The sequence below is a fragment of the Salvia hispanica genome, chromosome 2 (assembly GCF_029641045.1).
Source record: "Salvia hispanica isolate PSC_SH4W2 chromosome 2, Shi_PSC_v1, whole genome shotgun sequence".
Taxonomy (NCBI): domain Eukaryota; kingdom Viridiplantae; phylum Streptophyta; class Magnoliopsida; order Lamiales; family Lamiaceae; genus Salvia; species Salvia hispanica.
In genome coordinates, this window is record NC_142693.1 from 28,824,641 (window position 1) to 28,952,260 (window position 127,620).

The 127,620-nt window shown below is 35.0% G+C and overlaps 6 protein-coding genes and 4 long non-coding RNA genes across 11 annotated transcripts; 6 read left to right on the forward strand and 4 right to left on the reverse strand.

Annotated features, from left to right (window-relative positions):
* The first annotated feature begins 71,857 nt into the window (after window positions 1–71,857).
* On the forward strand, window positions 71,858–72,793 carry LOC148932069 (UPF0496 protein At5g66675-like). Its single transcript, XM_089064990.1, has one exon. The coding sequence runs from the start codon at window positions 71,858–71,860 to the stop codon at window positions 72,791–72,793; it is 936 nt and encodes a 311-aa protein (XP_088921116.1).
* Window positions 72,794–78,003: 5,210 nt separating this feature from the next.
* LOC148932070 (putative B3 domain-containing protein At5g66980) lies at window positions 78,004–78,960 on the reverse strand. Its single transcript, XM_089063625.1, has 4 exons — window positions 78,921–78,960; window positions 78,768–78,843; window positions 78,417–78,681; window positions 78,004–78,329 (listed from the first exon to the last, which is right to left on the reverse strand). The coding sequence occupies exons 1-4, from the start codon at window positions 78,953–78,955 to the stop codon at window positions 78,253–78,255; spliced, it is 453 nt and encodes a 150-aa protein (XP_088919751.1). The 5' UTR covers window positions 78,956–78,960; the 3' UTR covers window positions 78,004–78,252.
* Window positions 78,961–80,088: 1,128 nt separating this feature from the next.
* On the forward strand, window positions 80,089–81,250 carry LOC125220441 (uncharacterized). Its single transcript, XM_048122636.2, has 2 exons — window positions 80,089–80,526; window positions 80,617–81,250. Exons 1-2 carry the CDS (start codon window positions 80,191–80,193, stop codon window positions 81,010–81,012), a joined length of 732 nt encoding a protein of 243 aa, XP_047978593.2. The 5' UTR covers window positions 80,089–80,190; the 3' UTR covers window positions 81,013–81,250.
* Window positions 81,251–81,452: 202 nt separating this feature from the next.
* On the reverse strand, window positions 81,453–82,427 carry LOC148932071 (uncharacterized). Its single transcript, XM_089063521.1, has 2 exons — window positions 82,271–82,427; window positions 81,453–82,194 (listed from the first exon to the last, which is right to left on the reverse strand). Exons 1-2 carry the CDS (start codon window positions 82,310–82,312, stop codon window positions 81,589–81,591), a joined length of 648 nt encoding a protein of 215 aa, XP_088919647.1. The 5' UTR covers window positions 82,313–82,427; the 3' UTR covers window positions 81,453–81,588.
* A 2,208-nt stretch (window positions 82,428–84,635) lies between these two features.
* Window positions 84,636–85,525, forward strand: LOC148932072 (uncharacterized). Its single transcript, XR_016134899.1, has 2 exons — window positions 84,636–84,841; window positions 85,358–85,525. It is a non-coding gene; the product is annotated as an uncharacterized LOC148932072 (long non-coding RNA).
* A 1,380-nt stretch (window positions 85,526–86,905) lies between these two features.
* LOC125201752 (uncharacterized) lies at window positions 86,906–88,622 on the forward strand. The gene is made up of 3 exons (XR_007172965.2): window positions 86,906–87,053; window positions 87,230–88,310; window positions 88,439–88,622. It is a non-coding gene; the product is annotated as an uncharacterized LOC125201752 (long non-coding RNA).
* A 7,736-nt stretch (window positions 88,623–96,358) lies between these two features.
* On the reverse strand, window positions 96,359–97,099 carry LOC148932073 (UPF0496 protein At4g34320-like). Its single transcript, XM_089064991.1, has one exon. The coding sequence runs from the start codon at window positions 97,097–97,099 to the stop codon at window positions 96,359–96,361; it is 741 nt and encodes a 246-aa protein (XP_088921117.1).
* Window positions 97,100–100,432: 3,333 nt separating this feature from the next.
* On the forward strand, window positions 100,433–101,966 carry LOC148932074 (uncharacterized). The gene is made up of 2 exons (XR_016136044.1): window positions 100,433–101,584; window positions 101,768–101,966. It is a non-coding gene; the product is annotated as an uncharacterized LOC148932074 (long non-coding RNA).
* Window positions 101,967–115,020: 13,054 nt separating this feature from the next.
* LOC125191440 (geranylgeranyl transferase type-1 subunit beta-like) lies at window positions 115,021–118,837 on the forward strand. 2 transcript variants are annotated; one of them, XM_089063869.1, is made up of 11 exons: window positions 115,021–115,346; window positions 116,245–116,320; window positions 116,411–116,469; window positions 116,573–116,712; window positions 116,860–116,915; window positions 116,998–117,074; window positions 117,159–117,204; window positions 117,416–117,540; window positions 117,775–117,845; window positions 117,933–118,020; window positions 118,355–118,837. In XM_089063869.1, the coding sequence occupies exons 1-11, from the start codon at window positions 115,161–115,163 to the stop codon at window positions 118,412–118,414; spliced, it is 984 nt and encodes a 327-aa protein (XP_088919995.1). In that variant the 5' UTR covers window positions 115,021–115,160; the 3' UTR covers window positions 118,415–118,837. The 2 variants fall into 2 exon arrangements, with proteins under 2 accessions (XP_088919995.1, XP_088919994.1); XM_089063868.1 differs by having other exon boundaries at window positions 115,023–115,346; window positions 118,398–118,837.
* Window positions 118,838–124,725: 5,888 nt separating this feature from the next.
* On the reverse strand, window positions 124,726–125,427 carry LOC125224363 (uncharacterized). The gene is made up of 2 exons (XR_007176870.1): window positions 125,140–125,427; window positions 124,726–124,913 (listed from the first exon to the last, which is right to left on the reverse strand). It is a non-coding gene; the product is annotated as an uncharacterized LOC125224363 (long non-coding RNA).
* Between the last annotated feature and the right edge of the window lie 2,193 nt (window positions 125,428–127,620).

The following is a 127,620-nucleotide window of genomic DNA, read 5'->3' on the forward strand; positions in this document are numbered from 1 at the left end:
GATATGGTTCTTACAATCTTAGGTACTGAAGTTGATTTTATTAGTGCAAAAGTTTCTAATGGTATGACTTCTTGGTAATGTGGAAAATCCGATATCTCTCTCTTTATTTTGAGAGTTACCACGTTGTTAGGCTTGTAGTTCATCTCTTGATCTTCATACAAGAATTATATCTCTGAAGATTACAGAACTTATAACCTTACATCATTTGGGACAAACCTTAAAACATGCCTCAGTACACAACTCTAATTTCTTGGACACTTTTCCAACACGTGTTAGAACAACATTACACCTTGAGATGTGCTAGACTAGAGACGCTCTAGTCCACAACTCGTGTTTTGTAGAAGGTGCTGATGTTGGTAGTTTCTTTAATGTTTATCCATCAATGATAAGATTTTAATGAGTACAACTCATCTCTTAATCAAACTTGTCTTAGAAAGACTTCGATTCGTTCTTACATAACTATCCCATTCATTAGATGAATGCTTGGATTCGTTAACGGAGAATAGACTCCCACTACTGATCATAACCCTTTGCTTGTCTCCTATGGTGTAAACCATTGAGACTTGCTAGTCTTTCTATGTTGCACTTCTGTAAGTATTCTGAATCTCTTGAAAAATCAAATGATTCTAACTCATAGTGCATCAAATAGACTCTCTCAACTCTCAAGCTATTTAACGAAATGTTAAAATCTTGATAGTCTAGATCAGTTCGAATAATTTCTAAGTATACTCTTGGCCTTAAGGCTAAGAGCCATAAATACTTTATCATTCAATGATTAAGAAATTGATGTGTTTTTGAATACTCAACCTTGTCGCACTTATATTATTTTAATAATATGATGCCTTAAGCATCAACCATAAAACAATAGTTGAGTATTAATAGCTCCCACTGCAACAAAAACCTAACTGGATCAAGATCTCTTACTTAGAAGTTGCATTGTCATGTAAGTCATTGTCCTTCTATAAAATAGGTCAATCCAACTCACAAAGCATCTTTTCTCGCTTTAAACAAACTTCGATGACAATCCAGGCTCTCCCATTTCCATATCTAGTCTTTTGTTCAAATGAACTAGGACTTAAGAAAAATGCAGCCTTTATGAATTCGTCATCTATCATGTTACTTTCCTCTAATAGTAACACAACGACTATTATTCTGAAGATTTTCTACTTTTCAGTTAAACCTTCTTATAGTCATTTCTTGTTACTTTAGGCGATGACTTGTGTCAGAAACTATTTGAGCTATCAAAAGATCCTCAATACATTCTGTCACTCTAGGATATTCCAATCGAATCATCTTGACAGATTCTATTGATATCCATCTTTCATCGTCATTAACCAAGACTTGTCGAGCTACTTAAAGGAAAATAGCTTGACCTTATTCCTCAAAGAGCTTGTCAAGTACATACATAATGCATTCTCGAACATTCTTCGTGGAATTATGTCGAGGAAATGGAGGACATGAATCATTGAGTATAAACTCCAAGCTTTCAGCGATGAGAATTTTATCCATTTTCGTTTCCGGTCTACATAATTTAGGCATTCGAGTTTTCTCTCTTTAAGGATCGCAGACAAATATTAAATGACATAATGAAGATTTGGCAAATAAACTTATTATCACATACTCATGCTCAATACATAATCACAAATAACCACAAAACAATTATGTATCTTACAACAGCAAAATTAATAAATTGTATCCTCCTCTGGAGGTTAATACGCATTAAAATTTTGACAATTTTACTGGTCACAACACCGACACATCAATTGCATCCTCCTCTGGAGGTTAATACGCCTAATGTTGCCTAAGCACAACCATCAGATTTAGCATTAAAGAATTTTATTTCTACAACACACTCCCATAACAATGTTCATGTGCTGACAACAAAACCAAGCTATCTCATAAATTCTGATTGAACCCTGAAACTCGCAGTTCCTTAGGATTATTGTCCCCACTCTGCAGGTGGCAATAATATTGGGAACCACTTTCTAGTTCATTCTATTTATTATGTGAGAAGTCCGCCCTTATGAACTTGCTGTTTTCGTAGGATTATTGTCCCTACTCTGTAGGTGGCGAGAATATTAGAAAATCAACTTCACAAAATTTGGCAGTCCAACCGATGGAGACCGTATACAACGCACTTGTTGTAATCATCACTTAGATATTTTTATATGGTTTTTGCATAATTATCACATAAACAGATAAAACAGATAATCCACTTAAAATAGATAAACACCAAATAAACAGATAAATCCATATAATGCATGGCATTTAAACACACAGGATAATTATCGACAATTATTTAATCTAGTCAAGGGAGAATCAATTAAATAATTAAGTTTTATATTGGATCATAATTATCCAATTACTGATAGGATTTATCAAGATAGAGTTAACTATCTAAATCCATTCAGGATTATTCAAGATTTTATTTCGATAAAATCAAATCCTACAAATCAAGATAAAGTTGATCTAGGATTATCATTATTTAAATCGTACTAGGATATTACTAGATAGAAACAATTCCATCATAATCCATAAGATAAAAATAAAATCCTATCAACCAAGATTTATACAAATCTTAATTCTATTTAGAATAGATATCCAGAATATATCAAACATTACTTAGGATTCCTTAGATAAATAAATTTATCTAAATCCAATTAAATAAGGATTTTCTTATATATCATTAACATCCTAATCTATCTAGGACATACATCCAAAAGATAAGGATAACTTGGATTAATACTTATTTTAATCCATCTAAGATTTGTCTTAATAGAATTAAATCTATTCAAATCCATAGGATAAAATAAATCAATATTAATATTAATCCTAATCCATCTAGGATTTAACTTGGAGTAAATCCATATAAATCCATAGAATTAAATAATATTATATTATAATTATTCAAATTTATCCAAGATTTATCTAGGAACAATCCATATAAATCTATAAGATAAGAATAAAATATGATATTATCACTATCCATAACCATCTAGAATTTATCTATGAATAAATTCATATAACCTCATAGGATAAGAATAAAATAATATTATCATTATCTAAATCCAACTAAGATTCATCTAGGAATAAATCCACATAAATCTATAGGATATAGATAAAAACTTAGATTATTATTAATAAATATAACTACGATTCATCTAGGAATAAAATCCATATAAATCCATTTAAATAAGGAAAGAATCTAATTAATCCGTGATTTAATTCATGATTAAATCTCATATAATATATAAAATCACAAAAGATATATTCAAATCTTATTTCCAAATTAATCTTGAATTATTTCCAAAATTGAATCTAAGGATTTGGAAACCCTAATCAAATTTGGAAACCGAAGTCACGGGACAAGACATCGCGACGTTGCGCGGCTGCTTACAGAGGGACGCTGCTGCTTCGTTTCCGACGCTGCTCCTGGGTCACCTCCGATAGCCTGCTGGGCATCGCAGCCGCTGCTGCCCGGAACTCCGGCGCTGCTGCATCCTCTCCGCCGGCGCCTGCTGCTGCTGCGTCGACTTTGCTACTGCGACGTCGCCTTCGCAGCCAGTGACGGAAGCAGAAAATTAACTAAGCCGGGACTGATTTTTTTAAAAAAATTTAATAATATTAAAATATTTAATTTGTTCAACATTTACGACATAACTATTTTCCACTGAGTCGCCATGCCTTGAAATAATCGAAGAATAGTCTTATTTAGAATTTTTTTTAAAAAATTCTATTACTACTAAGAAGTAAGAATCATTCATCCATTCTGTCTCTCGTTCTATTCGCAAATGTATCTTAATAAGTTTTATTAAAGAAGTTGCAATCGTATCATTCCTACAATAAAATACCGATATATAACTATAAATCAATAACAAAAAAATTTGTTAGTGTTAGCTATATATTAATTCAAGACAAATAAATTTACTAACCACTATTTGAATAGTATAAAAACTTTTATATTAATTCTAATTTAAATTTAAAACTACCAAGTGGTTCAAATCCAAATACCATTAAAATTAAACATTGAGGCAAACAAAATATACTATATAAAACTTGTGAGACGTAATGCACTCAAGTATTGCTGCAAATAAGATTATTTATTTGATAAAATTACTTCTATAATTATATCAAATAGTCAATTAGATGATACGAATTACGGTGATACCCATCAATTCTTACTGTGATAAAAACAGCCCAACTACAAACTATTTGGCCCAAACCTAATAGGCCCAAATTATCTTCTTCTTCCTAAATCCTAATTCAGAATTCAATTTCAGAAAGTGGCGCTGCGGCTGGTGTACGGTTGGAGTGTTGGGCTGCTCTGGGGCGGAGACTACTTGGAGGATGGCTGTATAAGGTTGGGTCGGGATCTGGTGCCGGCCAAGCCACTGTTCGCAGCGCTGCAACTCGCTGCGCGCGGAGCTCCCACTGCTCCGCCGGCGCTGCATGTTCACCGCAGCTGCTGTCACAACAGCCCGCCGTCGCTGCTGCCACTTAACGCTGCTGCTGCACGGAGACACCCATCATCGCTGAACAACCCGTCTGATCGGACTTCCCAAGCTGTAGAGTCCAGCCTGCCGGAGATCACCTCGCGATGGGAAGCTTCGATTTACTGGACGTTGATTAGTCCAAATTCACGTCGGAATGATTCAAATTGAATCAAAACGTGATTCTCTCAAATTTTGGTCAACGGAAGGTGATTGAATTGAACTTAAATCCATATGTAATCATATGTAATGATTACATAAATTTAATTACAAGTTTCGATTTAGCATATAAATCACAAGAAGAAGTTTCCCAACGCTGGGGCTCGCATATTCAGCGACGTGCAGCCCCGGTGCAAGCGCCGGCTGCTCGTCCTCATGGAACATGCCCTCATCGTCGTTCAATTGTTCTTCGTTCTTACAATATGTTAAATTATTCGAAAAATAACAACCACGCAACGAAGAAAATCATACATTCAAGCAATTCACATAACATGAAATTAATCCACATAATCAGAGCCAAAAATTGGCTCTGATACCAATTGTTGGAGTTTGGTGCCTTGCACAGCGGAAGACTTGTACAAAACAAATAAATCAGATACGGATCTATTTGACCGATTATGCGATTAATCAATTCACATGTTAAACAGATAATTGCATGCTAGAACGCAAATAATTCATGCTCAAAGAAAGTAAATCCTAAAACATGAATTCTACGGTTTAGGGTTACCGATTTGATTCTCCAAAGAATCGTCGATTGCTCGCGCCTTCTCCACGTGATGATCTTCAATACTAAACCACGGATCTTCTCTCTGGTTCCCGAACTGTATCTCGATATCAGGTGGGCTGATCTTATCAAAATACTAGGACTCGAATAAAGAAAACAGAAGAAATCATTCTCCAATTAGGAGAGAAATTCGAACTCCTCTAGGTAGAGGGGGACGAAAATTATGAATAATAATAATGAATGATTTCTGTCTCCTTTATTCTCTTATTTATATTAAGTTACTTTTTGGGCCAGACAATGATCTATGGAAGGTTTTGGATATGGGGACTCGCCCAATTAGCTTTTTACTAATTAAATTGAACCCACAATTTAATAGAAGCTTATATTGGAATATTGCGAGCAGCCACTACAGAAGTAATATTGAACTCTCTCTATCCAAATCCGAAATTACAAGTAATCCGGGTTTTCACTTTGTTTATTATTTATTTCTCGCGCTTAAGATATAAATGTCTACTAATTAATTAATGTCTGCTATGGACTTAATTAATTAACATCTTATTAATTCCAAGAGTGGACTTAGCAAGAAACATTTATTTATTATTCATAGAGCGATAAAACTCTAACTGTCCAGTTTTCTGAATAATAAAACCTTGTTCGAGCTCCTCTTGAGGACATAATCAAATGTGACTCACCTCACGCACGTTTCAACATAATAGCAATCCTAGCACCGCTAGATATTAATCACCACTACCCAATATATCAGGATTATTGGGTTGCGAAAAACCCGCATCATTTGATAAGTTAAAGTAGTGCATAATCAATACCGTATGCTCAATGCTAACATATGTAGATTAAGAAATAGTATTTTATCAAGACCTAGTCTTTCAGTAGATAGCATAAAGTCACGTCTTGCTGTTAGATCCGTTCAGTGCTATACCACACCAATGTCATCTTATTTCAGTAAGGCTTAGAAATATGCGGACTGACATTGCAACCTTTCACGATAAGTAGCCAAAGCCTTTCTAGGTTGTGAAATTCTTCTTTTTTCTTTTGCAAAGCATTGCATAGATCTGACCGTGTTACCTTAAAGTGGATGACGCCCACAACCGGTCTACTAAGCAAAAGACTTAGACTTTGTTTACTTCTCATGCATTTAAATGTTTGTAAAACATCTTATAAATGCACAAGCAAACACAATGTAATAATAATAGTGATTCTATTCGTGCGAGACTGCTCGAATAATACTGAATCGGGTTAAAAGTGGATTGTAGAGTTTTACGTATACAAGCAAGATTCTATTCGAGCGAAACTTGCTCGAAACATGCTTTTCAGTATACCAAACCTAACACCTACATGGTAGCATCCACCTCTGACTTTGATAGGATGGAGAGAATGTCCAAGCAGCTGGACTTTCTAACTAGCAAGCTTGGATACATGGGAACAAAGCTGATTGGGTTAGAGAATCAACCAGGAGTCGAAGATGTGGACTACGTTCACCAAAGTGGTAACAACAGAAACTTTAACAATTACCGCCCCAACCAAGGGGGTGGCAAACTGGCAATTACAACCACTATGGGAACAAGGTTCATCCCAACTTATTTTACGGGAACCCAAATAATATCTTGCAACCACCACCTGGATTCTAAGTGACTAATGGACAAGTCAAGGAGCCGTGACGTTAGGCATTCTTCGTTTTCCCCTTCACGAGTGTATATATTTTTGTCTTAATACCTAGTTAGCCCTCCTGGCCTAAAAAGTGTTCCAATGTCAAATAATTGTTAAGTCACCGTCAAAAGTGATAAGCCGACAAACTTGGAAGCACATATAGGGTGTTGTAAAATAATAATGGAGGTATAAGCTACACCAAATCTAGAGGAAAAAATAATAATAATAAAAAGTAAAATAAATAAATTTGTGCAGGTTTAAGCTAGACCAAGTCTAGAGGGAAAAAATATTAAAAAAGTAAAATAAATAACGTATTACTATACTACTACCACCTTCGTTTTTTAAAAATAAGGAGGTTTGAAACAGCACGGGTTAAAAACGTAATGTAATTAATGTTAGTGGATGATGGGTCCACTTTATTAGGGGTGTAAAAATTTCCTAAAGTGGAAAGTTTGAAAGTTGTTATTTTTAAAGAACGGACTAAAAAGGAAAGAATTGTTATTTTTAAAAAGCGGAGGTAGTATCTTTTATGACAAAAATTAGTACTACTTCTAACATTTCGTATTATTTTATTTTCTTTTATTCTCACTTCAAATAATTCTTTAAATAATCACTTTTTACTTTGTTAAATGACATCAGTTATACTAAAATCAGTTATATTATATTCCAATCGTCATGCAAGATTGTGTATACTCTTTCTTTTTTAATCCGTTCAACAAGAGTATGTACTTACTAATTTTGAAATTTTTTTCTTTTTATAGATGTGAGACTAATTTTTCACTAACAATAATTTAATTACTTTTTATCTTTTTGCATCTCTCTTGCTTTCTAATTGTGCATTAAACCGAGTTTGTTTTAAAATTTTATTTTCCATTTTATGTTGTGGATATCACACTCCACTAAATCCTTAAACTCACATTTTACAATATAGAAGCACTAATAACACTACAAAAAAATTGTCAGTTTACAAACGAAATTACCGATGGAAAATTTTCGCTATGATTTACCGTACCAAGTACCGACGGAATATTCCGTCCCTAAGTTATTTCCCTTTTCAATCAATGTATTTTCCGTAGGTAAAACAATATTTACCGACGAGTTCTTTACCGACGGTCAATAAATGTCCCTCGGTAAAGAATTCGTCGGTAATTTTTTTTAACCGACGAAATTACCGACGGAAAATACATTAATTAATTAAAAAAGGAAAATATTACCGACGGAATTTTCCGTCGGTAATTCGTAGCGAAAGTTTTCCGTCGCTAATTCCGTCGGTAAACTGACTTTTTTTTTTAGTGTAACTACCTCCCAGAGAAAGGGAAAAAGTTGAGAGAGTGATTTTTCTATTTTAAAAAGTGTGTCATTTAGGTTGGGACATCCCAAAAATGAAATGTGTCACTTAGAATGAGACGGAGAAGTAGTATATAAAAATGAGACCTACAGTCAATTAACTTTTTTCAATACTTTCCTTCATGTTTCTTAAAACTCATGTCAAATCAAACTAGGACTATAAATGAGGAACAAATGAAGTAATGTTTTGATTTCATAAGATTGTAATTAGGGGTGGCAAAAAATACCAAAATATTGCACTTATCGTACCGAAAATATTGATTTTTCGAATACCGCAATTTTTGGTACGGTACTATGATATTGTACTGTAATTTTTTGATACGGTAACGCTATCAATTTTCCTATACTGAGGTATACCGTACATTTGGAATATGGCGGTATACCGAATCCTCGATGCATACCGAAAAATCAGTATATGTTGAACATTGTATTATATTTAAAACAGAATTAAAAAAGAAAAAATCTCTGAAAATCCTACTTTTAAATATTTTGTGTATAAAATAGATTTTTTTTGCATAACAGTATTACAATATACCGTATCGTTTTTCGATCTACCGTAAAAGTGCGGCATACAACACTAACAATATCAAAATTTAACTATACCGAAAATTCGGTATGATATTTTGGCATCGCGCAATTTTCGGTACAGTATACCGACCCACTTCTAATTGTAATTGATTGATACAAAATGGTGTACAATTATAATGTTTGTGTTAATTACATAAAATCTATTTTGGATTTTTGGTTTTTTAGATGTATTGTGCAATGTTGATTTTTCGAGTTTAGTTTTCATAGTTTGAATTTCGGTTTTTTGAATTTTCAGATATATATATACAATATCGATTTTTCAGTTTGGATTTTGATTTTTCGGATGATTCATTTCGGTTTCCATTTTTACAAAATTTTAGTTATCCGGTTCGGTTCGATTTGGCTAAAATACCGAATACTCACCCCTAGTTAGCAATGGGAGGGGGCGCGTTCCACTGGGCGGCATGTTGGAATCAAATTGACGATTCATATAAATCATACATGTCGAATACGATTGGTAAACATAAAGTAAAAGCGGACATAGATTCCACAAACTAAAGAATTATCATAATGGTAACCATACCATGATGACTGGAGATTCCAAGAACTTGGTTCAATGGAAAACTAAACTATGAGAGTTCGTGTGATACACTCATCCACATCTATTCCCTAGAGAACAATAGAGTGTTGTAAAACTTGCCTAGTGGTGAGGCTAAGTTTACGACTTTTAATAACTCCTATGTGTATAGGATATTATTTAAGAGTTAACACCATTGTGTCGGTGCACACCGTGAAGGAATAGTTCAAAGCATCGCGCTACTAGTCCGCCTGTGTATCCAATGTTGTTGACTATGGATGGTTCAAAGCCAACAACTACCTATCTTTATGCTAACATACCTCTTGAGGGTTAAGCTTGTGTCTGCATGCATATTGCATTAGGTTATTTCGCACATGTGAGGGATTATTGGAATCGTAGTAGTCCGGTCAACGCAATTTGACGGGTCATACAAGTGACTGAATATTTAATTTCGAAAAAAATTAAATAATTTATAATCGATCTATGCTCCGAGTAGATGACGTGGTATATTCACTTTTTCTAAACCGAGTCCCGGTGAGTGAGAAATATTATAATAAAGTATGTCACGATATACGGGTATATGTAATTAATTAATTAATTAATCTCATTTTGGACACGTAGACATAACAATGTGGCAGTGCATACATAAAAAACTTCATAGAATTCCATGCGTGCACAATGATCAAGTCGTCGAGATGCATTTCTGGTATGAACAACTACGTGAGAGATGTCTAGATACATCCGTCCAGGTTTATGCTCCATGATTGACGTTTGTAACCGTCGACCGTTAAAAATTAGCCTTAATGGTAGAATTGACTCTTTATCTTCCACATTTGCTATAAATAGTGATGCATACTCTTGCATTCTCTACACACAATATAAAGCATTTTGCATCATTAGCTCTCTTCTCTTTGCATTGTTCGTCTGTCGAAGCTCTGCCCTCACCTCCATCCAGTTCGCCGAAGCTCTGCTGATAGCAGTGCTTCTTCATCAGAGACGAAAGTTGTTTTATCTTTGGGGACGACACGCCAACCCGAGAGCACTACCGGGGCACATCTCATCTTGCGGACAGAGGCATCCTCGAGTTGGCTTTTACTGTTTTACGGTTTTTGTTTCAAATTTTTCATTGTAATTTCATTTCAGATTACTTTTCTCTATTCCTTCTTTTGGTTGTATTACGTCCGGCTAGTGTTTAGCTTGTAATACAGAAACCAACAGTTGTGCCCTCTCTCGAGTGCACCTAACATGTAGATCGACCTCTAATGTAGGAGTCTCCTCCCTACACGTCGATGCCGACACTCCTAAGACCTACGGACTCAAGTCCTCTCTCTGGCACATGCTTCTCGAATACATGATTCGCACGGATTTGTTGATTACACATTTATCCTAATCATGAATTTCTCAATAGCAATAAGCAAATGATATAGTATCTAATTGGTAGCTAAGCAATTAGATAATAAAAGCTCAATAATTATCAAAACCAACGAAGTGAGATAGATAAGCAAAAACCGAAAGGATCAATCCATACAATTCATCCAAACTTCACCAAAGCCCTATTAGAAGCTTAACTACACATTCAAATTCATAACATAAGAAAAATCAAAGTAAATGGAAGAAAACATAGTAGAAAGAGAAACTAGGAACTCCCAATGGGCAGAAATGAAGGCAGAGAGTCTTCTCCTTCAATCTCTTGAACTCCTTAGCCGTCAATTCACCTTCAATCTCCTCAATTTTTGCTCAATTCATGTGTGTGGAAGTTAGGGCTCGAATTAATGAAGTACTTTTTATAATTGGAGTGTAAAAATGGGCTAAATTGAGTACCAGTCATCATCGCCCGACTGGACAATAATAAGTGTGAGAACACCCAGCCGAGCGTCTTCTCGGCTTTCCGCAATTTTTGTCAAACGCTCGGCCGGGCGAACTCTCTAGACTACTCCACTTCAACGCCCGGGCGGGAATTTCTTTGCCTAGAAAATGCCTAGGCGAGCGAACCTACTCGCTCAGCTCGTTCACTCAGTTTTTGCTCGTTTAAATCTGTTTTCGCTTCAAAACTTCGACAAACTCATTAATTCACCTAACTAGTGCATAAATGAGTCAAAACCTATACTAAACACCTTCAATCAACAAAATCATATGTTAATCATCTACAAAAATCATTCTAAACTATAAATTTGTCAACAAAGAAAGTATATTTTCCAAAACAAAGTGTAAAAAAGAAGCACCTCGCTTAGCAAATTACGAAGAGAGTATTAATCTAATGAAGAGAGCCTCTCTAAGGCCGAATGGGATCACCTATGACTAATCCTGCTCCATCTCCTACTACATATGCACAAACTCATTTGATATAATAGACCCGGATCGATATAATTCCCAATTTTGAGATTATCCATTAGAGGCACTAAATATTCTCATAAATCAGACTCATTCTTCGCTCAATATCACATTAAAAATTGAACAATGGAAGATGATGAAGTCTGGATTCCGGTCAGAATCAGTGAGTGATACGAGTAAACTCGTATTGGAGAATAATGGCGAGAAATCGCCGGATAAAAGAGGTTCGTTCGCGGAAGGAATTCCGTCGAGCAACCAATGAACAAAGACTAGGAAAAGTAAATGGCATAAAAATTAAAAATATATTAGTACTTCCAATTTTAATAAAATATAAATAAATTAAGTTATGCAATATAGGGTACATTATCAAGTAAAAATGAAGTGAGAAATTTAATAAGAGATCTGTCAAAATAATAAATATGGACACAATGGACTAATAATGCAGGGATAGTATAATACTCACTCCGTCCCTGAAGATTGTAACTTATTTCCTTTTTGGTCCTGTCCCTAAAAAATTTCCACCTTTCACTTTTACCATTTTTGGTAATAGACTCAACATTCCACTAACTCATTTACATTCACATTTTATTTTAAAACTAATATATAAAGGTAGGATCTACATGCTACTAACTTTTTCAACTTACTTTTATTATATTTCTTAAAATCCGTACCAGGTCAAATGATGCCAAATTTTAAGGGACGGATGGAGTAGTATATCGGATGATTGATTAAATTTAAGTCATAATAGTAAAATTTGTTTATAACTATCCAAATTAATATAGCCCAATCAAATAAATCCCAAGCCCAAATCTAAATTGGTCCATTTATCTCACAATGTCTAATAATTTATAAGAGGATGAGAAATGAAAAATGATGATGAAGAAAAAGTCAAGGCAGATTTACTTCTTCTTTCCTCCCGCCGGCCAACTATTCGTCTCCGCCGGAGACTGCCGACGACAGCCTAATGCACGGCGCCACTTTTCCTACACTGAGTTGCCCTTTCTCTGCTACAGTTTCGAATTTTGGATTTGAACTGAAATGCACCATTTCAGAGATTGTTGGAGATTAAAGGTAGACTTTTTCTCAATCTGCTGTAGTTTTTATCTCTAAAGTATATGTTGAGACTTGGGTTGAGTGAATTGGCCGCGTCAGTTGAAACAATGGTAAACTAACAAGGAAATAGATCTGTGTTACTCATGGAATCAAATCATAAGATGAAGTATGAGCTGGATTAAGTAGTGAAAATTTAGTCTTGCTTTGATGCAGGTACAACCCGCGTAAGGTATTGAATATGTTTACAATTTAGTACATACTAATATAGTAATATTAGTGCTATTTGTTTGAGGGGTTTTAGATTGTTTTTTAACTCTACCTCTAGCTTTGTAAGCATTCTATGATATCCCTTCCTCCCTTAATAATGAACTTTCTAATTTAGGGAACAAAATCCCTTACATTAAAACTTGAGTCCTTTAAAAGTTCAATGTCTGTTTCAAAGGAGAAAAAATTCAGCGCTTCAAGCATACCACAGTGGACAGCTGATGTAGTATGCCCTATCAATAAGATTTTAACAACTAAATATCTACATGGCTTCACCTCCACCTATAAACACACATGGCTTCGCATATATAGAAATTTTACATGTCAACAAATAGCCATATATACAAGCATTAATTACCCTATATTCAATGCATTTAAACCATTTTTATCAAATAAGATTGTAGAGTAATATTTACACAAGTATATATATATAAGTACATCACCAATTTATATGATGGGAAGTATTTTTTACTGCTAACATAAAATATTTTTATAAACAGTATAATAAATAAATAAATACTAGTTCAAATTTAGAGTCATCACAAAACTCTTGAAACTATTTTATTTATAAAAATATTTAATGTACAAACTATCGATTAGTGTTGATATGATTGAACTTTATGGTTGGTGATTTTGAGTATAATAATTTTATTTATTTTTTTTAAAATTTAATTCCTATTTATTATGACAATCTCTCACTCTATTTTGTTTATAGTGATATTTTATGGTATACTAACGAAAATTTAATATAGTAAAAATAGTTTTTGGCCAGCTTAAATTTATTAAATATCTTTATATTTTTTAGCATAAAATATAAATATTAGCAAATTAATGTGCATGAAAAAATAAAATGACAATTATACTGTATAATCATACATATATATAATTGTGCACGAGTCTAACAATAAGGAAAAAAAAAGTCATTAAATAATACTCCTATATGCAAGGCTAGCAATAAAAAATAATTTCCACCAGGTAAATTGATAACACTGTTACTTATGTAAATTTCTCTCCACACTCTTTATTTAATGTGAAAGATATAATTGCATTAAATATAGCGTAATTAATGTATGCATATAGAGATATATATATATGTGTTACATAAGGGACATGCAAAATTTCTATATATGTGAATCCATGTGTGTTAATAGGTGGAAGTGTGGTCCATGTATATATCTAGTTGTCAAAATCTTATTAGTAGGGCATACCACATCATCTGTCCACCATGGTATGCCTGGAGCACTGAATTTTTTCTCGTTTCAAAGTGCTTTTTAACTTTTTATTAAGAAAAATACTACTCCAGAATCCAGAGCCACCTGCTAATGTTTTTACAATATGCAATCTGAAAACAGTTACTCCAGCTTTTATGCATCAGAACATTTATTTTATGAAAAAAGAAAGCTTTTATTGATGGGCTGAAACTAAAAGAAAAGCCCAGTGTTCTATTTTGCCCTCTAATTTTTGAGCATTCTGCTGCAGTGTATGGTTGCAAGAACATCTGGCTCACGAAAAGGTCTTACTCTATGTTCTTTCTTAATATACGGAGTATGTTAAATGTTAAGTTAGGAACTGGAAGCCATGATGTTATAAGATCGAAAGTCTATTGAGGAGTTGAAAATATATTGAAGATATTGAATAGTAGTAAAAATAAATGCATTGAAAATTCAAAAAATGTTAGGAAATAACACAGCAGGTGCTGTGATTTATTTCCCGCAAGGTCTACTATTTTAGGCTTTAGCATTCAGGGCAGAGAGCCAGAGATCCTACGGTGCGGGTGTAAAATGAAAAAAAATAATATAAGTATATGAAATTAATTTAGGCGTTTATATTTTCTTTTGCTTAGAATCATTTAGCCAGACAGCGGTGGAGATATTTTGTCACGACCGCACTTTCTAAGGATAGAAAGCCCGGTTGATCGCGACTAGGGGAGTATGAAAGAAGCGGGGTAGAAAGGGGAAAACTGTGGCACAACTGAACCTGAACTGAAATAACTTGGACTATATAAAAAAAAAAAATCAGAGTGCATGGTACAAGAGAATGAAATCTCGACTTTTATATTGCAGCGGAAGAGTCAAGAGAAGATGACATTGTGTATGGAGACACGACGCATCCAAGTACTATTCTATCGAAGGATCTTTATCGTCTATGCTCAACACCGCCCGCCGTCATCACTGCTCAACCTGCACATTTTTAAAACATATGCAGGGCTGAGTACTTGGTGTACTCAATGGACACGTGCCGAAATATATTTTACTTAAAACTGGTTTTGTCAAGCCGCACTTGAGTGAACTCGGGATTTTAGGAAAAGTTCCGAGAACACTAAAACATTTTCGACTAAAACTTATCATTATCAAAAGCGATCTGCTGTTCTATTTTCCTGGAACTTATGCCATATCTGAACTAACTCCTGGTAAGTTCACAAACTCTTGGTGAAACGAATTCACAACTCCTGGTGAAATGAATTTCACAACTCCTGGTGAAACTAATTCACAACTCCTGGTGAAATAAATTCACAAACTCCTGGTGAAACGAATTCACAACTCCTGGTGAAACTAATTCACAAACTCCTGGTCTAGTAGAGACATCGCCCTTGCTAGACAATCAGATATGCAAAGTTCAAAACAAAACATGGTTTGACATAACTTTCAAAAACTTCCTTTCCTCATAAACATTTTCGACTAAACTCATTTCTATCGGTCAAAGCCGAACAAAATATCAACGAAGGCTGACAGTTCACAAGCACCCGTAAAGCAACACATAATGTCACATAACTAAATAACATCACTTTCACTTGATGTAAATAGCACTCATCATAAAATATTGTTCATGAAACTGTAAATGTAAACTGTACTTTTCATATCACCTTGGCACTCTTCATAAAAACCATATTTTAAGCATAAAGGCAATAATCGTATCTTAAATAGAAAGCCCACCTCGTTCGATTAAAAACTCCTTAAATTGGTATTTCCTCACTCCGCCTTTACTCGCAGATATAGCCTTTTGAAAGCAAACAATGTACTAATAAGACTCAAGAAGTTCTCATACTTATAGGAATGCATGCCCCTAATAAATTCTCTTATCCTTCGTTCACTTCTAGGAAATTTTTAGAAACTCGCATATTAATTAAATCGGGAAATTTAATTAATAGCACCTCTTTATTAAACTTAATTATTTGCGTGGCTCGAGAACGTCGTCTCTCTTTCCTCCTACTTCCTTAGTGGCCGCCCAAGGCGTCGCGGGGCGACGCCGGTCGGCCCTTCGCATCTCGCAGTTAAATATCTTCCATATTCGGAAACTTAGCAAATTATTCGGGAATTAATCAATTGAGCTCCAACTCAAGTCCTTAAATTAATCCCATCCAACAAATAACTTCTTAAGTCCAAAATTAAGAGTTCTCGGCCCAAACAGTAAATCTCTTAGCCCACTAATTAAATGGGAATATCTCATCACCTCATTTAATTCATATGGCCCAAGCTAAATTAAATTGTAGTTCATCCAAGCTTTAAATAATTCTCGGCCCACTTTCTTAACTAAATTACAATTTCTTTACTCTCCAAATCTTTCAAATAAAGAATGATACTTGGCCCAATTCTTTAATTTCAGCTCATGTGTAGAATTAATTCCTTTGGCCCCAATCTAGAATTTAGTAGTGGCCCAACAATTTAAATTGGAATCAGTCCAATTATATACTCCTATCGGTCAACTCCCTCTAAACATTATTCCTTTGCTCATTCCCCAAAATTTCCAATTAGAATTTTCCCAAACTGAGAAAAAGCAGCGGCGAGTTCTCCTCTTCTCACGCCTCTTCTCCGGCGAAATCGCCTCTACCTCACGGCTCTCTGGAAATTTCGCGCCCGGGGTGACTCCAATCCCTCCTCAAATCGGACTTCTCTCTCTCATTCACTTCTCCATTCACCAATTAAGTTTTTCAAATCCCTAAAATTAGAGAACACGGCAGCGCGCCTTTCCTCTCCGGCGAAATCGCCGCTATCTCGACGGGATTTCGGAGTCCCGTCGGTGCGTACTCCTTCCTCCATCGAGTTCTCTTTCTCCAGCGAACGCCCTCCGGCGAGTTCTCTTCCTCCTCCGTTGTCTCCGTCCTCGCCGAGCTGCCTCTCCTCTTAAGCTCTTCTCTGTCGAGTTCTCTAGGAGGCAGCGATTCCGGCCCTCTCTCGATCTCTCCTCGACGGCGCCGACACCAGCCGCCTCGCTCTGCTGCTCTAGCAGCGCCTCCGCTCCAGCCAGATCTCCTGGAGCTCGTTGCTGCCCGTCCGTCGCCGGGCAGCTCCGCCGAATACTCCTCACTCCAATGCTAAGTCCCCAATCCCTTAGCCCCTTTTTAGTTTAGAATTACTAAAGCTTTGATCTTGGGCAGACTGTTATTGTTGATTCATCAATTGATATGGGGAGTCTAATTGCATTTGAGAGGGATTTGAGAAAGAATGTAGCTACTGGAATAAGTCTTCTTGTTATGGGTTCTGTTTCTAAGTTTCATTCAGAGCTGCTATGGTTCTAAGTTCTTGGTTACCTACTGTGCTAGCTCTATATGATGCAAGGTTATTGGGTGTTGAGGTTGCTACCTCACTTTGATGATTCCTCTTGGAAGGGACCGATGTCCAGCCTCAAAATCTCCTCCTTGCTCCTCCTCCCTTCCTTGCTATATTCCTTGACTTATTTGGTGAAATTATAGTGTTCAGAATGAGGGGAGGAGAAGAAGATTGGGGTTGTTTATATAGTGCTCTATTCTTGGCTTTTTGTGCTTGAGACTTGGAGGCAAAGGCTCCTATTTTGGGGCTGCCAGCTCTACCTCTTTTGAGCTTCATGTTCATGTTATTCTTACTACTTTGGTGTATGTGTGGCTGTCTCTCTCTTGGCTGTTTCCTCAGCCTTGATCGATGGAAAACTAGAATCTTGCTCATGTCTATATTGGGTTTGTGTAGAGGCTCATTCTACTAAGCTCTCTTGTCTTGGTTCCTCTTTGATGCTAGTTGAGAATGTGCCAAAAATGGCTGACCTCAGGCTCTATACTGCAGCCTCTACCTTGCCTACTACTTCCCTTTCCTAATTGAGCTTGTGTCTCCCTTCCTCTTTATTTGTGAGTCATCTTCTAACCCCATTTTTGTGTTAATTTGCAGGTACCATAGCTGAAAATTTGGAGTCTTGTGGATGCTCCCTAATCGAGAAAGAGAGTGAAGGAGAAAGAAAGAAGATACTCCTCTAGAGATCCTTTGGCTCCATCACCAAAATAGCTATCTTCTAAACTTGAGAATTAAGAAGTAGGATAGATAGTGTAGAATAGGTGCATGTTGATTTTATCACACTTGCAGGCATGTACTATTTCCATCATCCATGTATTTCTATTTCTTCACGATGTATCCACATTTCTCTAATAAAAGTATTTTCTCCACTTTAATTCTTGAAACTTAAATTTTCCTTGCATTTTATTTCCTCCAACGAAGATACTTAAATTACTCCAAAGTCGAAAATACATCGAGGGAAGTACGATTACACCACTTCTAAACGAAATTAGATAGGCTAATAAATCCGATTTATCTCGAAAGAAAGGAATGAAATTCTGGGGCGTTACATATTTTACTTATATTTAAATTGTTTTTTATTATACTACTCCCTCTGTTCCATAGTAGTGGAGACATTTCTTTTCGGCACGGAGATTAAGAAAAAGTTATGTTAGGTGAGTTAAGTAAATGAAGAATAAAGTAGGAAATGAAAAATGAAGAGAGATGTAGAGAGAATAAAGTAAGAGAGAGTAAAATAGGTGAGAAGAAATGTGTTTACTTTTACCAAAAAAGGAAATGACTCTAGTAATATGGAACGTATCAATTAATACTCGATTGCTAGAGTTGATATATCTTAGATTACGTCTATCCTTTCAACTTTAGCAAATGAAATAATTAAAGAATATAATTTTTTAAATTAAAAATCCTTACTTTATGATCTTACTAGTTACTAAATTAATTATAAAAATAGATATGAATTGATTAGTAGATAAATTAATTAGCACAGAAAATAAAAAAACAACAATAAATTAAACTAGCTATGAGAAAATATATTAAGACCAAAACGAGTTACAAGAATAAAATTAATTTAAAAAATAGAAATAAAGCAGGCACAAGAATTTAAAATGAAAATGGGAAATTTAGAAAAGGACGTACGTGGGCAAGTATTAGAAATGAAAAATGGGAAATTTAGAAAAGGACGTACGTGGGCAAGTAATAGAAATGAAGAATGGGAAATTTAGAAAAAGACGTACGTGGGCAATTATAACAAATGAAGAATGGGACTCCCAGCCACTTGGTCTCATATAACCAGAAAGTAAGAGCGATATAGAAATAATTTTTTTTACGTAAATATTGTCTTGCTATGCATTAGTCATTTTCAAATCTTGCTATGCATTAGTCATTTTCAATATTTTGAATTTTTTATAAGACAGAGTTCAATATTAGTATATGTGTTTACTGTTTAGGGGTGAGCAAAAAGACTTTGTTATCAGTCTGTGTTTCTTGACAGCAGTCTCATCCTTCTTCAGAACCGATTGCCGCCATCTCCCGAGTGCAGTAAAGAATGGCTAACGCAGCAGCTGCCGTCGCAGATCATGGCCGCAGTGGTGAAGAAAGCAGAGTAACACTGCTTGGAGACATCAATGGAATAGAGTTTCATCTGAAGCTCTGATCCATGGATTTCAGCTTCATCTCCAGCATGGAGTGGTCCATATAAAGATAGGATAATTCACGGTTGAAATTGTCAACTATTACCGGTTGTTGATGAATAAGCTTGTGCGTGAGAATGCGTCGGAGAGCTGAGCAGAAATCTGACGCGTTGAGGCAGTTCACATAGTGACTACAGACAAAATTCATCAATTTATCATTGCAAGAAATCTTACGCAGATCATCAAACCCCAAAATAAATTCTTGACGTCAGCCTTGGCCGTCATGATAGCGTCCGAAGTTTCAGCCGCTCTCCTCATGTGGCTGTCCATCACCGCTCCGCTCACAATGGCTTTGAGAAGATTCGAGGTGGAGGCGGAAATGGTAGGCGGTTGCTTTGGAGAGTTGCGAAGACGAAGTTGGTGGGGCAGAGCACAAATACGGAAAATATAACACTCACTCCCATTACATCACATGCCAAATGACTCCTCAAAAGTCAAAAACTCCTTATTTTTCCTCCGACCCGACCCGACTACGGCGTGAAACGATAACCCGACCCTCTCCGCCTGACCATGAAACCCGCTTTAGAGCCCCTATCTCTTCAAAGATCAATCCCTCTCTCTCCCTTTCTCGCCACTGCGACCCCTGTAGATTAACGCGTAATTGAAGGAACGAAATTTGGTTAAAAAAAGGGGGAAAATCATCTGTCTTAGCTATGGCTGAGAAGGTGCTTTTGATTCATGCTCTATTCATTACTGCTTCTATTACTTACGAATTTGCTTTTTTTGGCAGAATATGTCGGCTTCCAACTGACAGGGTAGCCTCAAATCCGACTCTATTGATAAGTATGTATTCCAAATTTACAACTAGCAGATCCGTGTATTCATACATCTTGGTTCTCTGATGTTTACTGCTGTGATATTTGGGTTGTAACATATCTTCTCTGAATGTTTTGGTGTGGTCAATCATGAGTGATATCGAACTTTCTTGAAATGTGTTTCTTTTGATGCACACTAAGATCTTTATTTAGTTCCAGTTACCCACCATGAATTACTACTATTTAGTACTCCCTCCGTCCCATTAAAGATGACCCACTTTCCTTTTTGGTTTGTCACAACCAAGATGACCCATTACATAAAATGGAAACCCCTTTATCTCTACTTTATCCTCTCTCTCTTACTTTACTCTTTCCATTTAACACACAAAATAAAGTTGCATACAATCCCGTGCCGCCCAAGAAAGGGGTCATCTTCCTTGAGACGGAGGGAGTAGTATTGAAATGTAGTTTCCCTCTAACATTAAGTTGGTATGAACTCTATTTAACCACCATGGTGTTACTTAGACGAAAAGGATTAGAAGGCAAGGTGGAAAAATAGTTAGACGGGTGAAAAGGCTTGTTGGAAACGATTAACTAACCATGGGATTACATGCCAGCTAGGCAGCTGGAGTCATTAGCAGCCGAAGTAGCTATAGGAGGCCGATTAAATAGAGGCTCCGATCATTTTTTAAGGTTTTGTGTTTGATAATTGCAGAGTGAATAGTGTGGCACTATGAGAGCTCTGGTGAGTCTCGAGTGATTATCTTGTATCCTTCTTGTTATTGTGAGCATAGGCGGATCTACATGGACTTGTAGTGGGGCAATTGCCCTGCTCAAAAATTTACTTCTATACTAATTTTTCTTCAAATTTGATTATTTATTTGAGTTCCTTCTCAAATGCCCTCTTCTCAATTCTTCAAATTATTTGGTTATGTATATTTTTGCCCCTCTTAAATTTAATTCCTAGCTCGGTTGTGAGATTCCTCTCAATATATCCTATCAATACAATCGATCACCTTTGTTATCATAATCAATGATATTTTGAGTACTGCTATTGCTCTTCAGAACTATGTATAAGAGTTATAGGAGTAGAGCTTAAGTGGTAGTGATGGACACATTTTTATCAAGTATGCTAATGAACTTGTTCAAGAAACAAGCTCTGTGGTACTACTCCTCTTAGAAAAATATGGTAGCTCTAGGAGTGCGACTAACTGTATCCATTTCCTATTACTTGAAGCATTAAGAGAGTTCCAGATACGCACAAACTGATTCTAACGTTGACAACTTCACATAAGGAGGAAGAGGATTTTTATCAGCTGTAGTTATTGGCCTTAAAACCCTGATAAAGTGTTATAAAATGAAATATTGCTTCCTCTGAGTAACTTTGGATATTGTACCAACAAATCTCGTCAGTTTAACCCAAAGTTGTTTGTCATTTTTACGTTTAATCTTAATATTCTAAACTTTTTGTAAGTGAATGATGAATTACATATGATTTGCCATTGATAGTACTCCCTCCGTTTCTTCATAGTTGAGTCATTTTACCATTTCAGGAAGTTTCTTCATAGTTGAGTCGTTTCCTTATATGGTAACTTTTTCCTCTCTCTTACTTTACTCTCTCTACTTTATTAACTTTATACTTTATTCTCTCTACATTTTCCTCTTTCTTATTTTTTTATCTATTTATTTAACACACCCAACATTCATTTCTAAAACTCTGTGCCGAAAAGTTTCGCCTCAACTATGAAGAAACAGAGGAAGTAGTACTAAATCTCTATTGCAGTGTCATTGTAGAGTTTACATGTTTTGCTTGTGTTATCTATCCAAGTGTTATTTTATCTGGATATATGAAGTTGCTTATGATATTATTGCTTATGATGTTAATAAGTGTTAGCTCACATAATCCATCTCACACATGTGCCACTTCCAATGATGATTCGGTGGATGGCCAACGTGGAAAGCTTGCAGTATCTGTTTCAGATCATCACATCAAAATTGATAGAATTGGCATGACGATGCCAACTCATCTCTGAAAACCAACAATATTTTGCTGCAATCTTGTTCATAATATTATGTGTATATATCCCTTAGTTAGTTAGCATCTTTGTCTTTTAGTGATTGATAATATCTAGATCCTTCCTATGCTATGTATATATAGCTAATTATGTAGTCCTTGTAGACCATCTTTTTTAGTAATACAACACTGAACTTTCTCCCATATTTTTTTGTGTTTCCTATCATGGTATCAGAGCGGGCCCAAGCCGATGATGGATTTATCTCTCTATCTCTTCTCTTGCCTACCCATGTGATGGAAGTCCGATGTGTCATTCCGGTCCACACGTGAGGGGGCGTGTTAAAATTCTAATATCTTGTCCCACATCGGCTTGGTAACGATTCTAGCTCACCTATAAAAGTATGGATAATCCTCCCCCTTATAAGGCCTTTTAAGGGGTGAATGACCCATTTCTAATATGCCTACAAAGTTCTTCTTGCAAATGAGAAAGTTCTAGTCTCAAGAGAAGTCATATGTGATGAATCTACTTTTCCTCATCTTCTGGCAGAACCTCCTACCTCTCGCTGCTGCTGCACTTCTAATTCCAGTTTGGAAACAAGCCATGGTCGAGGAATTTCTGGCCTTGTTAAAAAATAAAACATGGACTCTAACTGTTCTTCCTCCTGGGAAGAATCTTGTTGGTTGTTCTTGGATTTTCAGGCTCAAGAAACATGCTGATGGTAGCATTGCTCGCCACAAAGCTCGCTTAATAGCTCAAGGATTCTCACAGGAACCCGATTTCGACTTTACTGAAACATTCAGTCCAGTTGTGAAGCCCACAACAATCAGGATTGTCCTTGCGCTTGCTGTATCTGCTTCTTGGAGTATTAATCATTTGGATGCCAATAATGCTTTTCTTCACGGCGATCTCAACGAAGAAATATACATGAAGCAGCCTCTTGGTTTCGAACAAGGGGGTCCTCATCTCGTTTGTAAGCTAAACAAGGCTCTATATGGCTTGAAACAAGCCTCTCGCTCTTGGTTTCTCACTGCACAGTCAGCACTTTTATCTCTCGGTTTCTCTCAGTCAAAGGCTGATACATCGCTCTTCTTTCGAATCCGCAAATCAGAGACTGTTTATTTGCTACTTTATGTCGACGATATGTTGATTACTGCTTCGTCATCCACTGTTGTTGATCTGGTTATTGCAAGCTTAAGTTCTAAGTTCTCTCTCAAAGACTTGGGCCAAGTCACTCACTTTCTTGGTGTCGAGGTTACTCGCACGACTGAGGGTCTTCACCTTAGTCAAGGAGCTTATATCAAAGATGTCCTTGACCGTGTTAAAATGCAGGATGCAAAGGGAACTCCAACTCCTATGCCAACTAATCTTAAACTCTCCAAGGATGATGGTAATCCCATGGTTGATGGAAAATTATACAGGAGTACTATAGGTGCTCTCCAGTATGCTACATTAACTCATCCGGAAATCAGTTTCTCGGTTAATAAGGTAAGTCAATACATGGCTAACCCTTTGGATTCACATTGGAAAGCCGTGAAGCGTATATTGCGCTATCTGGCTAGCTCCATTGACTATGGCCTCCACATCAAAGCTTCAAACGCATCTCTCACAACCTTCTCTGATTCGGATTGGGCTTCTGACATTGATGATCGTCGATCAGTTGGTGGTTATTGTGTTTTCTTTGGCAAAAACCTCATCTCCTAGTGTTCTAAAAAGCAACCAATTGTCTCCCGCTCAATTACTGAAGCAGAATACCGAAGCCTCGCCCAAGCTGTCAGCGAGATCTCTTGGATTTCAAGTCTTCTTCATGAATTGCAGATTAAATGTCCTTCTGTTCCTGTTATCTGGGTGGACAACATCAGCACAATCTCCTTAGCTAGCAACCCTGTCCTCCATGCTCGATCAAAGCACATCGAATTGGATATTCATTTTGTTCGTGATAAGGTCCTAGAAAAATTGATTGATATTCGTCACGTTCCATCCCTGGTTCAAACGGCTGACATCTTCACTAAACCTCTTTCATATCAGTTCTTCTCCAGACTCCGAAACAAACTGAGCATATGTTCGAAGTCCGCGCTCGAATTGAGGGGGGATGTTAGCTCACATAATCCATCTCACACATTTGCCACTTCCTATGATGATTCGATGGATGGCCAACGTGGAAAGCTTGCAGTATCTGTTCCAGATCATCACATCAAAATGGATAGAATTGACGATGCCAACTCATCTCTGAAAACCAACAATGTTTTGCTGCAATCTTGTTAATAATATTATGTGTATATATCCCTTAGTTAGTTAGCATCTTTGTCTTTTAGTGATTGATAATATCTAGATCCTTCCTATGCTATGTATAAATAGCTAATTATGTAGTCCTTGTAGACCATCTTTTTGAGTAATACAACACTGAACGTTCTCCCATATTTCTTTTGTGTTTCCTATCATGGTATCAGAGCGGGCCCAAGCCGATGATGGAGTTATCTCTCTATCTCTTCTCTTGCCTACCCATGTGATGGAAGTCCGATGTGTCATTCCGGCCCACACGTGAGGGGGCTTCCCCAATCGCTTCCGTTATGGATCATAAAGGTAAGTTTTCAATCCATTATGTTTATGGTTACTACGTGAAATACATGATGTTCGAAGATCTTGCTTTATTTATATTCAATTATGTAATCTTGAATATATGATGATAAATAATGTCCAATATGTGGTATCAGAGCATGGTTGAGAACTCATGTATTTTCTTATTATTGAAACCATAATTTTTGAATTTAATTGTTTGAGAATCATGTCTGTGTATATTTGGTTCTCGTTTTACTTTGTTTTTCGGTAGTGCTCTTTCGTCAAAGAAATTTAATGAATAGCGATTCAATTTTTGTTGATTTAATTCGTTTATTACGTATTCAAATATGATGAATACATATGTCTAATCATACACACTAATCAAATTTAAAATTTATGTATTGATTGGATGGTTTTAATGGAAAGTTGTTTCTGCCAAATATTTAAGCGTGTGCATGTTTTTGTTTAATTATCTCAAATTCTCTCTCATAATTCGAGAGATTGTTATACCTTAGGATTATGTCAGATTTAATGATGCCATAAATTTGAAATATATTATATCCAAATTGATTTTGTTTATGTATATAAAATTGATTTGGATGTATTAATTGTGACATATGCACGCTTACCATGTTTGTTGATGAATTGTATTTGTAATTTTGTATACATAATTGTGCATGTATTATTTGAGAATTGCTATTGAATTAGCTCATGTGAATTGAGAGAATATGATATGAAATGAATGATTAAATGATTCAATTCATGTTTTAAGGTGGGTCTTTGATTATATATGATTATTTTGCAATTATCAAAGTGAGATAAAATAAGGAGAGTCTATAATCAAAGCCATATTAAAATTTGCTTAAATAATTAATCAATAATTAATCATTATACATTTTTGATTATATTATGTTTATTTTGCAATCACCAAAGTGAGGTAAAATAATAGGAGTTTATAATCAAATTAAGTGAAATCTGTTTAAGCAACTACTCACTATACATTCTTGATTATATTATGTTTATTTTGCAATCACCAAAGTGAGGTAAAATAAGAAGAGTTTATAAGCAAGTTAATATGAAAATCTATGTATGCAATTAATCATCATGCTTGTTGTGGCTATTCATTATCTAAACAGTTTATTTGTCATAAAAGGTCTAGATTTCCAAAGGAAATAGTCTTTGCGACCTAATAAGCACTAATGGAGTTAATAATTTAAATTGGTGTCAATTACCCAAAGGTAACGCCAATTTATTATTACTCAATTATTGAACTGAGATATGGATATTGAAAGCATGATTTTTATTATTGTATGAAGACTACCCAAAGGAGTTTTCATAATTGCCTCATGATATGGATTTTTAAATTAATGTTCGTGTTATTATTCAAAGCGTTTATATGTGAGCATTCATTCTTTAAATTGCTCCTATAATGTCAAGCATTTTTTTTTCTGCTAGTATGTTTACCTCAAACGTTCCCCAACTTAATGGAACTAACTTCTTTGAATGAAAGAGAAACTTAAGTTCACTCTTGGAATAATGGACTTGGAACACTGTTGAATGATAATCCAATTATCTTATGATCAAAGTAGTTGGTTGATTGCCCATAATGCTTGGGAAAATCTAGCAAGACTAAGTTTATATTTCATTAGAATGTTCGTTGCAGATAAAGTCTCTCAACGACTGACATTGCAAAAGAATGTTTGCAGAATGTTGAGGATCGCTTCACAACTGAATATAAGTCAATTGCAGGAAAACTTATGAAGGATCTCATGAGCATGCAGTATAATAGTTCTCGGACTATGTACGAGCATGTGATGGGCATAAATAACATCTCTTCTAAGCTAAAATTAGGATTAAGAGGATTTTCTTGTCCAATTCACCCTAACTTCCTTACCTCCTCAATATGGATCATTCTAAATTGATTCACTGTAAAAGATTAGTGGATTCTTAAAGAATTGGGTAACGTATTGGTCTAGGAGGAGCGTAAGATGAAGAAGTATGGAAATGGGTGCATCTCATGCTCACATTGCAATCGAAGGAGCATCTAAAAGATAATATTCATTCAAATTTATCATTCTTATGACATAAAAGAACTGGATCATGTTTCTAGTGAAAGAATTAAGAGGCATATAAAGGATAATATTCATTCGAATTTAGACTTTACAAGCATTACCGTTTGTGTGGATTGTATTAAACGTAAACAAACCAAACACAATACTAAAAATGCCACAAGAAGTAATGGGCTCCTTAAAATTATACATATAGATATTTGCGGACCTTTTGATGTCTCGACTTTTGGTGGAGAAAAATATCTTATCACCTTTATTGATGATTTTTTCGCGTTATGAATTTATTTATTGCAAGAAAAATCTCAGGCACAGTTGAACATTTTATGACTGAGGTTGAAAGGCAATTAAATAGAAAGGTGAAAATTATTCGATCTGATAGAGGTGGTGAATTTTATGGTCGTACCACTAAAATAAGTCAATTACATTGACCTTTTGCCAAATACTTAGAAAAGCATGACATTTATGCTTAATATACTATGCCAAGTACGCTTCAGCAGCATGATGTTGATGAGAGACGAAACCGAACTCATGGAAATGGTTAGAAGTATGATAATTCTACCTTACCAATAACGTTGTGAATTTATGCTCTTAGAACCGCTATATATGTATTAAACTGAGTTTTTAGTAAGATTGTACCAAAGACTCTCTTATGAACTTTGGACAGGTTGAAAACCCAGTTTGCAGTACCTTCATGTTTGGGGCTGTCTAGCGGAAACTAGAGTATACTCTTCGCAAGAAAAGAAATTGAATTTTAGACAGATAGTGGTTATTTTATGGGTCACCCGAAAAATCCAAAGGGTATAGGTTGTATTGTCCTAATGATAGCATGAGAATTGTGGAAATTAGAAATATATGATTCTTTGAGAATGGTGACATCAGTGGGAGTTTTAAAACACTCATAATGCGGTCATGAATGAAATATGGGTATAATCTTCTTCCCTAATTTCCTCAAGAATTAAGTGTGTCAAATATTGTTGAACAGCCTAACAATATTTGAATAACCAACCACTTAATGATGATGCCAAAGTCATTGAACATGGGTGTGGAAGAAGCATCTACAGAAGTGCCATTTCTGATGACTATGTGGTACATCTCCAAGAATCTGAATGTGATAAAGGAAAACGTAATGATCCAGTTTCATATTCACTAGCCATTAAGTGTAATAAATGGATTGATGCATGATAGAAGAGTTAAAATCTATGGATTATAATAAAGTCTGGGACCTTGTTGAATTACCTAATAGAAAAAAGTGTATTGGGCGTAAATGGGTCATCAAGACCAAATTCGACATAAATGGTTTAGTCAAATGATTTGAAGCCAGACTTGTTTCTAAAGTTTATACTAAGATAGCGTTGATTATAAAGAGACTTTCTCTCAAGTATCAAAGTAGGGCTCACTTATAATCACTTTGGCACTTGTAGCCCATTTCGACTTGGAACTACATCAAATTGATGTGAAAATTGCTTTTCTAAATGATGATTTGGAAGAAGAAGTCTACATGAAACAACTGGAAGACTTAATGAAAATTATGTCTGCGAAATTGAGACATCAATTTATGGACTGAAACAAGCTTCTCGACAATGGTATTTTAAATTCCATGACACTATTACTGCTTTTGGTTTTAAAGAAAACACTGTTGATCGGTGTATATACCTCAAGGTTAGTGGGAGCAAGTTATATTTTTGGTTCTGTATGTTGATGATATATTGCTTGCTAGTAGTGACCTTGGATTACTACACGACATCAAGAATTATCACTCTAAAATTTTCGACATGAAAGATATGGGTGAGGCATCCAACGTGATTGGAATAGAAATATCACGTGATCGATCACGTGGAATGTTAGGATTGTCTCAGAAAAACTACATATATCAAATTTGAGAGATATGGAATGAGTACATGTTCTCCAAGTGTTGTTCCAATTCATAAAGGTGACAAATTCAGTTTGATCAATGTCCAAAAACTGAATTGGAACGTAAAGAGATGGAAAATATTCCTTGTGCATCTATTGTGGGAAGTTTGATGTATGTTCAAGTATGTACTAGACCAGACATAAACTTTGCAGTTGGAATGCTAGTTTGTTACCAAGTAACCCTGGTGTTGAACACTGGAGAGCTGCAAAGATGATAACGAGATACTTAAAGGAACAAAAGATTTTATGCTCACATTAAGGAAATCTGATCAACTATAAGTGATTGGACATTCCGATTCAGATTATGATTGATGTGTTGACTTTAGAAAATCAACTTTTGGCACATTTTTCTTATGGCTAGATAAGCCATATCATGGAAAAGTGTAAAGCAAAGTTCTAATTCAACATCCACCATTAAAGCTAAATTTATGGCTTGCTTTGAAGCGTTAATGATTGCAAAATTTTATTTCAAGCCTTGGTATTGTCTCCTCTATATCCAAGCCCTTGAAATGTATTGTGATAATAGTGCAATCGTATCTTTCTCTAAGAATGACAAGTATTCAAAGGAGCTAAACAAATGGAATTAAAGTTTCTTGTCATGAAAGATTAAGTTCGGGAACAAATAATATCTATAGAATGTATAAGCACACAGCTTATAGTTGTTGACCAATTGACTAGGGCGTTACTGCCTAAGACATTTATAGAATAAGTTAACATAATGGGTCTTGGGTATGGAATCTTCTAATCTTTATGTTTCCATGTTGGTTCAGACACTTAAGTTATAGATATTTTGAATTCAATAAAGTTATTTCTACTTTTCCTGCATATACTTATTAAGTATTTGATATGCATATGTACGTTTTTCGTATTAATGCAGGAGGTCTTGAAATAAGACAATTACGGACGCGGTGTCACTTATAGATTATATTAGAGTGGATATTGGTGATGTGGTACATGGAAGGAACTATATCGATTGAATGATATACGCCCGCCATGACCCGCATTAGTAGTCTCTCTAATATAATACTTATGTTTATCAGTGATGAAAGTATTTATAAAGTCCAATATTATGCGCGCCTTATGTTTATTATGTCTATTTTACTGTGGCTCTGTCAAGTGTGATGACAAACTCATATTTTAGGCTTGTTTTATGGGTGATTAAAGAGTACTTTTGATGGTTTAAGATGTTAAATACAAGTTTTTTTCACCGCATATACACTAATTAGGTAAGTTGATGGGTTTGTCGTAGTTTTGTGATGAAAACAGGTTGAAACGAGCCGAAGCTGAAATTCGAGGAGTTCTCCAGGAGGAAAACCCGACCAGGTGTTTTCCATCTCTCGGAACACCCGGTCGGGTGTTTTGAAGTAGCCTTGTGGACTCCAGGAGGAAAACCCGACCGGGTGTTTTCCATTTCTCGGAAAACCCGGTCGGGTGTTTTGCAAAATAGCGGGCTTCGGGAAGAAAACCCGGTCGGGTGTTTTATCACCTACAAATCACCCGACCGGGTGTTTGCTAATTTGCCCTGATTTTCACTCCGAGTATAAAAGGGGTTCTAACTCAATTTAGAACCCTAACTTCCCCCACTGCAAATTGAGAGAAAAATCGAGAGATTCAAGAAGATTGAAGGCAAGGAGGCTTCCATCTTCAAGTGATTGAAGAAGAAAGATCCTCCCCAACATCAAGTCTACCTTAGGGAGTTCTATTATCTTTTCTTACTATGTTTTCCTTTGAGGCAACGGCGCCAAAAACTTGACTCATGCTAAATTTGCAATAAATATGTCACCCACAAGTGTATGGGGTATGTAGCACGTGGCAAGTTAAAATTATCGATCCTCGAAGACTAAATGCCGGCTTGAGTACTACAATGCAACTTTGAACACTATCTAGACTAATAGAAGGGGTTTTTGGGTTTTTTCTTAACTAAGATCAAAGAACAAATAAACAAATAGCAAATTAGGAAAATAAAGCAAATAAGGGTAGTTTTCACTCAAATTGGGAAGGTAGGGATATGGATCCGTTGGTATGGATCACGGGTGTTCACCTAGGGATCATGCTCATCTAAATGGTCTTATGTGTGGCTAGAAAGGTCGGGTTAATTGGCTAGACCCCCTCTCGGGTGCACCTAACACGTTGATCGTCCTCTAAGGTCGGAGTCTCCTCCCTACACCTCGAAACCAACTCCTACAACCTACGGACCCAAGCCCTCTCTCTAGCTATGTCTCTCTCGAGCACATACAACGCACGGAGTTGTTGGTCATTTAACTATCTAATCAAGCATCTCTCAATGGCAATAATTAGAATAAGACATATCCAATTGGTAGCTAATCAATTGGATAATGAAACAAACACAACAACCAACAAAACCACCACAAAAGATATAGATAAGCATAATTCGAGGTTTAACCCATGGATTCCATACAAACTTCACCAATATCCCTAATAAGAACTTAGCTACTCATAATAGAAACTAGGACAAAGGAAAATACAAAAACATCAAAGGAAAACATAGTAAGAAAAGATAATAGAACTCCCTAAGGATGTTGGGGAGGATCTTTCTTCTTCAATCACTTGAAGATGGAAGCCTCCTTGCCTTCAATCTTCTTGAATCTCTCGATTTTTCTCTCAATTTGCAGTGGGGGAAGTTAGGGTTCTAAATTGAGTTAGAACCCCTTTTATACTCGGAGTGAAAATCAGGGCAAATTAGCAAACACCCGGTCGGGTGATTTGTAGGTGATAAAACACCCGACCGGGTTTTCTTCCCGAAGCCCGCTATTTTGCAAAACACCCGACCGGGTTTTCCGAGAAATGGAAAACACCCGGTCGGGTTTTCCTCCTGGAGTCCACAAGGCTACTTGAAAACACCCGACCGGGTGTTCCGAGAGATTGAAAACACCCGGTCGGGTTTTCCTCCTGGAGAACTCCTCGAATTTCAGCTTCGGCTCGTTTCAACCTGTTTTCATCACAAAACTACGACAAACCCATCAACTTACCTAATTAGTGTATATGCGGTGAAAAAAACTTGTATTTAACATCTTAAACCATCAAAATCACTCTTTAATCACCCATAAAACAAGCCTAAAATATGAGTTTGTCAACAATCACATAATTGCAACTACACATGCGTCATACTTCGCCTTCACATTTTCAAAATCATATAATTTCAACCAAATATGCATTAAAATTTTCGCCTTCCAAGTAATCAACATGTACGTCCTTCAAGTTAAATTTGCAGTTTGAACATGTAATAACAAATCTCAACATCAAGCAACACGTGTTCATAATCATACTGCAATATGTGATACATCATGCCCCATTATTAAACAAAAGCAATTACACATTTGCATAGTGTCTCCCGTTTCATAACTTCACCACATTTTCCAAAAGCCATAGTATTTACCTCATATTTCCTATAGGAGTTGCTTTGTAGCAGCCAAGTAATCACAATCATATAGGATTTCATTCATCCAAGCACATAAAGTCTAACACATATTGCCGATTTTCTTTATCGAGTAAAATACAAGTTCACTTGCACACCATCATTCATCATTCTTGGCATAGTCGCATTTAGCAATTTCATATCCATGCATATTCATCATTTAACACTTCAAGCAACAATTTCAAAGACGTCATATTAACTTCGATTCCCATTGACATATTTTCATTTTCACCAGAGTATAATATTCCCATCGCAATTTCCAACATTTCACAAACTCAAATCAATACTCATCGAGATACTTGTTACCTCATTCTTCGTGGTTGAGCGGAGACGAGTCGTGGTGTTGAGCCTTCGACGATTATCACTTAATCACTTTACACAATTTCAGATTTTAATACAACAAGACTCTTGGGTCCAGAGCGGAAAGAACTGAGGCTCTGATACCAACTGTAACAGCTCGGATTTCTAGGGTATAATAAATACGGCGACTGTTAACTAGGCGAACTTAAGGCAACAAGAAATGTAGACTAGGGTTTCATTTAAAGAGATTTGACCAAGTGTTTAATGAACTGTCAAGGCAATAAGTCAACGGCTTACTCACGAAAATCAAGATATAATAGAATCATAGGCTAAGCTCAAAAGGTAAGGGGTTAATGTAATTCCAACAAAACGCAATTTTTCACAATATTCCACTTCAAAGAAAAAGTTCAACTCAACCAAAGATAATAAGTTTTCCAAAAATTCAGCGGAAACAAACCAAGAGAAAGCGAAGCCATGTATGAGGACACGACTACACTCAAAATTCCAACCATCCATATTATTCGATTCAACCGTCTCAACACCACCGACCGCCCATCGCCGCTCAACCTGCACATAGGGAAAACACATGCAGGGCTGAGTATTTTAAGCATACTCAGAGGACTCATGCCAAAACATTTTATAGTTATGCCACCCTTACCATAGTGAACTCGAGGTTTAGGATTTAATTAAAAAGATAGCATCGAGTATCACAAAATATTTCATGGACTGGCCAGTCAAACAATACCTCTCATTTTCTCATCAATCAACAATTCATATGGTGCGACGAAGTGTGGCCACACTTTCGCCCACGAGACCAGCCAACTAGCAAGGACGGCTCCCGGTCTCTCGTGTACACTAGCCTGATAGGGTTTGCGGCCCTACTCAGACCCGAATTCGTTTATATAGCCCTATAGTCTAATGGAGCGCACTCGCAACTAGGCATCAGGCACACACAATATCCAAAATAATCATAGGCATGGCATAATAGTTTAATCCACCCTTATTTCTCCAACATCATAAATTTGCAACATAGAAGAGTTTAAGAATAAAGCCCACCTCGATTTCCTTCGATTTCAAGTACGTACTTCTTCTTGTTATCACACCGAGAACGCGAGCTATCACCTTTAGTTCATGTATTTCAAATAAGTCTCAATCATGGATCAAAATCATGCATGTTCTCACGTTTCCCTTTTTCCCATCGATTATTTTCAATATTCCATTCAAAATCAAAGTACGATTATCATATCGTTTTTATTCACACACAGCTCTAGATTTAACATCAAATCGTGTCGCGCATGAGTGTTTCCCACACACAACACACGCGCACACACACAACACACGTGTGCACGCATACCGAGGCATGCACACACACACAGTCACACACCCACACATGCATCCAAATTCATCGATTAGTTTCCCCCTTCACTCGATCTAAATGCATGTGGACTCAAGAACACCGATTGATCGGTAGAAGAAGAGAAGATCAAAATAAAAATACCTTTCCAATAGAACAATCGGTAGGAAACAAGTAGGATCTTGATTCTTCAACAAATTCTCGAATTGCAGCTTCAATTCTTCTCCAAAAGATGAAGAATTAATGGAGAAAGTAGAAGAAAAATTTGAGAGAGTGGGAGAGAGGAGAGAACGACGTGAGAGAGTGGGGGCGATTTTTGATGTGCTAGGGTTTAGGTCTTCTCTCTTATTTATAGAGTGCAAGATATAGTATCTTTAATTAAATAAATTAAAGATTTGGAAGAGATATGGAAGTGATTGGCGTTATTTCTAGTGAGAAATAAGGGGGAATTCGAACTTTAGGCTATATTAATTAGCCTATGATTTAATTTGAATATTTCACGGAGTAGAATAAAATATCACGGAGCAAGAATAAAAATAATAATTCTCCCTAATTAAATAGGAATAGGCGTGTATTTCCATTCCTCCACTAGGAATTTAATTAAAATCATAATTTAAATAGGATATGGAAAGATCTTCTTAGATTTGGCAAGATATGCTAGGATATTTGAATTTATTTATGGGAGAGAATAAACAAGGGATCAAATAATAGAATACAATAATCCATTCTCCCATAATATAGGAGATTTTTTAAAATCTCCTTAAAGAAATCATAGGGGCCGAAAATTCACCAATTAAATAAGGAATATTGGACTTTGGATTTAATTCGGATAATTATCCCAAGCAACAATTAAATCCAAGAAAAATAGGATTTCTTCTCCAATAAATAGGAGGGGTCGAAAATTCCACATAATTAAATGATGCTCCTATTAAATTCTCACTCATCACTTAGGAAAATAATTCACCACAATTATTATTTTACCCCACATTAAAATATCCACTTCACCTCCACTTCACATTTTCCAACGACTTCGACCATTCCACGGCCATGTCATATTTTCCACAATATTGACTATTCAATAGCCACGTCACATATTCAACAAGTTTGACTATTCAACTCAAACTCAACTCAATATCGCCATTAGGTCACAAAGAATATTGCAATAAATCATTCATCATTTAATTCCACATATTCATAGCATTAAAAGCATTTAATGCAAAAATTTTCACGTCTCAAAAATTAGGGTTCGAAAAAGCAGGGCGTTACAGTACTCGACTCTTTTACCTCAAAAATACTCTTTTACCTCAAAAATATTTTTTTTTGTAATGTATTCAACTTTATAATATGCAGGCGACTCTTTTACATAAAAAATGAAATAAAATTTGAGTAAATCTTAAAACCGGCCGGGAAAAAAATTAAAGTTTTTTTTGTAATGCACCCAACTATATAATATGCAGGCGACTCTTTTACATAAAAAATGAAATAAAATAAAATTTGAGTAAATCTTAAAACCGGCAGGGAAAAATCAGAAGGGGGCTGCAATAAGGCCTAAATGGCGGAAGAGGAAAATCAAGAGATAAGAGAATAGAGGAAACCGTGCCATCTCTTATGTGGAAGATATATCCGCTGAAGAGGAGGAGCTGCTACTCCCCTAGCATGTTTTTATATGGCTGGAAGATTGGCTTTTTTCTTTATTATTGAGTATGGACTTAGCACCAAGCTTCTAAAATGGCCCAAAACATTACGAAATTGTACTTTTTTCCTCTCATGTTTTCGTTTTAAAATAAATCAACTGATCAATAGTTTACTCTCTTCTTCATATGAATAAGCTAAATTCATTTTCCATCCGTCCTAAAGAAATACTTCCTCCAGTCCCATATAATTCGTCTCAGTTTTCTATTTCGGTCCGTCTCATATAATTTGTCCCACTTCATTTTTACCATTTTTGGTAGTGGACCCAATATTCCACTAACTCATTCCTATTCACATTTTATTATAAAACTAATATATAAAGGTAGGACCCACATTCTACTAACTTTTTCAACCCATTTTTTCATTACAATTCTTAAAACCCGTGCCGGGTCAAAGTGACCCGAATTATCCGGGATGGAGGGAGTAGTTCATATTCATTTATGGAAATATTTTCTATTTTTCTTTTACTTTATTATTTATGGACCTTACTATCCACTAATATTATTTCAATTATCTTTTCTCGTTCTTTCTTATTTTATTATTAATGCATTAAAACTCATATCATATTCAAATAACATATTTTCTAAGAGATGGATGAAGTAAAAATGATGGATTAAAATCCAATCTAATTTCAATACCAAATAAATGAGCCCGATGAATAAAGTGAAGGTTAAAATAGTAGTACTATAGTTTTTCTATTATTATTTGGTAAGTAAAATTAAAAACAAGATAAAAATAGTAAATTGTTTGGTAGGTTAAATTATATACCTATCAAATTGTAAATCTATATATATTATTGTCTTTAAGAAACTATGAATATATTTATTTCATTTCTAATAAAAAATAAAAACAATTACGATTACAATTAATCTAAATTTAAGTTTTTTAAACTAATAAAATTAAAAACTTGACCTGGCTCGCTAGAAGTCCAGGCCAAGGCCGTATTGATCTTTTAACGGAGTATCAAACTTCAATTGTTTATTTAAGGGTAAATCTGTAAAGTTATGAAATTTTAAAATTATTTGATTTTTTCATGAATCTGTAAAGTCATGAATTTTGTCGGACTTTGTAAATTTGTTATCCGATCCGACTTGATAGATTTTTGACACAAACTTATCCTGCATGGCGTGCCGGAGACGTGACTTGGCAAATGACATGTAATGACTTTTTCTACCTTTTTATTTGTTTTCAAAATGACGTCGTTTGTACACCTGAAAATTTTTCGTCTTTATTTCTTTTGTCAAGCGAAGAATTTTACAAATTTGGACTTAAAACAATTATTCTTTTACTAGCTCAATTGAAATTTGAAGCCACTTATTATGAACCCAAAACATATTTTCTTCTTGAGCCCATTTTTTATTCGAAACCCAATCACCCGAAGAGAATGAAAACAGCCAGATTACTCCATGATCTGCAATGCTAAAAAAAATAGGAATAAATCAGCCCAAATCTATTAGAGATTACCTTTTTTTTTTGTCACCTTTCTCATATTTTACCTATTTTTCTTCTTCTATCTCTTATTTTACCAATTTATCATTAATTTGTGTTATCCACAAATATGACTATTTTTTGTGAACGGTGGAAGTAGACTGCTGTTTACATTTCATACGTACTTTGGATATGCAATTTGTTATTGAAAATAAGTCAGTTGGGTACTGAATTGACTCAGGCTAGGTGTTGAGTGAAAGCCCAAATATGAACCTACATACAAGGTGTAAAGGCCTATTTTATAATAACAAAGCACCAAATAAACTTATCTTTCAAGTACTATTATCCAATCGTTTACAACTTAGGACTTAGGAGTATAGGAAATTAAGACACTTTCAAAAAGCAGCAACACAAGTCTTTCAAACTGTTGAAATTTTTTTATGTGTTATTCGATTGAGTCTCTTTTCAGTAATTGTTGAGGATTATTTAATTAAGAAAATCTCAATTCGCTTTCATATTCTATAATTTGACTATTAGAATATGCAATATGCTCTAGAAATTGAGGTAAGTCAGTCGGGCCCGCCCGAGTAAAAGCCCGTTTGAAGCCCAAATATGGACACCATACAAATTTAAACTAAAATAAACCAACTCTGATTATTTTTCACACACATAAACTCATATCTCATTAATTATCTTACAAAAGGACTCAAAAGAAAAACGATATGCATTTCCAACACATATTTACAAGGTGCATTTCAAACACGTAGTACAATTTCGAAATATCAAACAAAATATTTTTTAATGATAATTTCAATGAAGTTAACCTGTGTTTGATAATACTCTTTTTCATCTCTTCTTTGATCCATTTCATCTCAATACAGTAGTCCCTAACTTTTGCCAGTAATTCTTCAACGCTCGCTTTAACCGCCGGCACATCCTCCTCGTCCGTCCCCGCCGCCAACTCCAACTCGCAAAGACGGGCGAGATGTCTGATCCCTAATCCGGCGCCCATAATCATAAGCTTTGTTATCTTCCTGTTCTTCTTCACTGTAGTCTCACGCTTCTTCAAAACTGAATGGCCCCATCTACCGAGTGCCGGAATTAGAAAGGCGACGGCAGCGGCCGCCGCAGCCTCGGGGACTCTCTTGGGAACGTCGTTTGCCGCATAAATCGCAGCGGCCACACAGAAGGCGGCCGCTGTAGTGGATAAAACAGAAAGCGCCTTCTTCAAAACACAAAGCCAAAAGAGGTGTTTGGTGAAGGCGTCGTCCATGCGTCCCACTGTTTCCATCACCTTAGAGTGCTCCGTACAAAGCCTGCGTAAGCAAACGAAGAAATTGGGAAAGAAGACGGGATCATTAATTACGTAGAGTTCTAAGCAGAATTTCGGCGCGTTTAGACTGTTGAGATGGTACTTGTCGACAAAATCCATCAATCTGCCATTATTTGTAGGGTCGTTAAGCAGATCACGAAACGCCGACTCACATTCATCGCCGATCAAATTCAGTTCGGAGGTTTCGGCGGCGCACATTATCATGTTTGTGTGGGACACTCAATCGGGGGAAAGTGGAAACTTGGAAAGTGGTAGTATTTTTTTTGTTATATAAACCGAACGTATTCTAATGCACCTATATAAATTGAACACGTGTACACTATATATAAAAAACCAGACTACTATATAGTATAAACCCGACCTCTTGAATGCAAATGACATGTTGTGTATATACAAAGTGAAATAAAAACTGTATTAAAAACAGTGTAATTTTTTTTCAATATTATTGTTTATACTTTTTTCAACTCACTTGGTTATCAAAATTTCGGAGGGGCTGATTTTTTATTCTAAAAACTGTAAAGTGGCGATGCACGTCGTCAAGTTGCACTCTTTTAATGTTTGATCATACATGTAATTGTTGGATTACGTAGAGGTCATAATATTTATTACGTTGGATGTTCAAATGGATTACCTTGATTTTTTCTTTTTCAAACAATTCGTTAGAATTGACAATTTATACAGCTAGGATTTATTGTTACGTTTTAATTTCAAATTTTACTCTTTTTAGATAATCTTTTTATTGTATTGTATAACTATTTATGTCCTATACTTAATGTAGTATGGATTACTATTTTTTTTTATTCTGATTGGTGTTTTTTTTGTAGAATGTAAGTCTATTGGACGATGATACTAAGTATATCTATCATATTAAATTTGTTGAAAAGTATGCCGTTCTTTCATCCATACTCCTTTTTATTCAAATTTTTTACAGCAATCAAAATTTTTAATATTATGTAGTAATGGATATAGTTATTATAACTTAACTTATGTTGAAAACAAAGACGAGTAATAAAAGATTTTCGATCAATATGGTAAGAATCATAAAGAAAATTGCAATAAATAATGATCATATTCGCATCTCTTGAATTGATTCGAAAATGTGATTGTATTCAATTAATATATGGAGTATATTTTGGCCATGTTTGGTTGGCGGGAAAGTAAAGTTGACAAGGAAAATGATTTCTGGGTAAATAAATCCCGGAAATATGATTCCTAGTAATTTTACTTTCCTGTGTTTGGAGAATATCAAGATTTTAAATTTATACTTAATTTAAACACCAAACTAAAAATATATTTATTATTTTTTTATTTATAAAAAAAATAATATTATAAATTTTTTAATAAATTATTAATTATGAATAATAATTATTATATTATTATATTTATCATTACGATGGATAGTTTAAATATGGATTATCCATCATAATATATAATAACATAATTATAGTTATAATTACATGGAGTATTATACTCATTTATTATAATAATAGATATAATAATTATTATATTATAATTATAACATTTACAGATATTATAATTGAATATAATAATTATTATTCATTATACAATTTATATTATATCATATATTTTAATTATTAATTAATATTATGAATTATTATAAAATATAGTTATAATTATGATAATTTTAATTATAGTTATTTATTATAGTGAAATTAAGTATAATAATAATAATAATAATAATAATAATAATAATAATAATAATAATTAGTTATTTATATTGCTTAAATATGTAAGAATCCTAAAACTGGGAAAAAGAATACCTAAGAAAAGTTAGGATTCAGAATCGTCGAAAGTTGTACTAACTTTCCTTGTTCTCGGATTCTGATTACTTTCCCAATTTGATTAAAAACCGAAACAAACGCAGGAATTTAAAATTTAAGGAATCAGATTACTTTCTCAGAGAGAATCCTGGTAACCAAACATGGCCTTATGTCTCGTGGAATACAACTCCGAATTAATCAAGAAAACCAAATCACCATATATATTATTTCCTATCGCAAATTATCGCAAATTGCATGTCTTTAGTTTTTATATATTGCATGAAAGCGAAATATTACCATTTCAACTAATTAAAATATGGAATAAAAGAGGAATAGTCGTAGTTATCCTAATAACAGTAATATTCCAATCTTCGATCTTCGTCGTTTGAGCTAAGATAACATATTTTTCATGTACTATAGTCTATATGAGTTTTCTCTTCAAATTAGTATGATTTGATTTGGGAGATGGTTGAGATACTTTTTCGTGCACATGATATCGACCTCTATCTATCAGCATTGAGCAAATGTGAATGGATATATTATCTTATCTATCAATATATAAAGCCACAATTTTAACATTTTCCGCCCAATTTAATGAGCACATTGTGTAGCATATATTTACATTGTGAACGACAGATTTGATTTGTCATACTCCACCGTTGTTCTCTTGAAACCGTCTCATGAACAGACAGTCTCCATCAACTCCACCTTCTCAATCCATTCAAATTACTAGTAGTAGGATTATAATTTATTTTTTAGAAAGAAATTAGAAACTGCATCTGTCAATCAAAAAGAAAATGCAAGGCACTCCTAAAATGTTAAAAATTAAAATATACCGGTGGTTGGTCACAAATCTATGTTGTTTTTAAATTTACTCCAAAAATATTAATTAGTGCTTACGTTGGAAAAGTTGTTATCTAAATTCCACTGTCACGTTTGACGTCACCACTTTCAATAGCTTTCATACTTTCCTGTGACGTTGCATATTTTACATCTCCTTTTTTAATTATGTTACTCAGCCATGGTCTCTCAAAGAACGACTCGGGGGGGGGGGGGGGGGCATGAGAGGGATGGGACCCACGGGGTTTCCGAAAAGTTTACTACTTCCTCCGTCCCAGATAAGTTGGCATACTTTGAAAATGACACGGGATTTTAGGAGGTTTTGTTTTGTGTGTTAGATGGAGAGAGATAATATAATTTTTATATTGTTGTGAGAGAACTTTTTCCAAAAAGGGAAATGTGACATCTTTTGTGGGACAAACTAAAAAGGAAAGTGTGCCATCTTTTGTGGGATGGAGGGAGTACCAAAAATTGCACGTGCTGTTTTGAGTCGACCAGGCGCTTTTTTTTACAAAAATTTTAATTTGATACTCTCTTTGTCAAGAGTGTATCCGGTAACGCCCCTCCCACTAGGACTTCCCACTAGGACTTCTCACAAAACTGTCTGCCACATCATCACTAGCCCTTCCCATTCCACTGTCATATCACTAGGACTTCCCACTAGGACTTCCCGCAATAAAATTAAATTCACAATTAAAATTAAAATTTAATGAATTAAAATTCGACACGAATACGAACGGGGAAATGCGAATATTTCATTAAAAAAAAACATACATCATTCGAAAAAAAAATTACATAGTAGATAGAAAAAAAAAAGCAACCACATCAACGTCCACCCCTCCGCGTCCAAACCTCTTCGATGATATCCTCCTGAAGTCGAATATGGGCATCTCTTTGCCGCATGTCGGCAAATGTGCGCAACCGCTCAACCTCTCTATGAGGTACCCCCATGTTCACATTCGCACTGGCCACGCCGTGGCTTGCACCGGCACCCGTATCATCTTCGTTGGTCCACTGAGTCAGTTCGTCCCCTTCACTTTCGACAATCATGTTGTGCAAAATGATACATGCGTACATGATGTCGCCGATGTTGGGAATATACCATTGCCGTGCCGGACCCCTCACCATCCCCCATCGACTCTGGAGCACACCAAATACGCGCTCAACATCCTTGCGCGCTGCCTCCTGACAGGTCGCAAAGTAGGACTTCTTTGGTCCGACCGCTTGCTCGATCGTCTTCACAAAGACGGGCCAGTTTGGGTATATCCCATCCGCCAAATAGTATCCCATATTGTGCTGGTTGCCGTTGGCGACGAAACTGGTGGCGGGACCAACGCCATTGCACTGATCATTGAACAGGGGCGACGACTGGAGGACGTTGAGGTCGTTGTTCGACCCATCGACTCCAAAATAAGCATGCCATATCCACTACCGGTAGTCAGCTACAGCTTCAAGGATCATCGTGGGATGCTTAGCTTTGAAGCCGGAAGTGTGTATCCCCTTCCAGGCGACGGGGCAGTTCCTTCACTCCCAATGCATACAATCTATGCTGCCCAACATCCCAGGGAACCCGTGCACCGACCCGTGCATATTTGTCAGCCGCTGGCAGTCTTCGGGGCTCGGACGCCGAAGATACTGATCCCCGAATATCGATCTAACGCCCGCGCAAAAATTCAGCAAACACTCGACGGCTGAAGACTCGCCAATGTGGAGGTACTCGTCGAACATGTCGGTCGGGCCTCCGTACGCCAGTTTCCTGATTGCGCCAGTGCACTTCTGTATTGCCGTGTGTCTGGGTTTTCCAGCCGCATCCTTCCTGATCCTGAAAAACTCGTATCTTCTCTCTAAAGCACCCACGATATGCATAAACAGATGACGATGCATCCTAAAACGTCGCCGGAATAAGGCATCCCCAAAACACGGCTGCGGAGCAAAGTAGTCCTCATACAACCGAATATGTGCAGCAATGTGGTCCCGGGGTACATGACGTCGGCGATGGATCGGCCGAGGTACCGCCGTTGGTGCTTCTGCCGGAGCAATCGATCAATCGCCTCTTGCACAGCGAGATCCAATTCATTTTCACTATCACTATCACTATCACTATCACTAGCGCCTCCGCCACTACCACCCGCACGACTACTCGTCATTCTAGATATACTTGAAAAAAGAGGTTAGAGAGAGAAACTTGTCAACACAAGTGGTGTGAATGAAATGAAGTTCAACGAGCCCTATTTATAGAGTTTCAAAAAAAAAAAAAATTTAAAACGCGGACGTCCGACCTTCGCCACAGTGGCGGACGTCCGGTCGGACGTGGGGGTGAGGGGCGAGGACATGGGACGGGCGTGGGCGGACGTCTCGTTCACTACGGCGGACATCCGGTCGGACGTCGGCGACGTCGTACCGGGACGTCCGCCATTGGAGAAGCTATAACTATAGAACACTTTCCCTATTTTTTTTATCTTTCTTTAAAATTTGTTAATTCTATTTTAGAGAAAAAATTGATAACAGGCTCATTTTCGCTATTTTTTTTTCTATTTCTCTTTTACTTTTATCAATTATATTAAAATTCATGATATTCTAAAAATATTTATTTTTATTCGAGAGATTGATATCAAATTTTCACTTTTAGAAAAAAGTCATCTTTCATAATAATATAAAATATAAATATTATATTTTATCTTTTCACCTAATATACAAAATAAAACCTCATAAAATCTCATGTCGTTCCACAAATGTGATATCTTCACACTATCATTTATGGAACGGAGGGAGTAGATCAATCGCTACATCATTTTATGCAATTTTTATTCACCATAGTCCTTTTACTTTTATTTTGTAACATACAATCCCTGTTTAACTTAGTCTAGTCTATAAAGATACCATCTTTGTTACCTAATAATCTCAATAAGTTAGAGAAAATATTAAAGCTTTCACGTTATCAAAATCAAAGCTTTTGGAGAAGATCTATGCAAATTTCAATTGATGATTTATATTTTAAAATGCATTGATGTATATTGAAGTAAAAGTTTCGTTGAATATTTGTAATCATAGGCTAATTTTAAAATAGTGAAAAATTGAAAAGTTCATTAAACTTAAATAGAGATTGTATGTTATGTATCTATACAGATATAAAAGGCGAGTTTTAGCCTTATTTTGAATTTTTATGAATTTTGGGTACAAATTTAAATATTAACAAATGTAGGGTGTAAACATTCACATTATAAACCCCATGAATTCAGTAACCGCTGCATTATGAGAAATCTCATGAATTAACCGTTGCATTATGAGAAACTGCTGCACACCTAATCAATTACATTATTAGTATATGATTACAATATTTAGGTGTTCATAAAACTATTGCAGAAACCGCTGCATTATGAGTAACCATTGGAATTCAATTTTGAATTCAAAATTTTAACCACTAATAAATTGCAATATTAACCACTAATAAATTTATGGCTGCTAATTGGTTAGTGTCTAGACATTTCTTTATTTTTTTGTCTATAAATAGTGCGTGTTATTTGCATTCTTTTTACTCACTTCCTCATTGCTTGCATAAAAAGTTCTTTAGGGTTCTTGCTCTTTTACCAAAAGTAGTATATTTATATTCATCTATTTATTTACTCTTTTTGTTTGATTATTACATTACTCATATTGTGATATTATTAGAAGAAGAAAATTGAAACCAAGGAATTCACCTTCTTCGAAGACCTACAATCTTTCATAACTCAGTCAATGAAGACAGAGTCAAGGAGGCGGTGGAGATTACTTATGTGAGAGAGAGTGAAAGGCGACGACATGGAAGAAGCGAATTGGAGGTTGTGGAATGAAAGTCGTGTGAGAGAAGGTGAAATGAACATAGCACTTTGAAATCCTATTTGAGGATTGGACTGTGTTTTACGTTATGTTAGTTCATATTTAAATTTTATCTTTTGTTAGTTTTGTTTTAATATCTTATGTCTTAGCTATAACAATTCTTTTTTTTTACATATTATTATCATCAAACGATTTTGTTGCCAAAAAATTATGTGGAGAAATGGTTCTCCTATAAATTACTATAATTTTTTTATGTAGAGAAATTATTAAATCATCTTAATTTTGCATCTAATTCTTTTATTGTATGAATAGATTTCATGGCCACAAAATATAGTAACCGCATATTAGTGTAGCAAAATAATTAGATTATCTTCCATTTTGGACCAATCAAATTACCACTGTTAATAAACACGTAGTAATAAATTTTGATATAGATCATCATTCATGCTTCAATCGTGAATCATGAATCAATGTTATAAAACTTTTAAGATTTAATGATATTAATTTTATTTAATTACTAATTATTTTTATTTTCCTTAACAATTATTATTTGTTGCACTATTTAACATTAAAGCCGTTACAAATAAATAATATATGGATACAATTTAAATCCATGGTTATAAATATACTCCTATCTTTGTTTGCTTGTACATCACTTACTACCTTCTATTGCTTCACTGAATTTTTTGGAAAAAACAATTTGTTTACTTTGCACATTCTTTTTGTGTGACTATATTTTGTTACTAATATTTGTTGTTTGTGTTTTTATTATTTGAAAAGATGAGGTCGACGCATGACAATGAAAGTGTTGGAGATGAAATGGAGAAAAGCGGGTGGGTAGAGCTGCATGAGCATAGGCGATTTTGCGAATTCATATTTTTTATTGAAAATTTCATTTTTTTGGTTGCATCCTAATCTATTATTTTTTAGTAATAGATGATTAACGATCTATTGTTAATCGATTCTCAATTAATAGAATTATTGAATGTTTATTGATCAGTAATTAATGAGATTGATGACCAATTCAAATATAAAAAATATAAATATAATATTTTATTTTCAACATTATTTAAAATAATCAACAAGACAATACGGGAAGCTCTTTTGTTTTTTTTTGTTTTTAATTAATGTGATCTATAAACTCTATAAAATTTTAGATGTGATTTATAAATTCTCTATAATTTTATCTTTTATCATTTCATTTGTTTAAGTAAATTGGCATTTTCAGTTTTGTGTGAAGAAATTTCAATGAGTCGTGCAACGCACGGAGGTGATACTAGTTCATGATAAAAGTAAAAGTACCTACTATGACAAAAAATATTGTTTGCTACGGAGACGAGATATATCTTGAAGGAAGTTTTGAACGGTTAAGGTAGGATTATTAGTAGGATTGAGATGGAGTTGGAGCGCTGAGCAGAACTCGGGAGAGTTGAGGTTGTGGACGAACTCAACCAATTTTTCATTATTTGTAGCGTGGAGCGCCGAAACAAATTTTTCGGCCATGGGATATATATATATATATATATATATATATATATATATATATAGAGTTGTGATCAATGTCGAACCCTTCTTAAAGACCGAACTAGAGACCAAATCTCATCCACTCATTAATCACATCTAATGGTTATTAATAATTATACATTGTCTCATTTTTTTATTTAATTAAAATGGTAAAAGGGTATTTCCGGAATATGCAGTTCTTCCTCCCTTCCAAATCCAACCCACTTCTCTCTCTGCAATTCTCACTCACCATTCCCGACCCCAATTCCCTTTCGCCTTCAGCATGTCTCTCTGCAAGGACAGCCCCTCCGTCGCTTATCTTTGGAGTCACTGGTGTGGTCAATCAAGAGTTCCTCTCGTTATTTCAGACAGAGACTTCCCTACGGATCCCTCAAGTTGCTCGCCTCCAAACACTCCGCCGGAAAATCGATCAATTACGAAATCGAGATTACATCGTCGAGGAATTGACAGAGAACAACTCCGACGACGTCGACATTATCGGTTCAACACATGGATGATTGTGAATAAGGAGATGCAAAAGGAGATAATTGATAAGGTCATGGGGCCATAGGAAATGGGCTGGAGAGGATGCCGGACGAGCTGTCATTGATGGCCAAGAAGAAGAAGCTGCAATAGTAGCATGGAGAAGGCTGATTGAAGGCATTCCAGAATGGGGAAGAAGTGTGAAAATCGTCATTATTTAGATTTCTATATTACTTCATTTAATTAGGTCATTACTTCATTTTATTAGGTTATTACTTCATTTGACTAGGTCATTCTCCTAAGTCACAGATTTAGGGTAAACAACAACTATGATGTAGTTTTACATCTATGGTTCTCGATTGTTTGCATATTATGAAATTTGTTTGAATATTACTTTCATCGGAATTTTGATCACTCTATCTCTCTCACTCTCTGAAACGTTGGGGCTTTTGTTTGAATCCTAATTTGTATTATAGTTTTTGAATTCTAGCCAAATTGGTTGTTGTTTTGAGCTGTGCATATTCCACTTTAGCAGCTTTCAGCCTTAATTAGTGTATCCAATTTAGCATTGGAAAATCTCCATCACGAGGAGGCTTGATATTTTTGACTGAATTGAATAAAAGTGAGAAAATAATTCTGCCAAATCCACGACATTTGAGTTATATCATTGGTTGTGTTAACCTTTGTGTGTGTTTCGTCTTGTTTCTTGTTTCATATTGTTTAGTTGTGATGCAAATTATTGGGAAGCATACAGTGCAAAATAAAAATACTACTTGGGAGTATTTGTTCAAAACAGAAATGCATATATTGCTTGATTCGGGCTAGAGAAGCTTCGAGAACAATTTATCGTCATCCGGTTTGATTTTGAAGGATTTCTGGTGGAAATCGTCGTTGTAGATTGAAGGAATTTTTGGGAGTGGAGAAAAACAGTTGGAGAATTGCATTGTATGACGAATTAATATTGTAATGAACTAAATAACGCACTTGATGAAGCTATAACCTCAAATAATGAAGTGATATGGATATAATTGTATTATATGCATAGTTTCTGAAGAATTATAATTTTAATGAACTAAATAACGCACTTGATGGAGTAATAACATCAAGTAATGAAGTAATATGAATTGAACCATGTTGTATGCATAGTTTGCGAAAAATTATATTTGTAATGAACTAAATAACGTACTTGATGAAGTTATAATCACATGTAATGAAGTAATTAACCACTAAAATGAAGTATCAACCTACTTGAATGAAGTAATAAATTACAAACAAATAAATGTATCATTATATTGTCTGAAAACAAAAAAATGAAGTAATAAATTACAAACTAATAGATGAAGTGATGGAACTATCTGAAATAAGTAATAGCTTGATGGAACTATCTGAAATAAATAATAGCTTGGTTAAATGAAGTAATATATAATGAATGAATGATATTAGAAATGAAAAGAACCAAAAAACTATTAATATTGACGTATAACATATTGTTTTAATAAATTGAAAAATACCAGTGCATAACTTATTTCTAGTAAGTATTACTTCATTTTAGTAGGTTTTTATTTCATTCCAATAGGTTTATTACTCCAATCCAGTACGTAATAAATTGAAAATGAATATATTTTTACTTCATTCTAGTACGTTTATACTTCATTCAAGTAAGTGTATTACTTCATTTCATCCATTACGTAATTAATTGGAAATGAACATATTTTTACTTTATTCCAGTAGGTTTATTACTTTATTCAAATGGGTCATTACTTAATTCATTTAAGATTTTAGTTCATTCCAATAGGTTTTCACATGATTCAACACATGTTTCTTTCAAATTCATTGAACAAGGGGTTTTACTTTATTAATGTAAAATAATAGTACAATTTATTCCAGTAGGTTTATTACTTCATTCCAAAAAGTTACTACTTCATTATACTAGGTTTTTACTTCATCCAATAGGACTCCAAATTCTATAAATATGAACTATAATGTTTACTTCACCCCCAAATTAAATATGAACAATGAAAAAAGAACTATCAGCCCCAAATTAAAGTATGATTTCTAAGGCTAGTAAAGTATGCTGCATGCTCTGAGTCGAATTAATGCGGGCAGTAACAGCAGTGCATACTTTTCTGTTTGATGAAGTAGTAGTTTCGTAAAATGAGGTAATAAAACATTTGTAATGAAGTAATAGATACTAAATATGAACTATTTATTTCCTGTGTTACATGGTTTTAGGGTTTTAAGATTTAACTCGCTACTGACTTGTTTGCACATTAAAATGAACTACATATTCTTTTTAATAAAATAGTAAATTGATAAGATGAAGTAATAAATTATGATAATAAAGTAATATAAATTATTTGTTTTCCTATTAACTATACTCTAATCTAGTTAGTATGAAGTATTGAATTCATATAATGAAGTAATAAGTTATGATAATGAAGTAATATAAATGATCTATTTATACAGTAGGTTTTATTACTAAAATGAAGTAATAATACATAATAATGAAGTAAATCACAGTAAAAATGAAGTAATAAAACATTATAATGAAGTAACATCATTAACTGATGTGTTGTTTGCACATTAAAGTATGCCATCAATTCGACTCTTATTGAACTAAATTGTTGTTATAATGAAGTAATAACACAGCTGAATGAACTAAATTGTTGTTATAATGAACTAAATTTTGTAGGCATAAATTGTTTGTTTTAATTTTTCACTAACAGTAGTTTGCATGTTTTATATCAGTGTCATACTTACCTGACTGTCCATCCCAACTGAAGCCCTATATAGGACAGATTTTTCCTAAACTTGATGATGCTACTGAGTTCTATAATAAAGGTTAAATTTTGTAAAAAGGTTAAACAAATTCAAAGTGGAATGAAGTAGTAATCTACTGGAATGAAGTAATTAACTATTGGAATGAAGTAATAAATCTACTGAAGTAATAAACTATATTATGGAGCAGACGAGGAAGAGTGATCACTACTTTATTCATACGTACATCTACTTTATTCTTTGCGTGTTAATTCATGATTGGTTGTCAAATCCACATTATTTGAGTTACTTCATGATTTGTTGTGTTAATCTTCGTGTGTGTTAGTTCTTTCTTGTTTTGTATATTTTAGTTGTTATGCAGATTACTGGAAAATTTATACATTGAAAAATAAAATACTACTCGGGAGAATTGCTCGAAAAAGAAATGCATATATTGCTTGATTCGGGCTAGAGAACAATTTATCGTCATCTGGTTCGATTTTGAGGGATTTTTGTTGGAAATCATAGCGGTAGATTGAAGGAATTTTTCAGAGTGGGGAAGAAAGGATGGAGAACTGTGTTGTATGTATAGTTTGTGAAGAATTAGTATTGTAATGAACTAAATAACACACGTGATGAAGTTATAAGCTCAAATAATGAAGTAATATGAACTGAACTGTATTGTATGCATAGTTTGCGAATAATTGTAACTGTAATGAACTAAATAATGCATATGATGAAGTTATAACCTTAAGTAATAAAGTAATATGAACCGAACTGTGTTTTATGCATAGTTTGCAAAGAATTATAATTTTAATGAACTAAATAACATACTCGATAAAGTTATAATCACATGTAATGAAGTAATATGAACTGAATTGTGTTTATGTATAAGTGTGCAGTTGGACTTGTACCTGTATTGACTAAATAACCTAATTGATGAAGTTATAATCTCATTTAATAAGGTTGTGAACTGAAGTAATAACCCACCTGATGTTCGATGAAGTAAAAAGCTATTGTGATTAAGTGATATACTTGTTGGATGAAGTAAATGCACGTATAAATGAAGTAGTGATCACTTGTCCTCATCTACACTTGAATCCTTTATATCATTGGTTTATAAACTTCATCTCGTAAATGATTTAATTCATTTCTTCTGTACATTACTTTGAGTCAACATAAAACAAGATAAGAACTATTGATAAATGATTGTCCAACAGAACACTTATCATGATAATCTTAATCATATACTACTATATATTTTGTTTGGTAAGAGATTGGAAGGTTAACAAATAATGAAACAAAATGCATAAAAGTACTTCGTTAGTAGAGTTATTATGTGTTTTTTTAAATGAGTTTTTATTTTACCTTAAAAAATTTAAACGACAACAAACTATACGAATACATCATAATAAATACCGTGGATGTGGAAATACCTTAATAAAATGCAGGCACATATAGTTTCTTTAAATGAATAGGTTCAGTATTAACATATGAATAAAAAACTTCATATAGTCTATTCACTTTAAAGTTTGCAAAAAGTTAAACAGATTCAAATTCAAAATGGAATGAAGTAACAAAGTATCAAAATGAAGTGGTAAACTATTGGAATGAAGTATCAAACCTATTTGAATGAAGTAATAAATTACAAACAAATAAATGTATCACAACATTTTTAGAAAATCAAAATCCTAACAAGAGAATATCAATAAAACAGCTCATTACTGATAGTTGCTTTTACTTCTCATCTGTTTTGTCACAATTCCTTGAATGCCGACCAACCACGTAGCATTTGGCAAATCTACGACCAAGCTTGGACATATCCTTTATTTCTTCATTTGGCAAATCTACGACCAGGCTTGGACATATACTTTATTTGGCAAATAAAACAAAACACTGGTTTAAAACATAAAAACTAACTGTTGTTAGTAAAAAATTATAACAAACACAAATCAATCTGGTATATAATAAATTAAAAATGAATAGATATTTACTTCCTTCTAGTAGGATTTTACTTCATTTTAAAACATTATTACTTCATTGGACTACGGTTTTACTTCATTCCGGTATTTGATCAAGCAAATGCCATATACATACGAAAATCCAAGTTTCCCTACGTTTTCACTGTATATGAATTAATCAAACCTCTACATTCTTTGAAACATTTCTACGAACACATCAAAGGCACAACTCCAAGCAACCATCTCTTACCTTAGACTGCTTTCCTCTTCTACTATGTCTCTTCATGCTCGAATCACAATTGAAACCCAACAGATACTCCAAGCAAATAGGCAGTTTCACATTCGGTAAACGATTTGCGAGTGTCAACATTTCGAGTGCAAACCACAGATCACATTTCGACTTGAATAGGTTTGAGATGTCGTCAATTGTAGAAGAGGAAGTTGTGGAGTCATCGATTTCGGCAGAGAAACAACGTTTGAGCATTGATTTGCAGTAGAAATGAGCGTCGATTTGCGGTAGAAATGAACGTCGATTTGGAGAAGAAGATTAGTGTCGCTTTGTAGAAGAAAATGCGTCGATTTGTAGAAGAATTCTTCGATTTGGAGAAGTATTCTTCGATTTGGAGAAGAAGAGAGCGAGTGAGATGAGAAAGAAGATGCACATCGTGAATGAGGAGAAGCAACGTTGAAATTTTTACCCTAGATGCAATTTGACCGAAATACCCCTGATTTGAAGTATATTGCTTACATAATGAAGTAGCAAAATTCATGAGGCATGGTTTAATCTCATCCATTAAAATCTAGATCTAAGGGCCCTAATTTGGTCTCTAGTTCGGTCTTTAAGACTGGATTTGTGAATAATGAGACTCTATATAGATATATATATATATATGTGCGGCGCCGGTTGGTTGTGGTGGAGGAGGAAATTTGTGATGCGCGGAGGAGGAAGAAGAGTGTGATGAAATAAAGTCTACAAGCAACATTTTTAAGAGCATCCACAATGGGTTTAGGTTAGCCATAGGCTAACCACAAACTTCTCCTGCCACATCATCAGCACTAAAATTCCTCCTACCACATCATCAGGACAAGCAACTGGACAAGCAATAGGCTAGTCACAACAAACAAAATTAAAATCCATTACTTGTTGCTGAACGGAAGACGTCCGTTAATCAGCAAATCCACTGATCCATTCGTTGAGATTGTCGACGGGTGGTCATCGTCACATCGCGAGAAGGAGGAAAATTGATTTGTTGCGAAGAACGTCCGTAACATTTTGTGAATGGCATTCACCGCAACAATCGCAGTAAAGGCCGCGCAGATCATGGCGGCAGTGGTGAAGAAAACAGAGTACCTCTTTTTGGAGACACCAATTGAATGGAGCTTCTTGTTGAAGCTTTCATCCATGGATTTCAGCATCTCCTCCATCTTGGAGTGGTCCTTATGAATACTGGATAATTCACGGTAGAAATTGTGAAGTATGAATGGATCATTTACCGGTTGTTGATGAGTAAGACATCGTAGGAGAGCTGAGCAGAACTCGGGCGCGTTGAGGTTGTTCACATAGTGTCTCCGGATGCAATCCATCAGTTTCCTATTGTTTGTAGGATCATTCTGCAGATCAGCAAACGCCAAAACAAATTCTTGAACCATGACGTCAGCGTCGGAAGGCAAGTTTCGGAAGTTTCAGCCGCGCTCCTCATGTAGCTGATCTTCACCGCTCACAATGGCTGTAAGCCTGTAAGAAGAATCGGGGTAGAGGAAATGCCCCGAGCCAGCTGGTTGCTTTGCAGCGATGTGTAAAGAGAGGAACAGCAATAGAAGGCAGGAACAACAGTTTGATAGATCACAATATTTTATATGAAGATTAGAAATTGAGAAAAATTAGCTGAAGTCATACGTCTAAAATGTTGTGTATCAAAACCCAACCGAAAATAAACCAAGTACGGAGTATATTAGATATGTATGTGATGTGAGCATCCTTACAAGTAGTTAAAATATCCACGTTGATTCACACGTAAATAATCTAGCATTAGCTTACACAGAAGCATATCAAAATAGTCATATTTATGATTGTCGTATTAAGTCTTAAAAACACTGATTAATATTTTTTTTAAAAATCACTTGCCTATAAATAACAATAAACTTTTAAATAAAGTTAGAAATTTATTGATTTTTTTATTGGGCTGGGCCCGTTTGGCCACCTCAATCCCAGTTGAATGTAGCCACGTAGCAACACCAAAAGTGAAGTTTCAATTCCAGAACTTTTTTTTTTTTTTTTTTTTGACCAAAGGTGTACCTAATCCGCCTACGGTGAAATTCGACTAGTCCTGCTCGACCGGATTTATGGATTAAGGGCCTTAAGGCCGAAAATCTCCCGGCGGATGGCGGGGTTTGAACCATGACCTCATGATCACCACAACACCACGCTGCCAACTACGTTGTGACCCGTTGGTAACTAGTGTCGTTTCTATCGTATTACAAATCCAACTTCCACTTTGACTTACTCATTTCCTTTCGTATTCATACACATAGTAACGGAATCGGGAATTTAAAGAGGTTGGGACTAAAATTTAACATTATTGTAGCATAACATCTTTATTATTTGCAAGAGAGGCTAGCCTTTATCCAGACATTCAATATTATCAATTTCTATCGTATTACAAATCCAACTTCCACTTTGACTTATTCCCTTCGTCCCTAAAAATTTGTCACCTATTTCCTTTTTCGTCCCCATATTCCACTAACTCATTCTCACTAACATTTTATTTTAAAACTAATATATAAAAGTAGGATCCACATGCTACTAACTTTTTCAAAACTCACTTTCCATTACATCTCTTAAAATCCGTGTCTGGTCAAATGGTGCCAAATTTTAAGGGACGAAGGGAATAATATATTTTTATATTAATATAAATAGGGATGTATTATATTGCTAACTCACTCTTAAATTGCTAACTACAACTAAATTATAGGCGTTGGATCATTAAATTAAGGCACACGATCATAGAATTACGAGTATCAATACAATGTAAAAAAAATATTAATTAGAGGTATTAATGTCAATTAACAAAAAAATTAGTTATAACTAACTTTAAAAAAGAGTGAACTGACTCAAAAGTCCCTAACTTTTTGGATTGTGACACCACACATCCAGAACAAAAAAAATAGCGTCAGATAACCCTAACGTTAATATAATCACGAATCATGTTTTTTCGGACCAAAACACACTTAGACCCTAAAAGAATTTTTTTTTTTTATCTTCTCTTCTATCTCTCTTTTATTTTTACTAATTATATTAAAATCCATGATATTCCAAAAATATTTATTTTTATGGAATGGATTGATATTATTTTATTTGAATATTGTGAGAGGTGGAGCGGAAGTGGAACAGGAGATCCGCTCCGCATTAAAAAGTAATCCAATTTATTGCACTTTTTTATAAAACTACCATATAATAATAAAACAACCAATTGTAGCGTAGTTCTACATATTATGAAACGCCAAAACAAATTCTTCAGGCACCGTTGATTGGTTGCGTATGAGAGATTAAGAAATTGTACTCCCTTTGTCCCTTGCTAAGTGATTCATATTTTTTTGGGATATCCCAAGATAAATTAGTCATTTCCTTTTTTTTTTGGCATATTCTCTCTCTTACTTTTTTCTCATTATTTTATTATCTCTCTTACTTTATTCTCATTCACTTAACTAACAAAGTCTCATTTTTAAATCTCATGCCAAAAAAAAAATACTCCCTCCGTCCACGAAAATAGAGCTATTCCATTTTTATCTCTCGTTTTGGAAAAATGATAATAAATTATTAAAGTAGAGAGAAAAAAAAGTAAGAGAGAGAACAATATAAACAAGGGATTTCTCTATATTTTTAACCATAAACCATTTATCCAATACCTAGCGGATATCGGGTTGGGTATGGGTAAACCCGATGTCCGTATTCCCACCCCTAGTATTGGCTGAAAAAGATCAATTTTCAGACCTTAGTATAATTTTGATGGACCGCCCTAAATAGTAAAACTAGTCTATTTTTTGTGGAAGGGGGAGTATACTTTTTAAAACTTGTGTCTTGTCTAATTGCTCGCAAATGAAGTATTTTTGGATGAAATGGGTTGTATGATAGCGGCGGATGCAGTAAAACAATTACTCCACCTGATGCTTGCATCTCCCTACAAAATCCGTGTGTCATCTTCCTTATCCCTTTCCTGCCATTTTCTTCTGTTATCCCCATATTGAACTTTGGGCACTTTATAAAACATTGCTATCACGGATGTGAATGTTAAAAAAACCCCTCATTCATAAATGAAATATTTACAGTTTTTTAAGTTTCACAAAATTTGAAGAAGGATTTGCATGCAATAAATTGGTGAGAAAAACTAATTGCACACCATGTGCAAAAATTTCATTGACTAGGTTGAATAAATTGTGATACTGAGTCACGTGGCTGTGGAAGAAACTAACATTAGCACTAACATGGGGAGTGTGAAAATACCGAGGGATGTAAATTTAAAAAATTAATGGTGATACTGACATGTAAACTGTATGCTCCAAAAGCGCGTGACAAAAAAATTCCACCTCCAAGTCCTATACACTCATATATACGGTTGTACGTTCATAAACCCTTTTTTCCCTCCTCTTTTACATATTTAGTCCCCGACTCCCCTAGCGTTTATCGGTTTATGTATATAACATTTTCGTCCTAGCTTGATAGCTCTCTGTGTTTATTATTATCTATATAATCCACGGCAAGGCACCGCAAGTCATCCTCTTCCGCCTCCCATTACACTTCTCCAAAGCAACCGGCCCGGCCCATTCCCCAACCCCGACCCTTCTCATTCATCATAAATGAGCCGATTCAGGCCTGAAACTCCGTCCTCTAACATGACCTCCTACGCCGACCTCATGGCCAGAGAATTCGTAGTGGCGTTCCGTGATCTGCAGAAGGACGCTACGAATCATGAAAAGCTGGCCTGTTTTGCCCGCAGACACTACGTGAACAGGCTCAACGGGCCCGAGTTCGCCTCAGCACTCACAAACAAGCCAGGGAATGATCCTTCGATCGTTCACAACTTCTTCCATCATTTATCCTGCCATTATAAGGAGCATTTGGTGATGCTGAAGACGCTCAAATCAATGGATGAGAGCTTAGTAAAGCGCATCGATTCCATGGATGTCTCTAAGAAGGCGTCGGCCGTTTCCTTCACGCTCGCTGCCATGTTCTTCGCAGCCACGGCTGCGATGGCTGCTGCGAATGCCAATCCCAAGAGGGAAGCGGCCTGGCCAGCATCTGGGCCCGCTGCTACTGACCAAGTAGCAGCTGGGCCAGCAGAGGTCGGACCCATATTGGCCGGGCCAGCTGTGGCAGCGGCAGCAGCAGCGGCCTCCATTCTGTTTGGGGGAGTCGGGAAATGGATCCATTCGCTTCTGAACAAGCGGGAAACTGCAGCCAGGAAACACAAGGAAATAACTGTGGTTATGACTATTGGCGCCAAATTCGGCATGGGAGATCTTAGCTCCATTCATGACGTGGCTAGGAGGCTGGAGTTCCAGAACAAATCTTTGTCGGAAACGGTTGATGATGGGAACATAGTGGCGGCTGTGGAAGGGGGCTTTGTTGAATTGGAAGCGAAAGTTGAAGCATACAGTGATAGGATGAAGTGGGCTAGAGATGGTGTGCTTGAAAGTATTATCACGCACCTGGGTTAAACCTTCTTAAACACAGATTTGTTCAATTTCAAATAATTGCAATTTTAGACAGACTTGATTGAGTAATTGGTGTGGAAAATGATAGTAGTATTATTTCGCTTTCATACTATATAAAGTTGGTCTTTGACTCTTTGGTATGCAAATTGGTATAGAAAATAAGTGAACTGGCTTTGGTAGTAAGGCTTTGGTAGTAAGATTGGATTGACTTAGGCTGAGAGTTGAATAAAAGCCCATTTAAAGCCCAAATATACGAACCTATATTCAACTGTAAAAGCAATTTTACAATTTAAACAAAGATCTACCGTGTAAATCCGGCCTTTCCAATTAAAAAATGTTCGTTAGAGCCACCTCATTATCATTAAGTGTAGATTTTGTGTATGTGATTTTCGCTTTATAGAGTATGAGGTGGTCGCCAAATTGTTCGGATTCATCTAATAATGTCCACAAAAAGAAGCTTGACTATGCATTCGAAAAAAATATGTGAGGAAAAATACAATTATTAATGAAACGACGTATCATTTGAAACACGGATATATTAAACTCTGCGTTCCATTCAAGATAACCACATGCTTCTTTTATGTTCGTTCCAATCAAGGCGTGACCATTTTCTAATTTTAGAAATGTCTCTCTTCTTTTTAAAATATTAAATTACATTTTTCGTTTTACTTTACTCAACCCAACAACTCCTTAGAAAATCTCATACTACACAAAAATGTGGTAATCTTGAGTGGGACGGAGTGAATAACTAATTCAAATGTTAACTAAAATTACAATGATTACAAATTTGATAGCAACCTAGCTAGCTAGAGCTTGATAATACTCTCAATCACAAGTTTTTTAACCCATTTCATTTCTGATGCACTTTCAATTAGTACTAATTAAACATGCAAAAGTATACGACGTATAAATAGTATAGCTAATGGGTAGTACCGGATATCGAACATAGGGACAACGATCACAAATTGTCTATCAATTTCACCAATGTAGGACTCCACTCTCCATAGTAATTCTTCAAATTTATTCTATCTCACACCTAATTTCCGACAAAGATTCTGCCTCAAACTGCAACGTGAATGTTGCTGAGATCTTTTATGCCAAAAATGTCGCCCATAATCATAAGCGTTGTTATCTGCTTGTGTCTCCCGACTAAAACATAGATTCCACAAATGGATATAGACCAGTATGCTCCCTCCGTTCCACAGCAGTGGAATCATTTTGTCATTTTGATACGTTTCATAGTAGTAGAGTCATTTTTTTAAGCAAAATTCAACATAATCCATCTCTCTTAATTTACTTTATTTTCTTTTCATCTCTCTAACTTTTTAAATTCTTGCTTTTTTCTTCTTCTATTTAACTCACTTAACACATTTTATTTTAAATCGCGTGATGAAAAAAAAGCATCCACTATTATGAAACAGATAATATAGTACTCCCTATGTCCCATTAAAAATGAAACGTTTTTCTTTTTGGTTGTCTCATTAAAAATGAAACATTTGCTAAAATAGAAACAACTTTATCTCTACTTTTCCCTCTCTCTTACTTTACTTATTTTTCTTTAACTCACAAAACAATACTACATAATATCTCATTCTAAAAAGCAAACCTTTTATATTTATTGGCGGAGGGAGTATTTTTTTATGAAAAAATAAGACCGGAGGATTATTAAATGGCATCATTTTGAGAGAAGCCGAAGAACGGGGAATCTTCCAATTAAGATAATACCGTCATACCGCGTGCCGAAACGTTGATGGCAAATTAGTCAAGATAAAGACATTTCTATTAGACGGCCGTCGTCTTAGGAAATCTTAACTTGAAAATGAATACGCATATCTATATATATCCTGCAGTACGTTTATCAAAGGTCTACACCGTCCCCATTTCCCCAACCCCGACCCTTGTCAATCATTGTAAACGGCGATGGGCAGCCACATGATCCGATACGGGCCTGAAAATCTTACGTCCTACGCCGACCTCATGGCCCAAGAATTCGTCATTGCGCTTCGTGATAAGCAGAAAGACGCTACGAATCATGAAAAACTGGCCTCTTTCGTCTGCAGATACTACGTGAACAGGCTCAACGGGCCCGAGTTCGCCTCAGCGCTCACAAACAAGCTAGGTAATGATCCCCTGCTCGTTGAGAATTGCTTTTATAAACTATCCTGCCATTTTAAGGAACATTTGGTGATGCTGACGACGCTCAAATCAGTAGATGAGAGCTTAATCAAGTGCATTGACTCCATCGATGTCTCAAAAAAGGTGTCGGCTGTTTTATTCACGCTCGCGGCCATAGCCGCGGCCGCGATTGCTGCTGCCAATGCCAATCCCAAGAGGGAAGCGGCCGGGACGGCTGTGGCAGCAGCAGCGGCAGCGGCCTCCATACTGTTTGGAGCAGTCGGGAAAGGGATCCATTCACTTTTGAACAAGCGGGAAACTGCAGCAAGGAAACACAAGGAGATAACTGCGTTTATGATTATTGGCGCCAAATTCGGCATGGAAGATCTTTGCTCCATTCACAGCGTGGCTCGGAGGTTGGAGTTCGAGAACAAATCTTTGTTGGAAAAGGTTGATGATGGAAACAAAGTGGCGGCTGAGAGAAAGAGCCTTGAAGAATTTCTAAGGGCAGTTGAAGGCTACAGTGATAGGATGAAGTGGGCTAAGGATGTTGTGCTTCAGTCTATTATCAAACACTTGAGTTAAACCTTCTTAAATGGAATAGCAGATACGGATTTGTTCATGTTTAAATTATACTACTCCCTCTATCTGTCCCACTCAAGATGTCTACATTCTTCAATGGCATTGGATATTATGATGAATTAATAAATGAAATAAGTAGAGAATAAGTAGTTAGAATGTTTTAAACATAAGAGATTAAATATACAGAAAAGTTAATGATGCGAATTTTTTGTGGGCAGTGATAATCGTATATAATCGAACTTTTTTTAACATTTTACATTAAAAAGTGTGATAGCAAGAGGTTTAATGAATTATATCATGAGATTCACAAAATGATGATGTAGATTGTTGTGTGAACTCAAGAGCATTATCAGTACAGAGAATACGCAAATCAATACTCCCTTCGTTCCATAGTAGTGGAGGCATTTCTTTTCGGCACGGAGATTAAGAAAAAATTGTGTTAGGTGAGTTAAGTAAATGAAGAATAAAGTAGGAAATGAAAAAGGTAGAGAGATGTATAGTGAATAAAGTAAGAGAGAGTAAAGTAGGTGAGAAGAAATGTGTTGACTTTTACCAAAAAAGTAAATGACTCTACTACTATGAAACGTACCAAAATGGCAAAATAACTCTACTACTATGGAACGGAGGGAGTAGAATATTGTGTCATTATTTCATGATAAAAGGATTTGAAAATAGTATGGACCTCACTTCTTTGTTTTAGAAAATACAACCATGTCATACGGGGAATAATCATCAACAAGGATTAGAAAAAACTTAGAAACTAGAGACTCAATCCTACTTGGACCCCAAACATCACAATGAACTAGATCAAAAATAGAAGAGTTACAAGTATCGACTCAAGAAGGAAATGAAGTATAATGGTGCTTGCCCAACTCACATGACTCACAAATAAAATCAACAAACGCAATTGGAACTAAACTTTGAAGACGGATGACCAAGACGACAGTGCCACTGATATGGACACATAGCAGCAGAGAGAGCACTAGGAGAGACAGGTGAAACATGATCCAAAAAGTACAGACCGCCACGCTCATGTCCTCCACCAATCATCCTCTTCGTCTGCAAATCCTGAAAGATACAGTATGAAGGATAAAAAGTGACAAAACAATTGTGAGTTTTTGTTAGCTGACCAATAGATATTAAGCTGAATGAAAAATTTGAAGAAAACAAAACATTATCACGAGTGATATGAGTAGTTGGTTTGACAACACTAGTGCCAGTTACTGTGGTGTAGTTGTCATCAACAAGACGAACAGTTGGAAGAGATGACAAATAAAAAGATGTCAAAAGGGATTTTGTACCAGTAATATGGGTAGAGGCACCAGAATCCAACATCCAAAACTTACCAGGAGACACAGTAAACGCAACTACAGAGGTAGGTAGAGGCATCATTAGTAGATGAAGAACTTGGCACAGTAAACTTAGTGTTTTTAGCCCAATCTGGTTTTCCAAACTTCTTCCAATATTTATCAGACTCGTGATTCGAACGACCACAATGATCACATAGACGATCATGAAACCCTCATCCTCGACCTCGGCCACGTCCTTGTTCCTGTCCACGGCCACGTCCACCATACGAACCTCGACCGCGAGCAGACATAGTTGAATTATCGAAAGAGCTGGATTCTGTATGCCCGGTGGAGACACGAAGAACGCTAGACAACGCATTAGATAACGTTGGAATATTAAATTTGTTGAAAAATATGCCGTTCTTTCATTCATATTCCTTCTTTTTATTCAATTTTTTTTTACCGCAATAAAAAAATTACGTAATATATATAATATGTAGTAATGGATATAGTTATTCTAACTTGTGATCTTATTTACTTCTCTTGAATGAATTCGAAAATATGATTGTATTCAATTACTAATATATTTCATGTCTCGTGGAATCTACTCTGAATCAAGAAAACCAAATCACCATATATATTATTTCCTATAGCAAATTGTCTTTAGTTTTTATATATTGCATGAAAGCGAAATATTAACATTTTAACAAATTAAAATATGGAATAGAAGAGGAATAGTCGTAGTTATCCTAACAACAGTAATATTTTTTATCTTATATCTTCGTTTTAGCTAAGACAAATTAACATATTTTTTCATGTACAATATTAGTTTTCTCTTCAAATTAGTATGATTTTAATTTTAGATGGTTGAGATATTGATTCGTGCACATGATATATATCGACCTCAATCTATGAGCATTGAGCAAACGTGGATAAATATCATATTATCTGTCAATATATAAAGCCACAATTTTGACATTTTCCACTCAATTTGATGAGCACATTGTGCAACATATATTTACATTGTGAATGACAGATTCGATTCGTTACTCCACCATCGTTCTCTTGAAACCATCTCATAAATAACAGACGTCTCCATCCACTCGACCTTCTCAATCCATTCAAATTACTACTTATAATCTCTTTTTAGCGCAGAATGAAATATAGAAATTAGAAACTGCATTTTTGTCAATCAAAAGAAAATGACAAGGAAGGCACTCCTAAAATTTATATTGTGTCCAAATTTTAAATATAGTACTAACTGGTAGTTGGTCACAAATCTACAAACTGCATTTGTAAATTCCACCGTGACGTCACGTTCAATTTAACGTGATTTCCTGTGACATGGCATAGTTTCCATACTCCCCCAGGAAGGAGGACCCAAGAGAGGAGTGGGACCCACGGGGTTTCCGAAAAGATTAATTTTTACCGGGGACTGGTCGGGGGTGGGGCCTGCAGGGTGGGGGAAACCGTTGCACGTGCTGGCTGCTGTTGTGAGTCGACCATGCGCTTTATTTTAATACAAATTTTAATTCATTAAATATAGAACACTTTCTCTATTTTTATCATTTTCTTAAAATTTGTTAATTCTCTTCAGAAAAAAAAATGATAAAAGGTTCATTTTCACTATTTTATTCATCTTCTCTTCTATCTCTCTTTTATTTTTACTAATTATATTTAAATCCATGATATTCCAAAAATATTTATTTTTATGGAACAGATTGAATATTATGTACTCCCTCTGTCCCATAAAAAATGTCGTGTTTTTCCTTTTAGTTTGTCTCACTAAAGATGTCACATTTTCATTTATAGAAAAAGTTATCTCTCATAATAATATAAATATTATATTTTTCTTTCCATCTAACACACAAAACAAAATCTCATAAAATCTCATATCATTTTACAAGTGTGATATCTATCTTTCGTGGGATGGAGGAAATAAATCAATCACTACATCATTTTATGCAATTTTTATTCACCATAGCATTTTACTCCATCCCTCTGTCCCACTAAAATTAATTGATTTCTTTTAAATATAAGATTTAAATAACAATATTTACTGAATTAAGTAAAGCGTAAATAAATAAGAGAAATAAATAAAAAGTAAATTAAAATAAATTATAAAAGAAAACATGATAAATTATTTATGTTTTATTAAAATATAAATCAATCACTTGTATGAAAGAAAAATTAATTACTTGTAACTGGAAAAAAAAAATTGTAATGGGACATAACAAAAAGATAAATTAATTATTATAGTAGGACTATAAAAAAAATTATAATAAAATAAAGAGAGTGGTCGTGTCTTCAATTTTTTTTTCTTTACCCTCCTACTTGTTATAAAATTTTATGAATAAATTTTATAGTATGTGGTGAAACAATATATCTATATAAATATTATTTTTTTTATTTATCAAAATAGTCTCATTTTTGGCGAGTAGCAAAAAGTACGAAAAAATGGATAAAATAAGCGAGTGGGGCATTTTTAATCGTCAAATTTTATTCGATGTTATTTTGTGAGTTAAATAGAAAGAGAATAAGGTAAATGAGATAATGATATTTATATTTTAAGAAATAGTATATTATATAACATTTTTAAAAGAAAAATATATCACTATGGATGCTTTGATAATGAACAAACAATCATGATCCATGACCGTTATATTGATTTTCTTTAGCTACTTTCATGTTTCAGAATAAGTTTTTCGATTATCCCGCTGTTTTTCCAAACCCAGCATAGGCCCGGTAAAAGCCCATCCAACGTCCAAGACCGGCCCAGGATAAGCCCATTAACAACCCACCAAAGTATTAAATCCATTCAACCCTTTTTATTTGGTTGAACACATGACATCTATATTTATTTGGATTTAAAACTTTTACCAGGAGTATAAACTATATATATCATGGTTAATTTATATAAAAACCAAACTATAATATTTATTTCAAAAATAAAATAAAATTGAAATTTTATCAAAATAGATATCAAACTTCTATTCTTTTTCAAATTTATATCGAGTAGAGATCACAAATTATGATTAAACCAATATTTGAACTTAATAACTTTTTATGAGTTTTTCATAAGTTTTAAAAAATTATTAAATTAGAATAGGAACAAACTCTATTTTGTAGTCTCTATTTAATTAAGTAATCTCCTTGAATAAAAATAAATAACAACATAAAAAGTCCAATTTATTGCAATTTTTTTATAACAACCATATAATATACAAAATACTATTTGTGCCCTAAAAAACTTGTCTTGAGCCGCAAGACATACAATCATATATATATATATATATATAGAGGAGTGATCAAAGTCTAACTAATTTTAAGTGTATAACTTGAGAATAAATCTCAGCCACTCATTATCTTAATCTAATGACTAAATTAATAAGTATTCATTTTCTATTAATAAAAATTGCATGGGGGTAATTTGGGAAATCAACTTTGTTCATATTCTGACATACACATCACATTCATGCATTCTCTCTCTCTCTATACACGAAGGAGGTGGAGGGACACGAATCAAACTCCTCTCCGGCGACGCCCTCCTCCACCGGCTTCCTCTTGCAGTTGCCTCCCCCTGTCATCTCATCTATGTGGCCCACCGACTGTGCCCTCATCTCTTCCGGCTCCCCTTCAACCTCCTACCGCTTCGTCTTCATCTCCGGCGTGACGTAGTAGGCTTCCTAATAATATACCGCCCAACTAGCGGCGTCGATCGCAGCTTGTAACCGTCGATGCACCTTAAGGCGAGGCTGAAATCACCTAACCTAGTTTTCATATTTCGATCGTCAATTTGAGATCTGCGTGTATATGGCATCGTCTTGCTTGTCGATTGTGGAAATTGTTTGAAAATAAAAATTGGAATTTCAATCGCGAAATCAAGGATCACATTCGATCAATCCAACACTTATTCTGTATTTTCACTCGTCGATTACGTCTGTAATGGACTTTATAGCATACGAAAATTACTTTGATCTGAGGCATTATCGTTTGGGAAGATGCGGAGCCTGAAGCTGAAGATAATTTTCAGATGATCGTAGATGGTTCGCATTAAAACATAGTTCGATCACACTGAGGAAGCTGGAATTGCTACGTACCAGACTGCCAAATCCGTTAGGTAAAATAGAACCGATTTCTTGGGATTTACCACTAGTCAAGACCAATCAGAATATGAGAATATACTGATTAGAGTGATTAGAGTGAAGTATTTCATACTTAGAGTGAAGTATTCCATGGTTAGAGTGAAGTGTTTGTGATCCGTGCTTATAGTGCACTATTTTTTCATCTCAGTGAAGTAAAAATGTGCATAGAGTGAAGTATTTTATGATTAGAGTGAAGTGTTTGTGATGCATGATTATAGTGATCTGTTTTTTCATCTCATTGAAGTAAAATGTGCTTAGAGTGAAGTGTTTGTGATCCTTGCTTATAGAGCATTGTTTTTTCAGCTCAGTGAAGTAAAACGTGCTTGAAGTGAAGTATTTAATGCTTACAGTGAAGTGTTTGTGATCCTTGCTTATAGAGCATTGTTTTTTAGCTCAGTGAAGTAAAACGTGCTTGAAGTGAAGTATTTCATGCTTAGAGTGAAGTGTTTGTGATCCATGCTTATAGTGCACTATTTTTCATTTCAGTGAAGTAAAACATGATTAGAGTGAAGTATTCCATGGTTAGAGTGAAGTGTTGGTGATCCGTGCTTATAGTGCACTATTTTTCATGTCAGTGAAGTAAAATGTGCTTATAGTGAAGTGTTTGAGATACTTACTTATAGAGCATTGATTTTTCAGTTCTGTGAAGTAAAACGTGCTTAGAGTGGAGTATTCCATGGTTAGAGTGAAGTGTTTGTGATCCTTACTTATAGTGCACTATTTTTTTCAGTTCAGTGAAGTAAAATATGCTTAGAGTGAAGTATTTCATGCTTAGAGTGAAGTGTTGTGATCCTTGCTTATAGTGCATTGTTTTTTCAGTTCAGTGAAGTAAAACGTGCTTAAAGTGAAGTATTTCATGCTTAGAGTGACGTGTTGTGATCCTTGCTTATATTGCACTATTTTTTCAGTTCAGTGAAGTAAAACGTGCCTAAAGTGAAGTATTCCATGTTTAGAATGAAGTGTTTGTGATCCGTGCATATGGTGCACTATTGTTTCATCTCATTGAAATAAATTGTGCAAGGAGTGAAGTATTCTATGGTTAGAGTGAAGTATTACATGCTTAGAGAGAAGTGTTTGTGATCCATGATTATAGTGCACTATTTTTTTATTTCAGTGAAGTAAAACGTGCTTAGAGTGAAGTATTCCATGGTTAGAGTGAAGTGTTTGTGATCAACATGTATATATGCTATAAGGCATTCAAACATCACTATAAGGTATTAAAACATCACTGTAAAGCATATTCACAGTACAAGTATTCAATTATTAAAAAAATAGCTAATAAAAATCATCTGAAAGTGCATAGCTATGAACTAAATAGATAAAAAAGAATTTAACAAAATATTAATGTAAGTTATGAACTGACTTTTGAATTTGAATGAATCGAATATGTTTACAGTGAACTTAATGACACATGTTATTAACTATATCACTTTCTATAAAGTTTGCAATCATTTTTTCACATCTATATCCATGTGTTTGCTACAATCTTCATAATGCCTTGATGTTGCCTTGGATTTAGTCAATGACTCATGGTTCATCTTCAACAACATTAATGTTCTGCAATACTTTGATCTTAGCCTCTGCTTCAGTTGCTCTATACCCTTCTCTTCGTCTTTCTTTATGTATATCTGTAGCTTTCGAATTGATTAACAGAAAGTCCTATCATTTAAAGAAAGTAAAAAAAGATTAATATCAACATTTAATATAAAGCCAAAATAATTCACTGTAATCAGTATATACTTCACTATAAACTCAATATACTTCACTGTGATCATAATATACTTCACTCAAATGGCAAAACAGTACACTCACATGTTATTATACTAACAAAATATACTGCACTATAAGCATAATATACATCACTTAAATGCAAAACAGTACACTCACATGCCAATATAGTTCACTATAAAAACAACATACTTCAATACAAGCACATCACTCAAATGTCAAAATAGTATACTTACATGTCAATATACTTCACTATAAACAGAATATACATAACTCAGATATCAACTCACATGCCAATATACTAGTTCACAATAAACACAATACTAATTCACTATAAACACAGTATACTTCACCGTAAGCATAATATACTTCATCAAGTTTCAATCGTGATTCTTTTCATCCCTGCAGATCTCTCTCTCTAGAAAGACTATGCATAAGAATAAGACTAGTGTGTGTAAATGTGTATTTTTTTCCACTCCTGTAATTCACAATTTTAGTACAAATACAGATATAGTTAGAAGCATAGTTGCAATAGAGACATAAACATATATATTTTTATCCAATTAGTGTAGTAAGTAGAGAGAGAGAGAGAGAACTGATAGTGACTGCTAATGGTTATACGATCCCAACCGAAAACAACTATGGCTACACCCCACCGATCTCTCTCCCAACGCCACTCCGGCGAGACCCTTCGCCGCAAACATCCCATGGCCCAGCCCTACCCCGACGCTGGCGTAAACGATGACTAGATGTTGAAACTTAGCAGGAAGTGAGAGAAGCGGCTGAAATGAGCAACGAAGAGAGAGGAAACGGCAGAACCCTAGGTTTCCATTGAGAGAAGAGAGTAGAGAAGAAGAAGCGCAGTGGGTGCGAAACGATACATTTTTTAAAATGAGTGTAATTGATTTTAACCCTAACTTTTGTAAATGACTATTTTGCCCCCACCTTATTATAGTGAACTAATTCATTCTCATAATGAAGTAAAATCTGGGACAATTTTGAAAAGCATAAGTTGAATATCAACCCTTAATTTTCTTGATTGTGTGGCTGAGATTTATTCTCTAGTTATATATTTAAGGGATGCTTGCCCTATATCACTACTCTATATATATATATATATATATATAGAGTCTCATTATCCACAAATCCACTCTTAAAGACCGAACCATCGAACCTTACCAAATTAGGGCTTTTAGATTTAGTTTTTTATGGATAAGATACAGAAATTTGTAAATTATTTTTGCCTTCATCACGAGCCTATTTTAATTCATCCGAAGGTAAATAAGTCATACTAACATGTTACGAAGATTTAACTTCGTTCCAGAATATATTACTTCATTCTAGTAGGTTTTTACTTCATTCCTGTAGGTTTTTACTTCATTCCAGTAGGTTTTTACTTCATTCCAGTACGTAAATGTGGTTTCGCCGTCGCGTGTCGTTCTTTCTCTCTACAATATCTATCACCAACGCCATGGCGCTAATAGGGTTTAATAAACACATGGAATAATGTAATAAATTGTTGGAATGAAGTATGTGTAGAAGCATTTGAAGTACAGAATGAAGTAATAAACCTATATAATGAAGTAAAATGGGCTTATAATGAAGCCGAAAAAATTTTCACAGCAGCACATCTCATCAAAAAAACTAGATCTAATGGCCCAGATTTGGTCTCTAGTTCGGTCTTTAAAATTGGTTCGACATTGATCACAATTATATATATATATATATATATATATATATATATATATATTCCCTAAGACCCTAACAATAGAGCATTCCCAATCTTAGAACCACGGGAGTAATCATCACTATTGAAGTGTTTCCCTGTTTCTTCACATTTAAATTCAATTTCGCTCATGGAGGAAGATGTTCAGCAGAGCTTCTGTTTCTGCAAATCCGGTAATTTCTCTTAATTTTTGAGCTTCTGGTGATATTTCCCACAATAGATTTCAGCTGTGCTAAATAATTAGATGATGCTATTAACTTGTTTTGCGCATTAGTAAACCTGTATTTTTACTGCACTTAATGTGTTCGAGGAAATGCGTAAGATGGATGTCCCTGTGAATGCAATCAATGAAAATTTCCATTTAACTGTTGTTATCTTTTGCGTTGTGTAGAATTTGATTTTTCCATTCCGGGCATCTTCTTCGAGAGTGGTAGCTAACCAGATATCACAACGAAAGGAATCCTTTTGGTAGATAAGGGTGATGATATTATTAAATTGTTCAAAAAGTTTGGGGATATGAGACCGTGTGAACCTAATGAAGTTACAATGGAATAATGATCGATTGCGTCTGATAAGGTTGGCATCTCGATTTTTCTATGACACTTCTTTTGAAGAAGATTCGAAAGAAGTAGTAAGAAACCGATGCCAAGTCTAATAATGTGTTAATTGACGAGTTATGCTGTGAAATTATTCGAAAAGATTTTGGATTTCTGATGTGAGTCTAACTATGTTGTTATTATAGACTCATGGTGATGCTTGGACTTTGCAAAGTTAGACAAATAGTTATTATGGACTCATGGGGATTCCTTCTTCATTAAAGGATTGTTTTTAGAGGTTATGGTTTGGTCCTTTCTTCATTAAAGGATTGTTTAGAGGATAAGATTGATTGTTGTTAGAGGATAAGGTTGACGATTAGAGACTGTGTGAGTCTAATGATGTTATGATATGATAGTGATATGTGCGCATTGCAAATGTTGCACTAATATTTGTAGCCCACAAGTATTTGATGCTTTGGTTGCAATTCTACACTCGAAGTTTGGAGACACTCGAATGTAGTATCACAAATCATGTGGTTAAGTATGGTTATGCTGCTCTTGCACCTTCTACTTTGATGTTGGAAAAGATACATTTGAGTGGCATGGACTTTTTCTAAGAATACATGGATGTCATTGGCTCTTTGCTTGTGATATCATCCCTATGCATTCGGTGGTTAGAAGTGGGAAGTTTTTCAAGACTTTAGCTTCTTCTGAAGATAGTGATTTGGTGCAATGAAAACCGAGATTTGGACGCTTTGCTTTAGCTACCTATAGCAAGCATGAAACACTGTTGTGCACTCTAAGAGATCCATTGGCTGTGTATGCTCTTCTCATGTTGAGAAATCAATGAGCATCAAGCTTAAAAGGTTAGCCAAAATAACTGTAGAATTTCAAATTCTAACCACGCCCATTATCGAATCTTAATTCGATTTTGATATAGAATATATCATGTTATTGTATATGCTTACATCGAATGTTGTTCATCAATTTTCAGGTGTGGAACATAAATAGCGGATCCTGAAAGGTTATATAGATGAGGAGTAAGAGTTGTTTACCATTTACTTTCTGGACTGCTACAGTGGTGATTCAAACTCTCGTCCTGAGGAGATATCTTACCAAGTTGTGTACTTCACGGTTTAATCTTAGACTATGTTCTCATAAGATATTGTTCTGATAGCTTATAAAATGTTAAGGTGTTTAAATAGCAACTATTGATATTTATATATTAGTTGTCATTTAAACTAATTAATTTGCAATTGTTGTGCATTATTTAATTCTATGTGCTTTTTCAAGTTCTTCATTGGGTGATATAGATTTGAAAATTCTATTCAGATCTGTTCAGTTTCGAATTACTGTATTTTAATTTTTTGGGAGATTTGTTTAATTTTAAAAAAATTAATTTAGACATAATTGTTCAATTTCAAATAATTGTAATTTTAGACAGATTTGTTCAGTTTCAAATAATTGTAATTTTATACATATTTTTTCAATTTTAGACAGACTTGGTTGAGTAATTGGCGTGGATTATTTGTGTAGAACTATCCTTACTGGATATGCAATTTGTTATTGTTGGGTTTTGGGAGTGAGACTAAATTGACTCAGGCTAGGTGTTGAGTGAAAGCCATCTGAAGCCCAAATATTAACCTACATACAAGGTGTAAAGGCCCATTTTCTAATTTAAACAAAGCTCTACCATGTGTAATAATCCAACTTTTTGGCAGATTTTACACAAATAAACTTATCTTTCAAGTAATTATTCAATCGTTTACAAATTAGGAGTATAGGAAATTAAGACACATTCAAAAAGGAGAAACACTGTTTCAAACTGTTGAAAAAATTGCATGTATTTTTCGATTGAGGCTCTTTTCAGTAATTAACTGTCGAGGATTATTTAATTAAGATAATCTCAATTCGCTTTCATATTCTATAATTTGATTATTAGAATATGCAATATGCTCTAGAAATTGAGGTGAGTCGGTCGGGCCTGAGTAAAAGCTCGAATATGCAATATGCTCTACAAATTTAAACAGAAATAATCCAACTCAGCCTTTTTCAAACACAAAAACTCATCTTTATATAATTACCTTATAAATGATTTCAATAGGAAAACAACGTGCATCCCATATCGGCGGCTATTACACTTTTATTCTATGAAACCAGAATATTAGTATTTTACACTCGTTTAATAGGGTAGATAACTCATCTAAGGATGAAACCCTACCAAATACCAATTTATTTTGTTACATTTTATCTAATAGTATAAGGCAAGGTTGCAGCCACTTCCCCAAAGCAACCGGCCCGGCCCAGCCCATTCATCGTAAACACCACATGAGCCAATTCGGGCCTGAAACTCCGGCCTCCAACATGACCTCCTACGCCGACCTCATGGCCCTAGAATTCGTGGTTGCTTTCCGTGATCTGCAGAAGGACGCTACGAATCATGAAAAACTGGCCTCTTTTGTCCGCAAACACTACGTGAACAGGCTCAACGGACCCGAGTTCGCCTCAGCACTCACAAACAAGCCAGGTGATGATCCTTTGATCGTTCACAACTTCTTCAATGACTTATCGTGTCATTATAAGGAGCATTCGGTGACGCTGACGACGCTCAAATCAATGGATGAGAGCTTAGTCAAGCGCATCGATTGCATGATTTGCATCGTTGTATCCAAGAAGGTGTCAGCTGTTTTCTTCATGCTAGCTGCCATGTTCTTCGCGGCCACGGCCTCGATTGCTGCTGCGAACGCCAACCCCAAGAGGGAAGCGGCCCGGCCAGCAAAGGATGGGCCCGCATTGGCCGCGGCAGCAGCAGCGGCCTCCATTCTGTTTGGGGCAGTCGGGAAATGGATCCATTCAATTCTGAACAAGCGGGAAACTGCAGCAACGAAACACGAGGAGATAACTGCGTTTATGATTATTGGCGCCAAATTCGGCATGGAAGATCTTAGGGCAATTCACGGCGTGGCTCGGAGGCTCAAGTTCGATAACAAATCTATGTCGGAAACGGTTGAAGATGGGAACGACAAAGTGGCGGCTGTGAAAAGGGGCTTTGAAGATTTGGTAGCAAAAGTTGAAGCATACAGTAACCGGATGAATTGGTGTGCTTCAGACTATTATCAAACACTTGAGTTAAACATTGTTCAGTTTCGAATTATTGTAATTTTAGACAGAGTTGATCGAGTAATTGGCGTGGAAAATGATATTATTTCGCTTTCGTATATAAAGTTGGTCTGTTGTATGCAATTTGCTATAGAAAATAAGTGAGTTGGGCTTTGGGAGTGAGGTCGGATTGACTCAGGCTGGGAGTTGGGATAAAAGCCCATTTAAAGGGCTCATTTGACAATTTAAACAAAGATCTACCATGTGAAATAATCTGAGCTTTAGGCAATATTCACACATAAAATTTATCTTTCCCCTGCTTGCTCCGTCCCCGAAAAATATAAATATTTTGTTCAACATAAATTTTAATGCATAATTGATAAAGTAAGAAAAAAAATAAAAATAATTAAAATATTTTTAGTGATTAATGGGTCTCACATCAAGAGTATCTATAATTAGAATGTTCATATTTTTTCAAAGACGGAATAAATAAATTGTTTGTACTTTTTCAGAACGGAGTATTATCCAATTGTTTTCAGCTTATATAAAGTTAGGAGACTTCCACAATAGGAGCAACACAATTTACTAGAAGATACAAGGTAGTTGAGTCTTATTTCTTTTTAGATTGTCCCAAGGTAGTTGAATCATTCTCATTTTAGGCAAAAAAAATGTATATTCTCTCATATTTTACTCTATCTTTTTTTCTCTTACTTTATTTTCTCAACTTCAACCTTTACCAAATGAGGACGGAGAAAGTACATAGTGATGAGCGCCAAAACAAATTCTTCGGCCATGGGGTAAATGGGCAGCGCCGGTTGGTTGCGTTGGAGAGCTGTGATGAGCAGCGGCGCCGGCGGTGTAGGACTGAGAAGTGGCAGGGGAAATTAATGTGAGGATGCTGGTGGAGATCTTTGATGGAATAATGGTTACTCTTAAGTTATTATGTGTACATATATAAATGTATATCCCATGATAAAGTTTTTCGCCATGACACTTTTCTTTGTCACAATAGAAAGATCGACGAAGCTTCGCCACTAAATGTGTGGACCTTGTCACTGCTTTCTCACATAATACTACGTATTTAAACATCTTAATCAACAAATAAGCTATAAAAACAGAACAGTACATCCTATAAGCTCTTAAAACAGGGTACATCCTATAATCAACAAAACTACCCTTGTGGCTATAAACCAAAATAGAAATAAAATCAAATTCATACCAATCTATTAAGAATATGCATGGTTGTGATAAAAAATAAAATACGATCAAATACATTAACTAATTTACTTAATAAATAGAAAAAATAAAATACAAAGAATATAAAACTACCAATATCTAAAAATGAAAAGAATAAAACAAACTACCAAATATATACAACAGAACATAAAACACTAGTAGTACTGAGTATCTAAAATAGAAGATAAAAGGTTTAAAGAAAGTAATGCTGTGTCCCCTTGTTTCCAACTATAACTATGCTCTGAAGCACCGATTCTTTAGCACAGTTGATAGAACTATTGTATTTCTCATCATTCTGTAGTAAATCTTCAAAGCAATTTTCCACCGCCGCCACTTTCTCCCCATCATCAACTGCTTCCGACAAAGATTTGATCTCGACCTCCAAGCCACGAGCTGCATTTACAATGCTATCGAGACCTGCCACGATGGGCTGGGCGACCAGAATCATACGATCTACTATCTCCTTGCGTTTCTTGAGTGCAGTCTCACGCTTCACGAGAACTGATCGCCGCCATCGCCCGACTGCAGCGAACAGAACGGGGCCTGCAGCTGCAGAATTGAGTAAAAGAGAATACACTTTGTTGGAGACAGCAATGGAATGGAGCTGCTTGCTGAATTTCTTTTCCATGGTTTTCAGTTCCATCTCCATCATCAAATGTTTGCTACGGAGACGAGATGTATCTTGAAGGAAGTTTTGAGCGATTAAGGTAGGATTATTACCAGATTGCTCGTTGTTTGTTGAGTTGAGACGGAGTTGGAGTGCTGAGCAGAACTCGGGAGAGTTGAGGTTGTTGACGTTGTAAGTTGTAACTGTGGACGAACTCAACCAATTTTTCGTTATTTGTAGCGTGGAACGCCGAAATAAATTCTTTGGCCATGGAGTATAGGAGGAGACTAGTGATGCGCGGCAGAGGAAGAGATATTTGATGAAATAAGCCTGCAAAGCGCGTTTATGATAATATAGAAAAATGTCAATATTTTTCAATAGTCAAACCAAAATATATATACCCCGTAACGTGTTCAGTTAAGTATTGGAATTTAGGAACAAAAACCCAACTGCAAATAAAACCCAAATAAAAACCCAACTCGATGTAGAAATAAAAACTTACTAAGGCTTTGTTTGGTAGTAGCCAGGAGCATGGTTAAGGCTTTTTATCTATGTTTTTCTCTTCGTTTGGTAGCAAATTATGAAACCCATAACGGACTCAGATAGAGCTCCGTTCCGTCAAAAAACCACTGTTTCACCCAATTGTTAACAGCTCGATCTGCTACGGATAAATTTCATGCCTCGAAATCTACAACAAGACAACCAGTTATTTGACTAAAATAGCCCTTCATTTACTCTATTTGTGATAAATTGAATTATTTTCTACCGACAATTGAACACCAATTTGAAATAACAAACCCTCGTCTCCTCAACTATACAAAATTCTGATATTTCTTCATCGCTGAAGACGACGGAGAGTCCCACACATCGCTGGAATTGTAGGTAATTCTCCGAACTTTGCAATTTTCTTTCCCAAGTTATAATATTTCGTGTATTTTCTGGCGATTTGAGCTCTGTTTTGAGTTATGGATTTTAATTTCATGGGTTGTTCTTCAGTTTTGAATTCTGTTTTCTTCTTTGGGGATTCGCCTGCTAGTACGAAGGTCGTGTGTTATGGATTTGGTTGTTTTGTTGAATTGCCGAATTTTTGCCCAAATTGTAAATACTTTCTGCACTCTGTTATTTATTCACCCAAAACCCCTCGCATTTCCCAGTATTTGGAGATGTTGCCTGCGAGGCCTGGTAGTCATGAACGTGATGATGTGTCGCTGCTTGTGGAGGAGTATCACGAGGTCAATCATGTGAATAGGCTGTTGTTTACAGCTATTCTGGAATGTATGCGCGACAGCCGGTCACTTCGTCAACGACGATTAAATGTTCGGCCTTACCAGATAATAGAACGTGTTCCGGCACAAGTCGCTCACCTAACGCGTCTTGTAGGCCTTACTGATGTTGATTGCATAAACAATCTTAGAATGGATCGTAATACATTTGGTCGATTATGCATTCTACTCCGCGAGCGGACTGGGCTGATTGACGGAAGGTGGGTTAAAGTCGAAGAGCAAGTTGCAATGTTCCTCGGTGTTTTGGCACATCATAGCAAAAATCGCATTGTGGGCTTCAATTTTCGTCGCTCATTGCAAACGATATCACACTACATTCACTCAATTTTGAGTTCAATATTGCAACTTCATGGAGATCTTCTAGTTACACCTGAACCCGTAAATGATGGTTGTACAGATCCACGGTGGAAGTGTTTTCCGGTACAGTTTATTCGGTTGTAAAGCCCGTTCATTTCAGTCCTTACTTTATTAAATTTGAACACTTCTTTTCATATTTTAGGGCTGCTTGGGTGCTTTAGATGGCACGTACATAAACGTGACAGTGAGCAACGCAGACAAAGCAAGATACCGAACTCGGAAGGGCCAAATATCGACGAATGTACTGGCTGTTTGCGACAGAAAGCTTCGTTTTGTTTATGTTTTATCTGGCTGGGAGGGCTCAGCCGGTGATTCTCGAATCCTAAGAGATGCAATCAATAGACCAAATGGACTTAAAGTCCCTAAAGGTTATATACTGCCTTTGAATCCCCTTGCCTACTCTTGCTTCTACATACTAACCCTCATACACCATTCTGTTGTTTGACACACTACTGCCTCTCTTAGGAAGCTACTACTTGTGTGATAATGGGTATGCGAACAGCGACGGATTTCTCACACCGTACAAAGGTGTGAGGTATCATCTCAAAGAATGGGGCCCCAATGCTATATTCGTCCACAGAATCCAACTGAATTATTCAATATGAGGCACACGAAAGCGCGGAATGTTATCGAACGAGCATTTGGTGTGATGAAAATGCGATGGGGAATTCTCCGTTCCCCATCTTACTATCCGATTGAAATACAAAATAGACTTATAATGACTTGTTTCTTGCTCCATAACTTCATCAGAGGTCAAATGGACTCTGATCCATTTGAAATGCAGCTTGATGAGAACTTATCTGCGGAAGATGTGCTTGAAAATGCAGAAGTAGATTTCGTTGAATCAGTAGATCCTACAGCAGAATGGAATCAGAAAAGAGACAATCTTGCCATATCCATGTGGAATCAAGTTAACCAATTATACATTTGTTTGTTGTTTATTTAATCGATATGTGTTGTTGAGTCAACTATACTATAGTAGTTGATATTTGTTTTTAACATCCAAATTGATTAAGTTGTTCGGTTCCATTTTTGTCTGTAGGAACATGGAGTTGAAGAATGACACCGCCGCGGAGGGGCCACCCTGTGCGTGTGGGGCTGGTAACATGTTGGCGCTACGTGCGGGGGAAGCTGCAATGAATCCTGGCCGTTATTACTACAAATGCCCCAATTATGAAAACCATGTGAAATCTTTTATTTGGTGTGATGAATACCAAAACAGGAAAAGAAGTCCTACGGAGCGGGTTACATCGGGGGCTGGGCAAGTGCATGCTGATCGCCTACTCCATATCCAAGCCCTCTTCATGTTTATGGCTGTTGTAATATTTTTATTTGGGATTGTAATTGGCCGCCTACTTTAGCAACTTCTATTTCTTCGTATCTAGTAGTTTCTGTATGGGTTTGTAATCGACTATTCTATACTTTTGTTATATGTAGTATTCAGTCAGACAATGTAATTGTGTTGAAACTCAATTGTGGTGCTGAAAGATGTTATGTTGATGTTAGTTTGATGTTATGTTCATTTCATTAACTTATTTTGCGGTTTACAGGTGAAGACCAATTTATTTACTCATATCATGTTATTTGTATAATTTATAATTGCATAAATATATTTTTAAAACTAGGTACTGAAAAAATGCGCGAGGACCAGAGCTATAGGATATTTGGTGTGGATAATATCGATGTAGTATAATATGTGATATTTTTATATTTTGTTATACACAATTTATGTGTTTGAATGTACGTGCATCCCTATCTGATTAAATTCTATTGATTGATTCTAACTGAGGCTATTAAACTTCAATGTTCCTCTAATTATTAACGAATATTTCACTAGTAATTAATCTCTTCACACTTCCACAAGAACTTTTATTTAGGAGTATCTTGTTCGGTTTAAAACACGAGGTCCTAAATTTATAAAACCACGACCCCAAACATTTTTTACTACTATTTTTTTTAATACCACCTCTTAGGTGCAAGCAACACAAAGTTAACTTTCCAACATCCATAATTGAAAACATAATACAATACAAAACGAGTACATATAATTATAATAGTGCCCCACAGCGCATTGTTCTACAAAAAGAAAGGCACACTAAGTTCATCTCCGAATTCAACGTGAAAATGCACTTCCATGGGATCTACTTGTCGAACGCATCAGCTTTCATCTCCGGTATCTCCTCAGTGTCTTCGGAGTCGGAGGAAGAGTCATCGGTGTCTGCGTAAAAGGCATAGTTAAATGTTGAATTAAGCTTAAAATGACTGATGTTATTGAATAGAAAAACGCCTAACAAGTATGCATTACATCCTCGGGGATAGTAAGGCAGACACCCGTTTGAGAGGAAGCGAGTCACATTGAAAACACGGGCTGATACATGAGTAAATATAAGCATATCGCCGTTGTGAAGGTTGTTGTCGCGCACAAAGGCAGTCCACCCTAAACCCTTGAAGAACAACCCCAATCCCTCGTATTCGACTTGTACGTCCCAACGACGTCGCTCGCGAAGGACGAGTTGGCAGTGGGGGTGGAGACCATTCTCCAGACATGCCACAAAGGATGGGGGGAGACGCTGCATTGGCATAGTTATAGAAATCATAACTAAACTCATACGACAAAACAATATTGAGAGAACTAAACAAATTTTATACACCCTACCAGTTTGTCGGCATACAGATCTGGGTAGTATAGGCGGAAAAATGCGCGAGGCTCTTCTATCTCCTTCCCTTGGCCCCTGCAAAAGCAAAACGGTCGTCAGTATTCACATCCTCAATGGAGGATAGGATTCAGACTGCATTGTTGTTGTCATACTTATTCTTAAGCTTTGAGGAACCAGTAGGCGCCATGGTTTTAATTGGAATGGTGTGTGACGGTTCTGCAAACACCTTCCCCAATTTATAATACCATCCAGTAGACTATATTAAATGCCTCCAACTACAACAACATAGCTTTGTTATGAAAGGTTACTTTCTTCATGTTTGTGTTGGTTCATTACTCCGTCCGTCCCACAAAGTTTGTCACATTTCTCAATTTTCGAATGTCCCACAAAGGAGGAAAAAAATCATGAACAACGAATACCAAGGTTGCAATCCTACTTGTATAATTTAATATAATGTGTAGGAGTAATACTTATAAAATTAATATGCAACGATCAAATTAAACAAGAGCCGCACTAAATAATTATTACTCCATATTAGTTTAATTTATACATATATAATCATTTATACTGTTATTTTAATTCATAGTGTCCGCTAAAACAAAATGCATTTACAACTGTACTTTTGTTTGTCTAGATTATTTTAGTATATATAATTATATATATTTGAGAAAATATAAAGTACTAAAATGTTAAAATAATTAATAATTTCTCAACATAGTTACACGTAAGATGATTGAAAATAAATGCGAATGATGATTAAATATTAGAATACAAAAATATTAAAATTTATTTCTACTACTGTACATGGAATGTAGATAAACTTTTCATATAGTTTTTGAACTCAATTGGTATATTTCCCACAATAGATATTAAATACATCCTTCAATCTCGTTAATATGGGCTCTTATTCCAGTAATTCGTACACCCTCCGTCACACGTTACTTGAGTCATTTATTTTTTGAACTCGTATTGAAAAAATAATAATAAATAGTTAAAGTGGTGAGAAAAAAAAATTAAGTGGAGAATAATGTAGAGGAGAGTCTTACTTATTATTATTTTTTCAAAACGAGTACAAAAAATAAGTGACTCAAGCAACGTGGGACGAAGAGAGTATAACTTTGTGGGACGGAGGGAGTACTTTGTAAACCCCTCAACGCGCACGAAATAGGCTTCTATTGAATGTGATTCAGACATATACCTTCCAACCACTCATTTTGCAGACACCAGATGTAGATAGTCTTGAGATATTATATTGTTCATTCAATACCCTCACCCACCGAGAAGTAAATATGGAGTACTTGGCAGTAGTTGTGCATTGAAGCCATTTTTTGAGTTGTTGTTAAGGAACCAATCTTAAATACTATCACCCCCTTGCTAAATTGAGCACACTTCCTAAACTGAGCACTTGTCTAGACACTGGCAATGTCACTTGAAATTCCCCCACAGTCGGTGTTTCTTTACAATGGCAAATGGACGCAGGAGGTGGATAACCTCTTGCTCACAACAATGATAAGGCTAAGGGATGCATCCAATTGGAGTGGTTTCGTCATTCCCACCCACTTCTTGATGGAGGCATCCGACGTTGTGTACGAAAAATTCAAAATTCGTTTCACTAGACATGAGCTATATGATCGACTTCAAAGTTTGGAGAATCGCTTCCGGTCGTTCAATAATGTGATTGATGTCTCAGGCGTGATATGGAATGCAAACCCGAACACCATCACGGCGAGCGACGACATATGGAGGTCTATTTTTAAGGTATGGTATACTTCGAAGATGTTTTTGATGTATCGTAATTACTCATATAATATTCTGCAGTGATCCACTATTTATCTATATATTTTGTAGAATGACAAAATGGCTGGAGCCTACTACTACAAGGGGGAGCCGGAGTTTAGAAACATGAGAATATTATTCGGCTATGCGACAGTTAAAACAGAGTCTGAGAACACTGTTGTGATCATCTCGGACACAACTGAACAACTCATTCACATCTCCGACAACGACGATGCAGAGAACAGCTTGTCGAGGGAGGTTGTTTCACCCATTGGCGTGCCGAAGCCAAAATCTAAACGCAAACTATTTGATGATCAGACAGAGGTTGCTGACCAGGAATCAACAAACAACAAGGCAGCACATTTGGGGTCACCACCTCTGCACAATGTGACCAAGGCAAAGCTTCAAGGCTCTCCTTTGTCAAGCTCTTGTGCATCTTCCAGCCCTGGTGCCTGGTGGAGGAATTAAATGTTTGACATGGCTCCCATAAGTAGTAACTTCTCGACGCATATAGTAGTATTAGTGCTTTTGTAGTTTATGGTGGTTATCAACTATCGATCTCTAGGCATAATCAGTACCTTGTAGTGCAGGCTTTTGTATTTCACTCTTTTTACCTGCACATGGGCTAAGAAATCCTTAAGTTAAGAACTGATGTAACCAACATCTTTGTATAAAAGGTTGTGTGATTAATAATGGTATTATTAGATATTGTGTGTGTTGAATGCTTCAAGTCTTATGTATACCTATTTACCACTTTGTGAACCAAAAAAATGATGAACTCATCAGAACATATCACATACTAAAACATAGGAAACTTCATTACTCCATTACTTCTTTACATAGGAAACACTAAGTACTACGAAACTTCACCACTTGGTCCTGGATATATGACTGCAAGTCCCACCCTAGTTACTACTATTTACAAGACAAAAGCCATAGACCACATCAGAAGAAGGATTACTTGCACTAGCCATTACATACATATTATGCTAAGACAAAAGCCAAAATACTAGATCGAACCAAGTGAAGTGAATACCCAAGCAACTACACCTGCCCAGCCCGTTTCTCAGCAAGCACACGAAGTGCATATGCAGGACGAGCAATTGGCGGCATCCCCATAAAGAAATCATGACGAGCCGGGTTTGCAACAAGAACTTCACCTATGTCGAAGATGTCCAGCATTGAGAGACCATCAATGGTGCTCAGAACCTCATACACATCCTTTCTCGCCTTGCTCAGATCCACCTCGTACCCAATCCTCGTGGACAACATCTCTAGGCGTGTGTTGGAGTCATCATGAATCTGCTTCAGTAAATCCACCATTCCACCAATATGGGTGGAAAGTTTAGCCCTCTTTGCCTTTTTGGATGTTCCTGGGGCACCACGGTCCACCCCCTCGGGGCTTTCCCCAGCAGATTCTGATGCAGCTATAGGCGGAGATCCAAGGTTAACCCAATTTTCATCCATCGAGCCGACGTAGTCACTATCAGGAGTTGGTGTAGGTGCATTAGCCCGGACTCTGGCTCTGATCGCAGCGTCAGAGATGTCTTCAGCGCTGCTCCCACTAGCACGATCTTTACCAAAGATCTCTTTCCAATCATCCCACAAGGGCCAAGATCGGTTCCTAATGAAACGGGCGTGACTGTCAACCTGTAATAATTGACCAACTGTTAGAATTTGTGTGTCTACTATATCAATGTGCCAATGTGAAGAAGATGAGACCTACCCGTATGATCTGCTCCCACTGCTGATCATCACAATCAACCATGAAATCACCACGCAAGTTGAACCCCACACCACTGTGGTTAAGCACCCCTTGAAGGCTGTAGTAGTTCTTTTTCCAAGCGCTAATTTTGGATGTGATGTTGGGGTTCACCTTCAAATCAGTGGTGGGGAACTCACGTCGGAGAGCCTCTTCTACCTTTGCAAGGTACCCGGCTCTAAATCCATTATCGGATTTCCAGCCTAGTGCAGCAAGATCTTTCAGCGTGGAAATCAGAATTTCCTCCTCCCTCCGCGACCACACACGACGATGACGTTCGGCAGCCCTTTGCACAGCTGCCCTGCCGAGTCCATTGCCAGCTACAAAATCGACAAACATGAAGGAAAACATAGTATACTTAATCAATCCATGAGTCATAATTAAATGATGGGAATATACCTTGCGGATGAACTCTTCCACCCAAATCCATGCTCGCTACTGCAATCCCCTGAATATAACCAGCGGCATATGCCGAAAGATATTAGGAAAAAACAGAACTTACAAACAAAATAGGAAAAAGGTTAGTTCATCACAACAAAGCATTGGAGAAGAAATTACTGCTATAATGCTTCAAAGGCCAAGAATATTCACCGCTAGTCTGGAGTGATAATCGAATGAGACAAGAGTGTTAAATAGGCGTTCCATAAAAGCGCCAAAATTTTGATTTTTTCCCCACCAAATAAAATTCCCGCCTTGGTTGATTTTCAAGGCGGAAAAAGAAACCGCCAAATTTTTTATTTTGTCTAAGATCAAAAAGTGAATTCCCGCCACTGTGATTTTCAGTCAATAATTAAATTTCACCAAGGGTATTTGTGGAAATAGCTGGTCAAATGCGACTCCCCAATTCACTACCAAACAGCCGATTATTTGTATAACTGGGTCCCCCAATTCATATCAAACAGGGGATAAAGACGAGTTGATATGAGGGAATAGTACAATATGTATAATTAACTAACTACACTTCATCTAACCCGTCAGACTACCAAACGCGGCCTAACAGTTAAATGGACCCCGTTGAAACTGCAAATACGTTTAGCCACAAAACAACTCGATGCATACATCGTAGAAGCTTCCCACAAATAGAATTAGAAGGGCTAATGGGTTTCAAAATGGCTGGTCATTATCAATTAAAATTTTAAGGTATACCATTGTCTTAGTATACATTAATTAAATCATGTTTTTATAAGAAGAATTTATTGTTATACTCCTTTTATCCTATTAAAAATAACTCACTTCCTTTTTCATTCGTCCCAACAAAAATCACTTTAGTTACCGATCGCGTTCATTGATTACATTTCTCTTGAAGACCATCTCATAAACTCACATCTCCGTCTACTCGACCTTCGCGCCCTCATGAAACGCGGTAAAGAATTGAAGTTTTGGGACTCACAAGCCAAGCACTTGTTAAAATTAAAAAAAGTAGAAATCAATTGGAATTCAAAGAGGTGCCTCCATATTTTAATTCTAACACCATATGCCAACTATCCATATTAAAAATAGAATAAAATAAATCCATTTTTAAAAATAACCAAACGGATCCAAATAGAATTTATAAATAAATAAACAAACGGTCTATTATAAAATAATAGTAATATATTTTTCAGTTTTTATTTTTATCCATAAATTTTTTTATGGTGTAGTAGACTTTTATATCGTGAAATATTCCCTTCATTATCAAATGGCTCTTTTGTGACGGAACGGAGAGAGTATATTATAATTATAATAAAATATGAATAAACAATTATGCAATACAGGGTCTATTATCAAGTAAATATGAAGTGAGAAATTTAACAAAGTGACTATCAAAATAGAAACTTAGGAATAACGGGGACTGAGGGAGGACTTTTTGCCGTAAATTTAAATGGAGTAATAATGTTGGGATAGTATAATAGTACTCCATATCGGATGATCTATTAAATTTAATTGATATTATAAGTCATAGAATAATCAAAAATTGTTTAAAACCATCCAAATTAATACAGCCCAACCGAATAAATTCCAAGCCCAAATCTAAATTGGTCCATTTATCTTTCGTCTCGGCGCCACTTTTCCTACACTGAGTTGCCTTTCCACTGCTACAGTTTTGAATTTCGGATTTGAACTGAAATACACCATTTCAGAAATTCTTGGAGATTAAAGGTAGACTTTTTCTCTTATAGATGCACAAAAATTAAATATAATCATTTTGTTTGTAATCTTAAAAATTTACATTTTATACAAAGCCCGGCCCATCAAACTAATGAATAAGGCCTACTTATTTAGAATTGTCAAATGGGCCGAACTGGCATAAAATCCCAATGTGAGATTAGGCACTCAATATTCTCATAAATCAGACTCTTTCTTCGCTCAAAATCACACTCAAAAATTGAACAATGGAAGATGAAGTCTGGATTCCGATTTAGGATCGGTGAGCTTCGGAGAAGGATCGGCATATACTCTGTATCAGCTGCTGCCCGCTCCGGCCAAGAGATCAAACGCCTCACTCTCGCTTACTTCGTCATCTCCGCCCTCGACATCTTCGCCGCTCTCGATTGAGTATCTCCTCTTTCCCCAATTTGATTAAGTCCACCCTCTTCCCCTAGTGAAAGCTTTGTTTAACGAGGATGCTCGATTCAGTGTGATCTGAAGTCGTTCATGTTTGTGAATGCAATTATTGATTTTGTCATCTCTATTATGCTGTTTACTTAATCCAGTTGGTCTTAATTTGATTGTGAATCTCTGTTTGAATTGTAAACTAAATGAGAATGTTTTTTATTTTTTTGTTTTTTTAATCTATTGTGAATCTTAGTAGTTTTAGTAGATGAGCGACGGCAGAGGAGGAGTTGGCCGCTTCGTGCGGCGATATTCTTTTTGTTGTTTGGCTTCTTTCTTGCTTTCAGCATCTTTTTCCATTTTTTCTCGAGCTATAAACTATGGAAGGAAAAATACTACTCCCTTCGTCCGCCAATAGATGTCCCATATGTTTGAATCGTATCAAATATCCCCATTCCAGACCCACTTGCTATGCTTTTATAGTAAACTATCTGAAAATAGTTAGTTTTTTTGCATCAGGTTAGCAGCTGAAAGCCTTGAGGAAATCATGTTATCAGGCCATACACAAGCCTTGAGGAAATCATGAAATCTTCTGAACATCCTTCTAACTTCTTAAGTTTGTTAATTATGGCATTCGATCGTAAATCTTGAAGATATTGAATTTAAAAATCAAGAATGCTCTGTAAATTCGAGAATGTGTATGTACAAGAGAATTGTGTTGTTTTAGCCCATTCCGCGCATCCAATCCCCGTGGACATTCTTAACATAGTCGGACATCCGTTGTCCTGACTTCAAAATAAGGAACAACACGAGGTACAAAGGCAAAAACTTTTTCTCTTTCCTATTTACTTTTTCTCTCTTATTCAGTACTTACTTTATCATCTATCCAATTTAATATACTCCTACTTGTCACAAAATTTTATGCAATAAACTTTATAGTACCTGGTGAAATAATATATCTATATAAATAATATTTTATTCATTTATCAAAATAGTCTCAATAGTGGCTCATACGATTTTTTTTTGCAAAGTAGAAAAAAGTACGAAAAATTATTTTTTAGTGGGGAATCAATTTTTTTTCACCCCCATATTAGGCCCGCTAAAAGCCCACCCAATGTCCAAGACCGGTCCAGGGTAAGCCCATTAGCAACCCACCAAAGTACTTACAATATATTCATTCAACCCTTTTTATTTGCTTGAACTCATTCATGACATCCATATATATTTGGATTTAAACTTTTACCAGGAGTATATACTGTATATATCATGGTTAATTTATAAAAAATACAAAACTATAATATTTATTTAAAAATTAACATTTTATTAAAATTTTATCAAAATAGATATCAAACTTCTGTTCTACTTAAATTGGGTCTATAAGTTTCCGTTATTGCATTATATCGAGTAGAGATCACAAATTATGACAAAATATTAGACAAAATACTACTCCTTCCGTTCCATAGTATTTCTTTCCAACACTGAGATTATGAAAATGATGTGCAATGTATTAAATAAAAAGATAATAAAGTAAAAGAGAGGAAAAAGTAGAGAAAATAAAGTAAGGGAGAAGAAAAATGCGACAAAATGACTCTATGGAACAAAGGGCGTACTTTGTTACGCTTTGAATCCTTTGAGTGGAAACAAACTCCAAATTGTAGATATAAAACTTAAATAAATAACAAAAAATAAGGAAAAGAGAATACTTCATTTCATTTTCGATGTCATGCCTCAAGGCTTACAACTATTTATACTAAATCGTATCATAACTAGATTCAATGAATCATGGAAACGTGCTAAGTGAACATGAGAACATACTAAAATAACTGACATCATGCAACTACAATAATGCAAACGTGCAAAATAATTGAAAGATCATGCTAGACTAGGTTAAACATTAAACAAAGTCTTCCAAATATGCGGGCCTTCGTGGGTTGCGGACTGAGCGTTGTTGGGCTGCTATAACTGAAGTTGGGCCATGGAGCGAATTTGTATCATACTCACTATTCATTTTGCGCCCTAAAAAACTTGTCTTAGTATGAGAGCCGCAGTGCATTCAATCATATATAACTGATAACTCCCTAACAATAGAGCATTCCCAATCTTATACCAAAGGAGTAATCATCTCTATTGAAGTGTTTCCCTGTTTCTTCACATTTAATTTCAATTTCACTCATGGAGGAAGATGTTTAGCAGAGCTTATGTTTCTGCAAATCCGGTAATTTCTCTCAATTTTTGAGCTTCTAGTGATGCTATTAACTTGTGTTGCGCATTAGTAAACCTGTACTTTTATCGCACTTAATGTTTTTTAGGAAATGCATAAGATGGATGTTCCTTTAAATGATTGCGGGATGAATATTTCCATTAACTGTTGTTATCTTTTGCGTTGTGTAGACTTTGATTTTGCTATTATGGGCATCTTCTTCGAGAGTGGTAGCGAACCAGATATCACAACGAAAGGAATCCTTTTGGTAGATAAGGGTGATGATGTTGTTAAATTGCTCGAAAAGCTTGTGGATCTGAAACTCTGTGAACCTAATGAATTTACAATGGAATAATGATCGATGACGTCTGATAAGGTTGACATCTGGATTTTTCTATGACACTTCTTTAGAAGAAGATTTGAAAGAAGTAGTAAGAAACCTATGTCAAGTCTAATAATGTGTTAATTGACGCGTTATGCTGTGAAATTATTCGAAAAGATTTTGGATTTCTGATGTGAGTCTAACTATGTAATTATTATGGACTCAAGGAGATGCCTGGACTTTGCAAAGTTGGACAAATAGTTATAGCTCACGATCTACATCATATATAAATGCACTGCATAGCTACACAAATAAAGTTTGTGTTGATCAACAAAGTCCAACAATCTGTGGGGATTCCTTCTTCGTTAAAGGATTGTTTTTAGAGGATAGGGTTTGGTCTTTTCTTCATTAAATGATTGTTTGTAGAGGATAAGGTTGATTGATGTTAGAGGATAAGGTTGCCTATTTGAGACTGTATGAGCCTAATGATGTTATGATATGGATAGTGATATGTGAGCATTGCAAATGTTGCACAAATATTTGTAGCCCACAAGTATTTGATGCTTTGGTTGCAATTCTACACTCGAATGTAGTATCACAAATCATGTGGTTAAGTATGGTTATGTTGTTATTGCAACTCCTGCTTTGATGTTGCCTTATGGATTGGAAGAGATGCATTTGAGTGGCATGGACATTTTCTAAGAATACATGGATAATATTGGCTCTTTGCTTGTGATATCATCCCTATGCGTTCGGTGGTTCAAAGTTGGAAGTTTTTCAAGACTTTAGCTTCTTCTAATGAAGATAGTGATTTGGTGCAATGGAAACCGAGATTTGGTGTCTTGCTTTAGCTATCTAAGCAAGCATGAAACACTGTTACTCGAAGAGATCCATTGGATGTATGCATGTTGTTCTTATGTTGATAAATCGATGAGCATCAAGATTAAAAGGTTAGCTAAAATAACTTTGTAATTTCAAATTCTAACCACATTCATTTTAGAATTTAAATTCAATTTTGATGTAGAATATATTATGTTAATGTATATGCTCACATCGAATGTTATTCATCAATTTTCAGGTGTGGAATCCAAATACCAGATCCAGAAAGGTTATGCAGATGAGCAGTAAGAGTGGTTTACCATTTAAGGTGTTTAAATTGCAACTATTGATATTTGTATATTTATTGTCATTTAAACCAATTAATTTGCAATTGTTGTGCATTATTTAATTCTATGTGCTTATTCAATTTTTTCATTGAGCAATTGTTGTACATTATTTAATTCTAAAAAATGATAAGTATTTCACTTTTATTTATATTTTGAGTCACTTATAATATTTGTATTGAATACTATTCCATCTTTCAATACTCCCAAGTGACACATTTTTTTTAAGATATGGATGACATTTTGACTTTCATAAAATTAAAAAATGAAATAAAAATAGAATTTGGATATTCAAAATTCGAATCATTTACTTACTCCATGCTACTAAACCACATCTTGATTATGTAAATAACTAAGTATCACTGTGCTGCATGATCATTCTATTTTCCTCGTGTTAATATCACATTGTTAGTTAATCAACTAATATAAGAAACTATACACATATCGATATTCAGATATTAATTTTGGTGAGTACTTTTTTACAATAGTGCACACTACTTTTATAGTAACAAATAATGAATTTATTAAATAATACTGGAAATTTATTTGACCGTTTAGAATCAAGAAACAACATAATTATTTTAAAAACATTCAAACAACATAATTAATCTTATAAAACAATTGTTAGCATTATTCTCAATATAGAAAATTCAAAATATATTTATGTATGGTACATATGAAATTATCCATTAATATCATCAATCCCCTAAATTAAGGATGAAATAACGCTCAATACACATTTAATTAGTCTCATTTCAAAAAATAAAATATTAAAATTATAAAACCAAATGGAACATTTTCAGTATCTCTATTCCGTCTCAAACCCTCTCTTCACCGCCAATCCAACATGTTCCCCTTTTTCCACCGATAGATTAAGCTCGTTGTTGCCAGCCCTCTCTCATATGGGTGAGGTAAACCCCGTTTCTTTGATTCTCCAATAGAAATGTAAACCTCGTTTTCAGGTTAAGCACTCCACTTGTATTTCTACGCAGTAAATGTTCTTTGTCCAACCATGTTAATGGAGATGGCCGCCTGCAAGTACTCGGCCCACCACTTTGAGTTGCGCTACGAGATTCGACCTCGTCTGCAATTTGCTTGCTGAAATCATGACGGTGGATTTTTAGCACAAAGAGAAGTAGAGGAACTGCAACAAGTTATGTGATGATACAAAGTGCAATCTATGAAAATTTATAGAGAGAGGAAAGAAATCGGGAAGAGGTATAGAAAACTAATGACATAAATGCGTGGAAGAAGATATGACTAAGAATTTAATTTGTTAATGAAACGTCTATATACATTAATTTTAATGTTTAAATTTTTGTATACATTTGTCACCAATATTAATGTTAATAACGGTTTGCATCACCAAAAAACTCTTCAATTTAGATTTTACCGGTAATGTCATTTTCAGATTTTTTACATGTATATGGTGTAGTTTAATTATAGTGTTAATGTAATTTATGATTCTTTAGTATTATTATTATAAAGATTTTTTATTTTATTATATTATTTATAATTGTATATGATATTAAATAATTAGTGTAACCGTTACAAATTTATAACTTCCACTTCATAATCCAAAATTTATTTCGAAAATTTCTTATATTAAAGCCTTTTATGAATTAATTTGATCACATTAAGAAACATTCATTACATTAATTTGTTGAAAGTTTGAAACGTGTACATTGAAATATAAATTGTATAATTGAAAGTTGAAATATTTACAATTATATAAATAATTAAATAAAATTAAAAATTATTAGTGAATATGTAGTGTGAGTGACACCAATCAACCATAATATTAAATGTACATAATATCATTTTCTAACCGTTCATTATCTACATATATTAATGATGACATATTTAATAAATATTCAAATTTATACTTAGAGCATCCACAATGGATGTCCGATCGTGCGCCCGATCGGCTGAGATCGGGCTCGGGCGTGGTCGGGCATCCATTGCAGCCCTCGGTCACGCCCGAGCGCGACCGATAGTTCGGTCGCGCCCGATCCCGAGCCCGATCGATCGGGCGTGAGCTCGGGCGCCCATTGCAGAGGCACGCCCGAGCCCGAGCCCGAGCCATATTCTTTTTTTTTTAATTATTTAACCCTAATTTAAACCACTATAAATACTCCATTTTCTTCACTTTTCACACTCCAAACCTTTCACTTTCTCTTCTATATTCTCTCAATATCCACACTTTCAACAATGGATCCGAGTCAATACCCGAGCCCGAATAATGTCGACGACGATATGCCGATGTTTGGAGGAGGAGGCGGCGGCGGCGCCCGGTGGCCCGGCCACGAAGACTACCGGGTTGAGACGCCTGGATCTGTGGGATCCACTTTCGTCTCCGACTCTGAGTTCGATCCGTTCTTCGGCACCGAGGAGTATTGGGTTGAGGATATGGAGCCTAGTTGTGGGCAACCTCCTGCCCCTGTGCGGCCGCCGCCGAAGAAAGGGAAGAAGAAGATGGCGCGGAAAGAAAAGGCGCCATCGGTCCCAGTCCCACTCCCACACGACGAGCCGTACGAGGAGTACGCAACAGGGCGTACTGACTACGAGTTGGATGAGTACCTGAAGGTGGCTCAGTGTTGGGTCGATGTATCGGAGGATTCGATAGCCTCCCACAACCAGACTTCGGCCAGGATGTGGGATCGCATTGAGGAACGCTACAACGAGGTGAAACCGAAGTGGGCGTTCAAGCGGACCAAGGTTCAGCTGCGCAAGTGTTGGGATCGGATCAAGGTCCACGTCAACAACTTCTGCTATATCTACAACAGGAACAGGGACGGAAGAGCTAGCGGTGATAGCATGGAGGATGTCCTCAACAAGTCGTTGTCCGAGTACCAACAGCAGTTCGGGCAGTTCAAGCTATTAAATGTTTGGCTGATCTTGAAGGACAAGGGGAAGTTCAACGGAGGGATACCAGTTGGATCCTCGGCTCCGAAGCGGACGAAGAACACCGCCGCTGGCGATTACACGAGCAGCGGCCCATCTCCTGTGGATCTGAACGCTGAGCCGGAAGGGAGTTCCGGCACGCCTACGTTTACTTTTAGACGTCCCATTGGTACCAAGGCTGCCAAAGCCCAGGCCAAAGGGAAGGCGAAGGCGGGCGCGTCTGGATCAGCGGCCCCCCCGCAGGCTGCGCCTCCTCCATCTGTTCAGCTCATGGACAGGGCGATCGAGGAGTTCGGAGGTTACCGCGAGGTGTTGAGTATAGGTTTATACTTGACGCCCAAAACAGCCTTCGTGAAGAAACCGATCCGGAAGCCCGACAGAGGACTAAGAATATGATCAAGAATTTGGCGCAGAGGTTGAATTTAGATGACTAGTTTGGTTTTTTTTTTTTTTTAGTATTTTAGTTTTAATGTAGTTTTTTTTAGCTAAGTATGATGTAGTTCCACTTTTAAATTAAGTAATGTAGTTTTTTTTTTTTTTTTTTGCATTTGTGGTGTTTAGAATAATATATTTTGGTATTTTATAGTAATTAAAAACAAAATTAAAAAACAATGATTTAAAATTGAAATGAAAAGTGGATAAGAGATAGGGCATGCACTAGGGCTCCACCATTGCAGAAAGATAGGGCATGCTGACGTGGCAACCACTAGGGCTCTCACTAGGGCTTCCACTAGGGCATCCATTGTGGATGCCCTTATAATATATAGCCAAAACTCGTCTTTTATATATGTATATATAGATAGATTCTTAAGGCTCGTCTGATAAGTGGTTTGGAATATTGTCAAGATAGGGCCCGATAGAGATTTATATCCTAGTTATGGAACAAAATGATTTTTCTTCCTCTCGTTTGATAAGCTAGTTAAATAATTCTATATCAGCCACTTATATTTGATAAAAAAATATATTATAACAAGATAATTATAAATATTTACATATTTATCCTACTAAAATAAATCTGTCTCCATCGCTTTTACTCGCCTCCTCTACCTTGCAGCGGTCAGCATCTACTTGTATAGTTGTATTAGATAAAGCAAGCTTCTTTCCATACGAATTTTGCCAGTGGACTGAAATTGAAATCTCTTGCATTGTTATTTGAAAGGTAAAGCAGGCTTCTTTCCAAGGTAGAGCCAAATAGAAAAAATTTGTCCTTCTTCATAGATCTAAAAGGGAGAAAACATATGTGCTCAAAATCAGTCACAACAAAACACAACGGCTGGTAGCTTGAATTTAGTGGAGATAATTACCATCAAAATCACGAAAAAAAATCGCAAAAATATTCCCCAGATCGGAAAAACCCTCCGGCAGCGGCGAGCTGTAGCAGCTAGTGTGAAACTTCTAATGAAAGGAAGAATGAAAACCGGAAAAATACACATCTAATGAAACTTCCGTAATAGTTGGTGTGATTTGCTTGGAGAAGAGTTGGAGATGGAAGAAGATTTGGAGATGGAAGAAGGGTATAAAAGGTATAATTTCTCATATCCGGATACCCAATATTAGGTGGAATTGCTATCCCACAAAAGTTGTAAGTTACAAATCCTTACATTTCTAGCCTATTTCAGGAGGGCCTAGACAGGCCATACCAAAAAAACAAGGGCTGGTGTGGTGGGCTAAACAAGTTATCAAACGGTGAAAGATACGAAGATATATATCTATTTCTAGGCATTACTAAGTTATCAAACGAGCCCTTAGTTTATAAAGAAGTAGAATTGAAATTTTTCATCCATTTGTTTTTTGCTTTTCCACATCAATTCGCAGGTAGGCCACAGCAACACTTGATTTCATTGGTTTTTCGAATTTATAGGGCCCATGTGGAGAAACTCAAATACTTAGTGTTAGATAATATTGGACCATATCACGCGGAATATATGTGTGAGGTGGAATCTTACTAATTATCGGAGATTTGCATGTGCAATATAAATGATCAGAAAATAATATACAGAATCTATTTATCTTTTTATCAATTAATTTCTTAAATAGTATGTAGTAAAAGTGATTAAATAATCAATGGACTCTGGCTCCATCAGATTTTTTGCTTTTCTATCGGGTTTATATGGTAAGTGAACTACATAAATAGTAAATGATCTTTCAATTTCGCACAAAAATAATACATGATATTTATTTATCATTTTTGGTACCTAAAAGTCACAATTTGATGCTAATTTTCATTCTAAAATGCCCCCAAAAAATCACATTTTCACATATTTGTCACGAGAAAAGAACCTAAAATGATAATATATCTTCTCTATCTTTCTCTTCTGTACTATAATTATTAATTATTATTAATATTATTATTATGAAGTTAATAATGAATATTTAATTTATTTTTAATATAATTCAAATTATGACTCATATTTAATCATAGTCATAGTTTTAATTATATTAATAATTATTATATATTTATAATACTAATAACCCATAATTAATAAATAATTATAAGATACTTATTTAAAATATGAATCATATAATATTACATTATTACTATAGAGTAATAAATATTATTTTATCTTATTAATAATTAATTAAAATAATATAAATAAAATTTTAGATATAAATTATATTTATAATGATATAAAATGATTGATTATTTTTAGTTAGGTGTTTTAGTCCTAAAATTATATAAAATTATTCACTTTAACTCAATATATATCATTTTCTTAATTCTCATGTCCAAAAGAAATCCATGACGGAGGGAGTACTATATATGAAAATGACTCAATTATGAGGGAACTTCCCGAAATGAAAAAAATGACCCAACTATGAGAGAACGAATTATGTGCGAAAGCAGTGATAGGTGCAGACATTTCTTAGCCTCCATCCGAACCATGGCATCACCAACAGCATATAGATTGCGGAAGAAGCAGCAAATCCAACCTTGTGTCTGTAACCTTGCCTTTTTCGCTTAGTTGAGGCACGTCGCTAAGCTTATTTTAGCCGTCTTATAAGCTCTTATATTTTATGAGAGCTTGATTGTAGTGTATAGAAAGCTTATAAATTGTAGAGATGATTAAATAATTTTTTTTACTATATACTCAATTAGAACAATGTTATGTGGTAAAATTTAATGTATTTTCGCTTATTTCTATATAAAGTAGACTTTTTGGACATGCAATTGGCTATAGAAAATAAGGTGAGTTTGGTTTGGGCTTGGGCTTGGGCTACAGTGAAATTGGATTTACTCTCACAAGAGACTGTTATATTGCTAACTCATAATTTAATTGTTAACTACAATTAAATAATAGTCATTAGATATTCAAATTAAGGGTTTAAATCATCAATCATTAAATGTCAATACGATCAAGGAAAAACGTCAGGCCATAGGATTAATTCCAAAAAATATCAATAGGAGTATTAATGTCAATTAACTACATGTTTAGTTATAACTAACTTTTAAAAGAAATCCCAAAACTTTAAATTCATATAACATATATCAAATTAAAGATAATTTCATAAGGATTCCAACGATATCCTACATGCATATGTTCCGACATCAAAATTTGAAAAAAAATTCAAAAATTTTTAATTTTTTCATACAGCAGAAATGTCAACATACTTTATAAAATATGTCAATATAATACATGTAGAATGTCAATATAAGCAATGCGTTAACATTCCTAAAGCATTGTGTTGACATTCTCAAAGCATTGTGTTGATATTTTCAAAACACTATAGTGACATTTTCATCCAAAACCCTAATTTAAAGTTTTTTTTATCTTTTTTTATTTTATTGATAAAAACGATAATTATACGTGGCAAATTGTAGACCACACTTTTTCTAAAATCCTATGACCTTAAATTAGTTATAGTTAGCAATTAAATAATAAGTTATCAATTGATCACTCCACTGCTCTCACACATATGCACCAAATACAAGATGTAAAAAGGCCACTTCCAATTCGAGCTTCACCGTGTTAATTAAATTAACAACCTTTTAGCAATTTTCACACAAATAAACCCGACTTTTAGTAATTATCAAGAATTATCCATCGTACTTACAAAAAATTAATGGACTTTATAAATTACCAATTTTCACACAAATATACCTATCTTTATATAACCGTCAAGAATTCATCCAACATTTAGTACAACTTATCAATCCATATATCAAAATTTCGAATACTAATTAAACAGCATACACAATCGATATATCAAAGTTTCGAATACTAATTAAACAACATACTTGCAGTTTCAATAAATTGACTTATCAAAATTTCGAACATTAAAGAATATACTTGCAGTTTCTGTAGACCGACATGGACCGGGGTTACCTTACTAGTAGTCTAGTAGTAGGGTTCTGATAAGGGTAATTCCCTTATCAAGATGCCGGAGACGATAAAAGAGATAAAAGAGAATTCATGGAAGGTGAAATCCCGTCGACAACTCAAGCTTAAACAAAGTTAATGCGTAACGGTAAAATAAAATAGGAAAAGACTAAATTCATATATTCATTAGTTGAATAAAATGAATAACAATGACACTTATTTATAATGCTAAATACCCTAACTTAAGGAACAAGAAAATATCCTAAACATATATGGAAAAGATATGACAAATCACTAATTAACTAATTAATTAAGATATGGGGATCTTCATATAGATATGTACGTATCAGGTTCACACTCATCTGAGGAGGTTCACACTCATCTGAGGTTCACAAGCACTTCTTGTTTAACAGACTCCGGGATATGATAAATCACTAATTAACTAATTAATTAAGATATGAGGATCTTTGTATAGATATGTACGTATCAGATTCATACTCATCAGAGGTTCACAAACACTTCTTGTTTAACCGACTCCAGGATATGATAAATCACTAATTAACTAATTAATTAAGATACGGGAATCTTCATATAGATATGTACGTATCAGGTTCACACTCTTCTGAGGCTCACAAGCACTTCTTGTTTAACCGACTCCATCGATTTACCGTAGGCTTCAACATTCCTCAGTAATTCCTCGAAACTGACTGTCACCGCCGCCACTTTCTCCCCGTAGTCAGTCGCTTCTGACAAAGATTCGGTCTCTAGATGCAACCTGATAGCCACGTGGTGAATGTCGAAGAGATATTTGATGCCGAGTCCCGCGCCCGCAGACATATGCTCTGTTATCTCCCTGTGTTTCTTGACGGCAGTCTCCCGCTTCTTCAGAACTGATTGGCGCCATCTCCCGAGTGCGCCAAACAGAATGGATCCCGCAGCGCCTGTCACTCCGATCACTGCCCTCGCCAACACGCTCACCGGAATGGCATTCACCGCAACAACCACAGCCACGGCCGCGCAAATCATGGCCGCTGCAGTGAGTAAAAAAGAGTAGAGTTTCTTGGAGACATCAATGGCATGGAGCTGCTCGCTGATGCTGTCTCTCATGGATTTCAGCCTCCCCTCTATCATTAGATGCTCCGTGTAAAGGTAGCATGATTCATGGATGAAATTGTGAACGATGAATGAATCACGAACAGATTGTTGGCGAATGAGCCGGCGTTGGAGTGATGAGCAGAATCGGGCCGTGTCCAGCCCGTTCGCATAGTGGCGTTCAGCAAAACTCATCAACTTTTCACGGTTAGGAATGCCCTGCTCCAGATCATCAAACGACAAATCAAATTCACGAGCCATCGATGTCCACTGTGAGAAGAATTGGCAGCTGTGATGTGAAGAACCATCGGTGGAGTTGATTTTGCAAGGAAGTGTACCAAATGACAAACCCATCCCCGTGCACATCGAAGAGTTTGGGTTGGCCGCTGTTGATTCTACTGAATTTTTGTTCACTATTACTAGGCCAAGTTATATTTGTATACATGTACTCACTGGTTGACATAGAATTTTTATATTGGGATCTAAATTGCTGTTAACAATTATTGGTTATTTTTAGTATCGATTATGCTAGAAATAAAAATATTTCACGAATAAGCAATATAAATCAATGATACATAAAATATTTTGAGAATAAGCGATATAAATTAATGATACATGTGATAACAATGCCAACGGTGAAATAATTAAAGTATAATTTTTTAAATTAAAAATCCTTACTTAATGATCTTACTAGTTAATGAATTAATTATAAAAATAGAAATGAATTAATTAGTAGTAATAGATAATAGATAAATTAATTAGCACAGAAAGTAATAATAAAAAACATTAATAAATACCGGACCGCACCGGCCGGTTCAACGCTTGAACCCATGATCTCTTCTCTATATATGAGCACTTTTTCCATTCCACCATATGACCATTTTGAAATAATATGAACATTAATCACTCTTATACACTAAAAATGATATTTTTATACACATAAAATAGTAATTCATTTTAATTTATATTCTTTTAAGAAATTGTTAATTATAATATACTACTATATTTTAATTATGCTTTAATAATCACTAGATTTTTTACAGTATACTTATGAGTTTGTAATTACACATAAATTTAATATGTTTTATATATAAATATAATTTATCAGTATTACTTAATATTAATATTTTTCTTGTACTATATTTAATTTATAAACACTAACCATTGATATTAATATTTTTACATAAAATAACTAATTATTCATGTTTAATGAAACTTAGTCATTTACTACTAAATTTTAATATTTACATTACAACTAAAATATAAGGTTAATATTTTTGATATATTATTGATTATATGTAAATTTTATATATTTTGTATATTGTATACTTAATTATATGTATTTGCAACAGTAAAACGGTTCGACCAGTGATTGAACCGGTTGTACCGATTGAACCATGAACTAGTAGTTTCGCCGGTTCGCTGGCCGATCCGGTTTTTAAAAATGATAAAAGTAAAATGGGACAAATTTTGGGGGACGGACGGAAATGGAAAAATGACACAAATTTTGGTGGACAGAGATAATAATAGATGAATTAATTAGCACAAAAAAATAAAAAATAAAAAACAGTAATAAATTAAACTAGCTATGAGAAAATATACTAAGACCAAAACTAGTTACAAGAAGAAGACTAATTAAAAAAAATAGTAATCTATTAAAGCAGGTACAAGAATTAGGTATGAAAAATGGAACAACAAGAATTAGAAATTAAAAATAAGCAATAGGTCAAATGGGTGGGGCCCATGCATCCATGAAAGGCGCCACTGCATAGCCTTGACTTTCTCATCTTCCTAGTCCATTTTTTTGTGAACCAAACCAACAAAAACATGTAGAGGTCATAGTCATTCTGATGTTCATGGATTAGTATATTTTATTTTTATATTTATGTTGATTTATTCTCTTTCAATCTTAAATTTCAGGCCAACATTTTCATTAGATTTGACCTTTTACAATTAGGATTTATTGTTATGTTTCTATTTCAGTTTTTACTCTTTTTAGATAATCATTTTATTGTATGATTGGTCATATAAGGGTAATTCATTCTTTTTAGATAATCATTTTATTGTATGATTTTACTCTTTGAACTACTTACTACTCCTACTAAATTATTTAAGTTCTACGATAAAATAACATGATCGTTACATGCTTCAATATGACAATATCCCAAGTTCCATTTAGTGAAAAAAGGTTTTACATAAATACTACAGGAAACTTGTCACGACCGCGCTTTGCTAAGGATAGCATTGCTCGGTAAATCATGACCAGGGGAGGGAATTAAGAAGAGGGGATAGAAGGGGACGAAAGAATTTACAATAAGACATGCAAGTACTCTTCATAAGATAAAAGAGGTTCACAAGACAACGAAAGATCATGAGGATTTAAAACAGTGTTTAACATAGGTCACTCGTTACTGGTCATTTTTCCTATGACCCATTAGTACAAAATACTACAACATAAGCACAGCGGAAGGAGTTGTAACCATATGGTCATGTGTATGAAGACACATGCCACGAAAATCCTACAAAAGAGATGAGACGACCACCAACTCCACTCAGCCACCAGTTCATCACTTGCTCAACCTGCACATTTAGAATATATGCAGGGCTGAGTACGGGGTACTCAGTGAACACATTGCCGAAAGATACACATATAAGAAAAAGTTATTATCATGCCATCACAGTAACACGCGGGGGTTTTTCTTAAAGGCCCGAGCTTACTAAGTTCATTTTCATAAAGTTCGCTTGATCAAGCTAAGTTCATTCCATCAATCCGCCATATCTGATGGTTCATTGTGTGTCGGGAAGGTGGCCACCTTCCACGATCACATTGACCGGCCAACCCTTACGATGACTCACGGTCCATTCCTTTGTGTACACTAACTTGAATAGGATCTTGGTCCTATTGGAGCCGAATTCGTTTCATTCATTCATTCATTTGGCATCGCCAAGCAGATAGGCATCATAAAACAAATAATTTATGGCACGATAATAATTTATGGCACGATTTTATCAAACAAAAATCATTTCATATATTTGATAATTTTATCCACACTTAATGTGTTGGATATAAAGCCCACCTCCATGCTTCCCAAAAATTTGTACTTCTCTACACAAGCTCGGCTTCGAAAGCAAACTCCTTGTACACGCCCTTCTTGAAAGAGGGTATTCATTCAATTAGTTTTATGGATATAGATAAGGTGCATGACAAGCAATGATCCTACATGGAATGTGCATCCTATGTTCGAGGTTCGATCAAAGATAACTTCATTCCATCACAACTTACGACTCTCTAATTTAAAAGAGACTTTAAAAGTAATTGATTAAAATTAATTGTTTCATCACTCCAAAAATCTGTTAACCAACGAGCAATAAATCTTCAAACCCAACAATTAAATCTGGCCTTATAACTTGCACTTAAATTAAACCCAAGTATAAAATAAAAAGAGCAAACATTTCCAACTAATTAAAGTCTAAAGAAACTGCCCAAAGTAATAAATGGGAAGAGCCCAACTATTATTTCCTTGGTCCAGAGAGGAGCCCAAAATTCAAAAGAAGTCAGATTTTTTAATTTAGGATAGGAGCGCGCCGCCCCCTTCTTCCCCAACATCTCACGCCTCTCTCTGCCCGTCACCTCTCTCGGTTGGTCATGGCGTCGCCGGCGAGCGACGCCGGCCACCTAACTCTTCGCTCTCGTTCCTCCTTCCCTCTATCAATTTATCGGTTTTCATTTTCTATCTCTCTCTCTCTCGGTTCAATTATTTTCAGGCACTGGCTCGCCGAGTGCAGCGGGGTTTGCTCGGGCAGCGGCTGCCGAGCGTGTGTGACAGCAGCGGCGGCACCCCGAGAGGGCAGCAGCTGCACGTGTGTGTGTGTGTGGCTGCCGTGGGTCGCAGCAGCGGCGCACTCCTCTGGATGAGACAGCAGGGGCGTGCAGTGGCGACACTGGACAGCTCCGGCAGCGGCAGTGGTTGTGTGTGCGCAAGGCGGCGGAGTTTCAGACCGCACCTCGGGCAAAGGCCCATCAGGCAGCGCGTTGTTGAAGCGCACATGCCCCTCAAAGCTAAGTCTCAACTTGTTTCTTGGTTGCTCGCTATGGTTATCTCAACTAATTAGGATTTATGGTACTTAAGGCTCTACTTGGTTCATTCTTTCATTCAGAGGATATTGGAGGAGTTAGAACTTGGTCTTCATGATAAATCTTCTTTTTTTTTCCTTGGCACACGAGCTTGATAAAAAAAACGTTGGCATCTATTATTGTTGCTAAGATCAAAAGCATCAAAGGCTAAAGCATGATATTGATTCCTAATATAAGCATGCTTGAAAAGTGTCCATGAAAGAAGTTAAATATGCTACGTGAGATTTGTTGTTGGGATTTAATGAGAAAGGAATGTTGTAAAGGAAAGAAAATGGTAGGGCTTGCCATAATATTTGAGCATTCTATGATTCTTGTTCATGCATGGTCTAATGATATGAATAGCTATGAATAAATTTGATGCTTGAAGATTTTACCTTGAAGAAATGAGGAAAAAGTAGGGTGGAGAGACTTGGCTCCTCTTCTTCAAGCACTCATTTGAAGATCCTCACTTTGAAATAAATTTGATGGTGGTTTATGGTGGAACAAAAGATTTAAGAGTAGAGATAGAGTGGTATTTATAGTGGAAAAGGGTACATGGAAAAACATGGTCAAATCCCTAATTCATGGAAGCAAACTATTACACAAGAGATAATGACTTTTTGCCAAAAGGGGTAAGTTGGCAAATCAATCATTCTTAATACCATAAATAGCAAGAATATTACATCTTGTCGCTTAAAAAGACGTGAGCCGTCGTTTGGAAAACGCGAGCCGTCGTTTGATAAGCGTGCTTGATGTGATGTGATTTCGTCGATCGTCTCGTCTTGATTTAACATGCTTCTTATCCTTTTGTGTAGCCATCGGGGTTCAAGGCGTGACTATTGAGCAAGATCCGGAGAGCATGTAGAGTATTTTTTTATTTTTACTCTAATGTTGAACTCGATGTAGAACTTTTATTTGAAGCTCGGTCTTTAAATACGGACTATAAGGATATTAAATATTGTAATAACACTATTTTCATTCATCACTCAAAATATACTTCACAACGTTTGATCATACTAGAAGTAAAAGAGGTTAGGCGCGAAACTAATATATATTAATTATAGGTTAGTTTCCAAAATTCTTAGGAATAAAAAGGCCGGGTGTTACAAAACTAATTTTGATGAATGAGAGAAACTAAAAAACAGATTACTTTTTATACGCGAAAAGAATACTCATATTATTTTTTGTAATGATAAATACTCGATTTAGTTTCCATTGAGTAAAACGATTATAATGCCTAAGCTTCAACTAAAATTGTTTCCAATGTCTACATACTATTAGAAATGAGCCCATTTCTAATACATACCATTTCCTAAAAAGGCGATAAATTCATATCCAACAGTCCACACCTTTTGCGAATTTATTTTTTCCTTCAAAAAATGCTCTTCCAAAATTCCACATTCCAAAAATTAACAATGGAAGAAGAGGAATTCTGGGATTCTGATTTCTGTTCAATAACATGTGGTATAGTAGGAGTACTCATTTCGTTATAAAATAGTGACGGATTCGAATTGGGTTTGTTTTCAAACTTAACACAGACTTGCAATTATATCTAGTCAACCATTTTATATGCTTGAACAGTTGAACTCATTACCTCCAAATTTAGATTTAAACTTCTATTATTGAGATACACATATCACTTTGTTTTATTTTACTTTTATAAATTTGTATAAAGACTTTAGGTCATGTTTGGTTGCCAGGATTCTGTATGGGAAAGTAATCTGATTCCTTAAATTTTAAATTCATGTGTTTATTTCGCTTTTTAATCAAACTGGGAAAGTAATCAGAATCCGAGAACAAGGAAAGTTAGTACAACTTTTCAGGATTCTGAATCCTAACTTTTTTTAGGTATTCTTTTTTCCAGTTTTAGGATTCTTACGTATTTCAGCAATATAGTATAGTTTTATTATTATTATTATTATTATTATTATTATTATTATTATTATTATTATTATTATTATTATTATTAGTTATAATATTTTAAAAATAATTTAAAACTATAAATCATACTTAATTTAACTCTAATAAATAACTGTAATTAAAATTATCATAATTATAACTATATGTTATAATAATTCATAATAGTAATTAATAATTAATAATTAAAATATAATTATATAATATAAATTGTATATTAAATAATAATTAATTATATTTTATAAATTAATAATTAATCAATAAAGTCATAGTGCAATTTTAATTTAGTAAAATTTATTCAATTATAATATCAGTAAATATTATAATTAAATATAATAATTATTATATTTATTATTATAATAAATGAGTATAATACTCCATGTAACTATAATTATTATTATGATGGATAATCCATATTTAAACTATCTATCATAATAATAAATATAATTATATAATTATAATTATTTATAACTAATAATTTATTAAAAATTTTACAATATTATTCTTTTTTATAAATAAAATAATAATAAGTATATTTTTTAGTTTGATGTATAAATTAAATATAAATTTAAAAATCTTGCTATTTTCCAAACACAAGAAAGTAAAGTTACTTGGAATCATATTCCGGAGATTCATTTTTCCAGGAATCATTTTTCTTGTCAAGTTTACTTTCTCACCAACCAAACATGACCTTTATTGTTTAGAATCAAACCTGGGTTCAGAATAATACAGTCCAACCTATTTATCAAGTGAGTCTAGGACTCAAGGCTGGGCTAGGCCCAGAGATATGTAAAAACCAGATCTCTCTCATTTCAGACTTGGGCTGATCGGGCTGATCCAGTTCATTTAACAAGTGGAGTAGTATGTTAATTATTAAATTAGTGCAGTATATTTTGGTTTGAACACAATTTTTTACACAAATATTTTTTTACTAGTATATGTTATTTACACTTCCTTCCGTTAAACCAATATTTTCTAACTTAATAATAGTACTCCTTAGATTAAGAACAAACTCTATTTTATAGTCACTATTTAATTAAGTTATCTCATTGAATAAAAATAAATATATATAAAAAGAAACTTATTGCAAATATTTTTAGAACAACCATATAATATAAGACAAAAATATGTATATTAATTATATTCTCAATTCATTTTGTGCCCTAAAAAACTTGTCTCGGTGTGAAAACCGCAATGCATTCAATCATAGTATATCAACTCCCAAACAATAGAGCATTCCCAATCCCCTAGTATTCATCTCTATTTATATCAAGTCTTTCCCTATTTCTTCACATTTAAATTCAATTTCACTCATGGAGGAAGATGTTCCGCAGAGCTTCTGTTTCTGCAAATCAGGTAATTTCTCTCAATTTTTGAGCTTCTAGTGATATTTCCCACAATAGATTTAAACTGTGCTAAATAATTAGATGATGCTATTATCTTGTTTTGCGTATTAGTAAACCTGGATTTTTATTGCACTTAATGTGTTCGAGGAAATGCATAAGATGGATGTTTCTATGAATGATTGCATAATGAATATTTCTGTTAATATCTCATATGTATTCTGTCTCACATCGGTTATGTAACATAGCCTAGCTTAGTCTCTTGTACTACATATATGTTACCTATGTTGAATGATAATATACACTACTACTTCATCCACTATGTCTCTTTACTTTACTGTTCTACATGGTACCAGAGCGGATTCGAATCCGTCACTAGGTTAGTCTGCAAAAAAAAATGAAAATTAGGGTTTCGAAATTAGGGTTTTTTTTTTCTAGCCGCTGCTGCTCTGCCTGCTTTTCTACTTCGCGCTATTATCTGCTCCTGTTGTTCTGCTCCTGCTCCGCTGCCTACAACTAATTTTTTGTTGTTGCTCTGTATTCTCTGCAATTATCTGCTACTACTCTGCTATTATCTACTGTTACTATTTGCATCTGCAATTATCTGCCTGCGACTCAATTATCTGCCTACTCTGCAATCTCTGCAATTATCTGTCTATTGCTCTGCATAAGATTTGCTCTCGTTTCATCATGTGATCTTAGACCGCCTATCGGAACCACCATTAAGCTAAATGGTTCCAACTATATGCTTTGGTCCCGTGCTTTTCTCCTATTTTTGGGATCATAGAAGAAGAAAAGCCATGTTCAAACTGCCCCGCCTGCTACTACATATGCCAACTATGACACTTGGTGTGCTGATGATTGCTCCGTCATGACTTGGATTCTCAATAGCCTAGAACTAGCTATCAGTCAGAATATCATGTGCTTGGATACTGCCAAAGCCATGTGGGATCTTCTACGGGAGATGTTCTTCAATGACAAAAACGTCTCTCGGGTATTTGAATTGTATGAGAAACTTGTCTCTCATACTCAGGATACTTAGTCAGTCAATGATTACTTCTCTACCCTAAAAGGTCTTGCTGATGAGATTTTGGTTTATCATCCTCTTTCTTGTGATGCCACAACAAAAGCAAAACAATGGGAGGAATTTATGGTAGCAAAATTTTTGTCAGGTCTTAATGCTGATCTCCAGCCACTTCGAGATAGCTTGATGGCAAGTGATACCATTCCAACGTTGTCTAACGCGTTGTCTCGCGTTCTTCGTGTCTCCACCGGGCGTACGGAATCCACCTCTTTTGAGAATTCAGCTATGTCTGCTCGCGGTCGAGGTTCTATGGTGGACGTGGCCGTGGACAAGGACGTGGCCGAGGTCGAGGAAGAGGGTTTCACGATCGACTATGTGATCATTGTGGTCGTTCGAATCACGAGTCTGATAAATGTTGGAAGAAGTTTGGCAAACCAGATTGGGCTAACAACACTGAGTTTACTGGTACAAAATCCCTTTTGACATCTTTTTCTCCATCCTATGTAGCTGCGTTTGCTGTGTCTCCCTTGGATGTTGGATTCGGGTGCCTCTACCCATATTACTGGTACAAAATCCCTTTTGACATCTTTTTCTCCATCCTCTCTTCCATCTGTTCGTCTTGCTGATGGCAACTATTCGCTAGTAACTGACATTGGTGTTGTCAAACCCACTACTCATATCACTCTTGATAATGTCTTGTTTGCCCCAAATTTTCCAGTCAGCTTAATATCTATTAGTCAGCTAACAAAAACACACAATTGTTCTGTCACTTTTTATCCTTCATATTGTATCTTTCAGGACCTGCAGACGAAGAGGACGATTGGTGGAGGACATGAGCGTGGCGGTTTGTACTATTTGGATCTTGTTTCACCTGTCTCTCCTAGTGCTCTCTCTGCTGTTGTTTCTCCATATCAGTGGCATTGTCGTCTTGGCCATCCGTCTTCTTCTAGTCTTCGTAGTTTAGTTCCAGTTGCGCCTGCTGATTTTAATTGTGAGTCATGTGAGTTGGGCAAGCACCATCGCACTTCTTTTCCTTCTCGAGTCGATACTCGTAGCTCTACTGCTTTTGATCTAGTTCATTGTGATGTTTGGGGTCCAAGTAGGATTGAGTCTAGAGGGGGTTTCAAGTATTTTCTAATCCTTGTTGATGATTATTCTCGTATGACATGGTTGTATTTGCTTAAACAAAGAAGTGAAGTCCCTACTGTTCTCAAATCCTTTTATCATGAAATAAAGACACAATATTCTGTTGATTTGCGTATTCTCTGTACTGATAATGCTCTTGAGTTTACACAAAAATCTATATCATCCTTTTGTGAATCTCATGGTATAATTCATCAAACCTCTTGCTCTCACACTTCGCAACAAAATGGGGTAGCCGAGCGCAAGCATCGTCATGTTTTAGATGTTGCGCGTACTCTTATGTCTCACATGCATGTGTCTAAGTATCTATGGTCTAATGTTGTTCTTACTGCATGCTTCCTTATTAACATGATGCCATCTAGTGTGTTGCATGGGGATATTCCTTTTTCGTGCCTTCATCCTGATAAACCTCTTTTTCATATTCCTCCTCGCATTTTTGGGTGTACTTGTTTTGTTCATGATCTTACTCCTAGGTTGGATAAGCTGTCCCCTTGCTCTATTAAGTGTGTTTTTCTTGGTTACTCTAGAACCAAAAAGGGATACCGCTGCTTTGACCCTCTTACCAAACGTCATTATATCTCAGCAGATGTCACCTTCTTTGAGTTTCAGTCTTATTTTACTCATCCTCAAACTAAACCAACCAGCCAGTTAATTCATACTCCTTTGCCTGCCCAAACTTTTGTTTCTCCTATGTCTTCTGCTCCTCCTTTACAGGTCTATACACGCCGTCGTCGACCTACAACAACCTCTGAAACAGTACCAAATACGGTCTCATGTCCACTGCCATAGTCATCTTTGCCTCCAGCTCCTGAAGATTCAACTCCTCCTGATGAGTTACCCATAGCTATTCGCAAAGGTAAACTTACTTGTACCACCAAACACCCTGTGTCTAATCATGTTTCCTTTACTCGCTTGAGTGCTCCTTTTCGTGCCTTTGCTCTTTGTCTTTTGTCTACAGTGATTCCAACTTCTTACCAAGAGGCACTCAAACACCCTTTATGACGAGCCGCTATGGATGAGGAAATGTGAGCTCTCTTGAGTCGTGGTACTTGGATATTGGTACATGCCCCTAATTCGGTAGATATTGTATCTTGTCGTTGGGTGTTTACCATAAAATTTCTTGCTGATGGTAGTATTGATCGATACAAAGCTCGGCTTGTGGCCAAAGGGTACACACAAACTTACGGTATTGACTACTTTGAGACGTTCTCGCCCACTGCTCGTATGAACTCAATCCGCATTATGTTCTCTTTGGCTATTAATCTTTCGTGGCCCATGTATCAGCTTGATGTGAAGAATGCTTTCTTGTATGGTGATTTGACTCTGACGGTCTTTATGGAGCAACCTCCGGGTTTTGTTGCTCAGGGGGAGGATGCTACTAAGGTTTGTTGTCTCAAAAAGGCAATTTATGGCCTTAAACAAAGTCCCAAGGCGTGGTTTGATAAGTTCAGTGGTGTTCTTGGAACTATTGGTTTCAAGCAATGTAAGTCTGATCATTCGGTCTTTGTGCGACATCAAGCATCGGACATTGTCATTCTCATTGTGTATGTTGATGATATACTCATGTCTGGAAATGATGTTCGTGGAATTGAGGAAACTAAGAAATATTTGCAGCAACATTTTGTTATCAAGGATTTGGGGCGTCCTAAGTATTTCCTGGGAATTAAAATTGCACACGGAAGTTCTGGAGTGTCTCTATCTCAGCAAAAGTATGCTACAGATTTATTGAAAGAAACTGGATTACTTGGAACAAAGCCTGTTGATACTCCTATGGAAGTTGATCCAAGTGTTTGGGATGATAGTGGAGAATTCTTGGAGGATAAAGCTAAGTATAGACGTCTTGTTGGAAAGCTTATCTACTTGACAGTAACAAGGCCAGATATTTCCTTTGTTGTTGTCTTGGTCAGTCGGTTTCTAGATAAGCCTAAGCAAGTTCACTGGGATGCAGCTATTCGAATTCTTCAATATATCAAGAAATCTCCCGGTAAAGGATTGTTATTTAAAAAGAATGGTCATCTAAACATCGAAGGATATTCTGATGTTGATTACGCCGGTTCTAAGTCTGATAGAAAGTCTACTTCTGGATATTGCACCTACTTTGGAGGAAACCTGATAACTTGGCGAAGTAAGAAACAACATACTGTTGCGAGATCGTCTGCTGAGGCCGAGTATAGAGCTATGGCTCATACTGCTACTGAGATGATTGGAGTCAAGAATCTACTTGGAGAACTGGGGTTCACTTTCAAAGAACCTTTACTATGCATTGTGATAATCAAGCTGCAATCTACATTGCTAATAATCCAGTTTTTCATGAGAGGACTAAACATATAGAAGTCGATTGTCATTTCATTCAAGAGTGTGTTTTGAATCTGATAATTACTACTCCTTTCACTTAATCGGCCAACCAGATTGCTCATATCTTCACAAAACCGTTGCCTGTGAAACGGTTTTCTGAACTTTGTACCAAGTTGGACATGATCAACATATATGATCCAGCTTGAGGGGGAGTGTTAATATCTCATATGTATTTTGTCCCACATCGGTATGTAACATAGTCTAGCTTAGTCTCTTGTACTATATATATGTTACCTATGTTGAATGATAATATACACTACTACTTCCTCCACTATGTCTCTTTACTTTACTGTTCTACAATTCCCATTTAATTGTTGTTATCTTTTGCGTTGTGTAGACTTTGATTTTTCCATCGTGGACGTCTTCTTCGAGAGTGGTAGCGAACCATATATCACAACGAAAGGAATCCTTTTGGTAGATAAGGGTGGTGACGTTGTTAAATTGTTCGAAAAGCTTGTGGATCTGAAACTGTGTGAACCTAATGAAGTTACAATGGAATAATGATTGTTGACGTCTGATAAGGTTGGCATCTCGATTTTTCTATGACACTTCCTTTGAAGAGATTCAAAAGAAGTAGTAAGAAATCGATGCCCAGTCTAATAATGTGTTAATTGACGTGTTATGCTGTGAAATTATTCGAAATGATTTTGGATTTCTGATGTGAGTATAACTATGTTATTATTATGGACTCATGGAGATGCTTGGAATTTGCAAAGTTGGACAAATAGTTATAGCTCACGATCTGCATCATATATAAATGCACTGCGTAGCTACACAAATAAAGTTTGTGTTGATCAATGAAGTCCAACAATCTGTGGGATTCCTTCCTCATTAAAGGATTGTTTTTAGAGGATAGGGTTTGGTCATTTCTTCATTAAAGGATTGTTTTTAGAGGCTAGAGTTTGGTCCTTTTTTTATTAAAGGATTGTTTTTAGAGGATAGAGTTTGGTCCTTACTTCATTAAAGGATTGTTTTTAGAGGATAAGATTGATTGTTGTTAGAGGATAAGGTTGACGATTAAAGACTGTGTGAGCCTAATGATGTTATGATATGGTAGTGATATGTGCGCATTGCAAATGTCACACAAATATTTGTAGCCCACAAGTATTTGATGCTTTGGTTGCAATTCTACACTCGAATGTAGTATCACAAATCATGTGGTTAAGTATGGTTATATGTTGTTATTGCAACTCCTGCTTTGATGTTGCTTTATGGATTGGAAAAGATACATTTGAGTGACGTGAACTTTTCCTAAGAATACATGGATGTCATAGGCTCTTTGCTTCTGATATCATCCCTATGCGTTCGGTGGTTCAAAGTGGGGAGTTTTTCAAGACTTTACCTTCTTCTAATGAAGATAGTGATTTGGTGCAATGGAAAACGAGATTTGGGCGCCTTGCTTTAGCTACCTAAGCAAGCATGAAACACTATTGTACTCGAAGAGATCCATTGGTTGTGTGTATGTTGTTCTTATGTTGAGAAATCGATGAGCATCAAGCTTAAAAAGGTTAGCCAAAACAACTGTGGAATTTCAAATTCTAACCACGCTCGTTATCAATCTTAATTCAATGTTGATATAGAATATACTCATGTTAATGTATTTGCTCACATCAAATGTTGTTCATCAATTTTCAGGTGTGGAACCTAAATAGCGGATCCACAAAGGTTATATAGATGAGTAAGAGTGGTTTACCAAGTACTTTCGTGAACTGCTATAGTGGTGATTCAAACTCTAGAGATAGCTTACCAATTAAGTTGTACTTCATGGTTTAATCTTAGACTATGTTCTCATAAGATATTGTTCTGATAGCTTATAAAATGTTAAGGTGTTCGAATAGCAACTATTGATATTATATATTTATAGTCATTTAAACCAATTAATTTGCAATTGTTGTGCATTATTTAATTTTATGTGCTTATTCAAGTTCTTCATTGAGCAATTGTTGTACTCCATCCGTTTTATAAAATTATGTGCATTTTTCATTTTATTTGCCTCATAAAAATATCAGCATTTCCATTTATGGAAAGTTATTCCAATTTATTAACTAATACCACCATCAACACACTAATAATAATGTTGGTTCCGCTATCTATTAATACTACTTTAACTATTATTCTCTGCATCTCTCTTATTTTACCAATTTTTTTCTTAATTTCCGTACGTACCATACCAAATGCCTATATTTTTGTGGGACGGAAGAAGTATTTAATTCTAAGAAATAAATTTCACTTTTATTTGTATTTTGAGTTACTTATAATATTTGTATTAAATACTACTCCATCTGTTACCTTCTAAGTGACACATTTTTTTTTTTTTGGATGTCTCATTTTATATAATAGTACATTTTTAAATATAAAAACACGTCTCTTACTTGATTCTTTCTGTTTACGCACAAAATGAAACTATTTAAAAATTCATGCTAAATTAAAAATGTTCTACAATGGGAACGGGAGAGTATAACGGTTGATCCGCTAATAAGCTAGGTGTTGAATAAAATCCCATTTGAACCCTATATATTGTGGTTGAATTAAAAGCCCATTTGGAAGCCCAAATATGCCGCCGCTCACTTCGAAGATGTAAATTTACATTACAACCATATTTAAAATTTTTGTATGATATTTCCTCATATTTCGACGCTAGTATGTTATGTATTTCTAGTTAAAGTGAAAAGGCAAACTTAATTTTCGTAATTAAAAAAAATAGATACTCCTATTTCATAATATAAATATCTAGATATTTTTGTATTAGTAGAATTATCATGAAAGATCATGGATTCATGGTTTCATAATTAATAAATGATGATATTTTCTAGAACACCTATATGTGTATCTATATATACTTGGCGTTATCAATCATTTTGTAGAAAGGAAAATAATTAAAAGTTATCAAGTTTAGCTTAAATCAACAAAAATCTATAGTAATTTAATACATTTCAAAGAGTACATATTAATTGATTAAAATGTAGTAAAATATTAAACAAATTATTCTCTTTAATATTAATTTTAGTTATTATAATTGAAAATGACTGAATATTTTAAATATTTTATGCACAATATTATTTGATCATATTATCACTAATTCTAACCAAATACGCAGTCTGAGAATAGCGAAATATTCAGTATGAGAGTAGCGATGGACTTGAAAGGGATAAATAGAATTTTTGTGCCCAATATTATTTCATCATATTATCACTAATTCTGCCAAAATAGGTAGTCCGAGGATAGCGATGGACTTGAAAGGGATGACAGGCTACATGGATAGAGGTTTTACACACAATATTATTTGATCATATTATCACTAATACTGCCGAAAATAGATAGTTTGAGGACAATAATGGAAATGAAAGAATCGACAGCCGCGCTAAAATGTTGATGTGGTGAGATGACTTATTTTGAACTAAAGCAATATAGTCCATTTTAGATGTAGCTTTACAAGATGGATAGCTTAATCAAATAGAAGTAGTACCAAATTGTATGAACTCTAGGTCAAGATTATATGTCAAAGGGTCATGCTTTTATGGAATTAAACTAATCAAATATTCTCTCCATTCTTCTGTATAGAAACTTTCTTTTTGTTATGGGATTGAAGAAAAATTATTTTAAATATTTTTAAAAAGGAGAATAAAGTAGAAAGAAAAAAAATAGATAGATAAAAAAGAAAGTAAAGTACTTTTTACTAAAAAAATTAATTGACTCCGCTATAATAGGATAATTCTAAAAGAAATACAATTCAGCAACAAAAGGATGGACGGAGTATCAAATATTCAAATTTTATGCACTTTACGCTCTGAGTTAGGTTTTAATTGGACAATATGTTGGATTATTATATTTGTGAGGTTAAATACTCATTCTATTCATTATTTAAGCTTTTTTAATGAAAATGTTTGAACTCTTTAATTTTAATAAAAATTGAAATGTTGTGTTTTTTGCTATTGTTCTAAATTTGAGACATTTTTGTTGAAATAAGATGATATCGAATTCTTAAGCCTTTTCTAGATAGACTACGTAATTAATGCACAACATAATTACTATTTGAGTGAATATATAAATGGTTACATGAATCGTAAGGTTTGCATATAAATAGTCCATAAAGGAGTGTTTGAGATTGTATCCAAGATTAACTATGTAATATGTTTAATTTATAAGATTCAATTCTACAATTCAAATCCTAGATGAATAATCATGAGATAATGTCTAGAGCTTCTGTCTTAGTGGCAATGAGCTTAGACATTATTGTATGAGATGCCAAGTTCGAGCCCTCTTGCCTAGATGACTAAAATAATCTCACGACTCAATCCTAAATTATATATTGGTATTATTTTATCGAGGAAACCGAACACCACTAAATAGTATGAATAGTCCATGGACTTAAAGGTAATCTAACTCATGGTATTTTTTCAATATTTGGCCTATTATTAACCGAAAATGTCTTCAATGCATGAAGGACATTTTTTTACTTTCATAAAACGGAGATACATGACTATTGGCTATTGGGTTATTGGGTATAGGGATGTCAATTCAATCCGAAACTCGTGGACCGGCCCGAACAACCTGGTAAAATGAGCGAGTTAGGGCTGTAATTTAATTACCCGAAAACAAAACGGGCTAAACGGGTTGGCCCGAATGAGTTGGCGGGTTAAACGGGTTGCGGGTCAGCCCGATGGGTTGCGAGTTTTAATTATAAAATATTAAGTTTTAAGAGTTTTTTATATTTTTGAATCCCACAATTATTAGTCTTATTCAATTTTCATTCTACACTTTTCCACTCGATCCCACAATATCAGCTTTCAAGTTCCACCTCAACTCATTATTCCACCGTCTCATCATCTGTCAATAGTGCCTTACCACCACCAAAGCCGATCAAGACAAAATTAAGAACTAACCATCAAAATCTCAATATAATTATCATTTTAATAATGATTCTTGTAAGACATGACTTTTTATTTTCATAAAGAATTAGTTATGAACAATGTCATAATAATGACACGAACACAAGCTTTAACTTATGTTGTAGTTGATCGAGATGAAAAACTTCTTTTCAAGTATTATTGAAGAAAACTATAAAAATTTGAAGATTTTATATGATTCCAAACTAAAAAGAAATGAAGTATCTAAATTTTAAATCATTGTATAGAAGAAAATTTTGATACAAGAGATTATTTTCGAAAGCTTTTAAGCTCGAATAGCCCGATGGGTTAGCCCAAAACCCGGCGGGTTAGGGTTAGGGTTAGGGTTGAAAATTTATGACCCGAAAAATCCATAACCCGAATGGCCCGCACTCAAATAGCCCGGCGACCCGAGTGGGCTGGCCCGAACCTGAACGGATTAGCCCGATTGACATCCCTAATTGGGTATGATATTTTCTTTAACGTTCTATTCCCACATTATTCAAATATAGTTAAATAATCCATTCATCTTATAAAAAAAAATACATAATTTTTTAATCAACATAAATTTTAATGTACAATTGATTAAATAATATTAAAAAAATTAAAATATTATTAATAAATAAAATAGGGGTCAGGATTTAGAGAAAACTTTTTATTAACTAGACTTGATCTATTTTTAAATAATACTAGTATTATGCTTCGTTGGGGAATGCTCAATTGTCAACTCATCATTTAATTGCTAACTACAATTAATTTAAGGTCATAGGATTTTAGAAAATGTGTGGTCTACAATTTGTCACGTGTAATTTTTCATTTTTATTAATTAAATCGAAAAAGATAAAAAAAAACTCCAAATTAGGGTTTTTGATGAAAAATGTCTATACAGTGTTTCGAAAATATCAACACAATGCTTTGAGAATGTCAACACAATGCTTTAAGAATATTAACTCATTGCTTATATTGACATTCTACATGTATTATATTGACATATTTTATATAGTAAATATTGACATTTCTGCTATACGAAAAAATTAAAAAATTTCAATTTTTTTTTTCAAATTTTGACGTCAGAACATATGCATGTAGTATATCGTTGAAATCTTTACAAAATTATCTTTAATTTGATATATGTTATATGAATTTAAAGTTTTGGGATTTTTTTTAAAAGTTAGTTATAACTAATTTTGTAGTGAATTGACATTAATGCTCATATTGATATTTTTTTGAATTAATCCTATGATCTTAACGTTTTTTTTTATCGTATTGACATTTCAGAATTATAATCTAGGTCTTTAATTTAAATATTTAATTACTATTATTTAATGATAATTATTAATTAAATATTAAATTAGCAATATAACAATCTGCTCCATTTAAGGACGGCGGAGTATCAATTTTGTAAACTATTCTTCGCTCAAAATCAAAATTCTACAGCCAAACTCTTACGAATCAGTTTTCTCTGTTGAAAAGAAATCTATTCCAAAAATACTCACTCTCATACTTGCAGATTTGCGGCGGAAACCTAAAAAATTCAACAATGGAAGATGAGGAATTCTGCGATTTCGATTCAGAATCGCTGAGCTTCGAGAAGGATCGGCATATATACTATCTGGAGATGATGTATCGGGGGCTGCCTGCTCCCTATCAAGGCCAAGAGACCATCCGCCTCACTCTCGCCTACTTCGTCATCTCCGGCCTCGACATCTTCGGCGCTCTCGATCGAGTATCTCCTCTTTCCATAATTCTATTTCCAATTCATTCCCCTCCCCATTCCTTTGTGAAATTTATTGAAAATTATGCTCGAATCTGAACTTGTTTGAAGATGCAGGGATTGATTTTATTATAAAGTTTACTTTTTTTATTGAACTTGATTTCTGATTTTTGGGTTAAAATTTGCTAATTGCAATAATATAAAGGGTGAAGTTAGAGGTTTAGAACTATGTAGTTAGTGTGAAATACTCCCGTGCTATTTTGGGAAATAGAGTAGATATTTATGATGTTAGTTTTATAACCTCACAGCTGTACTTAAGCTATGTGATTTATTATCAATAAGTGTGATGAACAGACATTCCTTAAGTAAATATTGAAATATAGATATAACAAGGCTCTATGTTCTTAGTAATATGGTGTGTTTGTATTGATTTGAACTACGAATAAAGTCGTATCTAAAAATTTTTCAACCATCAGCTGTGCACTGACACTAGGTTTTGTTTCTAGGAACTAATAGTGAAGGTTGCCTTCCACTCGACAGTGTTATGTGAAATAGTTTTTTAATCAGCAGCCTTGTTTAGGTACCTTTATTGTTGCATTCAAGGCTGTTGTGGTTTTATAAATGGATACTGGATAGACGGGTCTAGAAAGGGTTTTGAGCAGGTTTACGGTCAACCAAACCGAGGTTTTGGATACATGTTTCAGCTGGAGGCTTAAATCTGGATTGTAATCTTCATTTAGTTTTGCTGTTAGTTATAGTTCGAGAAGGATTCTTGGGGTTTAAATAGCATAATTAGAGCTTCAGCCTTCAACATTGCTGCCATGACTGGCAGTTTCTGCTTGTAGTTGTAGTTGATTCGCATTTAGCTCAGAAGATATATATTTTGACAATCTGTTCTATCTTTCATTAGATTGACAAAGAAGCAGTCATTAATTGGGTTTTATCTCTTCAAGCTCATCCAAAGAATGGCAGAACATTTGAAAATGGTGAGGTAATTCACTGAGATCTTCCTTTTAGGATAGAAGTAATGCTACAGCATTGATATATTTATATGAACATATGTATTATCTGCTCAGGCCAGTTTTACGGATTCCATGGTTCAAGAAGCTCCCAATTCCAATCAGATAATAATGGGGTACGAAATTGTTTACAGCATATTTAGGTATCAAATGCAAAGGCCGTGTTCGCATTTTTCTTGCTGCAGTATTTGATTTATTTGTTTAAATACATCTGTGCAGGCTGCACAACTCAATGGCAGTCACCTAGCAAGCACGTATTGTGCATTGGCAATATTAAAGACTGTTGGCTATGATTTATCTCAAATTGACACTGAAGTATTATTGAAATCAATGAGAACTCTGCAACGGCCTAATGGATGGTACTATTTAAGTTCATCATTTTTCCCTTGTCATTAATCTATTTCGACGGCTATCTTGTTTGCTTGTAGGGCTTTTACTGCGTGATCCTGCTATTCGTTTTATCTTCATTTTGCTTGGCATGATAACTGATGTTTCATATTTCCTAGTTTTATGCCCATTCACACTGGAGGAGAAACAGATCTCCGCTTTGTGTTTTGTGCAGGTAAGAAAATTCTTTCAATGGATAGTCAAGTTTCATTTTCTTCTGAATGATGATTCAACTGCGTAGTTTTTGATGTCTTCAGCGGCCATTTGTTCAATGTTGAAGAATTGGACCGGCATGGATCGTGAGAAGGCTAAGGAATTTATTAGAAATTGTCAGGTAGTTCCCCTAACTTCTTAACTTAGCTCATCCGATATTCACCAATATTATTTTCAAGAACTTGCCAATTGACTTTGCCTGCAGTCGTATGACGGTGGATTTGGACTGATTCCAGGTGCAGAATCTCATGGTGAGTGGATTTGAAAATCGTCAAATCAGTTCGTTTGCTATAGTGTGGTTTCTTTCAGAAATTATGAACTCGATGAACCTGCCAATTCATCCCCGTTTTTCTTTGTTGTGTTTTGTGATTAAGCAATCAACACTGGTATTTAAGATGGAGACCTTTCACTTCTTGCAGATATTTTTAACACTTACTGATTTGAATTGATTTAGTGTCACAGGTGGTGCCACTTATTGTGCTGTTGCATCTCTTAAACTGATGGGGTTCTTGGGAGAAGATTCACTATCTGCAGAAGCATCCTCTGATGTCATCAACGTGCCATTGCTTCTGGAATGGAGTTTGCAGGTTTATGCTCTACTATGTTATAGTATAAAACATTAGCCAAGTCTATTTCAATGTTGCGGATGCAGAACAAAGAATAAGTGAAGTTAAATTATACCTGGAATGTCGTTTTATTTTGAGTTCAGATTAAGTCATAAATAATTAGGTCTCCTGTCCAAAAGAAGCATGGAATACACTGAATTTGAGAGAATGGTTTTTAACTCTTTCCTTAGCGAGACCTCGTGTGTTATGTTGCAGAAGCAGGCATTCGAAGATGGTGGCTTCCGAGGTAGAGCGAACAAGGCAACTGATACGTGTTACGCCTTTTGGTGTGTTTTAATGATCCTTGTGTGGGTTTTTCTTTTAATCTTTGTCATTTCTTGTATTTGTAACCGAAGTAGTATCAAATTTTTTAGGGTGGGAGGAACTCTAAGGATTCTACAAGCCGATAAATTCATAAACGAGGAAGCATTGCGTGGATTTTTGCTGACTTGTCAATATAAGGTGCTTTTCAACTCTCCTTTTGTGTCTAATAATTGGACTATTATGTTAAGTAGAACCTTGAAATTTTGAAATGCATTACCTCTATTTCCATTGTTTCCCATAACTCGGATTTTTATTTGTCAAAACCATGAAACTCCAAACAATAGCTGCATGCAACAAGAGTATATTGATCTGTCATGTTATTTCTCGACTATTTAGACTGCATATATCACAGATATATATGGTTGCATCAATTTGACACAGTTATTGGTAATGAATCTGTGTAATATGGTACTTTTCATTATCTCCTCTTGGGATCTCTAGTTTTCTTCATGTAGTTTTCATTGTCTGAAAGTTGTGTTTCCGGCTTGACCATGGATGGATCTCTGTTGTGCCAGTATGGTGGTTTCAGTAAATTCCCGCAGATGTTGCCAGATATTTACCACTCCTATTATGGATTTTGCGCATTTAGCATGTTGAGAGAACCTGGTCTCAACCCTTTATGCGTTGAACTGGGTATATCGGCTATTGCTACAATTGGACTTTGAGTGCTGCATTGGCACAAGATCAGACCCGAGTAAAGAAGTATACCGCGATCAGCTACACTAACAGCACCATAACTACAACTTTCTGCAAGAAATTTATCCAGGTCACTGTGTTTCTTTTTCCATTGTCTTGTTTATAAGCCACACATTGCTGTATTAAGTACTACTAACTTATAAGCTTAGTCAAACATCTTTCTTGAATCTTGATACAAATACACTTGTGATGAACTTTGACTCGTTTTGCAATTTAGGGTACGGTCTTTGGAATGTCGAAATATGGTCGACATGTTATATTTGTTTCACGCTTAACACACGATTAAGTTTCGTTATCAGAGAGTTGACATGGCATGCCTTACCGAGTTTTACATTCGACATGTCAAGCTTTTTAGTGTTAATTTCATAATAAATCAAAAGGTTGTGATATTATGATGTAAAACTCGTGTATAATAAACCGAACAAAAACAATAAAGACATATTTCTTGATTATATATTACTACTTTTATTGAGTGTAGACAGCTGAGGTATATTTCATCTCAGCTAGCTGATTATCCTACCTGTAAGAGAACTGGCATATTCTCTCAAATAAATTACTTTCAAAAGGGAATGTCTTATTTATAAATTCGGAGTACTATATCAATCATTACATTTTTCATTTTTATTTTGATCCGTGCAGTAGATATCCTCTCGCCAATTCCGGTTGCTAACCATCGGTCATGGTTACGGTTCCAGTTCCAAAATTGATAGCGTCGGTTTGAATCTGATTGAATCCACAATTCTGATCGGTTAGAATCCGATTGTTGAATTGACAATTCCGATTTAACCATGCAGCCTTAGATTCATTATGAGCATTTTTAGATGGGTAAATACTTTTACTTGTTGAAACCAAACTTTTATCACAAAAAAAATAATGATGGGACATAGTGTTTGAAATAAAAAATGGGAGGAAATGTCCAAGAAATCTGAGAAAGGAATGATTATTGTTGTTAGGCACATTACTTTAGGTTAGCACGCACGAGACTGTTTTTCACGGGTTAATGTTTGCATTTTGTTCTTTTTGAAAAGGCCAAACCTTACGCTACACTTTCCCACCATTACTTAAATGATTTACGCCCCAAAACTATAGATTGTTTTGAAAATATTCTTATTCACAGTATTACTCATATTGTAACCGATGAAACTCAAATTAATAAGTTAGGAGTTTGAGATCAATTATTTTAATTCGAGAAATAATTATATAATATGTTCGGGTTATATCGTTGTCAAGAGGCCCACACCTACTTTCTTTTCTAATTTCAACTCATCACTGTCACACTCATTCTACTTTCATTTTTGGATATTAGAAAATTAGATGATAAGTTGTGGAATAATAGACCATGGTGTATGAATTGGATAATGGGATTCGAATGATAGAATTTTTGAATTCAAATTATGGACGTAGAATTTAATTTCAAATAAAAAGCTACTTATATTACTAAAAAAGTTAGGTACAAGATTCGGATGACAGATTTTTGAATCAAAATTATGGACGTAGAATTTAATTCACAATAATTAGTTCACAATTATATAATACTAGTCTAAAAAATTAGGAATATACTTATTCTACCCTTTCACTTAAATAATTTATCAATATTGGCCATATCTCATTCTATAAACGAATAAAGTTCTCTTATAACAAGATAATTCTTTTGGTAGATAAGGGTGGTGATGTTGTTAAATTGTTCGAAAAGCTTGTGGATCTGAAACTCTGTGAACCTAATGAATTTACAATGAAATAATGATCGATGACGTCTGATAAGGTTGGCATCTCAATTTTTCTATGACACTTCTTTTGAAGAAGTTTCGAAAGAAGTAGCAAGAAACCGATGTCAAGTCTAATAGTGTGTTAATTGACGTGTTATGCTGTGAAATTATTCGAAAACATTTTGGATTTCTGATGTTAGTATAACTATGTTATTATTATGGACTCATGAAGATGCTTGGACTTTGCAAAGTTGGACAAATAGTTATAGCTCACGATCTGCATCATATATAAATGCACTGCGTAGCTACACAAATAAAGTTTGTGTTGATCATGAAGTCCAACAATCTGTGGGGATTCCTAGGAGTTTGGTCCTTTCTTCATTAAAGGATTGTTTTTAGAGGCTAGGGTTTGGTCCTTTCTTCATTAAAGGATTGTTTTTAGAAGATAAGATTGATTGTTGTTAGAGGATAAGGTTGACCATTAGAGACTGTGTGAGCCTAATGATGTTATGATATGATAGTGATATGTGCGCATTGCAAATGTCACACAAATATTTGTAGCCCACAAGTATTTGATGCTTTGGTTGCAATTCTACACTCGAATGTAGTATCACAAATCATGTGGTTAAGTATGGTTATATGTTGTTATTGCAACTCCTGCTTTGATGTTGCCTTATGGATTGGAAAAGATACATTTGAGTGGCGTGGACTTTTCCTAAGAATACATGGATGTCATAGGCTCTTTGCTTCTGATATCATCCCTATGCGTTCGGTGGTTCAAAGTAGGAAGTTTTTCAAGACTTTACCTTCTTCTAATGAAGATAGTGATTTGGTGCAATGGAAAACGAGATTTGGGCGCCTTGCTTTAGCTACCTAAGCAAGCATGAAACACTGTTGTACTCGAAGAGATCCATTGGCTGTGTGTATCCTGTTCTTATGTTGAGAAATCGATGAGCATCAAGCTTAAAAGGTTAGCCAAAATAACTGTGGAATTTCAAATTCTAACCGGGCTCATTATCGAATCTTAATTCAATTTTAATATAGAATATACTCATGTTAATGTATATGCTCACATCAAATGTTGTTCATCAATTTTCAGGTGCGGAACCTAAATAGCAGATCCAGAATGGTTATATAGATGAGTAAGAGTGGTTTACCAAGTACTTTCGTGAACTACTATAGTGGTGATTCAAACTCTAGAGATAGCTTACCAATTAAGTTGTACTTCATGGTTTAATCTTAGACTATGTTCTCATAAGATATTGTTCTAATAGCTTATAAAATGTTAAGGTGTTCGAATAGCAACTATTGATATTATATATTTATAGTCATTTAAACCAATTAATTTGCAATTGTTGTGCATTATTTAATTTTATGTGCTTATTCAAGTTCTTCATTGAGCAATTGTTGTACTCCATCTGTTTTATAAAATTATGTGCATTTTTCATTTTATTTGTCTCATAAAAATCTAAGCATTTCCATTTATGGAAAGTTATTCCAATTTATTAACTAATACCACCATCAACACACTAATAATAATGTTGGTTCTGCTATGTACTAATATTACTATAACTATCATTCTCTGCATCTCTCTTATTTTTTTAATTTTTTTTTAATTTTCGTACGTACCATCCCAAATGCCTATATTTTTGTGGGACGGAAGAAGTATATAATTCTAAGAAATAAATTTCACTTTTATTTATATTTTGAGTTACTTATAATATTTGTATTAAATACTACTCCATCTATTACTTTCTAAATTCTAAGTGAAACATTTTCTTTTTTGGATTACTCATTTTAAATAATATTACATTTTTAAATATAAAAATATGTCTCTCACTTTATTCTTTCTGTTTACGCACAAAAGGAAACTATTTAAAATTTCATGCTAAATTAAAAATATTCCACTTAAGCCCCTCCCAAGAACTTTTTTTGTGCTTTTTTCTACTTCAATTTTTTGAAAATTTTTCGTAAACACTCTTCAGCCCTTTCCAAATTAATATTATTGGAGAGTAAATCATCAGAATTAGAATGGTAGAAGGGGCTGAACTTTAGAATCAAAAAATTGCAGAGGTGAAATTATAGAGAAAAAAATGGCTACTTGTTTGAAGGATGAAAAAGACGTTTTTAAAAAAATTAATAATATAAAATTATATTTCCTCCGTCCCAAGATAAGTGACTTGTATTCCTTTTTGGAGTGTCCCACTATAAGTGACCTATTTCCATTTTTAGCAAAAAGTCATCTCTCTTAGTTTATTCTCCACCTACTTTATTCTCTCTTCGCTCCTCTACTTTTTTTTCTCTCATACTTTACTCTCCACTTTAACTTATTTAAATACCATTCCTTAAATCTCGTGCCCAAAAGAAGTAGGTCACTTATTTTGGGACAGAGAGAGTATTGTTGTAAAAGTTTCCTCGTGAATAGTGTAGAGTAGGTGGACTAGTTGAGCTTTAATAGTGCTGCTGCTAAAATGTAACGTGTTCAATTTTCATTTAGGGAGTGTAAAATTTCTAAATGATATACTCCCTCCCTCCGTCCCTCAACACTTTTTCATTTCGCTCCGTCCCCAATTAAGAGTCACACTTTATTTTTATCATAAATGGTAGTAGGTCTCACATTCCACTAACTCACTTCACTCACATTTTAACCAATATAAAAAAGTGGGTCCCACATTCCACTAACTTTTTCAACCAACTTTTCTTTACATTTCTTAAAACCCGTGCCCGGTCAAACTGTGACTGCTAATGGGGGACGGAGGAAGTAGCTTTTAATTTAGTAATATTCCATTAATCATTTTGAATGTATATACAACGTACCAAAATTTTTACTCTATTGAATATATATCTTACTCCCTCCGTCCTACAAAGATTGTTCCATTTTTCCATTCCACAAAGATTGTCTCATTTTACTTTTTACCATTTTTGGTAGTGGACCTTATATTCCACTAACTCATTTATACTCACACTTTATTATAAAACTAATATATAAAAATAGGACTCACATTCCACTAACTTTTTCAACTCATTTTTCATTACATTTCTTAAAACTCGTGCCGGGTCAAAGTGAGACTATCTTTATGAGACGGAGGGATTATAATCTTTGTGTTCAACAGAACATTTCATTATTTATTTGTCACTATATTTACAGTAATGTACACAAAATTGATAAGTCTATCTATAATAATGTACATTTAATTTTTTTTTCCTTTAGGTAAATTGGCCGACTATTATTTGATTTGAGTTTAAGATGTTAGAATTAGAGTTTTTTTAATTGGATTTGGAGTTTAGTTCAAATTAGATTCATATATTGTATATCTCTTTTTTTATATTTACGACACAGTAATATTTTGATTACTGCATTAGAATAATTTTGTGCATAAAATATTTATCATCTTTATAGTTGTATTTGTGATTTTTTTAAAATATAGTAGTATTATTTTTTGTTATATTTATTTATTTAATATTTATTGAGTAGTATATAAATAGTGTATAATGCAGCCCCTGCCAATAATTTTTTCTGCGTCTATCACTGTATATTAGGAAGATTAACATATTTTTTCAGGGTGATGCATGTATATGCAGTGAGTGATGTGTTTAAGTGCAACTGTCACATTATCGTATTCTATTTCATTGGAAAATTGACGAATGGGATAATTGAAAAAAGTGCAAACTTTGTTATTGATAATTTTGTTGTTGTATAGTGTACGATAAAGCATAATTTAATCATATATTTTTTTTATTTATATGGCAATTTGCTCTATATAATTTTGCCTTTAAGTCCATAAAGAAAAACTTTCTTTTTATATAAAATAAACATTCTGATGTATTTATATAATTATCTAAATGATTATAAATAAGATCTTTTGTATTCATTTATAGAATGAAACATAACAATATTGATAAATTATTTAATTTAAGAGGGTAGAAAAAGGAGTACAACTATATCACTAATCATAAACTATTTATTAGTATAAATTAAATTCTTCCACCGAGATTTTAATTCAAAATTTTTATCACCCGAACCCTATCCCTAATTTTTTAGTATTACATGATTATTATCTCATTATCCAATTTATACACCATGGCCTATTTTATTATAAAATTAAAAGTAGAACCCGCTGCTAATATTTTCACCCATTTTTACTATATTTCTTAGAATATCGATCAAGTCAGACTCATATAATTAGTCATGGAGAGGGGGAGTATATAAGAATGATAGCACAATTTAGGGGTGAGCATTCGGGTTTCGGTTCGGTTTTTCATCCAAACCGAACCGAATCCGAAAAACCGAATTTAGGTGAAAATTAAAACCGAACCGAAACCGAAATCCGAAAACCGAACTATAAACCCAAATTAAACCGAAAAATCGAAATTATATTATATTTAAAAAAACCAAAAAACCGAAAACCAATACCTGAAAAACCGAAATTAAGACCAAGCATTCAAAGTAAAACCATGGCATGATTAACATCTCAACCAACAAAAATATTTAAGCTACAGCATCACCATCAACAAAAATTAAATTACATAAATATGTAGGCAACATGATTAACAAATGGAGCTGCAAGTTCCTTTCTAGATCTAAAGCCTTCGTAACTTTTCTTGCTCAAACTTCCAAATATTCAACACCTGCAAAGAAGACACATTAAGAAATATTATTGAAAATGCTAATGACAGTAGAGGGAAAATGCTCAATTTGACCATATGTCCATATGACATCAGTAAATTGGAGAACATTACACTCAATTTCAACATATTAAAATTACAACAAACAATTTCATCATCTAATAAAGTAACAATATTTAAACTATATAGCTCAATATCAAAATTTTAAAACTGGGCATGGACATCTTACCATTTAAAGCATAAACATAAGTCTGAATTTGTACCTAGCTTCCTGGAGACGATGTGGATGGCTAAAGGGCGGAGGTGACGAATGGTCGGGTGGAGAGGCGACGAAGTGGGGACGGGAGGCAGCGAACTGAAGCACGGCTGTAGGGCGGAGGCAACGAACTGGAGCACGGTTGTAGGGCAGAGGCGGCGACGGGCTGGAATCTGGAGGAGATAGCCGCCGATTTGTACTTGGAGGATTGGAGATGGAGAATTTTAGGTTTAGAGAGTGGAGATAAAGAATGGAGGCGGAATGAATTTCATTCTATTAGGGTTGGAGTTTTAAGTATTCTTTATATATATATATATATATATATAAATAATTAATATATTAAATATAATTCGATTTTTCGGTTTTTCGGTTTTTTTTTACATCCGAACCGAACCAAAAAACCGAAATTTTCAAAATTTTAAAACCGAACCAAACCGAAAAAACCGAACCGAATTTCAAATTTTTGGTTTGGATCGGTTCGGATATTCGGGTTTCGGTTTTTTTTCTCACCCCTAGCACAATCTTTCAAACGATTTCACAATATCATCAATATCCGTAGATGACATCTCTCAGAGTCAAACACGTGCAAACAGTTCCCACGGCTCAATATCCCAAAGACCCAAACACTTGGGATTTTTCAAACTTCAAACCAAGCCAACATTCACTATAACAATAGACAACAACAATTAATTAATGACCACATTCACTGCACAATCATTCACAAGGCCATCCACGATCCATGCATTTCCTTAATTAATTAAATAGCACAGCTATAAATCTACTGTGGGAATATCACTGAAATCTCAAATTGCAGCCACAGCAGCTCTACTGCGCATCTTCCTTCATGGGTGTAATTAATTTTGAATGTAAAGGAAAAGGGGAAACACTTGAGATCAATAGAGAATAATGCTCCTTTCGAATGCTCTATTTGGTTTTGTTGGACCTCTCTCCTTTTTTTGGAAAGTCAACAATTTCAACTCAATAATGTATTGTAGTCATAACATCTATACCCTTTCTAGTTTATCTTGTATCCAACAAGAACACATTTAATAGCTTCCAATTTTGAGAATATTATTATTCATGTATGGAGACGTTTCAAAGAAATGTGTACCAAATCCACATCTGCTTTAATAGCGAATGAGATATAATTAAACAAAATTTTATACTAAACTTAGACCAAATCAGAGCATTTAAATTAGAGGATCAACTTCCTAGAACTATAAAATTTATCTTATGCAGTAATAGTAGATTAGGGAATTAGATATTTTATAGTTATGAAATAATCGATGAAACGGTATATGCAATTGAATGGAGATGGATCTTTTACAATCTTAAATAACACAGTTGAGCATGTTGTGCATACAAACAAAAGACATAACTCTTGAAGTACAACAAGAAATGAGGACACTGGATTATACACGTTGAAAATAAATTAAATCTTACAAAATTACAGAAGTTCGATTAAATTATAGAGCCCCTAAGTATTTTATAAATAAAATTTAATGCCCAACTCGATACAGTAAAATGAATGTTCACCACTATCATAATAGTACAACAGTTTAGGTAGGTAGACTAGCCGCCCCAACCCAAGAAGCTTCTATCCAGCTGGAATCCGACGTGTGTCTCTCTGTGGTGATCATAAAATGATACTACCTCCGTCCCCCAAAATTTGATACACTTTGACCCGGCTCGGCTTTTAAGAAATGTAATGGCAAGTGAGTTGAAAAAGTTGGTGGGATATGGATCCTACTTTTAAAGTATTAGTTTCATAATAGAATGTGAGTTGGAATGAGTTAGTGGAATATGGGGTCCACTACCACGTAAAAGTGAAATGTATCAAATTTTCAGGGACGGGCCGAAATGGTAACTGTATCAAATTTTGGGAGACAGAGGTAGTAATTATGTAAAACATTAAACTAATTAATCATCATAACTTTATTATAAACGTAAAATACCTAAAATATCCAACTTTGTGTATACAATTTTTGTTAATTTATATAAAGTCCAAACTTAAAATCAAATTAAATGTAAAATAAAATTACTATAATTTAACTCTCATTATGGCATTGCCATTATGTCAAAAAATTATTTTCCTTCAAATTTAAGAGCATTTTGTGCATATGTACAATTTTTTGTCAATTTATCTTTTCTCATAAGGAAAATGGAATTAATATAACCTCTTTATTCCATATCGAGTAAAAAATATTGACTTTGAGAACCGTTTCGCCACTAATTGACAAATGCATTTTGGATAACTAAATTAGTACACGTGTATCACTCCTCAATTGACTAAGTCAATTAATTTGGGCTCCCTTAATGAAACCAATTAATGAAAAGCATCCCATTTAAAGCACCAAGTAGGAATATGTTTCCAATATCAGCCACGTATAAAAGCCGTATAAATAGAAGTTGTGTTCAAGGTTGGTAGCGACGGGCAAGAAGCTTCTATCCAGT

Bases quoted from the DNA above. Each gene is read 5' to 3' on its own strand.
- LOC148932069 (XM_089064990.1), top strand. From the start codon at position 71,858: ATGAGCCAATTCGGGCCTGAAACTCCGGCCTCCAACATGACCTCCTAC.
- LOC148932070 (XM_089063625.1), bottom strand. From the start codon at position 78,955: ATGGCGCCTACTGGTTCCTCAAAGCTTAAGAATAA. The intron at 78,844-78,920 runs GTATGACAACAA...TTGCTTTTGCAG, and splicing joins TCCTCAAAGCTTAAGAATAA to GGGCCAAGGGAAGGAGATAG. The intron at 78,682-78,767 runs GTAGGGTGTATA...ATGCCAATGCAG, and splicing joins ATCTGTATGCCGACAAACTG to CGTCTCCCCCCATCCTTTGT.
- LOC125220441 (XM_048122636.2), top strand. From the start codon at position 80,191: ATGTCACTTGAAATTCCCCCACAGTCGGTGTTTCTTTACAATGGCAAA. The intron at 80,527-80,616 runs GTATGGTATACT...TATATTTTGTAG, and splicing joins TATGGAGGTCTATTTTTAAG to AATGACAAAATGGCTGGAGC.
- LOC148932071 (XM_089063521.1), bottom strand. From the start codon at position 82,312: ATGGTTGATTGTGATGATCAGCAGTGGGAGCAGATCATACGG. The intron at 82,195-82,270 runs GTAGGTCTCATC...CAATTATTACAG, and splicing joins AGTGGGAGCAGATCATACGG to GTTGACAGTCACGCCCGTTT.
- LOC148932073 (XM_089064991.1), bottom strand. From the start codon at position 97,099: ATGGCTCGTGAATTTGATTTGTCGTTTGATGATCTGGAGCAGGGCATT.
- LOC125191440 (XM_089063868.1), top strand. From the start codon at position 115,161: ATGGAAGATGAGGAATTCTGCGATTTCGATTCAGAATCGCTGAGCTTC. The intron at 116,916-116,997 runs GTAAGAAAATTC...TGATGTCTTCAG, and splicing joins CCGCTTTGTGTTTTGTGCAG to CGGCCATTTGTTCAATGTTG. The intron at 117,075-117,158 runs GTAGTTCCCCTA...CTTTGCCTGCAG, and splicing joins AATTTATTAGAAATTGTCAG to TCGTATGACGGTGGATTTGG.